Source organism: Macaca fascicularis, chromosome 16 (assembly GCF_037993035.2).
Source record: "Macaca fascicularis isolate 582-1 chromosome 16, T2T-MFA8v1.1".
Classification (NCBI taxonomy): Eukaryota; Metazoa; Chordata; class Mammalia; order Primates; family Cercopithecidae; genus Macaca; species Macaca fascicularis.
The window spans coordinates 7,589,245-7,690,578 of NC_088390.1; the positions used below are offsets into that span (position 1 = coordinate 7,589,245).

Sequence of the window (101,334 nt, forward strand, 5' to 3'; positions counted from 1 at the left end):
ACTCCAGCCTGAGCAACAAGGGTGAAACTCCGTCTCAAAACAAACAAACAAACAAACAAGAAACCCAAAACAAACAAAACAAAAAATCCCAAGAGCAAAACTTCATCTCAAAAAAAAAAAAAAAAGATCAGGCTCAGAATTGCCCGCCCAGCCTTGCAACCCCACCAAGCCCTGCCCTGTTATCAGGCTGAGTCTTCTCTTCCCTCGTCCAGAGGGGAATGGAACATGTTGGGAGACAGGAGGTCATTTTGGAGACCCAGGTTTGAATTCTGCTGCCTCCATATCTTGGCTGCGGCATTTAAGCAAAATAATTCACTCATCTGTGCAACAAATATTTATTGAGCAACTACTATGGTAAGGCATTAGCCAGGTTCTAGGGAACAAAGATGAGTAAACCACAGTCCCCGCCCCCATGACATGACAGTAGGAGAGTCAGATGAGCACAGATGGTAACATTATGAGATAGTGGTATGGTTGGGGCAAAAACAGGCGTCTGTGGATCAAAGGGAGCCCCTAACCAGAGAGAGAAGGCCCAGGTAGAGTCTCTTGGGGAATTCCCTGGGATCACCCATTCATTCAACAAATACAGTCCAGGAGCGGTGGCTCACGCCTGTAATCCCAGCACTTTGGGAGGCCCAGACGGGCGGATCGCGAGGTCAGGAGATCGAGACCATCCTGGCTAACACGGTGAAACCCCGTCTCTACAAAAAAAATACAAAAAACTAGCCGGGTGAGGTGGCAGGTGCCTGTAGTCCCAGCTACTCGGGAGGCTGAGGCAGGAGAATGGCGTAAACCCGGGAGGTGGAGCTTGCAGTGAGCTGAGATCCGGCCACTGCACTCCAGCCTGGGCGACAGAGCAAGACTCCGTCTAAAAAAAAACAAAACAAACAAAAAAACAAATACATAAAGTGCCTACTGTGTGTCAGGCACTAAGCAAGACACCAGAGAAACAACGGTCTACAAGACAGATTTGGCCCCTGAACCAGTGGAACTTCACGGTTGAGTGAGGGAGGGAGAGCAGAAGTGTGAGTTGTGAGAAATGCAATGATGGAAACACAGCACTGTCATCGAGACTAACACAGGGGATACACACACGGGTCGGGAGGCAGAATGTTGCGATGTTGGACCAAAATTAGACTGTCCTTGTGAACTTACGCAATATGTATCTATCCTATCTTTGTCTGCTGAAAGGCCTCGCTTCCAGGGATGCTGAGTTTACCCGGTGCCCAGATCTTAGTTGCTAAATATCCTTCTCCGTGAAAGGGCACCGTTCCTTGAAGAAATGGCTTCTGATCTCAGGGCTGGTGCGGAGGAAGTACAAGGTACAGCTGGAATATCTTATTATGAAAGAAAGGAACGGAAGGAACAGAGGGAGGCAGGGAAGGAGGGGAAGGAAGGATGATAGCATTTCTATATGAAGTCTATTTGTGATACCAAACTTGGTAATAGAATGAATGAACCGGCTTAAATATAGCACATTTATGTTCTTAAAATAACCAGCGAAGGAAACTAGAAGCCAGAATGGGAAGAGGCCAAGGAAGGAGGGTTTCGGAATGAGAGCGGGAAACAATCGTAGAGGCTGCAAATAAGTAAGATGAGAGCCAAGGTGTGTCTGCTGGATTTAGTACAAGAGAGACCCGTGGTGATGGCCAACCACGTGGAGTCCATGTTCACTGAGGAAGTGGGGAGAAGAGGACAGCAGGGTCATCAGTGAAGAGATGGTAGGTAAAGTCTGGGGAAGAGCCCAGGATGGTGGCACATAGCAACTCATCCTGGTTTTTTCCAGAACTGTCCTGGTTTTAGCATTGGAAGTCCCTCATCCTGGGAACCTCCTCAGTCCCCGGCAAACTAGGATGGTCACTGTCCACTCTCAGGTTTGCTAGTATCACCATATTCAGTAGTCACCGCCAGACTGGGGAGGCTAGGCCATATTTATTCATTCAACAAACTTTTGCTGGCCCTGGAAATACAATGCCTGTAAAACATACACAGTCCCTACCCTTACAGACTACGTGAAATTCTTTATTTGCATTTAAGTGATGTTTTTTTGAGATGGAGTTTCACTCTTGTTGCCCAGGCTAAAGTGCAATTGCACGATCTCAGATCACTGCAACCTCTGCCTCCTGGGTTCAAGCGATTCTCCTGCCTCAGTCTCCCAAGTAGCTGGGATCTCGGCTCGCTGCAACCTCCGTCTCTTGGCTTCAAGCTATTCTCCTGCCTCAGCCTCCTAAGTGGGATTAGGTGTAAGCCACCACACCCGGATAATTTTTGTAGTTTTAGTAGAGACGGGGTTTCACCATGTTGGCCAGGCTGGTCTCAAACTCCTGACCTCAAGTGACCCACCTGCCTCAGTCTCCCAAAGTGCTAGGATTACAGGCGTGAGCCACCATTCACAGCCTTACATTTAAGGGATATTAATCAAGCTGGATATCCAAAAAGAAAAACAAAAAACAAAATGACAAAGCCTTTTTTTTCCTTTAGAATCATGATTAAAAATGTGAAAAGTAAGAAAAGTGTAAAAAGGCAGGAATAAAAAGATTGGCAGATTTCCTTTCAGTATTTTTCCTACATGTTTCCCAAGTTACTTCCTATCAGTGTCCTAAAAAAATGCAAGTTAATTTTAACTTTGGCCGCAAACCAAGAACAAAAAGGTTAAGTGTATTGAATTAATTTTTCAAGCCAAAGTTAAAGGATCTGAGGATGATCTGCTGTCTCCAAGGCTCCAATCTCTGTTTTTTTCCTTTAGCAGGTGTGATCACACGCTGGCCGAGGTGGGTAGTGACTTTCCCTCGCCTCAGCAGGCTTCCTGCTGTACAATTTTTTTCTTTTTACAAATTAAAATGCTGCATTCACCTGATAATAAAAATCAAGTAGAGGCCGGGCGCGGTGGCTCACGCCTGTAATCCCAGCACTTTGGAAAGCTGAGGCGGGTGGATCATCTGAGGTGGGGAGTTCGAGACCAGCCTGACCAACATGGTGAAACCCCATCTCTTCCAAAAATGCAAAAATTAGCCTGGCGTGGTGGCAGGCGCCTGTAATCCCAGCTACTCAGGAGGCTGAGACAGGAGAGTTGCTTGAACCCAGGAGGCAGAGGTTGCAGTGAGCTGAGATCCGCCATTGCACTCCAGCCTGGGTGACAAGTGTGAAATTCCATCTTTTCTTTTCTTTCTTCTTTTTTTTTTTTTTTTCAGATGGAGTCTCACTCTGTTGCCCAGGCTGGAGTGCAGTGGCGTGATCTTGGCTCACTGCAAGCTCCGCCTCCCGGGTTCACGCCATTCTCCTGCCTCAGCCTCCAGAGTAGCTGGGACTACAGGCGCCCGCCACCACACCTAGCTAATTTTTTTTTTTTTTTTTTTTTTTTTTTTTTTTTTTTTTTTTTGAGACGGAGTCTTGCTCTGTCGCCCAGGCTGGAGTGCAGTGGCCTGATCTCGGCTCACTACAAGCTCCGCCTCCCGGGTTCACGCCATTCTCCTGCCTCAGCCTCCCGAGTAGCTGGGACTACAGGCGCCCGCCACCTCGCCCGGCTAGTTTTTTGTATTTTTTAGTAGAGACGGGGTTTCACTGTGTTAGCCAGGATGGTCTCGATCTCCCGACCTCATGATCCGCCCGTCTCGGCCTCCCAAAGTGCTGGGATTACAGGCTTGAGCCACCGCGCCCGGCCTAATTTTTTGTATTTTTAGTAGAGACAGGGTTTCACCGTGTTAGCCAGGATAGTCTCGATCTCCTGACCTCATAATCCACCCGTCTTGGCCTCCCAAAGTGTTGGGATTACAGGCGTGAGCCACTGTGCCCGGCCCACCTCGTTGCTGATTTCTAACTCCTGAGCTCAAGCTATCTGCCTACCTCAGCCTCCAAAAGTGCTGGGATTATAGGTGTGAGCCACTATGCCTGGCCTCTATTTCTTTATATATAAAATTTAGTTAATACTGACTTTCTAATATAAAACATGAAATGTTACCTAAGCAGAATGTGTATGAAAAAAACGTGAATTTTGTTGTTGTTGCTATTTTTTGAGACGGATTCTTGCTCTGTCACCCAGACTGGAGTGCAGTGGCGCTATCTCGGCTTGCTACAACCTCTGCCTCCCAGGTTCAAGTGATTCTCCTGTCTCAGCCTCCCGAATAGCTGGGATTAGGTACGCACCACCATGTCTGGCTAATTTTTATATTTTTAGTAGAGATGGGGTTTAACCATGTTGGTCAGGCTGGTCTCAAACTCCTGACCTTGTGATCCACCCGCCTCAGCCTCCCAAAGTGCTGGGATTACAGGTGTGAGCCACTACGCCCAGCCAAAAACATGAATTTTTAAACTCACGTTGTCTCTCATTTCTCTCCCCAGTGATGACTATATTACCTTAATATTAATTATTTTGGTTATATATAGGTAAACCTCTGTTCTTCCATCCTTTTTTTTTTTTTTGAGACAGAGTTTTGCTCTGTTGCCCAGGCTGGAGTGCAATGGCATGACCTCAGTTCACTGCAACCTCCGCTTCCCGAGTCAAGAGATTCTCATGCCTCAGCCTCCTGACTAGCTGGGATTACAGATGTGTGCCACCACGCCTGGTGAATTTTTGTATTTTTAGTAGAGACAGGGTTTCACCATGTGGGCCAGACTGGTCTCGAGCTACTGACCTCGTGATTTGCCTGCTTCAGCCTCCCAAAGTGCTGGGATTACAGGTGTGAGCCACCGCACCCGGCCTATTCCACCTATTTTTGTCATTTCTCTGGTGAGAGAAGCAGCTTGCAATTCCTCTTTCTCTCCTCACTTCCACATGTGACCTTTTCTCGGCTTCATGTTAACAAAAGTCAAAGGCAGGGCACAGTGGCTCATGCCTGTAATCCCAGCACTTTGGGAGGCTGAGGCAGGTGGATCACAAGGTCAAGAGTTTGAGACCAGCCTGACCAACATGGTGAAACCCTCTCTCTACTAAAAATACAAAAATTAGCCAGGCATGGTGATGTGCATCTGTAGTCCCAGCTACTCAGGAGGCTGAGGCAGGAGAATCACTTGAACCTGGGAGGCAGAGGTTGCAGTGAGCCAAGATTGTGCCATTGCACTCCAGCCTGGGTGACAGAACGAGACTCCATCTCAAAAAAAAAAAAAAAAAAAAAAGTTAAAATTGTGGGCCTTTGCAGTCTTTGCTGTCATTAAGTCTTCTGGATTTTTCTTTTTTTTTTTTTTTTTTTTTGAGACGGAGTCTCGCTCTGCCGCCCAGGCTGGAGTGCAGTGGCTGGATCTCAGCTCACTGCAAGCTCCGCCTCCCGGGTTCACGCCATTCTCCTGCCTCAGCCTCCCAAGTAGCTGGGACTACAGGCGCCCGCCACCGCACCCGGCTAGTTTTTTTTTGTATTTTTTAGTAGAGACGGGGTTTCACCGTGTTAGCCAGGATGGTCTCGATCTCCTGACCTCGTGATCCGCCCATCTCGGCCTCCCAAAGTGCTGGGATTACAGGCTTGAGCCACCGCGCCCGGCCGTCTTCTGGATTTTTCTACAGGTTGACTCTAAAAGCTGAAATCCAGTCAAGGATATTTATATTATTATGGCCACATGAACATTGTTTCTCAATCCCATAATCCATGTGTCACTCAAAGGACAATGTGGCAAGCAAACACTAAGGCCCTAAATTGATACTGTATCAATTAAATACAATAGTGTCATGTTACAACTTGTGTTTCATTTATTTTATTTTATTTTTTATTTTTATTTTTTTGAGAGATGAACTCTTGCTCTGTCGCCCAGGCTGGAGTGCAGTGGCACAATCTCGCCTCACTGCAACCTCTACCTCCTGGGTTTGAGCAATTCTCCTGCCTCAGCTTCCCAAGTAGCTGGGACTACAGGCGTGTGCCACCACACCCAGCTAATTTTTGTATTTTTTAGTAGAGATGCCGTTTCACTACATGTTGGCCAGGCTAGTCTTGAACTCCTGACCTCAGGTGATCCACCCACTTTGGCCTCCCAAAGTGCTGGGATTACAGGCGTGAGCCACTGCGCCCGGCCTATTTATTTTATTTGTTACAGAGACAGGGTCTCACTCTGCTGCCCAGGCTTCGGTTCAATGGGGTGATCATAGCTCACTGCAACCTCAAATTCCTGGGCTGAAGTGATCCTCCTGACTTAGCCTCCAGCTGGGACTACAGGGGCATGCCATCACACCTGGATAATTTTTCTTGTATTTTTTGTAGAGATGGAGAGGGGTTCTCACTATGTTACCCAGGCTGGTCTTGAACTCCTGGCCTCAAGAGATCCTCTCGTCTAAGCCTCTCAAAGCTCTAGGGGTACAGGCATGAGCCGTGATACCCAACCTGTATTTATTTATTTTTATTTTATTATTTATTTATTATTATTATTTTTTGAGACAGAGTCTTGCTATGCAGACCAAGCTGGAGTTCAGTGCCCAGATCATAGCTCATGGCAACCTGGAATTCCTGGGCTCAAGCGATCCTCCTGCCTCAGTCTCCCAGTTAGCTGAGACTACAGGTGCACACCATGATGCCCAACTGTTTTATGGCTTTTTTTTTTTGAGATGGAGTCTCGCTCTGTTGCCCAGGCTGGCGTGCAGTCATGCAATCTTGGCTCATTGCAACCTCCGCCTCCCGGGTTCAAGCAATTCTCCGCCTCAGCCTCCCGAGTAGCTGAGATTACAGGTGCCCACCACCATGTCCGGCTAATTTTTTTTTTTTTTTGAGATGGAGTCTCGCTCTATTGCTCAGGCTGGAGTGCAGTGGCGCGATCTCGGCTCACTGCAAGCTCCGCCTCTTGGGTTCATGCCATTCTTCTGCCTCAGCCTCCCGAGTAGCTGGGACAACTGTGTACACCACCACAGCTGGCTAATTTTTTTGTATTTTTAGTAGAGACGGGGTTTCACTGTGTTAGCCAGGATGGTCTCGATCTTCTCTCCTCATGATCCACCCACCTCGGCCTCCCAAAGTGCTGGGATTACAGGCGTGAGCCACTGCACCTGGCCTCATTTTTGTGTTTTTTAGTAGAGATGGGGTTTCTACTAAACTCCACCTTGGCCTCCCAAAGTGCTGGGATTACAGGTGTGAGCCACCGCAACTGGTCCCAGCTGTTTTTTATTTACATCGTGATTTCAGTTTTGAAAATTTTCTGGGCCGGGCGCGGTGGCTCAAGCCTGTAATCCCAGCACTTTGGGAGGCCGAGACGGGCGGATCATGAGGCCAGGAGATCGAGACCATCCTGGCTAACACGGTGAAACCCCGTCTCTACTAAAAAATACAAAAAAAAAAAAAACTAGCTGGGCGCGGTGGCAGGCGCCTGTAGTCCCAACTACTCGGGAGGCTGAGGCAGGAGAATGGCATGAACCCGGGAGGCAGAGCTTGCAGTGAGCTGAGATCCGGCCACTGCACTCCAGCCTGGGCAGCAGAGGGAGACTCCGTCTCAAAAAAAAAAAAAAAAAAAAAAAAAAAAAGAAAATTTTCTGGAGATTCTAACTGCTTTTCTTTCTTTGCATACTTTTTTTTTTTTTTTTTTTTTTTTTACAGGGTCTTACTCTGTTGCTCATGCTGGAATACAGTGGTGTGATCACAGCTCACTGCAGCCTCGACCTCCCAGGCTCAGGTGATCCTCCCATCTCAACCTCCTGAGTAGCTGGGAATACAGGCATGCACCACCATGCCCAGCTCTCTTTAAGTATATTAGGTAGTACTCTGTTTCCTGAATTATCTGTTTCCTCCAATGTCAAATTGTTTGTTAATTTTGGTCTTTCTTTTTTGAGATGTCGCCCAGGCTGGAGTGCAGTGGTGTGATCTCGGCTCGCTGCAACCTCTGTCTCCTGGGTTCAAGCAATTCTCTGCCTCAGCTTCCTGAGTAGCTGGGATTACAGGCGCCTGCCATCATGCCCGGCTAATTTTTTTTTTTGTATTTTTAGTAGAGACGGGGTTTCACCATCTTGGCCAGGAAGGTCTTGAACTCCTGACCTCGTGATCCACCTGCCTTGGGCTCCCAAAGTGCTGGGATTACAGGTGCGAACCACCTCACCAGGCCAATTTTGGTCTTTTTCTTTTTTGAGACAAGGCTCTGTTGCCCAGGCTGGAGTGTAGTGTTGCAATCACAGCTCACTGCAGCCTCAAACTCCTGGGCTCAAACAATCCTCCTACCTCGGCCTCCTGAGTAGCTGGGACTACAGGTGTGGGCTAAATTTTTTAAACTTTTTTGTAGAGATGGGGTCTTGCTGTTGCCCAGACTGATCTTGAACTCCTGGCCCCCAGCCTTGGCCTTCTGGGATTACAGGCGTGAGCCACCGTGCCGGACCAATTTTGGTCTGTCTTTTGCATGCTGCTGGTCCTCCTCAGATGCTTAGCAATCATTGGTAATGATGGGCTTCAGAACGTGCAACCCCAAACGATGCACCTCGTCATAGTGAGTGTTTTCAGCTGAAGGAATTTGAGAAAACCGCAGAAGCCGAAGGGTCTTTCTTACCGTCTCCTGCCCTTCTTCCCTGAACCAGGTCGTACAACCTGGAACTCCCTGTCCTTTTCCTGAAGCAGCAAATAATAGCCTCCTGTCAGAGGCGCCCTCCCTGCACCTGGAGGAAAGCAGCGTCCTTATCGCTGAAGACACAGGGACACAGAAGAATCTGAACCAACAGGCCTTCCTGAGTTCCCCATCTCCCCGCAGGAGGTGCCCGCACACGCACAGTCCCGTCGCTGCCACGGCCGCACACAACGGACCTCGCCCTGGTGGTGCACGCCCGGGCTGGGCGCTCGGAGGTCGGGTGGGCGCCCATTCCGTCCGCTGCACGCACAGCGCCCAGCCAGAGGCTCGGAGTTTAATCATACACAGCGTCCGGCTTCCTGTCCCCAGCGCCCCCTCCCGCCCCGTTTCCCTTGCCCCTCCCTCTCCCCAGCCCGATCCGCCCGCCGGCTCCCCCTCCCCCGATCCCTCGGGTCCCGGGATGGGGGGGCGGTGAGGCAGGCACAGCCCCCCGCCCCCATGGCCGCCCGTCGGAGCCAGAGGCGGAGGGGGCGCCGGGGGGAGCCGGGCACCGCCCTGCTGGTCCCGCTCGCGCTGGGCCTGGGCCTGGCGCTGGCCTGCCTCGGCCTCCTGCTGGCCGTGGTCAGCCTGGGGAGCCGGGCATCGCTGTCCGCCCAGGTGAGGCCCCGCTGCGCACCCCTTCTTGGGCACATCAGGAGCTGAGACTGCAGAGGGGCCGCTGGGGGCCGGGTGGGCTGAAGGCAAGGGGAAGGGAGGATGGGTGGAGGGCGAGATGTCAGGTGGAGAGGCACAGGGTGACGCTGCCTCCTTCCCAGCAGGAGCCTGCCCAGGAGGAGCTGGTGGCAGAGGAAGACCAGGACCCATCGGTGAGTGGGCGTGGGCGCGGTCTGCAGGCTGCTGGGCCACGGGAAGTGTGCACAGCTGAGGCTGCAGGTGTGTGCAACTGTGCCAGCCGCACACGAGGTGTGTGCAGGGTGTGTGAACACAGTGCGTGCATGGGTGTGTGTCTGTAGGGGTGTGTGTGCGTGGTGACAACTCTGTGTGAGGGGTTTGTGCTGGGGTTGTGCCACCTGAGTCTGAGGTGTTTATTGGCTGGGGGTGACCTGGATGTATGAGATATGTGAGTCTGCGTGGAAGAGGGTTGTGGTTGTGTACAGGGTGCGTGTCCTCTATGCTTGGTGACTGGGTGTGGGCGTGTGTGCAATGTGTCAGTTGAGTGCAGGGTCTGTATTGGTTGTGCATGGGTGGGAAAGTGTAGCTGGTCTAGAGGAAAGGGTGAGACCTGGGGCCTGACTCCCAGCCTCGCCTTTGCCCGGGGCCCCAGCTGTAGCTGGCTGAGGGGCTTAATCTGTCCCTAAGACTTCTGTGCCTATTGCTGGCTGGTGGCTCTCCTGACAGGCCCCGTCTGTCTCACTTTATATCTCTGGGAGTCCCTGGTTGAACCCTGCCCTGATTCCCCTAGGAACTGAATCCCCAGGCAGAAGAAAGTCGGGATCCTGTGCCTTTCCTGAACCGACTAGTTCGGCCTCGCAGAAGTGGTGAGTATCCCTCTATCCCAACCTCAGGAAGCTGGCAGAGCAAAAGCCATTATCCACAGGGAGAAACTGAGGCACGGAGGGTGAAAGGAGGCTCAGAGTCACGCAGCTAAGCAGCCAAGACTCAAACCTAGGGATTCTCGCCCTCCTGTGAAGCTTCTTCTGTCACATGGATGTACTCCTTCAGACCCTACCCCAAACAGGAAGGCAGGGTGGCCATGAGTTAGAAGAACTACTGGGATCCTGATGGAGACTAGGCTGGGGAGTCGGAGGCCTGGACCCCAGTAGGCAAAGAGACTTAGGAATCGGATGAGGGGGTGGCCGAATGACCACGTGTCCAAGTCGGCATGCAACTGTCCTGACACCCACCTGTTATCTCAGTGTGATTAGTAGCAGCTTCCCGTTTTGCTCTCAGAAGTATCCCAGTGTGGATGACAAATTACAGTCACTCTATTTACCGAGGAAGATGAGGTCTGAGATTCTAAGGCCAGGAGTCTGGACAAGAATAAGGATGCCAGGCTCCCTGAGAGGGGAACGGGGCTGGGAGAGTGGCTCTGGGACCCCCAGTAGGGCCCACTTTGTTCATCTGTCTTTCCTTGATCCTCAGCACCTAAAGGCCGGAAAACACGGGCTCGAAGAGCGATCGCAGCCCATTATGAAGGTGGGTGATGGGTGAGCCATACCCGGGAGAAGAGGAGCAGGTGGCAGAGGGGCAGGGCAGGTCTCATCAACCCTTTCCTGTGCTTTACAGTTCATCCACGACCTGGACAGGATGGAGCGCAGGCGGGTGAGACCCCATCCCCCCCACAGCACTGGCCTCCTGGGAAAAGGGCCCCTCAAAACATTTGACCTCCAACTCCTTTCCCTGCCATCAGTCTCAGAATCACAGAAGCCAGTTCATGAAGGTCTTGGTTCTCTCTGTGACCCAGGCATGCGACCCCACGAACTACCCCTGCCTTTCCCCAGAACTCTGCCCAGCTCCCCCAGCAAATCACTGCCCCTGCTCTCTCCTTCAGCCCTCATTCTTCTCCAAGAAGCACTTTTCATTCTTTTTTTTTTTCTCCTCCATATTCCATGTCCTGATGATCTTTTTCTCAAAATGCTGCTAGTGTCTGCTCATGTTTTCCATTTCTACCCCACCCTCTACTTCAGCACCATGACCTCAGAACCTCAAACGCAGCCTCTTGCTCCTTCCCCATTCCACACCCTCTGCACCCCTCCACTCCATCCGACCTGTGCTGCCATGCTGAGCCCCTAAACTTCACTTTTGTTATGGTATTGGCTCTCTACATGGCTTCCGGTCTCTTCGTGGTCTGGTCTCAACCTAATTTCCCTGCACTCTTACGCTGTCCTCATGCTTGCTGGGCTGACACCCCTGCCCCCGGTGTGCCTCTTCTGGACTTTGCACATACCATCCCCTCACCCAGAATGCCCTTCCACTGTGAGAGGCAGGGAGGCATGAGGGGTGCTCAGCCGAGGGGTTCACAGCAGAGATGGTGAGAAGTGGATGGGTTCAGCCTGTGACCTGAAGATATTACTGACTTACGGGTTGGAGGTAAAGAATGAAAGAAAGGGAGGAATCACAGATGACGTCTAGATTTTTAATTTTTTTTAAGACAGAGTCTCACTCTGTCACCCAGGTTGGAGTGCAGTGGTGCGATCTCAGCTCACTGCAACCTCCACCTCCCAGATTCAAGAGATTCTCCTGCCTCAGCCTCCCAAGTAGCTGGGATTACAGGCGTGTGCCACCACACCCAGCTAATTTTTATATTTTTAGTAGAGACAGGGTTTCGCCATGTTTTCCAGGCTGGTCTCAAACTCTTGACCTCCAGTGATCTGCCCGCCTCAGCCTCCCAAAGTGCTGGGATTACAGGCGTGAGCCACCGCACCCAGCCAGCTTCTAGATGTTTAACTTGGGTATCTCTGGGAAGAATGATGCCATTTCCTAAAAGGGGTTGACCAAGGAAGAAATAGGTGGGAAGTATGTAAGATAATTATTAATGTTGGGATGTCTAAAATAAACAAGTGGATAAATGACAATAAAGTAAATTCCACAAATGGATGACTGGACATTGTCGACTAGCTCAGGCTAAGTCAGGACGGATAAAGCCAGGAGTCGTGGCCATATGTGTGTGTGTTTTTTTTTTTTTTTTTTTTTTTTTGAGACAGAGTCTCACTCTGTCACCCAGGCTGGAGTGTAGTGGTGCAATCTTGGCTCACTGCAACCCCTGCCTCCTGGGTCCCAGTGATTCTCCTGTCTCAGCCTCCCAAGTAGCTGAGATTATAGGCAGGCGCCACCACACCCAGCTCATTTTTGTATTTTTTAGTAGAGACAGAGTTTCACCATGTTGGCTAGGCTGGTCTTGAACTCCTGATCTCAGGTGATCTGCCAGCTTCAGCCTCCCAAAGTGCTGGGATTACAGGCGTGAGCCCCTGTGCCCGGCCTATCGATGGCATTTAAAGCCACAGGATTGGATGAGACGCCAGGAGAAGGAAGGGCCCCACGAATGAAGCCCTGAGGCTCTTGGGCATCTCGAAGTGGAGCTAAGGGGAAAACCAGAGAGACTGAGAAGAAGCCGGACAGAGAGGAAGAAACCCAGGCAGGGTGGCATCCTGGATTGAGAGAAACCACTGTTTCAAGGAGGATGTGGCTGTCTGTGTTGAATGCAGCTGAGAGATCACATGAGATGAGAACAGAGAAATGATGGCTGGGTTTGGTAATGTGAAAGTCCTGCTGACCTTAAGGAGGGTGGTTTCAGTGGCATAGTTAGAACAGGAAGGCAGTGTGCATTGGGTTGAGAAGAAAATGAGAAATAAGGAACTGGAGGCTGGGACAACCTTTTTTTTTTTTGAGTCAGAGTTTCACTCTTGTTGCCCAGGCTGGAGTGCAATGGCGCAATCTCGGCTCACCACAGCCTCCGCCTCCCGGGTTCAAGCAATTCTCCTGCCTTAGCCTCCTGAGTAGCTGAGATTACAGGCATGCGCCACCACACCTGGCTAATTTTGTATTTTTAGTAGAGATAGGGTTTCTCCATGTTGGTCAGGCTGGTCTCGAACTCCTGACATCCAGTGATTCGCCCTCCTCGGCCTCCCAAAGTGCTGGGATTACAAGCATGAGCCACTGCACCTGGCCTAGGACAAGCCTTTTTAGATGTTTCTCTGTAACAAGGAGCAGAGAAATAGGCCAGCAGGTGGAGGGTTGTGTGGATCAAGGAAAAGTTTAGTTCTGTGAATAATACTATTTTTATCTGAACTAACACATACTGAGGGCTTTCTTGAGATAGGCACTGTGTCTGGCACTTGTGTTTGGTCTTATCTAATCCTCACAACAACCCTAAAAAGAAGATACTCTAATTACCTCCATTTTACAGATGGAGGTTACACAACTTGTCTGAGGCCATGAGATACTAAGTGGTGGAGCCAAGATTTGAACCCAGCTAGAATGTGCCTGTGTACTGGACATGGTCTGCATGAAAGGCGAGGTGGCTGGTACAGGGGTGAGGGGTCCATGCAGGGGCCACATCCAAAAAGGGGAGAGGGAAGTTTCCAGAAAGAAGAGAGGACACATCTCCCACCATTACCAGAGGGTCAAAGGAGCACAAGAGAACAGGTGGGTTTGTAGATTTACTGGGGGGAGATGAGGGAGCCTTTGCTCGATGACTTCTAGGTTCTAGGGACAACTAGGGAGACGGAGACAGGAGATTTGAGGAGGAATGGTACAAAATCTCATCTTGCTGATTATGAAAGCAAGCTTCGTGGGGGAATGTAAGATTGCCAGGCAGGACAGAATGTCCAGGTGAGGTCTGTGGCTGAAGACAAATGATACCAGGCAAGCCCTCCGTGGTTCTGGCACACCATGCCCTTTGGCTACAAGCAGCCTTTGCTCAGGCTGGCTCCATAGGTAGGAACGTCCTCTCTTCTCTGCCCTCCCTACCCTTCATGCCCAGGTCAGCCTTCCTCCCCTCTGTATAGACCACTTATTTTGGCAGTTATCCAGACATTCATTCATTCATTGACTCAACATGCATTGAAGACCTACTGTTTGCTAGGGGCCATGCTAGGTGCCCACAGCAACTAATATCCAGACCCCCCCCCACTTTTTTTTTTTTTTGAGACAGAGTCTCGCTCTGTCGCCCAGGCTGGATTGCAGTGGCGCAATCTTGGCTTACTGCAAGCTCTGCCTCCTGGGTTCACGCCATTCTCCTGCCTTAGCCTCCCAAGTAGCTGGGACTACAGGCACCTGCCACCACACCTGACTAATTTTTTTTATGTTTTAGGAGAGATGGGGTTTCACCATGTTAGCCAGGATGGTCTCAATCTCCTGACCTCGTGATCCACTCGCCTCAGCCTCCCAAAGTGCTGGGATTACAGGTGTGAGCCACTGCACCTGGCCTCAGACCGATTTTTAAGGAGTCACTGTCTAGGAGAGGAAACAAGCATATAAATTTGTAATTACAGGTCGGGTGCAGTGGCTCACACCTATAATCCCAGCACTTTGGGATGCCGAGGCAGGTGGATCACTTGAGGTCAGGAGTTCGAGACCAGCCTGGCCAACATGATGTCTCTACAAACATACAAAAAAGAAAAAAATTAGCCAGGTTTGGTGGCACGTGCCTGTAATCCCAGCTACTTGGGAGGCTGAGGCATGAGAATCACTTGAACCCGGGAAGCGGAGGCTGCAGTGAGCCGAGATTGCACCACTGCACTCCAGCCTAGGCGACAGAGTGAGACTCCATCTCAAAAAAAAAAAAAAAAAAAAAAAAAAAAATTCTAATTACAGTGGAATGTGACAAAAACAATAATGAAAGTGGCCAAAGATACTGGGCAACACATGGGAAGACAGACACGGCTGTGGAGTCAGGGATTCCCTCCCTACATTGCAAGATGCCACTGGGCCTTGAAGCAGGAGCGTAAGACAAGACAGGCAAGGGGTCAAGGACGGTGGGTGGAAGCAGAAGCAGCCCCTGGGGCAAAAGCCCCGGGTTTGACCAGAGCATGATGAGGCTGGGGGACTCTTAAGTTCAGCATGGCAGAAGCAGAAAGTGCTGGAGGAGCGAGATGGGGATATGGCTGGAGACAGAAGCCAGGCCACACGGTGGCATGTGGGAACTATTCTGAGGTGAGCCATGGGAAGGAGGAAGGCGAGGTGGGCTTACATCTGCATCTTAGAGACTCATTCTGTGGCTTTGTGTAGGGAATAACCTGGAGGAAGCCAGAATGGAAACAGGGAATGCTGGGAAAAGCAGACGGAGGCACCAGATGGGGGAGACAGGGGAGAGAGCTATTTAAGAGGCAGGATTGATAGGAACTGTTGATCGATGAATGATATGGGTAAAGGAGAGGGAGCTCCGCTTGAGTATCCCCCTGGTGGCAGAACCAAATGTGGAAAACAGACAGTAAAGCAAGTGTGGGATGAGGGGAGTCAGCTCAGCGTTGGTCAAGATGAGTTTGAGGGCTGTTGCTGTTCAGATGGCGCAGTTGGCAGGGTAAGGAAGGGAAGGAAACTTCAGTGCTGGAGACTCTGCAGAGCACAGGCTGTGGGAACCCATTGGTGGAAATAAAAATGCCCAGTGAGCATCACTTTTTTTTTTTTTTGGAGACACAGTCTAGCTCTGTTGCCCAGGCTGGAGTGCAGTGGCGCGATCTTGGCTCACTGCAACTTCCCCCTCCTGGGTTCAAGCAATTCTCCTGCCTCAGCCTCCCAAGTAGCTAGGATTACAGGTGCCTGCCACCATGCTTGGCTAGTTTTTGTATTTTTAGTAGAGACGGGGTTTCACCATGTTGGCCAGGCTGGTCTTAAACTCCCGACCTCCGGTGATCCGCCTGCTTCGGCCTCTCAAAATGCTGGGATTACAGGCGTGAGCCACTGTGCCTGGCTGAGCATGATGTTTTCAAGGTGCATCTGTGCCATAGCGTGTATCAGTACTTCACTCTTTTTATGGCCAAATAATATTCCATTATATGGATAGACATTTTGTTGATGGACATTTGGGTGTCATTTTATTATTTTTAGTTGTACTAATTCAAATAATGTATGTTTACATCCTCAACATAAAAGAAGCAAATAATATAGATATCCATGAAGTCAAACGTTTAAATCCCCTCATACTTCTCCTTCAGTTCTACTCTTCTCCCCAGAAGTGACTGCAGGTGACAATCTGCCCCGAATGTCTCTGGCCATATACATTAGATTTTTTCACATAACTTCCTAGTCAACTGTGGGCACCATAGGGGATGGATTCTCCCTTGCCCGGGGTGATCTATGTCTTCTGGGTAAAGTGGGCACTGAACGTTCAAATGCTCAGTGGATCCCCGGGGAGTGTGGGGGAGTCCTGTAGAGAGACATTTCCTTATCTCTGAGCATCTGTGTTCAGGTGTGGACGGGACAGTGAGTGGCTGGGAGGAAGCCAGAATCAACAGCTCCAGCCCTCTGCGCTACAACCGCCAGATCGGGGAGTTCATAGTCACCCGGGCTGGGCTCTACTACCTGTACTGTCAGGTAAGCCCCACCTGGCTGCATTGGTAACGCAGTAAGGGAGTGGCGAAGGGTTTGCCAGGAGAGTGGGGGACCAGCTACAAGGCTGGGAGGGTGAGTCGGGGTTTGGGTGGGATGGGATGCCTGCGTCACTGAGGAAATTGGAAATTGAGGCGAGGGCAGGCAGAGGCCTGGACTTGGCCTATTGTCCCCACCCCAGGTGCACTTTGACGAGGGGAAGGCTGTCTACCTGAAGCTGGACTTGCTGGTGGATGGCGTGCTGGCCCTGCGCTGCCTGGAGGAATTCTCAGCCACTGCAGCGAGTTCCCTCGGGCCCCAGCTTCGCCTCTGCCAGGTGTCTGGGCTGTTGGCTCTGCGGCCAGGGTCCTCCCTGCGAATCCGCACCCTCCCCTGGGCCCATCTCAAGGCTGCCCCCTTCCTCACCTACTTCGGACTCTTCCAGGTTCACTGAGGGGCCCTGGTCTCCCCACAGTCGTCCCAGGCTGCCGGCTCCCCTTGGCAGCTATCTGGGCACCCCAGTCCCCTGTGCCCCACCCTCAGCTGCTCTTTGCTCCAGACCTGCCCCTCCCTCTAGAGGCTGCCTGGGCCTGTTCACATGTTTTCCATCCCACATAAATACAGTATTCCCACTCTTATCTTACAACGCCCCCCACCGCCCACTCTCCACCTCACTAGCTCCCCAATCCCTGACCCTTTGAGGCCCCCAGTGATCTCGACTCCCCCTGGCCACAGACCCCCAGGGCATTGTGTTCACTGTACTCTGTGGGCAAGGATGGGTCCAGAAGACCCCACTTCAGGCACTAAGAGGGGCTGGACCTGGCGGCAGGAAGCCAAAGAGACTGGGCCTAGGCCAGGAGTTCCCAAATGTGAGGGGCGAGAAACAAGACAAGCTCCTCCCTTGAGAATTCCCTGTGGATTTTTAAAACAGATATTATTTTTATTATTATTGTGACAAAGTGTTGATAAATGGATATTAAATAGAATAAGTCATAGTCTCTCTCTTTATTGGGGCTCAGGGGACACTCCCAGGGTAGATGGGGGTCGTGGGAAGGGGGGCGTTACAGAGCGGCACAGCTGGAATTCCAGGATGATGTTCAGGCTTGGGAGCGGGGACCTCCATGCTTCCAACCCCCAGGTGGGAGCAGAGCTAGAAAGGCACACCGCCCAGGAAAAAATCAATGGTCCGCCCAAGGTACAGCAGAAGCGGCCTCCTTTCCCAAGGAGGCGGACTTCCTCCTCCGGGGGAATCCCTCCCTGGCTGGGAGGAGCAGGGGCCCTTCCTCTTGGTGGCCTCGGGACATTCAGCAGGTGCTGGCACAGGCCCTTGCTGGGAGGTGGGGTGGGCAGGAGCCAGCCTGGAGGAGGGGCTCAGAGTCAGCAAGCACACGGGAACCCGGAACCCTGTGTGCCGGGGAGGAATCCTGCAGTGGCCGGGGGGCTTGGGGCTGCTGCTTTGTCTCTTCGTCCAGAGCCTTATGTAAGAGCTTTTCTCGGGAAACAGGAAGTCCTGCTTGCCAAGTTCAGCACAGGGAGTAGTGCAGGCCTTATTCCAACACACCCGGCCCAGCCTTAACCCCAGAACTCAGCCAGTTTCTTGCTTCCGTGCCCCTGGTTCTCCTCCCCACCGAGCCCACCCCTCCTTTCCCACCTTCAGTCACCCCTAGTAAACTGCCCCAGTGATCTCTGCTGTGCCTGAGCCAGAGGGTCTTTCACCCTCGCCCTGACCCTGGACACTGCCCAGCTTGGCCCCCCATCCTGCTCCTGGCACCATGCCCTCTCGCCAGCCAACCTTCCCTCCCCCAACCCTGGGGCCGCCCTAGGGTTCCTGCGCACTGGCTGTTCCTCCTGGGTGTCACTGGCAGCCCCGTCCTTCCTAGAGGGACTGGAACCTAATTCTCCTGAGGCTGAGGGAGGGTGGAGGGTCTCAAGGCAACACTGGCCCCACGACGGAGTGCCAGGAGCACTAACAGTACCCTTAGCTTGCTTTCCTCCTCCCTCCTTTTTATTCTCAAGTTCCTTTTTATTTCTCCTTGCGTAACAACCTTCTTCCCTTCTGCACCACTGCCCGTACCCCTACCCGCCCCGCCACCTCCTTGTTACCCCACTCTTGAAGCCACAGCTGTTGGCAGGGTCCCCAGCTCATGCCAGCCTCATCTCTTTTCTCGCTAGCCCCCAAAGGGCCTCCAGGCAACATGGGGGTTCCGGTCAGAGAGCCGGCACTCTCAGTTGCCCTCTGGTTGAGTTGGGGTGCAGCTCTGGGGGCTGTGGCTTGTGCCATGGCTCTGCTGACCCAACAGACAGAGCTGCAGAGCCTCAGGAGAGAGGTGAGCCGGCTGCAGAGGACAGGAGGGCCCTCCCAGAAGGCAGAAGGGTATCCCTGGCAGAGTCTCCCGGAGCAGGTGAGTGAGGGGAGGAGGGTGTCTGGGAGAGAAGGATGGTTAGCATGGGGGGGGGGTCTCTGGGCCTCCTGGTCTGCAAAGTTTCAAGGGGGTGCAAGAGAGGGTCTCCGGTTTGGAAGTCAGGGGCGCGGCCATTCCAGGAAAGGAAACTGTTAAAGGTTAATGCTTCTCATACCTAACAAATCCTGGAGGGCAGCCAGCACCAACACTCCGGTTGCTGGGAAAAGGTGCATGAGAGATTTGAGGCATTTCGGGGGCAGGGGAGGGCTGGGAAGGAAGGCTGGCTGGGACTCTTGCATCTCAATCTAACCCTGATCCTCTTTCCATGAGCAGAGCTCCGATGCCCCGGAAGCCTGGGAGAATGGGGAGAGATCCCGGAAAAGGAGAGCAGTGCTCACCCAAAAACAGAAGAGTGAGGCTTCCAGGGTGCAGCAGGGGTGGGAGGTGTGCAGCAGCATGGGGATTGTAAGCCCGAGTCAGGGTGAGGGTGGAGGCTGCCAACAGCACAACGGGGAAAAGTGGACACGGCTGAGATTCCCTCCTTCTCTCCTCAGAGCAGCACTCCGTCCTGCACCTGGTTCCCATTAACGCCACCTCCAAGGGTTAGCACTGTTTTAAATATGGCTTTGGGGAGGGGCAATAACCAGCAACTCTCGGGCTGGCACTTGGGCTCAAGGGGTTCTTATAGGTGAAAGGGGAAGAACCAAAAAGGATCTGAGAGTGCCAAGAAATCCTGACCGACACACTTCTCACCTCCAGATGACTCCGATGTGACCGAGGTGATGTGGCAACCAGCTCTCAGGCGTGGGAGAGGCCTACAGGCCCAAGGATATGGTGTCCGAATCCGGGATGCTGGAGTTTATCTGCTGTATAGCCAGGTAACCCCGCCACACTCTGAGCTTCACAAGGGGCCTCTTTGGCCCGATACTGAGGGTTCCTGACCCCTCTATTCATACCAAACCTAGCAGACCCTTCATTCTTCCCTCGTTATCGCTCCTGAGGCCTCCCAGAACTGAGCCAGGCCATCCTGTTTTCTTCAACATCTCCCTTTCCTGCCAGGTCCTGTTTCAAGACGTGACTTTCACCATGGGTCAGGTGGTGTCTCGAGAAGGCCAAGGAAAGCAAGAGACTCTATTTCGATGTATAAGAAGTATGCCCTCCCACCCGGACCGGGCCTACAACAGCTGCTATAGCGCAGGTGAGAGCCGTGTGGGCAGCCGAAAGCAGGACATCTCTGACAGGGGGTGCAGTGCAGGGAGCTACCAATTGGAGGGAGGCTGGAAACCTAAACAGAGGCGGACCTCTTCATTCTGAGGAGTGAAGTGAGTGCAGAATGCCTGGGTCCTTACAGGAGGTAGAGGAACGGTGGAGCTGGAAAGGCAGGGGGAAGCAGGGCATCTGGATGGCTGTGCTTCACTGTGAATCTACTTTCTCTCTTTTCTCAGGTGTCTTCCATTTACACCAAGGGGATATTCTAAGTGTCATAATTCCCCGGGCAAGGGCGAAACTTAACCTCTCTCCACATGGAACCTTCCTGGGGTTTGTGAAACTGTGATTGTGTTATAAAAAGTGGCTCCCAGCTTGGAAGACCAGGGTGGGTACATACTGGAGACAGCCAAGAGCTGAGTATATAAAGGAGAGGGAATGTGCAGGAACAGACGCGTCTTCCTGGGTTTGGCTCCCGGTTCCTCACTTTTCCCTTTTCATTCCCACCCCCTAGACTTTGATTTTACGGATATCTTGCTTCTGTCCCCCATGGAGCTCCGAATTCTTGCCTGTGTGTAGATGAGGGGCGGGGGACGGGCGCCAGGCATTGTCCAGACCTGGTCGGGGACCACTGGAAGCATCCGGAACGGCACCACCATCTAGCGGCCGCTCGAGGGAAGCACCTGCCGGTTGGCCGAAGTCCACGAAGCCGCCCTCTGCTAGGGAAAACCCCTGGTTCTCCATGCCACACCTCTCTCCAGGTGCCCTCTGCCTCTTCACCCCCACAAGAAGCCCTATCCTACGCCATTCTCTCCAAATATCGGACCCCAGTTTCCATCACTATCTCCAAAGATGTATCTATTATGCGCCCGTCTACAGGGGGTGCCCGACGAGGACGGTGCCTTCGCAGTCAAATTACTCTTCGGGTCCCAAGGTTTGGCTTTCATGCGCTCCATTGCCCCGGCGTGGCAGGCCATTCCAAGCCCTTCCGGGCTGGAACTGCTGTCGGGGGAGCCTCGGATGTATCGTACGCCCTGGTGTTGGTGTTGCCTCACTCCTCTGAGCTCTTCTTTCTGATCAAGCCCTGCTTAAAGTTAAATAAAAGAGAATGAATGATACCCCGGCTCCATTTCCCCCACTGCCTCGCCTCAGCCCGGTCCTCGTACGGGGATCTCCCGCCCTCCTGGCTCTCCTGTGGCGCGCCCCGCGCCGGACCAAGGTACTAGGGGCGCCGCTAGGGTCAGGCCGGCGAGAGCGGAGAAGACAGAGCGCGGCGCAAAAGGGAAAGTGGCTGGGACGCCACGCGCGGCCGGGAGGCAGATGTGCGCAGGCGCAGTCCTGTGTACCGCTGTGGGCGGGCCGGTCCCGTGGCGCCGGCGTCCTCGGGTAGGCGGGACTGGGCGCTTGGTGGCCGCGCCGGCGCTCTTCGCCGGGTGTGACGTACTAATCGTGCGCCGACACTGCCGGTGGGCCCGGGGCTCGCGGGAGGGGAAGGAGGAGGAGGGGGGGAGGAGTGGCGGCGGCGGTGGCGCTGGTGGTGGCGGTGGTGCTGGTGGTGGCGGTGGCGGTGGCGGAGGTGGAGGTGGAAGCTGAAGCTGAAGCAGAGCCAGAGGCGGCGCGGCGGGGTGTTCGGCGGCGCGGCACGCGGCCCAGAAGCGTTGGAATCCTGAATTGAGACGGCTGCGCCTGAAGACAGCAGGAGTGGCGGGGCCGCCGCCGTCGCCGGAGAGATGAGCCGGGAAGCTTGAGGCCGGAGACGCCCGCCCTCGGGCCCGTCTGCCCGGCTTCCCCGCTCGCGGTGAGGACGCCCCCTCCCCTCCCCCCAGCCCTGCCTTGGCCTCTCCCATTCCTGGGCCTCGCTTCCACCCAACCGGGGCCCAGAGGCCCGCAAAAGGGCTTCTTAAGGCCCGTGTGCGCCCAGCCATCCAAGCCCGTGGCACCGGACTGGTGCCGGGTTGCATTCTGGTCCCCGATGATGAAGTAGGAGGGGGCTGGCCCGGCCTGGCTCGTGCGCCCCGTTCTGTCCCAGCGCCTTGATTCAGTTCCCTTTAAGTTTCCTTCAAAGTGCTTCCCCGTTCATCAGCCTCTGCCCCTGAACCATAGCCTTGGCATCCGCACCTGAGATGACCGCAGCCTTCCCACGCCCCCCGTTCATCCAGGGTGTTAGAGAACTCCCACTCCAGCCCACAGTTTCCACGTGCAAGTTGCATTCTCCTCAGGTACCACGGTTATCATGTCCCTGAGGAAAGAAATTGCCCTTATTGGGCCCTCAAAGGACAGCCCAGGTGGTATTAAAATAAAGACGTAGAACCAGGTATTGCTATTGGGTTTGGCCTGGGGATCTTAGAAATAAGATTTCTGAGGCCTGGTGCTTAGCCATTTTCCCTTGTCTCTGAACTGGGGAGAGATGATGGCACAGACCCTAAAGGGCCCCTTGTGGATTGCGTTAACTGGGAAGATCTTAAGTTTGGAGTTTTGCGTTTTTCTGCTTTTCTTTATTTGCATCTGAATCCAGAGGAGGCATGGCCAGGAAGAGAGGCAGGATCTGCGCTGGCGTGATGCTTAGATTTTGATATTCTTGATCTTTGTTTTTCAGGGTACTGGAAGATGAAAGAGACTATACAAGGGACCGGGTCCTGGGGGCCTGAGCCTCCTGGACCCGGCATACCCCCAGCTTACTCAAGTCCCAGGCGGGAGCGTCTTCGTTGGCCCCCACCTCCCAAACCCCGACTCAAGTCAGGTGGAGGGTTTGGGCCAGATCCTGGGTCAGGGACCACAGTGCCAGCCAGACGCCTCCCTGTCCCCCGACCCTCTTTTGATGCCTCAGCAAGTGAAGAGGAGGAGGAAGAGGAGGAGGAGGAGGATGAAGATGAAGAGGAGGAAGTGGCAGCTTGGAGGCTGCCCCCCAGATGGAGTCAGCTGGGAACCTCCCAGCGGCCCCGCCCTTCCCGCCCCACTCATCGAAAAACCTGCTCACAGCGCCGCCGTCGAGCCATGAGAGCCTTCCGGATGCTGCTCTACTCAAAAAGCACCTCGCTGACATTCCACTGGAAGCTTTGGGGGCGCCACCGGGGCCGGCGGCGGGGCCTCGCACACCCCAAGAACCATCTTTCACCCCAGGAAGGGGGTGCGACGCCACAGGTGCCATCCCCCTGTTGTCGTTTTGACTCTCCCCGGGGGCCACCTCCACCCCGGCTGGGTCTGCTAGGTGCTCTCATGGCTGAGGATGGGGTGAGAGGGTCTCCACCAGTGCCCTCTGGGCCCCCCATGGAGGAAGATGGACTCAGGTGGACTCCAAAGTCTCCTCTGGACCCTGACTCGGGTAAGGTGGGAAAGGGGTGTGGGGTGGGGATGGGGGGAAAGGGGTTAGGGAGGGATAAGAGCCTGGAGCACCAGGAGCCTGTTGCCATGGTGAGAGTTGGGCTTAGGGAAAGTAGGATGGCAGAGTGACAGCTCCAGAAGAGCTGCAAAATATCTCCATTAAGCCCCACTTTGAGCAGAAAGTAAGCTTGGGAGTGAGCCTGGCTGTTTCCCAGTCAGAACTAGGAAACAGATTCCCTAAGTAGGTATCCTGTGGTCTTGAGCGCAGATGCGAAAGGGGAGCTGTGGTTTAGAAAAATCCTGTCCACACGGAATCCCTCCTCGGCCTCTCAGTATAAGAACCCCTGTGTGTACATCTCCAGAGAGCGCCACTCCCACAGTGGTGGGATGGGATCTCTCCCGGTAGTGGAGTACATCATCTTACAGTTGTGAAATAATATTTCCCTTTCGGAGAACTCCAGCCAAACAATTTCAGGCTCTCTACGTCTTTATTACATATTCAACTATTCATTGAGCCATTACAATATGCTGGGTACTGTGCTAGGTGTTTGGCATATAGTGGTGACAAATATCCCTGAAGTTTTCATGTCTAATTGCTAATCCTTTTTCTTTCTTCTGTCTATGAGTAGGAACTCTCTCCGTCCCTGTAGAATCTCTTGGACATGTTTATCTCATGCTTATGGGGTCCCTGTTTCTTGGAGTGGGATTGACATTGGTGGATTCTGCTTCAGTGTATCCTTCTCGCGGTCTTCTTTGCGTGCATGAGTTAACCGTGTGCATTCCATTGTCCTTTCCCCTAGGCCAATCTCTCATGCCCATTCCATTTCCCCTGCCTTATAGGCCTCCTTTCATGTACTCTGCCCAACGGTTTTGGGGGACCATCTGGGCCAGAAGGGGAGCGCAGCTTGGCACCCCCTGATGCCAGCATCCTCATCAGCAATGTGTGCAGCATCGGGGACCATGTGGCCCAGGAGCTTTTTCAGGGCTCAGATTTGGGCATGGCAGAAGAGGCAGAGAGGCCTGGGGAGAAAGCCGGCCAGCACAGCCCCCTGCGAGAGGAGCATGTGACCTGCGTACAGAGTAAGGAGCCCTTGGGCAACTAGCCTCTGCCTCCACCCACTCCTAAAGTAAAGTCTGGAGGCCTTACCCCTCCTCTCTCCCTTTCCACCAGGCATCTTGGACGAATTCCTTCAAACATATGGCAGCCTCATACCCCTCAGCACTGATGAGGTAGTGGAGAAATTGGAGGACATTTTCCAGCAGGAGTTTTCCACGCCTTCCAGGTGAGGCTTGAAAGCCCTCCTTCAAAGGAGGGCTGGGGCCTCAGGGACGTAGGGACGTAGAGAGAATACTGCTGCCTTTTCTCCCATAGGGCTGTACTTGGGGGAGGAGGAAGCTAGAGCTGAAGGGGAGGACTCTGCAGGCAAGGTGCCGAGTCCTTGGAAGCTGATGGGAGAGTCTTTACCTGGGACCCTGACATGTTCTACTTGAGTAGTCATGTTCTTTCTGGGCAGTGGGCCTTTCGCGGGTCCTCAGAAGGACCCATCATGAGCCGAATAAAAGGGGGTCAGTTAGAATTTGTATTCTAGGGAGTAGTAGGTATTTCTGTGTGCCCCAGCTGCATCAACTTTTGTGTGACTCCACCCTTGGCCTACTCAGGAAGAGCCTGGTGTTGCAGCTGATCCAGTCATACCAGCGGATGCCAGGCAATGCCATGGTGAGGGGCTTCCGTGTGGCCTATAAGCGGCATGTGCTGACCATGGATGACTTGGGGACCTTGTATGGACAGAACTGGCTCAATGACCAGGTGAGAAAGGGTAGAGAAACAGGCCTGAGAGGGGATTCAGGGAGCAGGGTGTCTGGGGCCCTCTGCATGGGGGAGCCCTGTACCCATGCCGCACCCTCCATGGCAAGCTGCCTCCCATCTTCTCCCCAGGTGATGAACATGTATGGAGACCTGGTCATGGACACAGTCCCTGAAAAGGTAGGCCCAACCAGATAGGTCAGTACCCAGAAGAACTTCTGCAGTTTTAAGCAGCTTTTTAAGCTCCTTTCATCCTTTTCATTTTACATAGAGAGGGTCTCTGTTTCAGGGAGAGAGGTGGTAGTGGTAGTGTATTAATTTCAAATCTGTAATCTTGGCCCTGGATGTATCAGTTGTTTTCCTTTCTGCCGGTATTTAGTGTTTTTCCCTATGGCCAGCCCCAAGAATCGGGATGGGATCCTATTGTAAAACAAGGTTAAAAAAACAAAAAAGGCTGCCAGGCATGGTGGCTCGTGCCTGTAATCCCAGCACTTTCGGAGGCTAAGGCGGGCAGATCACCTGAGGTTGGGAGTTCAAGACCAGACTGACCAACATGGAGAAACCCTGTCTCTACTAAAAATATAAAATTAGCTGGGCATGGTGGCGCATGCCTGTAATCCCAGTTACTCAGGAGGCTGAGGGAGGAGAATTGCTTGAACCTGGGAGGCGGAGGTTGCGGTGAATCGAGCTCACGCCATTGCACTCCTGCCTGGGCAACAAGAGCAGAATTCTGTCTCAAAAAAAAAAAAAAAAAAAAAAAGACAACAAAACAAGTTTGGGTGTGGTGACTCATCCCTGTAATCCCAGCACTTTGGGAGGCCAAGGCAGAGGGATCACCTGAGGTCAGGAGTTCGAGACCAGCCTGGCCAACATGGTGAAACCTTGTCTCTACTAAAAATACGAAAAAGTTAGCTGGGTGTAGTGGCGGGTGCCTATAGTCTCAGCTACTCGGGAGGGTGAGGCGGGAGAATTGCTTGAACCCAGGAGGCGGAGGTTGCAGTGAGTCGAAATCATGCCACTGCACTCCAGCCTGGGCGACAGAGCAAGGCCCTGCCTCAAAAAAAAAAAAAAAAAAAAAAAGGCCTGGTTTGTTGATTCATGCCTATAATCTCAATGCTCTGGGAGGCCGATGCAGGCAGGCAGACAGATTGCTTGAGGCCAGGAGTTTGAGACCAACCTGGGCAACATAGTGAGACCCTGTCTCTACCAAAAAAAAGAAAAAAAACCCAAAAACCCAGAATTTGTTTTTACTGTCAGTGGACTGAGGAGGGGAGACTTAGTGGGAGAGTCTGAAGTCTTTTAATTCCATTGAGCTTTTTTGTGTCATTGGCACAGGTGCATTTCTTCAATAGTTTCTTCTATGATAAACTCCGTACCAAGGGTTATGATGGGGTGAAAAGGTGGACCAAAAACGTGAGTTTTGAATTGACATCTACTTGTGTAATGCCTTTGCCTCTAAAGAATGAGAGTCTTGTTTTCTATGAGCCCTTTCCCTGACTGTGTTCATTCAGTCTGTCAAAGATTAAACGTCTCCTGTGTGTGTAGGCACTAAAGATACAGTATTAAATAAGGAAAACTTGCCCTTGTGGAGTGAGAATACAGTTAAATTGCAGCTAGCGATAAGTGCTGTGGGCAGATCAAAACAGAGTAATGTGAGGCCGGGTGCAGTGGCTCACGCCTGTAATCCCGGCACTTTGGAAGGCCAACTTGGGTGGATCACCTGAGGTCAGGAGTTCGAGACTAGTCTGGCCGACATTGAGAAACCCTGTCTCTATTAAAAATACAAAAATTAGCCCTGTGTGGTGGCAGATGGCCTGTTAATAAGCCCAGCTATTCCGGGAGGCTGAGGCAGGAGAATTGCATCAACCTGGGAGGCAGAGGGTTGCAGTGAGCCGAGACCCCCCACCATTGCACTCCAGCCTGGGGCAACAAGAGCAAAACTGTCTCAAAAAAAAAAAAAAAAAAAAAAAACCCAGAGTACTGGGAGTGTGGAAAGTGGGTACTTTAGATTGGGTGGTCTAGGAAGGCCTCTCATAGCTGAGACTTGAATGATGAGCAGCCAGCCATTTTCAGATCTGGGAGAGGAGTGTTTAGGCAAAGGGACCAGCAAGTACACAAGACCCATAGTGAAAAGAACAGAGGGCTTGTGGGGGTGACCTGTGTAGTTGGCACAGAGTGAGCAAAGGGAGACCGATACAAAATTCGGTCAGAGTAGATCATGTAGGACATACGACATATACAGCAGGCTGAGGAGGGGTTGTATTGTGCGTATACTGAGAAACCACTGAGTTTTCTGTTTTAAACTCCTGTTTCAATGATAGATTGAAAGGGGGGCAAGAACGGAAGCAGGAACAGAGCACAGTAGTCCAGGTGAGAAACTTGAACTGGAGTGCTAAAGGAAGAGAGAGAGAGTAGTTTTACGTAGGATACATTTTACAAGTAAAACCAGTAGGACTGACAGGCTCTGTGATACTGAGAGATACATATTTGGTCTCCTGACCAGGCTCCTGGCATTCCACTTGTAAAATCCTTGGAATCTCCAGTGATGTGTGTTTTGTATGCTGATGAGTTGATTCATGGCTAGCCCCTCTAGGTGGCTTCATGATTAGAGGGTTGGAACTTTCAGCTTCACCCCCACCAGCTTCCAGGGAGGGGAAAGGGGCCGAAGGTTAAAGCAATCACTGAGGATCAGTGATTTAATCAGTCATGCCTAGTAGTGAAGCCTCTAAAAACCTGAAAGCGGCCGGGCGCGGTGGCTCAGGCCTGTAATCCCAGCACTTTGGGAGGCCGACGCGGGCAGATTGCAAAGTCAAGAGATTGAGACCAGCCTGGCCAACATGGTGAAACCCTGACTCTACTAAAAATATGAAAATTAGCTGGGCGTGGTGGTGGGTGCCTGTAGTCCCCAGGAGGCTGAGGCAGGAGAATCGCTTGAACCCCCGAGGCAGAGGTTGCAGTGAGCGGAGATAGTGCTGCTGCACTCCAGCCTGGGTGACAGAGTGAGACTCTTTCTCAAAAAAGAACGAAAAAAAAAAAACCCGAGAGGAGGAGTTTGGAGACATTCTAGATAACTGAAGGCATGGAGGTTCCCGCAGGATGGCCTCCAGACCTCTTCCCAGTACCTTGCCCTGTGCATCTTTTCATGGCCTCCAGGCCTCTTCCCAGTACCTTGCCCTGTGCATCCTTTCATCTGTACTCTGTACTACCCTTTGTAATAAACTGGTAAATGTGTTTCCATGAGTTCTGTCAGCTGCTCTAGCAAATTAATCAAATTCAGGGAGGGGGTCATGGGAACGCTGATCTAACTAGTTGATGAGAAGCACAGATTAAAAAAAACCTGGGGCTTAGGACTGACATCAGAATTGGGGGCAGCCTTGTGAGACTGAGCCCTAAACCTGTGACACATTATCTCCAGGTAGATAGCGTTGGAATTGAATTGGGGGATACCCAGCTGTGTCCACTGCAAAATTGCTTGCTTGGTCATTGGTGGAGAGAAAGCCCCACACACTTCTTGGTGACCACAGGTTACAGAAGTATTTTGTGTTGTGAGAGTATAGAAGGAAAGATTTGTTTTTTCCTCCACAGGTTGGATGTGGGAAACGAAGAAAAAGATAGAAGTGGAGGATGATGCCTAGGTTTTTGGCCTATGTAACGGGAAAAGTGGAAGAGGAACAGGTTGCGGGAGGAAAGTCAAGAGTTCTGTGGTTTCCCTGCCCTCCCATTCAAAGGCCAGGAAATTTCTACAGCTAGGCAGGATGATTGGCTCTAGCATTCCTTAATTTCAGTCCTCAAATTCAAGAGCTTACACCCTCAGGGATCTTCTTCCACTTCTCCCAGTAGAGGGAAGGGTGGTGACACACAGTGCAAAACGTGTTGGCCTTCTTCATACTGAGTTTGAGTCCCACTTCTGTCATTTCTTTCTTTTATGACCTTGTGCAAGTCACTACTTTCCAAGCTGCAATTTCCTCATCTGTTAGGTTGAATGTGAGAACTTCCTGGTAGGATTGTTATGAGCATTAACTGAGTGTTTACTTTGTGCTGTATGTTGTTCTAAGTGTATTATGAATATTCACTAGTTTAATTCTCATAACAAATGGATGAGGTGTAGGTACTACTATTTTCACTCTCTGGCAGATAAGGAAACTGAGGTATAGAAGATTATTAACTAGGTTGCCCAGTCATAAGCCAGTAAATGGAGGAGCTGGATTTGAATTCTGGCAAGCTGCAGAATCCTGGGCCTGGGTTCTTAGCTGCTAAGTACTTCTCCCTTTAAAGTGTGAAAAGTGCCTGCCCATTATGGATTCTCAAGTGTTCGTTCTGCTGTCACCTCCATTGTCCGACCTTCCTCCTTTACCCCCGAAGAGCCGAAACATGCAGATCCTGAGCTTGCCCACGATCTAGGGCCTGGGTCTTCTGTTCTTTCACTTGGCTCCCTTACCTGTGTCTCTGTTCCTCTCTAGAACCTTCATGGCAAAAAGCAAGACTTCTGTGTGTTGTACCTGACCTGTGGCACTGTCTCTTTAGGTGGACATCTTCAATAAGGAGCTACTGCTAATCCCCATCCACCTGGAGGTGCATTGGTCCCTCATCTCTGTCGATGTGAGGCGACGCACCATCACCTATTTTGACTCGCAGCGTACCCTAAACCGCCGCTGCCCTAAGGTTTGAGGGGGTAGGAGAGAGATGGGCAAAACGTGGGGAGGTGCAGTGGCAAGGCATTGCAGGAAGAAGGGTGTGCTTTGGGCCTTTGAGGGGCAACCTGGGCATGATGTCTGCCACCACTACCCACCATACTGTGTTCATTTGGGAGATTCAGGGCATCACTTTCTCTCCCCACCCACGTAGCATATTGCCAAGTATCTGCAGGCAGAGGCGGTAAAGAAAGACCGACTGGATTTCCACCAGGGCTGGAAAGGTTACTTCAAAATGGTGAGTTTCCTGAGGAAGGGGTATAGGGTGTTGGTGGGGATAGTGGTAGAAGGCAGAAATTGAAGCCTTACCCCTGGGAGTCTCCATGTGAAGGGCCTGCTTTTTTTCTCTTCTCTAGAATGTGGCCAGGCAGAATAATGACAGTGACTGTGGTGCTTTTGTGTTGCAGGTAAGCAGATGATGGGGCCACCTCCTCTAGCTCTGAAGTCAGTTGGGTTAAAAGGTTGGGAGGCTGTTCTGTATCCCCTCATTTGGCTCATAGTCAGTTGTGCAGCAGGAAGTAATCTGTTTTAGAACACCAAGACCCTGGCTTCACTGGTCCTCTTCTGGGCTTCTTCATCCCACATTGGGACTGGGTGTCTGGTCTTGGGCCTCTGGCCTTGATAGAGCTTCCTGCTAACCTCCAACTCAGTGTATTTTCTCCATCTAAAACATTCTATCGTGTACCAAGTAGGAACATTAGCTTTAGAGTCAGGCTGTTTTTGAACCCCAGGCTATGGGACCCTGACTCCCTTTGTATGTGAAGTGGGCATGTTCTCTGAAAGATGGAGACACATCTAACATGAAATGTGTAGCACAGGTCCTGACACAGGGGGTTTCTCATGGCCTGCTTTGTTAACACCCAGTATTGCAAGCATCTGGCCCTGTCTCAGCCATTCAGCTTCACCCAGCAGGACATGCCCAAACTTCGTCGGCAGATCTACAAGGAGCTGTGTCACTGCAAACTCACTGTGTGAGCCTCGTACCCCAGACCCCAAGCCCATTAATGGGAAGGGGGACATAGGAGTCCCTTCCCAGGAAACTCCAGTCCCTTTCCCCTCTCGCCTCTTCCCACTCAGTTCCCTTTGGTTTTTCATATTTAAATGTTTCGATTTCTGTATTTTTTTTTTTCTTTGAGAGAATACCTGTTGATTTTTGATGGGCAGGGGGTGGCTACAGAAAAGCCCCTTTCTTCCTCTGTTTGCAGGGGAGTGTGGCCCTGTGGCCTGGGTGGAGCAGTCATCCTCCCCTTTCCCCGTGCAGGGAGCAGGAAATCAGTGCTGGGGGTGGTGGGTGGGCAATAGCATCACTGCCTGCCAGATCCTCAAACTTTTTTATATATATATATATATATATATAAATGCCACGGTCCTGCTCTGGTCAATAAAGGATCCTTTGTTGATACTTAAGTGGTGGTCTTCCTTAAAGGGCCTCAAATTAGTGGATGCTTAGCTCAGACCTTCCAGCCAGGCTCTTGAGACTAAAGGGGTCAGCTTTGGCCGGGCGCGGTGGCTCAAGCCTGTAATCCCAGCACTTTGGGAGGCCGAGACGGGCGGATCACGAGGTCAGGAGATCGAGACCATCCTGGCGAACACGGTGAAACCCCGTCTCTACTAAAAAAATACAAAAAACTAGCCGGGCGAGGTGGCGGGCGCCTGTAGTCCCAGCTACACAGGAGGCTGAGGCAGGAGAATGGCGTAAACCCGGGAGGCGGAGCTTGCAGTGAGCTGAGATCCGGCCACTGCGCTCCAGCCCCGGCGACGGAGCGAGACTCCGTCTCAAAAAAAAAAAAAGGGGGTCAGCTTTCCATCCCTGGCTCAGACACTGCCAACACCATGTCTTCACCCAAACAAATCCCCCAGATAGGAGCAGAGGGGAGGAAGGAGGGAAAGTAGGTATGCCTCAAGAATAAGGGCGTCCGAGAGGGAAGCTGGGGAACTGGACACAAGGGACTGGGGAGGGGACCAGCCAGGATTCATGATAGTACCCCAAAGCCCTTTACAGTTTTCTTTCATCCCTCCATCCTCCAGCCAGGGGAATCCTCCTGTCCCTAGGATATCGCTCTTGATTCCTTCATCCTTGGCACACGTCCAGGCGGTGTCGAATCCATCTTTGCTACAGGGGAAAACAAATTAACATTTGAGTCCAGTGGGGACCGGGAGCAGAAGTAAAGGGAAGTGATAACCCCCAGAGCCCGGAAGCCTCTGGAGGCTGAGACCTCGCCCCCCTTGCGTGATAGGGCCTACGGAGCCACATGACCAAGGCACTGTCGCCTCCGCACGTGTGAGAGTTCAGGGCCCCAAGATGGCTGCCAGGCCTCGAGGCCTGACTCCTGTATGTCACTTCCGTACCGGCGAGAAAGGCGGGCCCTCCAGCCAATGAGGCTGCGGGGCGGGCCTTCACCTTGATAGGCGTTCGAGTTATCCAATGGTGGCTGCATGCCAGAGCGCCTAGGAACTAACGTCACGCCGAGTTGCCGAGCGCCGGCAGGCGGGGCCGGGGCAGCCAAGCCAATGCGATGGCCGGGGCGGAGTCGGGCGCTCTATAAGTTGTCGATAGGCGGGCACTCCGCCCTAGTTTCTAAGGATCATGTCTGCGAGCCAGGATTCCCGGTAAGAAAGACATTTGCAAGAGATTGTGGCTGCTTACCTTTCCGCCCCCCTTCCGACAGGCCCGCTGGGGCTAGCTGAGAGGCCCAGCAGGGTTGCGGGGGAAACCGAGCCGGGGGGGAGGTCCGACCTGGGGGGGCGAGGGGGAAGATCCACGGCCTCCGCGGCCACCAGGGTCGAAGCGGAGGGCAGGGACAGCCCGGCTAGGGTCAGGCTTGCGAAGTTTGTTACGAGCCTTGACCCGAGGCGGTGCCGTGCGCGAAGCCCCGGCGCTGAGTGGCGAGACTGGGTCGCTACCTGGCGTGGGAAAGAAAGGTGGAGGCGGCCGCTACTGTGTGTGGCCCAGAGCCGGCAGGTCCGGTTGTCTCCCTGTGCCGGGGGAGGGACGGCGCGCGGGGTTCCGGAGGATTCTGACGGTACCACTCGCGAGAGGCGGGGGTGCCTGGTCCTCAGATCCAGTCACATCGTCGCGGCTAAAACACGGGTCGGGGAGAAGAAACCGGCCGTTCAGTGTGCTGGTTTTCTTGACGGCCAGGACTGAGCCTAACCCCGAGGAGCGGCCGCGTGAGGCACCAGGAGCCCACCCGGCGCCGGGCGGGCGGGTCCATTTTGCCGCACAAGCCGGGCTATTGGCAAACTGCGGATGGGCAGGTCCACTTTACTTCGGGGGTGAGCGGCCTGAGGTACGGGAGGGCGACGCTACTTCGCGACGGGGGCGGGCGGGAGGTGGATTGTTCCATGGAGGGGTGGGAGACGCCGCCGGGTGGTCGAGGGAGCGAGCACATGGTGGCTTGAGGCGTTCCCCTCCCCCAGTCTGCTTCGCTTCTAAGTGTTGTGCAATCTCCCCCTTTGCTAGCTCGGCTTGGGCTCATTGTGCGCGAGGCCGCCACCGCCCGCGGCCTCCCACATCCGGGCAACGCGAAGGGGGGTTCGGCTGGAGGGAGTGGGGGAGGGCGCGGGCGGGATGACGTGGGGGGAAGGGGATGTCCTACCCTCCGATCTGGGAGGTGAAGGGCGGGACTTCCGGCGCGCTGGTGCTGTGGTGGGAGGTGCACGCGCTGGGGCTTTAAGCGGCTGGGTCGGGCCCACGTGGACCTGGCGGCAAGCACCACCTCTGGGCGCCGTGAGCGCAGCGGCACGCCTGCCAGCCTGTCTTCAGAAAGGGTCCCCCTTATGTCGGGGGTTGCCTGGCCTGAGCCGCTGCCTGCATGGGGCAAAGGCCTCACGCAGTTTTATAGATACTCCTCTGGGTACCTTTTGGGAAACGGTGGGAGTTGGATCTGGAAGAGCAGGTTGATGGCATCATGCAGGCCACTCCTGACACAGCCCGGTTGTCAGGATTTCTGAGTGCTTCGGTCTGGCAGGGGACAAAATTTGTGCTTTAAACCAACAGATCCAGAGACAATGGCCCCGATGGGATGGAGCCCGAAGGCGTCATCGAGGTGAGACTGGACAAATGAAATTGTGTCCTCCCTCATTACAACTCTCAGCCTTACAGCTGTATAGAGTTAGAGTGGCGTCTTAGATTGATTTCCCAGCCCATCTAGAAGCAGCTGGTTTCCCTAAAGGGAGGAGGGGTTGTAAGCTTTGAGGGCTTTGGTTAGTAGGCGCCAGATCCTGTTCGCTCTGGGACTACAGCTCAGCCTCACCTTTTCCACGACTCAAACTTTAATTTCTTTGCATCCCATAGAGTAACTGGAATGAGATTGTTGACAGCTTTGATGACATGAACCTTTCAGAGTCTCTTCTCCGTGGCATCTACGCCTATGGTTTTGAGAAGCCGTCTGCCATCCAGCAGCGAGCCATTCTACCTTGTATCAAGGGTGAGAACTCTCAGTACCAGAAGACATTCTGGACTGTCCCTGACCTGGGTAGAGTGGCATCTGGTTGGTGGTGCCCATCTCATATCAGCCAGGGACAAAGCAACTCCTTGTTCATCCCAGCTTGGCTTCTGATCTGTGCCCATGCCTGGTTCATGCCTTGGACACATACGTTTCCTTTAAAGAGGTGGTATTGTAGCCAGCTTACACTTGTCTCTGCAGCCATAGTTCTAGTCCAGCTTGGTGTGCAACACTAGACGAGTTAATGACTGGTCCTTGTTTCTATCTGGTTCTCATTGTGTAACTGTGTTGACTGGTGAGGTAGTTTGTGAGCCATGAAATGCTTGGTTCATTGGTTACTTATTGGTCTCATTCACCTACAACTTGAATATCCCAAAGTGTATACTCTTTACCACATTTAACTCCTAATTTGTTTGTTTAGGTTATGATGTGATCGCTCAAGCCCAATCTGGGACTGGGAAAACGGCCACATTTGCCATATCAATTCTGCAGCAGATCGAATTAGATCTAAAAGCCACCCAGGCCTTGGTCCTGGCACCCACTCGAGAATTGGCTCAGCAGGTAAGAGTGGTTTCTGTTCCCTCCTTAAAGGCTGATTTAGGGATGATGGGCATAATCCAAGGACCAGAGAAGTGTTCTCTGATCACCACCTTGGGAGGAAGAGAGATGGGTGCCCTAACGCTCTCGAGACCTGCTGGGTTAATTAGAAGCTATTTCTTACCCAAATGTAACCATCACTTCCTCCACCCATTTCCTGAGTCAAATGGGAAGGCTCTTGGGTGAAGCCTGGCTGGCTGGGCAAGTTTGGTGGCTGTGTTCTGAATAAGCACCATCACCATGGGCTAAGAGACACCTCAGTGGTGGGGGTGCTATTATGGTAGTCAGAGCAGATGGACAGTGGACAGTTTTGTTGTTTGGTTTTTTATGTTTGGTTTTTTTTTGTTTGTTTTTTTTTTGGGAGACAAGAGTCTGTGTCACTCAGGCTGGAGTGTAGTGGCGCTATCTCAGCTTACTGCAAGCTCCGCCTCCCGGGTTTACTCCATTCTCCTGCCCTCAGCCTCCCAAGTAGCTGGGACTACAGGCGTCTGCCACCACGCCCAGCTAATTTTTTTGTATCTTTTAGTAGAGATGGGGTTTCACCATGTTAGCCAGGATGGTCTCGGTCTCCCAACCTCATGATCCACCCGCCTCAGCCTCCCAAAGTGCTGGGATTACAGGTGTGAGCCACCACGCCCAGCCGGACAGTCCTTTTTTCACCTTGGCTTAATGCCTAGAGCTGTTTCATGCCGGGGGCACACACAATTCTAATGCTGGACTTTTTCTGGGTCATGCTGCGACACTCATCTCAACTAGAGTATTGAGGCTCAGCATGTTTTTTAAATGTTCTGTGGCAGGTGCAATGATTATTCTGGGTGTGGATAATGTAAGAAGTTACAGCAGAGCTCCATTCTAAGGCACTTGGCTCTCAGTTTTCTCAGAGTGAACATGGCTCGTAGCTTTTGGTCCTCTGGTAGGAGTACAATAGGACATGGATATGCATCACCTGTTCTATAAAACTGGTTGCTGGCCGGGCGCGGTGGCTCACTTGTGTAATCCCAACACTTTGGGAGGCTGAGGCAGGCAGACCACTTGAGATCAGGAGTTGGAGACCAGCCTGGCCAACATAGTGAAACCCCATCTCTACTAGAAATATAAAAACTAGTTGGGCGTAGTGGCATGTGCCTGTTATCCCAGCTACTTGGGGGAGGCTCAGGCAGGAGAATTTAACCCAGGAGGCGGAGGCTGCAGTGAGCCGAGATTGTGCCATTGCACTCCAGCCTGGGCGATGAGCAAAGCTCTGTTTCAAAAAAAACAAAACAAAACTGGTTGCTGCATGACGAGGCAGTTGGTCAAATTAGCTTTCAGAAAGTTACGGGTTCTAAACATCTAGAGTAAGAAACTGAATTAATTATCTGAGCGGCCTTACTGTGAATCACTGTACACTCAGGAACCAGACTGAGTTGAAATCCTGTCTTTGCCACCTATTGACAGCACGATCTTAAGTGGATTTTAGCCTCTGCCTGTTTCTCAGCTGAATGTGAGTGTAATAATAGTGCATGCCCCAAAGTTGTTGGTTAGGAATAAATACATGAAAAACATTTAAGAATGGTGCCGGCCGGGCGCGGTGGCTCACGCCTGTAATCCCTGCACTTTGGGAGGCCGAGGCGGACGGATCACGAGGTCAGGAGATCGAGACCATCCTGGCTAACACGGTGAAACCCCGTCTCTACTAAAATACAAAAAATTAGCCGGGCGTGGTGGCGGGCGCCTGTAGTCCCAGCTACTCGGGAGGCTGAGGCAGGAGAATGGCGCGAACCTGGGAGGCGGAGCTTGCAGTGAGCCGAGATGGTGCCACTGCACTCCAGCCTGGGCGACAGAGTGAAGACTCCGCCTCAAAAAAAAAAAAAAAAAAAAAAAAAAGGAATGGTGCCTGGCACAGCTGTAGCTAATATGTGAGCACCTATCTTTCTCTGTGCTCAGATACAGAAGGTGGTCATGGCACTAGGAGACTACATGGGTGCCTCCTGTCATGCCTGTATTGGGGGCACCAACGTGCGTGCTGAGGTGCAGAAACTGCAGATGGAAGCCCCCCACATAATCGTGGGGACCCCTGGCCGAGTGTTTGATATGCTTAACCGGAGATACCTGTGTGAGTAATTCTGTTCTCCAACCCCTGGGTCACTTCGCTCTTGTGCATGCTTTCCAGTCTTTCAGTGTAAGCCAAAGTCATTCCCACAGATGCTGGTTTCCCTCTGGGGAAGAGCTGCTCTGTGATGGAGCCCATGCGTGTCATCTGAGCCTCTGGCTTCCCTGCCAGTGCAGCCCAGGCAGTGTCCTACTTCCCAGGGCTGTTTTCTGGCTTGGCGGGAACGTCCTGGGCAAAGGATCAGTCTTTGTACTCTGAGAGCAGACTACTCGGCCCCTCTCTGTTTTTTATCAACAAAGTTGGATACATCTCTCCTACATTTCCCTGATTATATGCTATATATTGGCTTTTTTTTCCTTCTCTAGCTCCCAAATACATCAAGATGTTTGTACTGGACGAAGCTGACGAAATGTTAAGCCGTGGATTCAAGGACCAGATCTATGACATATTCCAAAAGCTCAACAGCAACACCCAGGTGAGGGCGGCCTTGCTTGAATCGTTAATGATTCTGGAAGAAAAATATTAAGTGCCAGGGGAACCAAACTCTGGATTCTTGTCCTGAGCCTTTTTATGCATCCACTTCAGTTTTAGGTGTGGCTAGGGAAGGGAGCAGACCTTGGGAAGGATCCACTGCTCTAAGGCTGGCCTTTTTTTCCACTAGGTAGTTTTGCTGTCAGCTACAATGCCTTCTGATGTGCTTGAGGTGACCAAGAAGTTCATGAGGGACCCCATTCGGATTCTTGTCAAGAAGGAAGAGTTGACCCTGGAGGGTATCCGCCAATTCTACATCAACGTGGAACGAGAGGTGGGGCCCAGTGCAGGAGGCGGGCCTGGTAGTGAGTTGTTGGGTATAGCCCCTGACTGATTTTTGTCCCCTCACCTGCAGGAGTGGAAGCTGGACACACTATGTGACTTGTATGAAACGCTGACCATCACCCAGGCAGTCATCTTCATCAACACCCGGAGGAAGGTGGACTGGCTCACCGAGAAGATGCATGCTCGAGATTTCACTGTCTCTGCCATGGTGTGTTTGCCTGCTGCCAGCCCCTTGTGGGTCTGCCGATCAGAAGTGTCCTACTTTGAAGCCAGGGTTCCCGGAACCTATGTGCCTACCTGGTTTGTTTTCTCTTCTAGCATGGAGATATGGACCAAAAGGAACGAGACGTGATCATGAGGGAGTTTCGTTCTGGCTCTAGCAGAGTTTTGATTACCACTGACCTGCTGGTGAGTAGAGGGAATTGACAGGAAAGGCAGAAGGGAGGATCCAAGGTGATTCCTGATCCAAGGTGATTCCCTCTCCAAGGGGACATCCAGTGCCCCTCTCAGGAAAGTAGCAGCTTGGAATAGAATCTGGCATGCCTAAGGCCTTTGGGGAACAGGGATGCTTATTTCCTCCGCCTTCCTTGGCTGCCTACATGGATGCCTAAGTGTCTCTTCGGGATAGTGTTCTCTCATGCACATGCTGAAGAGTTGTCTTTCTTGATGTAGGCCAGAGGCATTGATGTGCAGCAGGTTTCTTTAGTCATCAACTATGACCTTCCCACCAACAGGGAAAACTATATCCACAGGTAAGAGTAGATCTGGAACACTCTTCCACCCCCTCACGCCTGGCCCTCCCTGGGCTAAAGTTCCTGATGTTCCTCATCCCTTTCCTTGTTTTCCAGAATCGGTCGAGGTGGACGGTTTGGCCGTAAAGGTGTGGCTATTAACATGGTGACAGAAGAAGACAAGAGGACTCTTCGAGACATCGAGACCTTCTATAACACCTCCATTGAGGAAATGCCCCTCAATGTTGCCGACCTCATCTGAGGGGTTGTCCTGCCACCCAGCCCCAGCCAGGGCTCAATCTTGGGGGGCTGAGGAGCAGCAGGAGGGGGGAGGGAAGGGAGCCAAGGGATGGACATCTTGTCATTTTTTTTCTTTGAATAAATGTCACTTTTTGAGGCAAAAAAAGAAGGAACCGTGAACATTTTAGACACCCTTTTCTTTGGGGTAGGCTCTTGCCCCAGGCGCCGGCTCTTCTCCCAAAAAAACACTAATCCATTTCCCTAACCTAGTAACCTCCAGATCCCAGAGGCTCTCCTCACCTCAGCTGAGCTCCTTTGAAAGTGATTCAGGGGACTACGTCACTCAGCCTCATTTGCTGGACCAAATCTGGAGGGAGAACCCCTAAAACCCCTGAGTGAGGTTGCCCAGGGGGTTGTCCCCAGGTGGGGGGAAGCAGGGGAGAGAAAATGGTAGCCATTTTTACATTGTTTTGTATAGTATTTATTGATTCAGGAAACAAACACAAAATTCTGAATAAAATGACTTGGAAACTGCCTGTTTGGGCTTCTCATTTCTTAACTCCCCTTCCCTCTCCCACCTGCTACTGGGTGCATCTCTGCTCCCCCCTTCGCCAGCAGATAGTTACCTTTGGGCTGTGTTGCTTTCTTGTCACCATCTAAGAGTTCCCAGACACTGGAAAGCCATGTTCTCGGCTCTGAGAACGGTGATGCTGACTGGTAGTGCTGCCCCTCTGTAAAAGGCTGGGTGTGGATGATCACAAGCCCCTCACGTGCCTCAGCCAAGAGGAAGTACAGGGGTCAGCCCCGAGGTCCAGGGGAAAGGGGAGTGGAGACACTGATTTCCCTACCACTGAGGGAGGGGCCTGGGTCTCAGCTGTTCCCATAGCCACCTGCCACAACTGCCAAGCAAGTTTTGCTGAGTTTCACACATGGATCCCTATGGATCAACTGCCCTAGGACTCCCTTTCATGTACCCATGTGACCCTGTTGACTTTGCCCTGATGAAGCAGGGGCCAACAGTGCCCTACCTTAATTACAAAAACTAATGACTAAGAGAGAGATGGCTAGAGCTGAGGCCCCTGAGTCAGGCTGTGGGTGGGATCATCTCCAGTACAGGAAGTGAGACTTTCATTTCCTCCTTTCCAAGAGAGGGCTGAGGGAGTAGAGCTGAGCAACTGGTGCAGACAGCCTCGCTGGACTCGGGGTGAGGTAGTTCAGCCATGAGGCTGGCTGTGCTTTTCTTGGGGGCCCTGCTGGGGCTACTCGCAGGTAAGGAGGAGGCTGAGGGGAAGGGGCCCCTGGGAGGGAGCCTGCCCCTGGGTGGCTAACCATCTCCTCTCTGCCAAAAGCCCAGGGGACAGGGAATGACTGTCCTCACAAAAAATCGGCCACTCTGCTGCCATCCTTCACGGTGACACCCACGGCTACGGAGAGCACTGGAACAACCAGCCACAGGACTACCAAGAGCCACAAAACCACCACTCACAGGACAACCACCACAGGCACCACCAGCCACAGACCCACAACTGCCACGCACAACCCCACCACCACCAGCCACAGAAACGCCACGGTTCATCCAACAAGCAACAGCACTGCCACCAGCCAGGGACCCTCAACTGCCACTCACAGGCCTGCCACCACTAGTCATGGAAATGCCACAGTTCATCCAACAAGCAACAGCACTGCCACCAGCCCAGGACTCACCAGTTCTGCCCACCCAGGACCACCTCCGCCCTCTCCGAGTCCTAGCCCGGCCTCCAAGGAGACCATTGGAGACTACATGTGGACCAATGGTTCCCAGCCCTGTGTCCACCTCCAAGCCCAGATTCAGATTCGAGTCATGTACACAACCCAGGGTGGAGGAGAGGTAAAGCTAAAAATGGGTACGAGAGGGGAGGGAGGCAGGACTGGCTATAGGCTCAGAGGGAAGAAGGAAGACAGGACGGGGAATATTGGCTGGCATCGCATGCAATCTTGTGACCTTCTGATCTTTAACTTCCGCAGGCCTGGGGCATCTCTGTACTGAACCCCAACAAAACCAAGGTCCAGGGGAGCTGTGAGGGTGCCCATCCCCACCTGCTTCTCTCATTCCCCTATGGACACCTCAGCTTTGGATTCATGCAGGTATAGCCATGACCTCAGTCTCACCCCTCACTCAGCCTCCCGGCGCCCCACCCCTCCCAATCCTGCACCCTACCCCTTCCTCTGTGAAGAGGGATGCCACCTGCTTTCCTGTTTGCCCCACAGGACCTCCAGCAGAGGGTTGTCTACCTGAGCTACATGGCGGTGGAGTACAATGTGTCTTTCCCCCACGCAGCACGTAAGTAACCTCCCTCCCTTTCTCATTGCTACCACTAGACACCAGGGTTCCTGAAAGGACTAAGCTGGGGCCAGGGAGGTGGACAGGATCTAACCCTTCCTCACTCCTCCAGAGTGGACATTCTCGGCTCAGAATGCATCCCTTCGAGATCTCCAAGCACCCCTGGGCCAGAGCTTCAGTTGCAGCAACTCGAGCATCATTCTTTCACCAGCTGTCCACCTCGACCTGCTCTCCCTGAGGCTCCAGGCTGCTCAGCTGCCCCACACAGGGGTCTTTGGGCAAAGTAAGACCTACCTACTCCTTCCCTCCTAGAATCCTCCCACTACACTGAAAACCCCTTCCCCAGGCCCATAAGCCACTCATCTCTCTTCTTAACCCCCCAAATCTCCTCCCTCTCCCAGCTTGTCATGGCTATAGGGCAGCTGTCCTCCCATCCTCTACAAGATTCTGCCAGTTTCCCCCTTTGGTCACTGCTGAGTCACTGCAGTGAGCTCCTCACCAATCTCCTACTCCCTAGCATCCCCCCATTCCCTCCTCCCACCTTCATCCCAACCACCATGTCACTGTAATACCTACCTGCCCTATCCTTCCGCCAGGTTTCTCCTGCCCCAGTGACCGGTCCATCTTGCTGCCTCTCATCATCGGCCTGGTTCTTCTTGGCCTCCTTGCCCTGGTGCTTATTGCCTTCTGCATCGTCCGGAGACGCCCATCCGCCTACCAGGCCCTCTGAGCATTTGCTTCAAACCCCAGGGCACTGAGGGGGTTGGGGTGTGGTGGGGGGGGGGTCCCTTATTTCCTTGACATGCAACTGTCTCAAAGACAAAGTTATTTTCCTTCCCTTTCTTGAAGAACTAAAATAGAGCCAGGCGCGATGGCTCATGCCTGTAATCCCAGCACTTTGGGAGGCTGAGGCAGGCAGATCACTGGAGGTCAGGAGTTTAAAGACCAGCCTGGCCAACATGGTAAAACCCCATCTCTACTAAAAATACAAAAAATTAGCCGGGTGTGGTGGCATAATCCCAGCTGGCCTGTAATCCCAACTCCTTGGGAGGCTGAGGCAGAATTGCCTGAACCCAGGAGGTGGAGGTTGCAGTGAGCCGACATCGTGCCACTGAGCCAAGATCGCACCACTGCACTCCAGACTGGACGACAGAGCCAGACTGTCTCAAATAAATAAATAAGAGATAATGCAGTTGGGAGGAGGGAGGGGACAGAGTTTTATTAAATGTGACGAACTGTCCCCCCAAGAGGAGAGTAGCAAAATATATGCGTATGTTTGACTTGGGGTTTTCCTTGTCCTGCCAGGATTAAAAGCCATGAGTTTCTTGTCACATGCCTTTCTGTGCTTTCCATGGCTGGGTCTCAGCGAGCCGGAAGCAGCTGCTGAGGAGGGATGAAAATGTCAATGTGTGACGATGCCTCATGGGTTTACCCCCCAAAGCCTGGCACAGCTGGTGTTGGATCTGCCGTGCCTCCCTTCCTTCCTCCTCTTGGGGCCACTGGCTGCTCCAGTACCCCATCGCTGGCAAGCCGGTAGAGCCATTCGCCCCTGCAGCCTTCCTCCTGACCCTCCTACAGTTTCAGATGCAGCAGACAGACAAAGCCAGGAGTGCGAGGCTGTGGAATTTCATTCCCAAAGGCAGCGCCAGTGGCTCCTGAGCAATGAGAATGTCCTGTCCTGTCCACCGTATTTAGGGCCAGCAGAAGAGCCCGATTAAACCCTCGCAGCAAGCACCTGGGATGCTCCTATCCCACCTGCAAGGGGTTGAATCAAGCAGGAGCAGTAGGTACTCTGACCTCCACTGGCGGCTCCTGGGAACAGCATGCCCCTTACACAGGGCCACCCGCCAAGTCTAACTTCATGCCCCCAGTATTTGAGGTGAGGCGAGTCATTCTCAGGACAGCCAAGGTCCTGATTCTAGAAAGGGCCTCCCAGATGGCCACAGCCTGCACCACAAGTGAGCGCCAGTCCCACCCTTTACAGTAGGCTGTGGCGCAATCCCTGGGAGCCAGGATGAGCAGCACCCCCCAGCCGTACGAGCCCCGGGAGGCTACCGGCCTCCAAAGCCAGAGACTTCCCCACAAGGGCAGCCCCACCTCTGCCTGCAGACATCCGTGTGACCTTGCAACGGGTGGGCACCGTGGGTTGGCGTCCCGGCGCTGGGTAACGAAGCACAACGCCCCCACCAGGTAGTCCAAGGTGCCCTTTCCCAAGCGGAGCTGCAGGGTCCACTCGGCCTCGCCGAAGTCTCTGCCCAGCACGTGGTGCGCCCTCGGGCCAGCGGGGAGCGGGAGAACCCCGGGGCTGCATCGCCAGGCCTCGGCTCCCCGGAGCCGGCCAGCTCTGTGCCCCACGGGTGATTCAAGGGTTGCCCTTCCCTGCCCTGGGCTCGCCTCCCCCACCTCCTCCTCTGCTTCACTGTCCCGGGCCCAGCAGTTGCCGGCGCACTCATGCTCCGAGGCCTGAGCCAACCGAAGGCGAGGCAAGCACGGGGCCCTGCGCGCAACGCGGCACCTAAGGAGGCCTGCCCGGTGCAGACTCTCCTGCTCCCACCGGCGCCCTTCCCTCTAGAGACGTCGAGCGAACTGGAGCTAGTGGCGCCCCCACCCAACGCCACCTCGGAGACTCGGGCTCCTTCTCTCTCAACTTCGAACAATACGGAGTGTGCTACGAAAAGACAAGATGGCGCCCAGCAAGAGGAGCGGAGAAAGGGGTGTAAATCTTACTTCCAAACTGGAAGCGCCAACAAAGGCGTGGGAGGTCTAACTGCGCAGGCGTGCAGCTTCGGCAAGCTTCAGAATTCCAACTGCCGGGCGCGTCCAAAACGTGGCCCCTGACTGAGACTTATTTTACGCCACTAGAGCGGGGGTGGGTAGCGTCAGAAAGAGCGAGGAGCAGGTGACGGGCCAGCTTCGCCGCGGGAAAAGAACGGGAGGCGGAGTGTCCGCAGCGCGCACGCGCAACGAAAGTCAATGGCGGTCTGGAGAGACTGGCGGAAGCTAGCTTTGCAATATGGCGGCCGAGGCGGATGGACCGCTTAAACGGCTGCTCGTGCCGATTCTTTTACCTGAGAAATGCTACGACCAACTTTTCGTTCAGTGGGACTTGCTTCACGGTGAGTTTTATTCAGCATCCAATCCAAGTCCTGCTCGAGTGACCGTGGACCCTTAGTCCAAGGCTTGATCGGCGACTAAGTGACGGCAGTCACTGCCGCCACGCCGAGCTGAGCGGAAGTCACTTCTGAGAGGGGCGGAAGTGTCTCGGGCCCCTTAGAGGGAGGACGCCATATTTGTGCCAGTGGGGAAGTCATCGGGTGGAATTACTTCTTTGTGAGATTTGAGCTTTAGCGACAATGAAAGACGAAAAGACTCAACCTTTATAAAACAAAATAAAAGTCAAGTCAAATCATGCCAACCTTTATTAGATCGCTAGCAGGGTTAAGCTTAATTCAAAGCCCCTGATGAATTGGGCCTTCATTGCACCCCCAAAGGCTCCGCCACCCTGATTGCTTTCTTTCCAGCCTCCAGGTTTGCTCATAGTCTGATTTCGGAATAATTTGCCTCCCTTCCTTTTTGATTGCGAGACAGCTCCACAACAAGGCCCACCGTCAGACCATTTGGGAAGCGTCAGTCTGCCCCTCTCTTGAACTCGTGGGGCACTTTGTTTTAGCCGCATTCATGACCCGTGAGAGTCTGACTCCCACTGGACCAAGCTCCTTGAGGGGAAGGCTTCAAAGCTACATAAGTTGTAGATGGCCAGGGCATAAAAGCAAGTCCTGAAAGGGTAAAGTTTAGTCCCTGAGTAGGGGCCAGGGACAGTCAGAGTGTTCAAGAAAGAGTGGTATGGGGCGGGCACGGTGGCTCACGCCTGTAATCCCAGCACTTTGGGAGGCCGAGGCAGGTGGATCACCTGAGGTCAGGCGTTTGAGACAGCCTGGCCAACAGGGTGAAACCCCGTCTCTACTAAAAATACAAAAAATTAGCCGGACATTGTGGCAGGCGCCTGTAATCCCAGCTACTTGGGAGGCTGAGGCAGGAGAATCTCTTGAACCCAGGAGGCAGAGGTTACAGTGAGCCGAGATCGTGCCATTGCACTCCAGCCTGGGCAACAAGAGTGAAACTCCGTCTCAAAATTAAAGAAAAAAAAAGTATGAAGACTTGTCTTTGGTGAGAGAAGACATGTGAAATGGGGCACCCATTGGCCCAGAGAAGGGAGATAAAGGATTAAAAAACTCTTGGGCATTTCTTAACTTGGCATTTCTTAACTTTATACGGGGAAGCAATGGAGAGCCGTGGAGGTCAAGCCAAGTTTGGATGTTAATTTATAGGGAAGGGAAGATTGGATGTGGCAGGTGGTAGGCATTGGAGAAAAGCTGTTTTGGAAAGTAATAGTCTGGGGCCCAGCGCGGTAGCTCGAGCCTATAATCCCAGCACTTTAGGAGGCTGAGGCAGGTGGATCATCTGAAGTCAGGAGTTCGACACCAGCCTGGCCAACATGGTGAAACCCCGTCTCTACTAAAAACACAAAAATTAGCCAGGCATGGTGGTGTGCACCTGTAATCCTAGCTACTTGGGAGGCTGAGACAAGAGAATTGCTTGAACCTGAGAGGCAGAGGCTGCAGTGGGCTGAGATCGGGCCACTGCATTCCAGCCTGGGTGACAGAGCAAGACTGTCTCAAAAAAAAAAAAAAAAAAAAAGTATAGTGGTTTGGAGCAGGAAAGACCAGGCCTTTTTCGCTGCCCTCCGTCCCTCCTCCCCCCAAGACAATGCAAGACCGTGGTGTGGGTAAGAGGGGTTGGGGAGAGCCCACAGGAGCTTCAAGCCCTGGCCTCGGTTTCAGACATCTCCTGTCTGCTTACCCTTTTTTCTCTCCTCAGTCCCCTGCCTCAAGATTCTCCTCAGCAAAGGCCTGGGGCTGGGCATTGTGGCTGGCTCACTTCTTGGTATGTCTCTTATCTTTCTTTCCTGCTGTTGGGTTGAGGTGGAGGTTCTGAGAGGCCGTCAGCTGTGTGGGCGTTCATTCTGTAGCTGTTGTGTTGCATCCCAAAGAATGGAGACTCCTCAGTCCTACTTTTCTCATCTTTCCCCTAGTAAAGCTGCCCCAGGTGTTTAAAATCCTGGGAGCCAAGAGTGCCGAAGGATTGAGTCTCCAGTCTGTAATGCTGGAGCTAGTGGCATTGACTGGGACCATGGTCTACAGCATCACTAACAACTTCCCATTCAGGTGAGGGGCTCACTCTTCCTCCCCAAGGGTAATACCCACAACTCTAATGGGGATTAAGGTGAGGGAGGTTACAGGGCAGGAAAGTGGCCAGGCCGGGTGGCTAGTGCCTTTAACCCCAGCACTTTGGGAGGCCAAGGTGGGTGGATCACCTGAGGTCAGGAGTTCAAAACCAGCCTGGCCAACATGGTGAAACCCTGTCTCTACTAAAAATACAAAATTAGCTGCGTGTGGTGGTGTGCACCTGTAATCCCAGCTACTTGGGAGGCTGAGGCAGGAGAATCACTTGAACCTGGGAGACAGAGGTTGCAGTGAGCTGAGATTGTGCCACTGCACTCCAGCCTGTGCATGAAGATCTGGAGTTTTTTTTTGAAACTCTGTCTCAAAAAAAAAAGGGATGAGGGGCCAGGAAAGTTTTAAGCCCTTTTAAAAACCTAATCATCACCAGTGGAGGTGACCTTGAAAAGGGGTGAGCATCCCAAGAATGGCCACGATTGAGAATGAGCCAATCCCGTGCGGGGGCTGTAGAGAAGTGTGATCAGAGCATGGTGTCCCTGGATGGATGGGCTATGGAGGCTTTCCCTGCCTCTTTCTAGGCCCGCCTTTCTTCCTCCCAACTCTTGACTCTGCAGCTCTTGGGGTGAAGCCTTATTCCTGATGCTCCAGACGATCACCATCTGCTTCCTGGTCATGCACTACAGAGGACAGACTGTGAAAGGTGCCGGGGATTTCCCTAAGAGCAGGCTGTGTGGTTCCTGGGAACCCTGCTGGGAACTCAGGCCTGGGAAAGCCAAATGATGTTGGGAGATTGACAAGGACTCCTGTCTCCCCACCCCTAGGTGTCGCTTTCCTCGCTTGCTACGGCCTGGTCCTGCTGGTGCTTCTCTCACCTCTGACGCCCTTGACTGTAGTCACCCTGCTCCAGGCCTCCAATGTGCCTGCTGTGGTGGTGGGGAGGGTGGGTACCGGGAGCAAGGGACAAGATGTTGGGGGGCAGGGTGGAGGGGAAAGAGTGGAAGGTCAAAGTGTAGGGGTATTGGACTTGGGGGAGTATGGGAGGAGCTCAGGTGACAGAGCCAAAGGTCTCAACTCCTCCCCCAGCTTCTCCAGGCAGCCACCAATTACCACAATGGGCACACAGGCCAGCTCTCAGCCATCACAGTCTTCCTGCTGTTTGGGGGCTCCCTGGCCCGAATCTTCACTTCCATTCAGGTGAGTGCAACATCTTCCTTCTAGAAGGCACTAAAACCTCATCTTTCTTCTCCCAGCTAAGGGCCAAAGCTGCCCCGCCAGGATCCTTTGTCCATAAGGGAACCTTTCTTGAGCTATGCTGAAGGGTAACACTGGCTCTGTCTCTTGCAACCAGGAAACTGGAGATCCCCTGATGGCTGGGACCTTTGTGGTCTCCTCACTCTGCAACGGCCTCATCGCCGCCCAGCTGCTCTTCTACTGGAATGCAAGGCCTCCCCACAGGCAGAAAAAGGCAGAGTAGAGCCAGCTACTGGAGTCATTCCGTTTCCACTCATTCACCCAACCTCAGGGTTCTCCCCATCTGAGCCAGCCTGCTGGTGTGACTTACTCATCCTCCATTCCTCTGCATTTGCAGACTTTCTAAGCCAGGGTTGGCTGTAGTGGAAACAAATGGTTGATGGATCCAGATCCTTAGAAAAGGAGAGGATGGGGGTAGAGTCTCCTAAGCCAAAATTTTGACATTTGAGTGCTTTTCTAAGCCCTGTACATGAACTATTAACTCAGTCATTCAGCCAAGCCTCCTCCTCTAGCAGCAATTTCCAGCTGTTTAACACCATCCTGGGTAAATGTTTTACCCTGTCCTCCAGCCTCCCTGCTTCCCTTCTGGCCTTAGAAGATGGAGCCTGGAAGGCAGAGTGGAGGGGACTGGGGGCCTGTGGCTGCCTCCCCGCCTCAGCCCGGCTGGGACTGTCTCCCAGACCCCAGTGCTGAGGTGGGGGAAGGGGGACGGAGAATGACTCAGGCAGGGCCCCAGGGTGGGGTGAGGAGGTTCCTGCTCTGGCAGGTCTAGGCGGAAGGGAGTGGAGATGGGGCTGGTTCCTGCTGCAGTGAGGGGAACAGATGGGACAATAAAGACTGGAGACTCAGTTGAATAATACAAAACTGTGTTTAATACTACCAAAAATATAACTGTTTGTTGTGCGGCTCTCCCTGGCTTTCGTGGGAGGACTGCAGGCGGCGTCTGCACTGTAGTCCAACAGGAGAAAGGGTTGACAGCCTGGGGTAGGGGATGCTGCTGGATTAAAAAAGGAGGATGAGGCACGTCCGGTGAGGTCTGAGTCCACCAGAGTTAGAGGTGGGTTAGGGGCATGGGGGCACCAGAAAGGGGAGGATTGTATGGAGTGGGAGAGCCAGGGGGCAGGTAGTGGGTATAGGGGGGCAGCAGCTCCCCCTGGAGCCTAGGGTCACTCTGAGGGAGGGAACACGATGAGGGGGCCTCCAGTTTGCAGTGGGAAGAGCTGCAGAGAGAAACAAGAGGTTAGAGGGCACTTCCCTGGGTTGGAGGTGAGTTCGACCAATTCTGGGCAGACAGGGTAGAGCTTGCCACCCACCCAGCCCTGGCTACCCAGCCCGCTGGGCGCAGCAGGCATGGAAGCCGACCCGGGGATAGAGAGCCCGCGGCCCTGTTGGGGCACGCTCGGGAGCGGGCTTGCGTGCTGCACGGCTGTTTTCCTCTTGGGGCTGGGGAGTCAGGCCAGGAAGGGGCAGAATGGGCTTGGCCTCTCCTTGCCCTGGGGGCTGGGAGAGGAAGCTGGGTCACACACAGGCCAGAAGCAGGGGGGAAACAGGGCATCTAACTAGGACACAATCGCATCCAGGGGTCCGTCACCGGGCCCTGCAGGGCTATCACCTTCAGACTGAGATGGAAACGCCCTCTGGGAGAACCCTGACCCGCCCCACCCTACACAGGTCCCGAAGGTACTGGCGCCTGTGCCCGCCACACCTTGGCCGAGAGTGGCCTCTGCTTGGGTGGGCTCCCGTCCTCCGCCATCCACCCCCACCAAGGCTCCAGGAGAGGGGCGCATGGGCCCTCCGTCTTCAGCCCGTTTCCCAGGCACTCACCCATAGCTGCCGGGCAGGTAGGCTGTCGAGTAGTTGGGGGGTCTGTACCCAAAGCCTCTGCTAGGTTGGGTGGTCGCGTACCCCGGCCCCCAGATCGCGCCGACGCCGGCCAGGCTACCTCTTCCCTGTCCGCAGCGGGAAGGTCCGGCGCCCGAGCTCTTGGCCTTGCGCCGAGGGCGGTACTTGTAGTCGGGGTAGTCGCGCAGGTGCCGGGCGCGGAGCCGCTTGGCCTCCTCCACGAAGGGCCGCTTCTCGTCCTCGTCCAGCAGCTTCCACTGCGCGCCCAGGCGCTTGGAGATCTCAGAGTTGTGCATCTTGGGGTTCTGCTGCGCCATCTGGCGGCGCTGAGCGGAGCTCCACACCATGAACGCGTTCATGGGCCGCTTCACCTTCTCCAGGGGCAGCGCCTCGGGGGCCGCGGGGCTTCCAGCGCCCTCCCGCTCCTGGGGTCCCGAAGATGAAGACGCAGAAGCCTTGGGAGCAGGAGGCTCCAGGCTCCAGGCCTGGTCCTGTGAGGAGCCCGGTAGCGCCATGGGTTGGGAGAAGCCTTAAGAGGGCGTCCTGAATGCCCTCCCCTCAACGTGAAGCGTCGATCCTGAAAATGGAGGGGTCTTCCCAGTCTGGAGTCGTTGCCGAGGAACTTGGGTCCTTAAAAAGTGTATTTTATCCCCAAGCCCAGCGCTTAAACTAGAGCCTTTGCTTCCAACCAGTTCGGCACACTTTGGGGAGAGTCGAATGCAAAATCCGCTGTCTGATGCCCCGGCACTGAAGAGGTGCTGCTCTGAGGCCTACTGAATGGGGAGACCCCCCCGGTCCCTCTCCCCGACCCGCAGCTGCGATCAGACCGACCTTCCGTGGAGGGGGTAAACCATAAACCGCTTTGTGGTCTCCGGAGTTGCCGCAGCTGCCAGGCGCGGATGACCCAGAACTCTCCCACCTGGGCTCAGCGTTTGTGGCAGGCGGGCCAGCCCTGGGAACAGCTTTTAAAGACTGACTCCGCCCCTGTCCCTCCCAGAACACTGCACCTCCTTAAGGGCGCCAACATCCGCTGCCCGTAGGTAAACCCAGGTGTCCTGTTTGTCCCAGCCCCCAACACCCTCAGGGTGCCACGCCCCCCCCACCCAAGACCTGATGTCAGGCCTTCCAGCCCGTGGCTGATTGCCTCCCCTCCCTGAGCACAGGCAATTTAAAGCCAATTCTTTCCACAATGGGATCAAGCACAGGCGGATCAAGTGCCCTCAGGGCCTGAGTTGTGCTGAGAGGAGCTTGGGAGCATCCCCGACCACCAACTCAAACCCTTTCCTGGCGCCTGTTGCTCCTCAAATCCCAGACCTGCCCCTGGGGCAAGAAAGGCCGAGGAGAGAGACCATTTTTGTTTCCTGAGTCATTCCAGCAGGTGCTTGGGCCGTGATTCAACCCCTTTCCCAAGTGAGAAAACTTAAGCCCTCCCAACTCCAGTCCCTAAACCTAGATTTCTCGACTGCCATTGAATTATGGCAAGTTTTATCTTCAGTCCTCCCAGTCATGAGGGGGGAGCCAGGAAACCTAGGACAACTCGAGTTGAGAGGTCTGTGATGTGCATGCCGGATGAAAAGCCTGGAGCCAGATCAGAACACCACCAAGAAGGCCGGGCCCCAGGCTCCAGAGGCTGCCGTCAGGGAACCCTGCTCCTCATTCTGCCCAACGGCCCAGCCCAAGCCCCAGGCCTCAGGTAATCGGATTAAGCAGCCTGCCTTGGCTCTCAGCTTCTAGCAGGAACAGCTCCAGCTCTGAGCAGCCCTGCCTAGCCTGTGCCGTGACTCAGGGTATAGGAGTGGCCCAACTCCCTCCATCAGCAAACTTGGGGGAGGGGAGAAGCAACAAGGCACAAGCCCCCCTCCTCTGGACCAGGAGGGAGAACCTGGGCCTGGGGAGTTTAGGAATGTCAGGAATTCCCAGAAGTAAGACCATCTTTGGGACAAGAGACAATGAGAAGTCAAGTGTGGAGGAACAGAAAACAGGAGCGGGGGGTCAGGGCAGGTCAGTCCTAGAGAAACAAAGGGACCAAACTGGGGACAACGGCACAGGAGCCAGAGAGCCATTTGGATTTTTTTATTCTCTTTTTAAATACTGTACAGTGAAAAATAAATACGCCTTCTCATCCACCAGACAAGGTTGGTCCCCTCCCCCGGGGGACCTTGTCACCCCCCTTCATACACACCCCTGGTTCTACTCCAAAACCTTCCCCGTGCCTCCCACCCACTTATCTCTTACTATCCCCGTCTTCCACAGTGATGAGGCCCCAGAAATGGGGGGTACAGGATGGGAGGAGGGATAGCAGGGGAGGCCCCCTGAACGGTCAAATCTGGGTGGGTCAAGGAGCACCCCCCACCAACAGGTGGAGAATGGGGGTGTTCAGAGAGAGATTGGGGCATTAGAGGATAAAGGCACATCCAGTCTGATGGGGAAGGAGAGAGGCTCCCCTTACCCTGGGGGTAGGGTGGACAAGAGGGAGGGGGTATGACCCTGTTACACACCCCTCCACTAGCTCCTGGAGGTTGGGGGGTACCCAAGCTGCTGTGCCACCCCCCTCCCCCCTAGATAAGAGCAGCTCCAGCGCAGGTCAGTTGGGCCTGTGAGGGCCATGGTGTTGGGCAGCAAGCGAGATGGAGAAGGGAGGGGTGCAGGCTGGAGGTTTTATGAAACCCCATTCACCATACTACCCAACTCCAAGGGGGCGGAGAGCTCCCCATTCTCCGAGGGGCCCTTAGGAAGCTTGCTGACAGAGTCACCCTGAGGGGAAAGTGGAAAAGAAAACAGACAAGCAAGAAGCGGTGAGTAGAAATTCAGGTGGGAGACATTTCTACCATCCAAGCCCTCCTGGCATTTGGTGATCCAGAGGTTGGTTCCCCCATGATCCAGTATCTCTTACTTGGGATCCACAAAATGTGAACCACACTTTCCTCTCTATCCTATTCAAAGTTTACACTAGTCTAAACTCCACCAGACACCGCTGCCTCTGCAATTCAGTAAGAGATTTCTTTGTGAAATTTGTTGTGCCCTCTGCCCCAGAGTAACAACAAAAAAGGGATGGGTAAATCACATCTTGCCTGCCTACCTTCTGTCCTGAAAGAGAGTCCTCTGAGGGTTTAGTGCGTTCCAGGGGTGGCCGCTGGCGGCTCTGAGACTCTGCTCGTGAGATATAGTCAGCCACAGTCACTGGGGAAGGCAGGAGATTAAGACTTTCAGATGGAATTCTGGTAGCCAGCCCAAGACACCCACTGAACCCGAACCCCTGATTTTCACAGGGTAGGAAGCATCCCATTCTCTCAGCTCTGAGGAAGGATTCTGGTGTCCAGAGTTGGCTGACCTGGCTGGCGGTCTCCACTGATAGAACCATCAGTCCGATTACCACGGTTACGGCGGCGGCGGCTGCGATTACGACGTTGAGGTCTTGATTCATCTTCTGTAGGGCAGGAAAAAACCAGAGTCACACATCTAACCTCTCACCCTCGATTCCTACCCATGTCTAACTTTCCAGACTCCAGGCACACCCTCACCCAGGCCATTCTCTGTCATGTTGGGCCCATCTGATTCCAGGCCTCCATCCATGACGGTCCTGTCTTCATCAGTGCGGCGGCGGCGGGAGCGGCGGCGCCTGGCACTTGCTGGGGGGGGTTCCCCAGGTTCTGAATCAACCGGGGGCTCTGGTTCAGATGTGTCCAATAGGCTGTAGGGATTACTGTCTGGATCCTTCAGCACTGGTCAGAGGAAGAAGAGGAGAAGGTGGCATTCAGGTGCCCATCATCTTTTGTTTTGGCCCATATTCATGAACCCAGCTGTCTGGTACCTGAGCTAATAGATGAAGAATTATATCTCGAAGTGGGCCGGGGGGCAGGTGGGGGTCCCCTACCCCGGCCCCCAATCGGCCGCCTCCGGCTTTCTTCCCCTCGGGTTGGGGGATCCCTGTCGCCAGGCCCAGCTCGGTTGGGTTCCTCTCTCTTCTCTGACTCAGTCTCTGAAGCTGTAGACACATCTGAGCTGGGGCCTGAAGAACACAGTGGGATTTATTCACGGCCATTCGTCCTACCTCAGGATCCATCACATTCCCCAAAATGGAAGAATTCTCCCTCTCACTCACAAGTCCCCCAGCCAATCAATCACTTCTTTATCATCTCCATCCCAGATTTCCCCAAACTTCCATCCAGACCTCTGCCTCTACCCACAAGCCCTGCCACTCCCTGCCTCCTGTTCCCAAGCTGTCTCACCATAGGCAGGACCGCCTGTCCTCCGGCCACGGCCACGGCCCCCATAGCTGCCCCCATAGGTTCGAGTCGCATGGAGGGAGGAGGAGGAGCTCTCATCGGTGCTATATCCAGCCTTGTCACTGCCACCGCTGCCCCGCCCACTCCCAGGAGGGCGAAAGCCCAGCCCAATCTGCCGAAGCTGCTCATCAATTTGCAACCTCTCCAAGCGAAGCTGCTCTACCTCCTGGTTGGGTAAAAGACGGAAGAAGAAGCGAAAGGAGAAACAAGATCAGTGCCTTTCTTCATGCTTCTCCACCCTGACTGTCCCTCTATATCTAATCTCTTAGGAATGCAAGGAGAAGGAAGACACTGGCTAAACAAGGAAAATTCTGGGACCCAACCCTATAGCCCCAAATTTCCACAAATGTTTTCTGTTCTACATGGAGAGACAAACAGAGCACCAAAATTCCTGAGTTGACCCCTACAGCAGTCTTAGTTCAAACCCTTTCCACACCCAGCTCTGTCCTCTCCCAGCCTGGGTACCTGCAGGTAGGAAAGGTGATACTCCAGCAAAGCCTGGGCATTGCTGATGTTCTCTCGGGTGCCAACAAAAATGAAGGGAACCATTCCCTGGAGAGCAGAGAGCAGAGACGATGGATCAGAAAGGAAAATGAAATGGAAGGATTAACCCCGCCCAGTGTCCTAGGGGAACCTGCCCAGTGGGATCATTCTGGGCTCTAAATCTACTAGGGTTAAACAAGTTTCCGTACTCCACCCTCTCAAAGGACAATCCCAGCCCTAAGAGGACAACCCCATTTACTTCTGGAAACCAATCTCTATGCCCACTTGCCCCGTACCCATACCTCCTCCCTGGGGTTCTTCTTGTCATTATCCCCTTCCACTCGAACCCTCACCACACCAGATTTATCCACAATCTCCTGGATCACTTTCCCATTCTTTCCAATCACTTTGCCTGGAATAAGTAAAGGAGGAATTAAGCCTTTTTTTTTTTTTTTTTAGGAAATAAGAATAAAGCTGATAAACCGTCTTCCAGCCTCATTTTCTTTATATGGATTCCATTTACTTCATTCTCCTGCTTCTAGTTTTCTGATGTGTTTTTACAGGACAAAATGTTACAATCCCTAGAAATTTATTCTTTCATTTTTATCACTCCCATTACAGACTGTTTCTCTGTCCTTGTGAAACTGAGAGTCCTCAGGGAGGTGCCAATCCTGGATACAAGCTCAGAATCACTGTAGAGAATCTTGATTCTGACCTCTAACTGTATATACATGCCACCAACTCACCAACCAGGTTCCTGGGCACTTGCACTGAGTCCTCAGAAAACTCCAGGTAGCTTCGGGCCTGTCGGCAAGCCTCGGGAGTCTAAAGGAAGAACAGCGGGGAGTTGTTACTAAAACAGAAGACCAGCTGGGTGAGGTGGCTCGTGCCTGTAATCCCAGCACTTTAGGAGGCTGAGGCAGGCGGATAACTTGAGGTCAGGAGTTCAAGACTAGCCTGGGCGATATGGTGAAACGCTATCTCTACTAAAAATACAAAAAATCAGCCAAGCATGGTGGCTCACGTCTGTCATCCCAGCTACTCAGGAGGCTGAGGCAGAAGAATTTCTTGAACCCAGGAGGTGGACATTGCAATAAGCTGAGATTATGCCACTACACTCCAGCCCGGGCAACAGAGTGAGTTAGACTCCGTCTCATAAAGAAATAAATTAAACAAATAAATAACTTAAAAAAAAACCAAAAAAAAACAAAAAAACAGAGGACCTTGGCCAGCCACAGTGGCTCACACCTGTAATCTCAACAGTTTGGGAGGCTAAGGGAGGACTGCTTGAGGCCAGGAGTTAAAGACAAGCTTGGGCGACACAGATCTGGTCTATTTTTGTTATTTTTTGGTCTCACTCTATTGACTATATTGCCCAAGTTGGTTCAGTGGCACCATCATGGTGTATTGCAGCCTCGACTTTCTAGGCTCAAGTGATCCTCCTGCCTCAGCCTCCCAAGTAGCCAAGTAGCTGGGGCCACAGATGCATGCCACCATGCTCAGTTAACGTTTTTTGGTTTTCTTCGGGGGTAAAGACAGGGTCTCTCTATGTTGCCCAGGTTGGTCTCAAACTCCCAGGCTCAAGCGACCCTCCCCCCTCCATCTTCCCACTTCAGCCTCCCAAGTACCTGGGACTATAGGTACGCACCACCACTTCCAGCTAATTTTTAAATTTTTGTAGAGATTGGGTCTCACTATATTGCACAGGCTGGTCTCAAACTCCTAGGCTCAAGTGATCCTCCCACTTCAGCCTCCCAAGGTGCTGAGATTACAGGTGTGAGCCACTGTGCCCAGCCTGAGGCTTATTTTCTACTTCGGCCTCTCTTCCCTCTATCCAGAAGAAAGACATCCTTTGCTGACCTCCCCATAGATGCGGAAAGTGCAGGTCTCTTCACCCAGCTCAATGGCAGTCACCCCAGGTACTTTTCGGGCCTGCTGGATGTTGGCACCATGAGTCCCAATTGCCAGTCCCATCAGGTCCTCTCGCACTGTGAACTCCTCTTGGAAGGCTGCTGCCAACTGCTTGCTTGTCTGAAAGGAAAAGTCACTATAGGAATCATGGTGGTAGAATCTCAGAACACAGTCCCAGGCACATGACCCTTAGCATAACTTCAATAAGGAAAACTATGTGATATTAACAGAAAGCTAGAACCACTCTGGAGTCCGCTGACCACCAGGACCTGTGTGGAAAGGTCAGGAACTTTTTGTTTTTCCTTTGAGACGGAGTTTCACTCTGTCGCCCAGGCTGGAGTGCAGTGGCGCGATCTCCGTGTCTCGAGTTCAACTGATTCTCATGCCTCAGCCTCCCAAGTAGCTGCGACTACAGGTGTCCACCACCACTCCTGGCTAATTTTTGTATTTTTAGTAGAGATGGGGTTTCACCATGTTGGCCAGGCTGGTCTCAAACTCCTGACCTCAGGTGATCCACCCGCCTCAGCCTCCCAAAGTGCTGGGATTACCCGTGTGAGCTACCATGCCTGGCCAAGGTCAAGAACTTTTAATTCCACCCCTACCTTCCAAATACCAATGGTTTGTGGGGGAGGAAAGGTAAAGAGGGTAGAGTTTGGACTGAGACCCACCGAAGTTCTGGATTTGGCCCTAAGAGTATCTATCCCTAACAGTATCTATCTGTGTGATCTTAAAACAAACACTGCCTCTTGTGTCATCTGCTAAGTGATTATATCCAACTTATCTTATTCTCAAGACTAGCAAGAGGATTAGACAAGGCTGGTGTGAAAGTACTTCTCACAAGGTACATGCAAGTGTAAGGAACTCTTACCTTAACCAAACGAATATCAACTCATGCCCATATAAAACCCAACAACTTAAGTAAAAAGTGAGGGGTAGGCTGTGCACGGTGGCTCACGCCTATAATCCCAGCACTTCGGAAGGCTGAGGCGGGCAGATCACGAGGTCAGGAGATTGCATGGTGAAACCCCGTCTCTATTAAAAATACAAAAATTAGCTGGGCTTGGTGGGGTGCGCCTATAATCCCAGCTACTTGGGAGGCTGAGGCAGGAGAATCGCTCGAACCAGGGAGTCAGAGGTTATAATGAGCCAAGATCATGCCACTGCACTCCAGCCTGGTGACAGATCAAGACTCCGTCTCCAAAAAAAAAAAAAAAAAGTGAGGGGTTAAGAAAAACAGAAAATGTGCCTATAGAACACCAGGCTTTCACATCATTTCTCAATCAGTCTTTAGAGGAACCCTTGGGTTCAGGGGCAGGAAGACAGAAAGGTTTTAGAAGAGTGAATCCCATGTTGTAAGCGCCAAATAGAAATAATACCTGAAAGGAGACATTCCTTGATTGTAATACACTACTTCCCACTTCCAAGTTGGATAGGACTGAATTGCAGCAAGGATTTACACCAGGCAAGAAGAGAAAGTTGGGAAAAGAAACTAAGTTGAGTGTTCAAAATCACTACACTAGGAAGGGAGGGGAAGTGATCTACAATGACTTATAAGAGTCTTCTAGATAAGCCTGCAGAACAGCTGGGTTTTCTTTTTTTTGTCTTTTTATTGAGATGGGGTCTGTCACCCAGGTTGGAGTGCAGTGGCATGATCTCTGCTCATTGCAACTTCTGCCTTCCTTTTTTTGGTATTTTTAGTGGAGAAAGGGTTTCACCATGCTGGCCAGGCTGGTCTTGAACTCTGGACTTCGTGATCTGCCCACCTCGGCCTTCCAAAGTGCTGGGATTACAGGCCTGAGCCACTGTGCCCGGCCGCTTTCAGGTTTTTAGAGGCTTCACTACTAGGCATGACTGATTAAATCACTGACCATCAGTGACTGCCTTAACCTTCAGCCCCTCGCCCCTCTCCCCTCCCAGGAAGCTGGTGGGGGTGAGGCTGAAAGTTCCAACCCTCTAATCATGAAGCCACCTAGAGGGGCTAGCCATGAATCAACTCATCAGCATACAAAACACACATCACTGGAGATTCCAAGGATTTTACAAGTGGAATGCCAGGAGCCTGGTCAGGAGACCAAATATGTATCTCTCAGTATCACAGAGCCTGTCAGTCCTACTGGTTTTACTTGTAAAATGTATCCTACGTAAAACTACTCTCTCTCTCTTCCTTTAGCACTCCAGTTCAAGTTTCTCACCTGGACTACTGTGCTCTGTTCCTGCTTCCGTTCTTGCCCCCCTTTCAATCTATCATTGAAACAGGAGTTTAAAACAAGGCACTTTTGGCCGGGCACGGTGGCTCACGCCTGTAATCCCAGCACTTCGGGAGGCCAAGGCAGGTGGATCACGAAGTCAGGAGATCGAGACCATCCTGGATAACACAATGAAACCCCGTCTCTACTAAAAAAAAAAAAAATCAGGCGGGCGAGGTGGCCGGTGCCTGTAGTCCCAGCTTCTTGGGAGGCTGAGACAGGAGAATCAGTTGAACCCGGGAGGCGGAGCTTGCAGTGAGCGGAGATCGCACCACTGCACTCCAGCCTGGGCGACAGTGCGAGACTCCATCTCCAAAAAAAAGACAAAACAGAAGGCACTGTGAACTCAATGGCTTCTCAGTATACACACAATAAAATCCCTCTCAGCCTACCGTACATGTCTTACATGATCTACTTGCTGTCTGACAAAATTTTGTATCCGTCTCCCTTTGCTCACTCTGTGCTAACTACACAGGTTACAGTGAGCTGAGATCGCACTACTGCACTCCTGCCTGGACAACAGAGCAAGACTCCATCTCAAAAAATTTAAAAAATAAAATAAAATAGGCCAGTGTGATGGCTCATGCCTATAATCCCAGCACTTTGGGAGGCCAAGGCAAGTGGATCCCTTAAGGCCAGGGGTTCATCACCAGCCTAGCCAACAGGGTGAAACTCCGTCTCTACTAAAAATACTAAAATTAGGGTTGTGTACAGTGGCTTATGCCTGTAATTCCAATACTTTGGGAGGCCAAGGCAGGTGGATCACCTGTGGTCAGGAGTTCAAAACCAGCCTAGGCAACATGGTGAAACACCGTCTCTACTAAAGAAACAAAAATTAGCCAAATGTGGGGGCGCATGTGCCTGTTATCTGAGCTACTCAGGAGGCCGAGGCACAAGAATCGCTTGAACCTAGGAGGCAGAGGTTGCAGGGAGCAGAGATTGCACCATTGCACTCCAGCCTGGGTGACAGAGGGAAACTCTGTCTCAAAAAAAAAAAAAAAGAAAGAAAGAATTAGCCAAGTATGGTGGCGTGCACTTCTAATCCCACCCACCCAAAGGCTGACATGAGAGGATCACTTGATCCTGGCGGGTGGAGACTGCAGTGAGTTGAGATCCTGCCACTACATACACTCCAGCCTGGACAACAGACTGAGATTCCATCTCAAAACAAAAAACAAAAACAAAAAATAAAGTTTGTATTATCTGAAGGTAATAGTAAATTTTTCCTGCCAGTGCCCTGAGCAGGATCCCTGAAGAAGTCAAAGATTATCATGACCCAGCAATTGCACAGCCACAGAAAAAAGCCTCCCAAAAAGATCAATTCACTTGATAAATGGAAATGGGTATTCAAATACACACACCCTATTCACTTAGAATGTTATACTACCAAGGAAAGGGAATCTGACAATTACAGGATGTCAGAATTCAAAAAGATCTCATAGAAATACTCTAGTCAGGCTAGGCGTGGTGGCTCACACCTGTAATCCCAACACTTTGGGAGGTTGAGGCCAGCGGATCACTTGAGGTCCATAGTTCGAGATCAGCCTGGCCAACATGGTGAAACCCCATCTCTACTAAAAAAGACAAAAATTAGCCAGGTGTGATGGCACACACCTGTAATCCCAGCTACTCGGGAGGATGAGGCAGGAGAATTGCTTCAATCTGGGAGTTGGAGGTTGCAGTAAGCCAAGATAGTGCCACTGCACTCCAGCCTGGGCGACAGAGACGCTATCTCAAAAAACAAACAAACAAAAAAAAAAACAACAAAAAAAGAAATATCCTTTTTTTTTTTTCTGAGATGCAGTTTACTCTTGTTGCCCAAGAGTAATCTCGGCTCACTGCAAGTTCCACCTCCTGGGTTCATGCCGCTCTGCTGCCTCAGCTCCCCAAGTAGCTGGGACTACAGGCGGCCGCCACCACGCCCGGCTAATTTTTGTTAGGCTAATTTTTGTATTTTTAGTAGAGATGGGGTTTCACCATGTTGGCCAGGCTGGTCTTGAACTCCCAGCCTCAGGTGATCCACCCTCCTCAGCCTCCCAAAGTGTCGCGATTAGAGGCGTGGGCCACCGCGCCCAGCCATATCTTTTTTTTTTTTGAGACAGAGTTTTACTCGTCCCCCAGGCTGGAGTGCAATGGCACAATCTTGGCTCACTGCAACCTCTACTTCCCAGATTCAAGCAATTCTCCTGCCTCAGTCTCATGAGTAGCTGAAATTACAGCCGTGTGCCACCACGCCCACCTGAATTTTGTCTTTTTAGTAAAGATGGGGTTTCACCATGTTGACCAGCCTGGTCTCAACTCCCAACCTCAGGTGGTCTGCCTGCGTCAGCCCCCCAAAGTACTGAAGTGCTGGGATTACAGGCGTGAGCCACTGCGCCCACCCTAAAAAAGAAATATACTAGTATAGGCTGGGTGTGGTGGCTCACACCTGTAATCCTAGCACTTTGGGAGGTACAGGCAAGTGGATCTCTTGAGTCTAGAAGTTCAAGACCAGGGCCGGGCACAGTGGCTCACGTCTGTAATCCCAGCACTTTGGGAGGCCAAGGCAGATGGATCATGAAGTTAGGAGTTTGAGACCGGCCTAGCCAACATAGTGAAACCCCGTCACTACTAAAAATACAAAAATTAGCCGGGTGTGGTGGCACACACCTGTAGTCCCAGCTACTTGGGAGGCTGAGGCAGGAGAATTGCTTGAACCCGGAAGGCGGACGTTGCAGTGAGCTGAGACCACGCCATTGCACTACAGCCTGGGTGACAAAGTGAGACTCCATCTCAAAAAAAAAAAAACCATTCAGCCCAGCATGGTGTCTCACGCCTGTAATCCCAACACTCTGGGAGGCCAAGGCAGGTGGATCACGAAGTCAGGAGATCGAGACCATCCTGGCTAACATGGTGAAACCCCGTCTCTACTAAAAAAACATACAAAAAAATTAGCCGGGCGTGGTGGCGGCCGCCTGTAGTCCCAGCTACTCGGGGAGCTGAGGCAGCAGAACGGCATGAACCCAGGAGATGGAGCTTGCACTCCATCTCCATCCAGCCGAGATCACGCCACTGCACTCCAGCCTGGGCAACAGAGCGAGACCCTGTCTCAAAAAAAAAAAAAAACACAAAAATACGTTCAAGACCAGCCTGGGCAATATGGCAAAACCACATCTCTATTAAAAATACAAAAAATTGGCCAGGCACAGTGGCTCACGCATGTAATCCCAGCACTTTGGGAGGTGGTAGATCACTTGAGGTCAGGAGTTCGAGCCTAGCCAACATAGTGAAACCCCAACTCTACTAAAAATACGAAAACTAGCTGGACATGGTGATGGGCTCCTATAATCCCAGCTACTCCGGCGACTGAGGAGGGAGAATTGCTTGAACCCAGGAGGCAGAGGTTGCAGTGAGCCGAGATCACGCCACTGCACTCCAGCCTGAGCGACACAGCAAGACTATGTTTCAAAAAAAAAAAAATTAGGCTGGGTACAGTGGCCCACGCCTGTAATCCCAGCACTTTGGGAGGCCGAGGCAGGTGGATCACCTGAGGTCAGGAGTTCAAGACCAGCCTGGCCAACATGGTGAAACCTCATCTCTACTAAAAATAAAAACATTAGCTGGGTGTGGTGGTAGGCGCCAGTAATCCCAGCTACTTGGGAGGCTGAGGCAGGAGAATTGCTACAATCTGGGAGGTGGAGGTTGCAGTGAGCCAAGACTGTATCACTCCATTCCAGCCTGTGCAACAGAGCAAGACTCCATCCAAAAAAAAAAAAAAAAGAAAATTAGTTGAGCATGGTGGCACACGCAAGTAATTCCAGCTACTGAGGAGGGTGAGGTAGGAGAAACACCAGAACCTGGGGAGTCAAGGCTGCAGTGAGCCATGTTACTCCAACTTGGGCAATGGGAGTGAGACCCTGTCTCAAAAAAGAAAAGAAAAAACGAGGCTGGGCGCAGTGGCTCATGCCTGCAATGCCAGCACTTTGGGAGACCGAGTTAGGCAGATCATCTGAGGTTAGGAGTTCGAGACCAGCCTGGTCAACATGGTGAAATCCTGTCTCCACTAAAAAACACAAAAATTAGCCAGGCGTGGTGGTACATGCCTGTAACCTCAGCTACTCAGGAGGCTGAGGCAGCAGAATGGCTTGAACCCAGGAGGTGGAGGTTGCAGTGAGCCGAAGTTGTGCCATTGCACTCCAGCCTGGGCAACAAGAGAGAAACTCCCTCTTGAAAAAAAAAACAAAAAAGAATAAAAGAAATGTTCTAGTTTACCTATTAAGTTGTGAGAATGAACAAATAGAAAAAATATTTTAAATATAAAATTTAAAAAAAGAAACACTCTAGCCTACCGACCTCACTGGCACAGATGAAGATAAATCTCAGCGTAATGAAATTATTTGCCAAAAGACAATTATTTGACAAGACTTAGCATTCCAAGTCCAGTGGTATGCCCAGTGTCCAAATGGTTCTCAAATATATCCTGCAAAGTCGTTTGGTTTCCACAGGTGATTTGGGGGTGTTGGTGGAGGTAAGAGCCATGTCCACTTTCCACTTTTAGACAGAGCTGCTCTGACTATTTTATGCATTGTGGTTCCAAGCAACATTTAACTTCATCAAAAAGGGTGCCATCGGCTAGGTGTGGTGGCTCACGCCTGTAATCCCAGCACTTTGGGAGGCCGAGATGGGTGGATCACATGAGGTCAGGAGTTCGAGACCAGCTTGGGCAACATGGCAAAATCCCATCTCCACTAATACAAAACTGAGCCGGGTGTGGTGGCGCATGCCTGTAATCCCAGCTACTCAGAAGGGTGAGGCATGAGAATTGCTTAAACACAGGAGGTGGGGGTTGCAGTGAGCCGAGATCATGTCACTGCACTCCAGCCTAGGTGACAGAGCGAGACTGTCTCGAAAAAATTTAAAACAAATTGGTTAAAAGAAATCTGAAAATAATTGTACTATACCATGATAGAGCTCTGTCATCTGGAGGAGTCTGAGATAAAATAATAGCTGAACCAGGTTTTTTTTTTGTTTTTTTTTTTTTTTTTTTTTTTTTTTGAGACGGAGTCTCGCTCTGTCACCCAGGCTGGAGTGCAGTGGCCGGATCTCAGCTCACTGCAAGCTCCGCCTCCCGGGTTCACGCCATTCTCCTGCCTCAGCCTCCCGAGTAGTTGGGACTACAGGCGCCCGCCACCGCGCCCGGCTAGTTTTTTGTATTTTTTAGTAGAGACGGGGTTTCACCGTATTAGCCAGGATGGTCTCGATCTCCTGACCTCGTGATCCGCCCGTCTCGGCCTCCCAAAGTGCTGGGATTACAGGCTTGAGCCACCGCGCCCGGCCCTGAACCAGGTTTAACTGCCCAGAAAAAGCCTTAGTCTTTGTTCTGTAAATGCAAGAGCATGGATGGAGGACAGGGTAGGAAGGGAGGAAGACAGTATCTTCAGCAGGAGGAAAAGGAGCTAAAAGTTACCTCTAGGTGCTTGGTAGCTTCTTCATTTCGGGACATAAGTAGCAGTTTGGTGCGCAGGCTTCGGAAATGCATATCACCCAGCAGAGATGCTCGCTTCACAGGGGCTTCTGTGGTTGACTGTGAGGAAACCGGTGGGAAAGTCATTAAAACTGGCTTGGAATAAACACTGAGGGAGAGCCAGGGACTAGAAATCAGGATGCCTAAATCTCGGGAAAAGGGTTGAGAAATGAAGCTAGCAGGCTGGGCGCAGTGGCTCATGCCTGTAATCCCAGCACTTTGGGAGGCCGAGGCAGGAGGATCACGAGGTCAGGAGTTCGAGACCAGACTGGCCAAGAGGGTGAGACCCTGTATCTACTAAAAATACAAAAATTAGCCAGGCGTGGTGGTGCACGCCTATAATTCCAGCTACTCCAGAGGCTGAGGCAGTAGAATCGCTTGAACCCAGGAGTCGGAGGTTGCAGTGAGTCGAGACTGTGCCACTGCATTCTAGCCTGGTGACAGAGCAATACACCATCTCCAAAAAAAAAAAGAAATGACGCTAGGAAGGAGGAGACTCACTGTCAGTCCCACAAAGGCTGACTATCCGGGTACTGAAGGACAATGGTTTAGAGAGAAAGCAAAGAGCAAGCATAAGGTGAGAGCTACATACTCTATTTCTGAAAGTCCAAGTATCAAGAGAGGGTCTCCAACCCAGATGGCAACATGATTATCGGGTTTAAAAAAAAAAGGTCAGAGGCCGCGCATGGTAGCTCATGCCTGTAATCCCAGAACTTTGAGAGGCTGAGGTGGGTGGATCATGAGGTCAGGAGTTCAAGACCAGCCTGACCAATATGGTGAAACCTTGTTTCTACTAAAAATACAAAAATTAGCTGGGCATGTTGGGTGCGGTAGCTTATGCCTGTAATCCAAGAACTTGGGAGGCCGAGACGGGTGGATCACAAGATCAGGAGTTCAAGACCAGCCTGGCCAAGATGGTGAAACCCTGTCTCTACTAAAAATACAAAAAAAAAATTAGCCAGACGAGGTGGCAGGTGCCTGTAATTCCAGCTACTCAGGAGGCTGAGGCAGGAGAATTGCTTCAACTTGGAGGGCGGAGGTTGCAGTGAGCCAAGATCACACCTTTGCACTCCAGCCTGGGCGACAGAGTGAGATTCCACCTCAAAAAAAAAAAAAAATTAGCCAGGCGTGGTGACGCACACCTGTAATCCCAGCTACTCGGGAGACTGAGGCAGGAGAATTGCTTGAACCCTGGAGGTGGAGGTTGCAGTGAGCCGAGATTGTGCCATTGTTCTCCAGCCTGGGCAACAAGAGTGAGACTCCGTCTCAAAAAAAAGAAAAAAAAAGGTGGACTACCTGGGCCTGTAGGAGTCAGAAGCAACACAGTCCTCTCTGACGAATAAATATAAGCACATTTAAGCCCTTTCCTTTCTGCAAAGGGGTTAAAAGGGGAAAAAGAAAAAATGTTCAAAGGGCTTATGTGAAATTCAGGCAGAATAAACTCACCAGAATGAAGAGTTCACTGTTTGTGATGTTGAGAAAGATGCAGTTGGCTCCCAGCGCTTTCTTGAACTCTTTATGGACGTTTTCATTGGAGCAGCTGCAGAGGAAAAAAGTACTCAGAGGGCAGAATACAGAGAGTACAGTGAAGAGCTCTGGGGAGGCCAGGCATGGTGGTTTGCACCTGTAATCCTAGCACTCTGGGAGGCTAGGGCAAGATGATCACTTGAGGTCAGGAGTTCAAGATTAGCATGGGCAACATAGTGAGACCCTGTCTCTATTTAAAAAAAAAAAAATCAGAGGAGCAGGGCTGAGTGCATAAGAAAATAAGAGGGACCACAGTTAAAGAACAAGGATGGGAAAATAAACAGAGTGTCTTCTTAGCAAGAAGGGCTCTAGAGGGCCAGGGGAACAACAGAGAAAACTGCAAAGTGGGAGTGATGCCTGGAAGAAATAAAGCCAGAGATTAGGGCTGTAAAGAGGGCCCTCATTCCCACCATCCTTAACACTCACGCTTCTCTCAGATCCTCGGGCACAGCCATGGTAACCTTGAAGAAGCTGCCTTTGGTTGCAAGGGGATTGGGATTAACTGGCCGAAGTCGCTCCAGGGTAACAATTTCATTGTAGGTGGCATCACAGGCAGCATATTCAATAACATAGAACTGGCATATGGTAAAAAAGGAGAAGTTGTGGATGACCTGAGCAACTTTCTAAGAATAAAATATTTGTTTCAGTAGTTCTCCAAAGGCATTCCCAGTCACTCACATCTCCCTTCATCATCCGCACCCGGGCCAGCCACCAGCCACAAGGTTCCTGTTCATTGGCTCGAGAATAAACCTAAAGAAAAGTAGAGAATCAAAGAGATATTGAAGACCACCCAAAAGTATCAAGAAAGGGATGAGGAGGCCAGGCATGGTGGGGCTCACACCTGTAATCTCAGTGCTTTGGGAGGCTGAGGCAAAAGGAATGCTTATGCCCAGGAGTTCAAGACCAGCTTAGGCAACATAAACAATAGAATAACCATTAAGATATTTGGGGCTACTGGGCACAGTGGCTCACGCCTATAATCCCAGCACTTTGGGAGGCCAAGGTAGGAGGATCTCTTGAGCACAGGAGTTCTCAAGAATGGTCTGGGCAACGGCGACATAGTGAGACCCCATCTCCACCAAAAAAAGAAAAACAAAAAAACAAGAGGCCAAGCATAGTGGCTTACGCCCATAATCCTAGCACTTTGGCTGAGGTGGGCTTATCACCTGAGGTCAGGAATTCAAGACCAGCCTGGCCAACACAGTAGAACCCCACCTCTACTAAAAATACAAAAATTAGCCAGGTGTGGTGGCACATGCCTGTACTTCCAGCTACTCAGGAGGCTGAGGCAGGAGAATCGCTTGAACCTGGGAGGCAGAGGTTGCAGTGAGCTGAGATCATAGCACTGCACTCCAGCCTAGGTGATAGAGCAAGACACTGTCTCAAAAAGAAAACAAAAAAGAGGCAGTTGTGGTGGTGCACGCTTGCAGTCCTAACTACCCAGGAGGCCGAGGTGGGAGGATCACTTGAGCCTGGGAGGTTGAGCCTGAGCAGTGAGCAGTGAGCTATGATTGCACCACTGCACTTCAGCACGGGCAACAGAATGAAAACTTGTCTCAAAAAAAAAAAAACAACCCAACAAGATATTTGGGATGGCCAGGCGTGGTGGTTCACGCCTGTAATCCCAGCACTTTGGGAGGGCAACGCAGGCAGATCACAAGGTCAGGAGTTCAAGACCAGCCTGGCCAACAGAGTGAAACCCCATCTCTACTAAAAACACAAAAATTGGCCAGGCGCGGTGGCTCACGCCTGTAATCCCAGCACTTTGGGAGGCCGAGATGGGCGGATCACAAGGTCAGGAGATCGAGACCATCCTGGCTAACCCCGTGAAACCCCGTCTCTACTAAAAAATACAAAAAACTAGCCGGGCGAGGTGGCGGGCGCCTGCAGTCCCAGCTACTCGGGAGGCTGAGGCAGGAGAATGGCGTAAACCTGGGAGGCGGAGCTTGCAGTGAGCTGAGATCCGGCCACTGCACTCCAGCCTGGGTGACAGAGCGAGACTCCGTCTCAAAAAAAAAAAAAAAGAAAAAGACTAGCCTGGCCAACATGGTAAAACCTCGTCTCTGCAAAAATACAAAAATTAGCCAGGCATGATGGCAAGTGCCTGTAATCCCAGCTACTTGGGGGGCTGAGGTGGAAGAATTGCTTGAAACCGAGAGGTGGAGGTTGTAGTAAGCCAAGATTGCACCACTGCACTCCAGCCTGGGCAACAGAGCGAGACTCCATCTGAAAAAAAAAAAAAAGCCGGGCACGGTGGCTCAAGCCTGTAATCCCAGCACTTTGGGAGGCCGAGACAGGCGGACCATGAGGTCAGGAGATCGAGACCATCCTGGCTAACACGGTGAAACCCCGTCTCTACTAAAAAGTACAAAAAACTAGCCGGGCGAGGTGGCGGGCGCCTGTAGTCCCAGCTACTCAGGAGGCTGAGGCAGGAGAATCGCTTGAACCCGGGAGGCGGAGCTTGCAGTGAGCTGAGATCCGGCCACCGCACTCCAGCCTGGGCGACAGAGCGAGACTCCATCTCAAAAAAAAAAAAAAAAAATCAGCGCACACTGGATTTTAGATGCTGTTACCACAAATGGAAGGCAAATCCCCTGAAACTGGGGATGTCCCTCAGAGTTTGGCTGATCATAACAGTGATGAAAGGGGAACTGTTGCATTTTACATTTCCACAGGCATGTAGCCTATGGAAATGACTTAGTGGCTGGATATGGTTTAGTTGGGGAGGAAGGAATATGAACCAACCAGAGAAAAGCCTAGAATCCTGGGAAAACGTGACATTTAGAAAGGGTGTACTCCACAGCCCTTACCTCCACTTCATCCCCTTCTGTGATCTCCTTATTATAGTCAGCTGGAGGTGGTAGTCGGACATCTCCAAAAGGAATTTGTCTCTCACTCTGCCAGCTGTAAGAGAAACAAGAATATGAAAAAGCTACTCTGACTGATATGGTTGCCCATTTCTTTACAAAAGGGTTATTGCCTCGGCTGGGCGATTCCCACCTATCTGGATAATCAGAGGCTAACCCCCAGGTCCTGCTCCATAGTGGTGCCATCCATCTCTTTCTAGACTCTAAATACTGGGCCAAACGCCCCCGCCCTCACCAAATTCTCAGCCCTTTCCTCTCCTGGGATCCATGTAAGTTCCCCACCCAAACCCTCAGGTCTCCCCACCTATTACATGCCTCATAGGACTCAGCCGCCCCCTCTTCTCCACTCTCCTTCTAGGACCTAGTATGCTGGATTCTCTATTCCCAAGGTCTTACTTGTTTTCAAAGAAGATGGTGACAGAGTCTTCATGGACATCCTTCACAAAGCCCTAGAATGGATTTTAGAAAAAAGTAAAAAATATAAAATGACCTTTTACTTCCACCTTAGCCACCAAGGGAATAGAGACACCACAAACCCTTAAACTTGAGTTTTAGATAGGGACACAAGTGGTGTAATGAGAGAGCCTGAAAGGCTGCACTGGGGAAAGAATATGGGCAGTCAGACAGAGAAAGGAAATTATATTGTCATGGAGAGGTGTATGTACCACCTGCATCAGAACAGCCTGGAAACCGGTGATCTACTCAGGCTCCCACAGGGGCCTCCCTATCTGTCTGCCTCCTGTTGTGCTGAGCAGCCTGCCAGAGTTCAATTAAAATACCAACAACATTCAGCAAGGCTAAGAATATCCCATGAGACAGTGTGAGGCTGTCCTGGAACACCTAGAGGACATGAGGATCTGTCAAGAGAGAGAAAGGCCTACCTCCGCAATACAGCAAGAGATCTGAGCAGACTCGCTGCCCTGATGCATGGGTCCTAAGACAATAATCAGAACACTAGACAAGTTCAAAATTGTGATGAACACAATTTACAGAAGGAAAAATTAAGACTTAAAATACATCAGAGTTTTTTAATACTAGAATTGAATCTAGAATGACACTGAAAATTTATAAAGGATAACAAAATGTATGGAAGACTCCAAACTTGATATTATGACAAGAGGAACAGGGACGACTGAACAGCTGATCCATCTCCTGTGGTCTATGTCCTCACTAAGGAGGCCAAAGCCATGAGTTCACCCCTGCGCTCCCAATTTTTCTACCTTCCCCCTATTTGTCACATACAATTAGGGATTTCTAATTTTGAAAAAGGTCTAGCTTATGAATTTATTATTTTATCAACTGTGCTTTTGGTTTCATATCTAAGAAATCTTTGCCCAGGCCAGGCACAGTGGCTCACACCTGTAATCCCAGCACTTTGGGAGACAAGGCAGGCCAATCATCTGAGGTCAGGAGTTCGAGACCAGCCTGGCCAACATGGTGAAACCCCATCTCTACTAAAAATACAAAACTTAGCCAGGCATGGTAGTGCATGCCTGTAATCCCAGCTACTTGGGAGGCTGAGGAAAGAGAATCACCTGAACCTGAGAGTCAGAGGTTGCAGTGAGCCAAGATCGTGCTATTGCACTCCAGGCTGGGCGACAAGAGCAAAACTCCATCTCAAAAAAAAGAAAAAAGAAATCTTTGCCTAATCCAAGGCCACAAAGGTTTTCCCTTATGTCTTCTTAAACTTTTAGTTTTTTGTTTTACATTTACATCTATACTCCTTTATTTTTAGACAGAGTCTCACTCTGTCACCCAGGCTAGAGTGCAATGGCACAATCTCTTGGCCCACTGCAACATCCACCCCCTGGGTTCAAGCAATTCTCCTGCCTCAGCCTCTCGAGTAGCTAAGGTTACAGGCAACCGCCACCATACCAGGCTAATTTTTCATATTTTTAGTAGATAGGGGGTTTTACCATGTTGGCCAGGCTCGTCTCGAACTCCTGACCTCAGCTGATCCACCCGCCTCGGCCTCCCAAAGCTGGGATTACAGATGTGAGCCACTGTGCCTAGCCCTATAATCCATTTTGAATTAAGTTTTACATATAAAGTGAGGTATTGATCAACGTTTTTTAAATTTTTTAATTTTTATTTATTTTTTTTGAGACAGAGTTTTGCTCTTGTTGCCCAGGCTGGAGTGCAATGGTGCAATTTTGGCTCACCGCAACCTCCGCCTCCCAGGTTCAAGCAATTCTGCCTCAGCCTCCCAAGTAGCTGGGATTACAGGCATGTGCCACCATGCTCAGCTAACTTTGTATTTTTAGTAGAGACAGGGTTTCTCCATGTTGGTCAGACTGGTCTCAAACTCCCGACCTGATCCACCCGCCTCAGCCTCCCAAAGTGCTGGGATTACAGGTATGAACCATTGTGCCTGGCCTCTTTTTTTAAAACATATTTTTATTTATTTATTTATTTTTTTTTTTGAGACGGAGTCTCGCTGTGTCGCCCAGGCTGGAGTGCAGTGGCCGGATTTCAGCTCACTGCAAGTTCCGCCTCCCGGGTTTACGCCACTCTCCTGCCTCCCCCTCCCAAATAGCTGGGACTACAGGCGTCCACCACCTTGCCCGGCTAGTTTTTTGTCCCGGCCAGTTTTTTGTACTTTTTAGTAGAGATGGGGTTTCACCATGTTAGCCAAGATGGTCTCGATCTCCTGACCTCGTGATTCGCCCGTCTTGGCTTCCCAAAGTGCTGGGATTACAGGCTTGAGCCTAAAACATATTTTTAAATAAAAAAAAAATTTTTTTAATAGAGACAGGGTTTCGCTGTGTTGCCCAGGCTGGTCTTAAACTCCTGGACTCAAGCAACACACCCGCCTTAGCCTCCAAGAATGTTGGGATTACAGGCGTGACCACTGTGCCCAGCCCATTTTTTACCTACAGATATCTTGTTCCACACTGCTTGTTGAAAAGACAAACAGTTCTTTCTGGCCAGGAGTGGTAGCTCATGCCTGTAATCCCAACACTGGGAGGCCAAGGCTGGCAGATCAGCTGAGGCCAGGAGTTTGAGATCAGTCTGGCCAATATGGCAAAACCCCATAGCTGCTACTACTACTACTACTACTGCTACTACTACTACTACTACTACTACTACTACTACTAATAATAATAATAATAAATAAATTAGCCAGGCGTGGTGGCACATGGCTGTAACCTCAGCTATTCAGGGTGGCTGAGGCATGAAAATCACTTGAAGCCAGGAGGCAGAGGCTGAAGTCAGTCAAGATCATGCCATCGCACTGCAGCCTAGACAACAGAGCAAAACTCTGCCTTTAAAAAAAAAAAGAAAGAAAAAAAGAAAAGACTATCCTTTCTCAGCTGAATTGAACTGCCTTTTCATTTCTGTCAAAAATCAGGAAGGGCAATTTAATGTATAATGACAGAAAGAAGATTGGTAGTTGATGGAGGACTTTTGGGAGTGACAGAAATGTTCATTCTTTTGATTGCAGTGATGGTTTCAGTTATATATATGTCAAAACTTAACAAATGGCACACTTTAAATATGTCTACCTTGTTGTATGTCAATTTCACCTCAATAAATATGTTTTTTAAAAAAATTAGCCTGGACAACACAGGGAGACCCCATCTCTGCAAAAAATTTAAAAATTAGCAGGGTATGATGGCTTGTGCCTGTAGTCCCAGCTATTCAGGAGGCTGAGGTGGGAGGATCACTTGAGCCAGGGAGGTCAAGGCTGTAGTTAGCTGTGATCACACCACTGCAGTCCACAGCTTGGGCAACAGAGCAAGACCCTGACTCAAAAAAAAATAAAAATAATAAAAAAATAAAAGAAGTAGAGGTTTTGGCCGGGCACGGTGGCTCAAGCCTGTAATCCCAGCACTTTGGGAGGCCGAGACGGGTGGATCACGAGGTCAGGAGATCGAGACCATCCTGGCTAACACGGTGAAACCCCGTCTCTACTAAAAAATACAAAAAACTAGCCGGGCGAGGTGGCGGCGCCTGTAGTCCCAGCTACTCAGGAGGCTGAGGCAGGAGAATGGCGGGAACCCGGGAGGCGGAGCTTGCAGTGAGCCGAGATCTGGTCACTGCGCTCCAGCCTGGGCGACAGAGCAAGACTCCGTCTCAAAAAAAAAAAAAAAAAAAAAGAAGTAGAGGTTTCAAAAGGCTAATACACAAGAACTATTCATGAGCTTTGCTGCAAGGGACAAAGGCTAAGCTTAGAAAACACCAAAAATGCCCTTGGCAAATGCACAGCTCCCACCTCACAGAACTAATCAATCATAAACACTTACCAGATTGCTATTTCCTTACGATGGGAAAATCTAAGCCTGCATTTCGCTCTTCATACAAGCCACCTTTCTCGTCTTTAGGGATATGTCTTGCTACAGAGGCTGCAGTCAGTCAAGACCATTCTTGACTGAATGTTCTTTCTTAGAGCCTTACTACTGCCCAAGGCTTTAATTACTACTGGTATTTCCTGGCCTCTTTTTTACCCATGCTTTCTCTTTCTCTGACATTCTCTTCTCCAGAAATGTTTTTTCTACTCTTCATTCAGATTTTTTTCCTTTTTCAAAAAAAGAACCTGAGTTATAAACATATTCATTCAGGTTTAATGCCAACTCCTACTGTTCTGCATTCAAGTCTTCTGAGGCACTTTTACTTCTACTTGCCTGGGTCCCTCTTCCCTTTTCGGTTCTTCCCTTAGCTCCTGCTCAGGTGTCCTCCCTCCTCCCACAACCACTAATATTTTAACCATTCCCTCTTCTTTTCCCTGTAATCCCAACACTGGGAGGCTGAGGCCGGCAGATCAGCTGAGGTCAGGCGTTCGAGACCAGTCTGGCCAATATGGCAAAACCCCATCGCTACAACAACAAAAAAAACAACTATATATACATACACACACACACACACACACACACACAAATATAAATTAGCCAGGCATGGTGGCACATGGCTATAATCTCAGCTATTCAGGGTGGCTGAGGCGAGTATCACTTGAAGCCAAGAGGCAGAGGCTGTAGGGTCATCTGGATTTCTAGAATTATTCCGACCAGCCTCTTCAGCTGACTTTATCCAATTCTTTACCCAAAATGTCTACTCCAAGTCTTAGAAGTAGTTTATCAAGGCAGGAGTTACACTGACAGAAAGAAGTGGAAAAGAGACAGATGACAATCACTAACCTACTGCTTTTGTGAAGAGATTTCTACTCCTAGATATATTCACAAAGGCTATGCCTATGGTGTAATCCAATTATCCTCCACCATGTTAGGCTTGGCACCAGGGTGAGTAGCAATATTACCCTAGTTTTTCCAGCTACCATGACTTCCAAGGCAGAAATGCAAAGCTCAGAATGGAGTAATCTCTCACATCACTCGGTAGTTCAACCAAATCTCACTCAACCTTATACTTCCAGAGCCTCTTTCCTTCAATTAAGTCTCCAAAACTAGCTCTGTCCCCAACTTCATATTCCAATCCTGTCTCTGCTCCTAAATTCCACCCATTCATCCCATACCAGTTTTGTTCTCCAAGGGTATCAGTGGTGGAAAGTGAGCCCCAAGTTCTGCTCAGTCTATGCTCATTGTGAAAATAAGCAGGGGAAGGCAAAAACAGGTGGGTGGAATGTGTTAGGGAGCCACCTAGATCCAGAGGATGACTAGATTCAGTGGCCATAGCATCACCTGGCTTTGGCTTCTGGAGCCTGGCACCAAGCCAACAGAGCAAGAGCGAGCCCCAGGTTCCTAGGTACTTTGGTTTCCTCAAATTAGAAGATATAAAATGGGTCCCCACTTTGACTGTTGTCTAGTTCTAGACTCCCAAAGCAAAGGAGGGGGTTCTAGGAGAAGAGCAGGAACAGTCTGAGTAAAAACCAAGTACTGAAGCTGAGGATGCCACGTTGATTAAGAAAGGAATGGGGATTAGGATATCCAGGTGAGGTTCGGAGTAGGATGATTGCACCCTGGAAGGTGAATACTTCATTTGGGAGAGTACAACTTAAAGAATAAAATACATTAGATCATTGAGTACGTCTTAAGCATGATGACTGAGGTTTCAAGCTCACGTGTGATGTGGGCCTCCCTCAAACCTTGTTACAGATGCCAGTCTAACATGAAAAAAAAAAAAACAGAAAAAAAGAGTAAGTTCTGACAAACTTAATGTTGGGATAGCTACAAAATAACTTAGATCCCAGATCTAACATTTTATCCTTTAAGAAAACTAACTGATGGGAGGGCATGGTGGTTCACACCTGTAATCCCAGCACTTGGGAGGCCAAGGCGGGCTAATCACTTGAGGTCAGGAGTCAGAAATCAGCCTGACCAACATGGCAAAACCCCGTCTCTACTGAAAATACAAAAATTAGCCAGGCATGGTGTTGCACACCTGTAATCCCAGCTACTCTGGAGGCTGAGGCAGGAGAATCGCTTGAACCCGGGAGGCGGAGGCTGCAGTGAGATGACATCATGCCACTGTACTCCAGCCTGGATGACAAAAGGAGACCCTGTCTCAAATTTAAAAAAAAAAAAAAGAAGAGAAAGAAAAGAAAACTGACAACAGGGCCCAATTCTGAGAGAGGAGAAAGGGACCTTCCCAATGTACATTTCCAGAAGCAGTGTAAATACTCCCTGACCCATCCCAAGTTTGCTGAGTCATGAATATTAAATCAGCAGCAAGGTCAAAACGGATAAGTATCTATAGGGTACTGAGAGTGGAAGATTAGCCTGAATTTAGGGATTTGTGGTTTTTAACTCAGGAACGGGGCAGAAAATGCTAACCTGCCCAGATCCACATTACCACATTACCTGGCTTTCAGCTCAACCCCAGACTCTACTCTCTGAATCAGAGTATCCTGGTCCCCATGTACTCAAGTCTATCATTGCCCACAGCGCACAGGAGAAAGGGAAAAGATTCAGAGAGACTTTCTGCTGGACACTTATATGTAGAACAGAAAACGTGTCCCTTCCCAGCCATCTCATACAGTTCATTTGAACTGGATACCAATCTTTCCCAGCTGTGCAGGGCTCCTGTGCTTCCTAGAACAAAGCAAACATCATATCTTGATCTTGGACTCAACTTAAGAATGACTTTTCTTGGAACTCAGAATTTTGGGGTGGTAAGGACCCAGATGAAGGAAAAGATACCGAGGGAAACAGGGAGGGCCACTTTAGGAGGCGTATTTCAACAAAGGTAGTGCAAGTTTGGGGAAAAGGATATGAGAGATAAATGTGCTCTATCAAAAGCAGAAAGGAATTAGAGACTTTTGCCAAAAAAAACAGAAATGCTATGGAGGCAGGCTAGAAGAAAAAGTCCCAAGAGTTAGGCAAGTATGCAGAAAATGACAAAAGAGATCAGCAGGGAGCTTCCTTCAGCTAGACAGGGAATTAGGTGATCCCTGGGGATTACACAGGAATACAGAAGTATTAGGAGAAAAAGCCAAAAACTTGAATTGAGACAGTAAGTTAGACATGGGTACCCAAAGTCACCGCACAGAAAGAAATCTGATGAGGGAAGTAAGGCAAAAATGGGTAAGTATGAAGAGTAAGTAAAAAATGACTACAATGGCGCGGTGGCTCACGCCTGTAATCCCAGCACTTTGGGAGGCTGAGGCGGGCGGATCACAAGGTCAGGAGATCAAGACCATCCTGGCTAACACGGTGAAACCTCGTCTCTACTAAAAATACAAAAAACTAGCCGGGCGTGGTGGTGTGTGCCTGTAGTCACAGCTACTCAGGAGGCTGAGACAGGACAATGGCGTAAACCTGGGAGGCGGAGCTTGCAGTGAGCCCAGATCGTGCCACTGCACTCCAGCCTGGGTGACAGAGCCAGACTCCGTCTCAAAAAAAAAAAAAAAGACTACAATGAACTTAGCAACTGAAGTAGAGGCAGAAACCACCCAAGGGAAATTACAAGACCCTCTACAGTTACAGAAAATATGACTTAGGGAAGGAGTCAAAGAAAGACACTTCCAAGGGCATGAGAAACTAGAGAGGGCTACTGTGGGGGGGAAAGGCCTGAGGGGAACAGAAGGAAAGGGGGAAGGGGGATCTACTCTTAACAAGTAATGCCATGGGAAGGTATCTCTTCTACAGCTCCCCAAGGTGAAATCAAAGAATGAGACAGAAATCAGGAGAGTCTCTGGGACAATTCCAGGCATCAAATCCAAAAGAGGTTCAGAATAGCAACAGTCGAAGAAAAACTCTTGGGAGGCAAGAAAGGGTTCTCTCTGGCTTAATCCAAATGGGAAAAAAATGTCCTAGAAAATGGATTCAGAGCAGATAAGGAAGGTGGTATTATAAGGAGTTCTAAGGAACCAAATCCTGGGCAAAGGGGGAGGTCAAATAAGGAAAGGTCTTTGAAAGATGATCCCTTCTTCCAAAAAAGGTTGTCAGATTCCCGAACTGGGATAGTTGGCCAAGAGTCTTCAAGAAGTGGAAATCTTAAGAAAAACAGAAGGGAACCCCATGAGCTTCCTTTTAGAGATCCTTTTAGAGATCATGACTATGAAGCTCACATGCCTCAAGACGAAGAAACTCTAAGAATGACCTGAAGGTATCTGAGGTCTAAGTGAGACCTCAAATCCATTCTGAGTAGAATGGTAGACCAGTGGGCCTTGAGATCAAGGTGTGGTGGGGTGAAAGACTTGCGAAAGATGCCACCTTATGGCTGGCTGAGAAGCAACTTGACTGATCCAACCCAGGGTTCCTGAGGTCAAAGATGCCAAACGTCGTAAATGGATCTGACCATTTCTCCTTGGCTTGGGAACCGGAATATAAGCTGAAAGTGGGGTGAGTGTTCCAGAGTCAGTAGGCAGAGGCCTCTCTGAGGAAGATGAAAGGATCCGATATGGGACAGAGGGGGCCTTCCCAAGGGGACCGTGCAGAAGAAAGACAATTCTCCATGTGCCTGGACCGTGGGGAAGATGTGATTAAGGTCTAAGGTATGTCTTCCATCAGACAACGGAAACAGTCAATTAGAAGCTGGGTAAAGGGGTCTCTCCTGGGGAGCGGGGAGCGCCAAGCCAGGGACAATAATGGCCTGAAGTTCATTCTCCCTGAGATGGGGGTAGAAGCAGGTGCATTAAAGGGCTCAAAAATAAAAGGAACAGGTTCACTCCAAGAGGTCTCTCAGGGAAGGCTGCGGGTGGGAGCAAGGGTCTAAGATTCTAAGGGCCAGGACTCAGCTCCAGAAGCTCGATCCCGCCCCACGCGTTCCTGCTCCGGCCGGGGGAGGGGGCTAAGGACCGGCGTCCCCAGTCGGCGCGCCGTCTCACCTTGTAGAAGGCCCCGTTGGAGCCGCGCACCTCGACGGGCAGTCCCGGCTCCACATCCCCCCCAGAGGCCAGGCCGCCCATGGCGCCGCCACCGCCTCCGACTCCCCCGGCGGCGGCTGCAGCAGCAGTCTGAGTGCGGGCCGGGCCAGGCCCCCGGCGTCTCCCCGGAGGAGGAGCCGGAGGGGGAGCCGCGGGGGGCGGGAGCCGGGCCGGCCCCACGGCGGCCCTGCCACAGCCAACGAGCAGGGGGCCGGGGCCGGGCCGCTCCCCGTCCGCCGCCGCCGCCTTGGTCTCCGCCACCGTGAGGGAAACGGCCGCCGCCGCCGCTGCCTTCGTCACCTCAGCTTCCGCCTGCCGCCGCCCCCGCTGCTGCCTCAGTCCCGGGACCCGCTGCTGCCGCTGCCGCTCCACAGCCTCCACCTCCCCCTGCCACCGCCTCCTACTGCGCAGGCGCACCGGGCACCCGCCCGCTGCGCGCGGGGCCCCGAGGGCCACGGCGCAGGCGTCAAGGTTAGAGCCCCAGCTAGCGCTAGCCAGCGCATCGGGGCTTCCACATTCCCTTTCACTCTCTCACGCCCCCTCCTGGTCGCTTGCTCGCGCTTGCGCAGAACAAAATTAGCCTTCTTTCTCCACCGCCCCACCGCCCAGCAGCCCCGTCTCTTCCTTTCCGCGCCCCACAACCCTGAGAACCAACCAATCAGAGGGAGGGAGGGGCCGGGCTCGCTCAGTCCGATTGGGCGGCGGCCGCACAGTCACACAGCGCTCAGGCCACACCCACGCCGCCGCCGCTGGCCCCACCGGGCTCGGACAAGTTAGGGATGGGCATGCGCCTGAACGACTGCTTGGTCACTTTCCCCACCTTTGTCTTTCTTGGTGCGCACGCTCCAAAAAAAAAAAGAAGAGAAGTCGCCGCAAGGAAAAAGGTGCTCGGTGCGCACGCGCTGAGCTTTACTGTCTGCGCGCATGCATCGCCTATCTTTTAAGAATCTGTAACTGTGCTGTAGTAGATTTAAGTCATAGCTCTTGCCTTGAAGAGATTGTGATACAATGAAAGTTTTGGCCAGGCGCGGTGGCTCACGCCTGTAATGCCAGCACTCTGGGAGGCCAAGGCGGGTGGATCACCTGAGGTCCTCGGATCACCTGAGGTCAGGAGTTCGAGACCAGCGTGGCCAATATGGTGAACCACCCCACCCCCGCATCTAATAAAACATAAAAATTAGTCGGGCGTGGTAGCACGCGCCTGTAATCCCAGATACTCGGGAGGCTGAGGCAGGAGAATCACTTGAACCTGGGAGGTAGAAGTTACAGAGAGCCGAGATCGCGCCATTGCACTCCAGCCTGGGCGACAGAGCAAGCCTCCGTCTCAAAAAAAAAAAGAAAGAAACGAAAGAAAGTTTTAAGAATAGTAGAATAGTTTCGGCCGGGGGCGCTGTGGCTCACTCCTGTAATCCCAGCACTTTAGGAGGCCCAGGCGTGTGGATCACTTGAGCCCCCAAGTTCGAGACCAGCCTCAACAGGGCGAAACCCCGTTTCTATTAAAACTACAAAAATTAGGCCGGGCGCGGTGGCTCACGCCTGTAATCCCAGCGCTTTGGGAGGCCGAGATCACTGGCGGGCGGATCACGAGGTCAGGAGATGGAGACCATTCTGGTCAACATGGTGAAACCCCGTCTCTACTAAAATACAAAAAATCAGCTGTGGTAGTTCCAGCTACTCGGGAGGAGTCCCAGCTACTCGGGAGGATGCGGCAGGAGAATCACTTGAACCTAGGAAGGTGGAGGTTGCAGTGAGCGGGTATCACGCCACTGCACTCCAGCCTGGGCAATGAGTGAAACTTAAAAAATAATAATAATGGCAGTGTGCGATGGCTCACGCCTGTAATCCCAGCACTTTGGGAGGCCGACGCGGGCGGATCACGAGGTCAGGAGATCGAGACCATCCTGGCTAACACGGTGAAACTCCATCTCAACTAAAAATACAAAAAAAAAAAAAAAGCCAGGCGTGGTGGCGAGCGCCTGTAGTCCCAGCTACTCTGGAGGCTGAGGCAGGAGAATGGCGTGAACCCAGGAGGCGGAGGTTGCGTGAGTGGAGATCGCGCCACTGCACTCCAGCCTGGGCGACAGAGCGAGACTCCATCTCAACAACAACAACGACAAATAGTAATAATAATAATAATAATAATAGTGCCCGGGTGCAGTGGCTCACACCTGTAATCCCACCACTTTGGGAGGCAGAGGCGGGTAGATCACCTAAGATTGGGAGTTTGAGACCAGCCTGACCAACATGGAGAAACCCCGTCTCTACTAAAAATACAAAAATTAGCTGGGCATGATGGCCCATGCCTGTAAACCCAGCTACTCGGAGGCTGAGGCAGGAGAATTGCTTGAACCCGGGAGGCAGAGGTTGCAGTGAGCCGAGATTGTGCCATTGCACTCCAGTCTGGGCAACAAGAGTGACATTCTGTCTCAAAAAAAAATAATAATAATAATAAATAATAAACAATTCCGGGGAAATTCAAAATAGGAAAAATTATAATGAAATAATGGTAGTAGCAGGAAAAATTCACATTCTGGGAGTTGTCCTATGTTCCATTCACTTCTTGGATTAGAGTAAATGGTAATGCCAATCATGGAGGACATAACATAGGAGATAAAGGTTTAGAAAATAAGGTGATGGATTATACTAAGTTTTTTTTTTTTTTTTTTTTTTTGCCCTTTGAACTTAGCCACCACATCTGGCTAATTTTTAAATTTTTGTATTTAATGGTGGGGACAAACAGACCTGGAAATCTCTTACTTCTTTTTTTTTTTTTTTTTTTTTTTTGAGGCGGAGTCTTCACTTTGTCGCCCAGGCTGGAGTGCAGTGGCGCCATCTCTGCTCACTGCAAGCTCCGCCTCCCGGATTCGCGCCATTCTCCTGCCTCAGCCTCCCGAGTAGCTGGGACTACAGGCGCCCGCCACCGCGCCCGGCTAATTTTTTGTATTTTAGTAGAGACGGGGTTTCAACGTGTTAGCCAGGATGGTCTCGATCTCCTGACCTCGTGATCCGCCCGCCTCAGCCTCCCAAAGTGCAGGGATTACAGGCGTGAGCCACCGCGCCCGGCCGGAAATCTCTTACTTCATAGTGTGATGGCAGAAGAAAGACACTGGAAAAATTATTAATATTTATAATAATTATTAATATTGCAACCATGGCCAGGCACCGGGCTCATACCTGTAATCCCAGCAGTTTGGGAGGCTGAGGCTGGTGGATCACCTGAGGTCACCTGAGGTCAGGAGTTCAAGACCAGTCTGTTGAAATTCCATCTCTACTAAAAATACAAAAATTAGCCTGGAATGGTGGCATGCGCTTGTAGTCCCAGCTACTCAGGAGACTGAGGCAGGAGAATCACTTGAACTCAGGAGGCAGAGGTTGCAGTGAGCCAAGATTGTGCCACTGCACTCCAGTTTGGGTGACAGAGCAAGACTCTATCTGAAAAAATAAAAATTAAAAATAAAAATAGGCCGGGCGTGGTGGCTCACGCCTGTAATCCCAGCACTTTGGGAGGCCGAGGTGGGCGGATCACAAGGTCAGGAGATGGAGACCATGGTGAAACCCCGTCTCTACTAAAAATAGAAAAAACTAGCCGGACGCAGGGGCGGGCGCCTGTAGTCCCAGCTACTCGGGAGGCTGAGGCAGGAGAATGGCGTGAACCCGGGAGGCGGAGCTTGCAGTGAGCCGAGATTGCGCCACTGCACTCCAGCCTGGGCGACAGAGCGAGACTCCGTCTCAAAAAAAAAAAATAAATAAAAAATAAAATAAAAATAAAAATAAAGGCGATAGAAGAAAGGAAAATAAAATATAAGAAAATTAAAGGATTAGTCCATGGGATACAACATCTGAATAACCAGAATTCCAGAAAATGATAACAGATATAATTATCTGGGAAGATGAAATCATCTCAAATCAATAGTAATAATTATGCAAGAAAATTTCCCAAGGCCAGGTGCAGTGGCTCACGCCTGTAATCCTGGCACTTTGGGAGGCTGAAGCAGGCAGATCACTTGAGCTCGGGCATTCAGGAGCGGCCTGGGCAGCATGGTGAAACCCTGTCTCTACCAAAAATACAAAAATTAGCCGGGTGTGGTGGCTCACGCCTGTAATCCCAGCACTTTGGGATGCTGAGGTGGGTGGATCACCTGAGGTCAGGAGATTGAGACCAGCCTGGTCTCAAAAATACAAAAATCGGCCACACATGGTAGCGTGTGCCTATAATCCCAACTACTCAGGAGGCTGAGGGAGGAGAATCTCTTGAACCCGGGAGGCAGAGGTTGCAGTGAGCCGAGATCACACCACTGCACTATATACAGCCTGGGTGACAGAACAAGACTCTGTCTCAAAAAAAAAAAAAAAATTATTTTCAACCTCGTTTCCTATACGTAGCCACACTCTCAATTTTTTTTGTTGTTGAGACAGAGTCTTGCTCTGTCACTCAGACTAGAGTGCAGTGGTATGATCTCAGCTCACTGCAACCTCTGCCTCCCAGGTTCCAGCAATTCTCCTGCCTCAGCCTCCTGAGTAGCTGGGATTTTAGGCACCCACTGCCACAGCTGGCTTGGTTTTTTTTGTTGTTGTTGTATTTTTAGTAGACACGCGGTTTCACCATGTTGGCCAGGCTGGTCTCGAACTCCTCACCTCAGGTGAGTCGCTCACCTCAGCCACCCAAAGCGTTGGGATTATAGGCATGAGCCACTGCGCCCGGCCCCCACTCTCAATTAAGTGCAGGAGTAGAACAGACATTTTCAGACTTTTAAAGTCCCAACAAATTTACCTCCCGGTACCGTTTCTCAAAAAGCTTCATCAAAATAAGAGTAAACCTAGAAAGAGGAAACGCAGGTTCCAGGCAACAGAACGTCAACACAAGAGAGAGGCAAAGAGGATCCCCAGGATGAAGGTGAAGGGAGATCCCAACAGTGCAGCCTCAAGATTGCCTCTCTGGACTGGAGCAGGTCGAAGGGCTTTTTGAGAAATTCTTCAAAATGAAGTAGATTGAAATTCCTAAGTGTTTGTATATCTTTATGAGAGATTAATTAAGGGAGAATTTAGGAATAAATTAGAGTACACAGGAAACTAAGCAAACAGAGAGGACAAGGCAGTTATAAATTCCAGGGAAAACAAAAATGGTACAAGAAAGAAAAAGAATTGTAACTATCCACATGGATCATACGTGTATTCATATAATAATCATAATAATGAGGCTGGGCATGGTGACTCACGCCTGTAATCCCAGCACTTTGGGAGGCCAAGGCGGGTGGATCACCTGAGGTCAGGAGTTCAAGACCGGCCTGAACAGCATGGTGAAAGCCCATCTCTACTAAAAATACAAAAATTAGCCAGGCGTGGTGGTGGGTGCCTATAGTCCCAGCTACTCGGGAGGCTGAGGCAGGAGAATTGCTTGAACCTGAGAGGCAGAGGTTGCAGTGAGCTGAGATCATGCCACTGCACTCCAGCCTGGGGAACAAGGATGAAACTTTGTCTCAAAAAAAAAAAAAAAAAAAGTAAACACTAAACCCAGGAGGATGGGAAGTGGAGGTGGGGTGACAAGTCGATTGGAAAAAAAGGGCTTCTCTGTTTTTTTTTTAACCTCAATGATCCTTGTTCTGAAGGGCTAGCTTCTCATCTTCCACAGTGCAAAGCCCATAGCTAATGCCTAAACAAAAAACCCTGGAGTGCAGTGGTGCAAACATGCCTCACTTCAGCCTCAACCTCAAGAAGTGAGGCCAAGAGCAGTGGCACGTGCCTGTAATCTCAGCCGTTTGGGAGGTCATGGCAAGAGGATCAGTTAAGACCAGGAGTTCATGGTTACATTGAGCTAGGATCGTGCCACCGTACTCCAGTCCAGGCAACAGAAAAAGACCCTGTCTCTAAAAAAATAAAGACCCCTTATCCCTCTCAAAAAAAAAAAATTTTTTTTGAAAAAATTGAAAAAGAAAAAGAGACATCGAGAAGTAGTAATACTGGCCAGGTGTGGTGGCTCATATCTGTAATCCTCCCTTTTTGGGAGGCCAAAGTGGGAGGATTGCTTGAGCTCTGGAGTCCAATACTAGCCTGGGCAAAATAGTGAGACCTAGCCTCCAATAAAAAATGTGTTTTTTTGTTTGTTTGTTTGTTTTGCTTTTTTTTGTTGTTTTTTTTGAGACAGAGTCTCACTCTGTTGCCTAGGCTAGAGTGCAGTGGCACGATGTTGGCTCACTGCAACCCCCGCCTCCCAGGTTCAAGAGATCCTCCTGCCTAAGCCTCCCAGGTAGCTGGGATTACAGGCATTCACCACCACATCCAGCTAATTTTTCTATTTTCAGTAGAGACAGGCGGGGTTTCACCATGTTAGCCAGGTTAGTCTCAACCTCGTGACCTCAAGTCATCCGCCCGCCTCAGCCTTCCAAAGTGCTGGGATTACAGGTGTGAGCTACAGTGCCCAGCTTAATAATTTTTTTTTTTGGTTTTTTTGGAGACAGAGTTTCGCTCTTGTTGCCCAGGCTGGAGTGCAATGGTGCGATCGGCTCACTGCAACCTCTGCCTCCCAGGTACAAATGATTCTCCTGCCTCAGTCTCCCAAGTAGCTCGGATTACAGGCATGAGCCACCACGCCCGGTTAATTTGTTTATATTTAGTAGAGACAGGGTTTCACCATGGTAGTAAGGCTGGTCACCAACTCCTGACCTCAGGTGATCCACCTGCCTCGGCCTCCCAGAGTGCTAGAATTACAGGCATATGCCACCATGCCCAGTCAAAAGTTTGTTTTTCTTTCTTTTTCTTTTCTTTTTTTTTTTTTTTTTTGAGATGGAGTCTTGCTCTGTCGCCCAGGCTGGAGTGCAGTGGCATGATCTTGGCTCACTGCAAGCTCCACCTCCCGGGTTCACACCATTCTCCTGCCTCAGCCTCCCGAGTAGCTGGGACTAAAGGAGCCTGCCACAACGCCTGCCTAATTTTTTTGTATTTTTAGTGGAGAGGTGGATTCACCGTGCCCGGCCAAAAAATTGTTTTTCATTAGCCAGGCTTGATAGCACCCGCCTGTAATCCCAGATACTTGAGAGGCTGAGGTGGGAGAATCACTTGAGCCCAGGAGGTCAAGACTGCAGTGAGCTATGATGACACCACTGCACTTGGCTTGGGCAACAGAGCAAGACCCAGTCACAAACAAAACAAAACAAACAAACAAAAAAACCACAACATTTGCAATAGTCAGTTAGCTCAGGTGGTTAGAGCCAGGTGCTAACACCAAGGTTGTGGATTTCATCCCCATGTGGGCAAATGTATTATCACTTATGTGGCTGGAGGATGACTTGAGGCCAGGATTTCAAGACCAGCCTGGCCAACATGGAGAAACCCCATCTCTACTAAAAACACAAAAAGTATGGGCCTGGCATGGTGGCTTACACCTGTAATCCCAGCACTTTGGGAGGCTGAGGCGGGCAGATCATCTGAGGTCAGGAGTTTGAGACCAGCCTGGCCAACATGGTGAAAACCCATCTCTACTAAAAAATATATAAAAATTAGGAGGTCACGTGCCTGTAATCCCAGCTACTCAAGAGGCTGAGGCAGGAGAGTCACTTGAACCTGGGGGGCAGAGGTTGCAGTGAGCCAAGATCACACCATTACACTCCAGCCTGGGCAACAAGAGTGAAACTCTGTCTCAAAAAAATAAATAAATTAGCCGGGCGTGGTAGCACATGCCTGTTATCCCAGCTACTTGGGAGGCTGAGTCAGGAGAATCACTTGAACCTAGGAGGCAGAGGCTGCAGTTAGCCCAGATCTCACCACTGCGCTCCCGCCTGGGAGATAAAGTAGACTCTGTCTCAAAAAAACAAAACGAAACAAAACAAAACTCAGTTGAGAGTGGTTGCCTTGGAAGAGTGAGGAAATTTTTTTTTTGTTTTTTTTTTTTTTTGAGACGCAGTCCTGCTCTGTCGCCCAGGCTGGACTGCAGTGGCCCGATCTCGACTCACTGCAAGCTTCGCCTCCCGGGTTCACGCCATTCTCCTGCCTCAGCCTCCTGAGTAGCTGGGACTACAGGCGCCCACCACCATGCCCAGCTAATTTTTTTGTATTTTTAGTAGAGACAGAGTTTCACTGTGTTAGCCAGGATGGTCTCAATCTCCTGACCTCATGATCCGCCTGCCTCGGCCTCCCAAAGTGCTGGGGTTACAGGTGTGATGGAGCGCAAAGATATTCTATGAATATTAGTAAGATCTGGGACCAAGGTGAAGATAATAATATTAAAAACATAAACTCTGAAAACCAAAGACAAAACAAGATGGGAACAAGATAAATTTTGGAAGCATTGGCTGGGCACTGTGGCTTATGCCTGTAATCCCAGCACTTTGGGAGGCCGAGGCAGGCAGATCGAAGTTGGAGACCAGCCTGACCAACATGGAGAAACCTCATCTCTATTAAAAATAGAAAATTAGCGGGGTGTGGTGGCGTGTGTCTGTAATCCCAGCTACTCAGGAGGCTAAGGCAGGAGAATTGCTTGGACCCAGGAGGCGAAGGTTGTGGTGAGTGAGATGGTGCCATTGCACTCCAGCCTGGTCAAGAAGAGCGAAACACCATCTCAAACAAACAAAAAAAATGTTGGGAGTATTAAGTTTCCTAGTTTATACTCTTTTATCTTCTGCATTAGTGATTAAAATTTGCTTTTTGAGGCAGGGCTTTGCTCTGTCACCCCGGCTGGAGTGCATTGGCAGGTTCTCAGTTCACTGTAGCCTCAACCTCCTGAGCTCAAGCCATCCTCCCATCTCAGCCCCCCAGTAGCTGGAACTACAGGCATTTTGCCACCACGCTCAGCTAATGTTTTTGTATTTTTTGCAGAGACAGGGTTTTGCCCTGTTGCGCAGGTTAGTCTTGAACTATTGGACTCTATTAATCTACCCACCTTGGCTTTCCAAAATGCTAGGATTACAGGCGTGAGCCACTGTACCCAACCTATTATTGTTTTTGTTTTGAGACAGGATCTCACTCTGTCACCCAGGCTGGAGTGCAGTGGTGCAAACATGACTCACTTCAGCCTTGACCTCTAAGGTTCAGGTGATCCTCCCACCTCAGCCTCCTGAGTAGTTGGGACTACAGGCATTTGCTACTGACCTGGGCAAATTTTATTTATTTAGTTTTTGTTTCCTTTGGGTTTTTTGTTGTTGTTGTTGTTTGTTTGTTTGTTTTAGACAGAGTCTTGCTCTGTCACCCAGAGTGCAGTAGTGCAATCTCGGCTCACTGCAACCTCTACCTCCTAGGTTCAAGTGATTCTCCTGCCTCAGCCTCCTGAGTAGCTGGGATTACAGGCATGCACCACCAAGCCCAGCTAATTTTTGTATTTTTAGTAGAAACAGGGTTTCACCATGTTGGCCAGGCTGGTCTCAAACTCCTGACCTCCGGTAATCCACCCACCTTGGCCTCCCAAAGTGCTAGGATTACAGGTGTGAGCCACTGTGCCCAGCCATTTTCTGTTTTTTGAGAGAGTCTCCATCTGTCACCCAGGCTGGAGTGTGGTGGCACAAACTCAGCTCACTGCGACCTCTGCCACCTGGGTTGAAGCGATTCTCATGCCTCAACCTCCCAAGTAGTTGGAATTACATGGGTGCCACCACACCCAGCTAATTTTTGTATTTTTAGTAGAGATGGGGTTTCTACATGTTGGCCAGGCTGGTCTCGAACTCCTGACCTCAAGTGATCTGCCTGCCTCCCGAAGTGCTGGGATTATAAGGATAAGCCACTGCACCTGGCCTAATTTTGTAGAGATGTAGTCTTGCCCATGTTGCCTAGGCTGGTCTTGAACTCCTGGCTCAAGTGATCCTCCACCCTCAACCTCTCAAACTATTGAGATTTTTTTTTTTTTTTTTTTTTTTTTTTTTTTTTTTTGAGATGGAGTCTTGCTCTGTCACCCAGGCTGGAGTGCAGTGGCCGGATCTCAGCTCACTGCAAGCTCCGCCTCCCGGGTTTACACCATTCTCCTGCCTCAGCCTCCCGAGTAGCTGGGACTACAGGTGCCCGCCACCTAGCCCGGCTAGGTTTTTGTATTTTTTAGCAGAGACGGGGTTTCACCGTGTTAGCCAGGATGGTCTCGATCTCCTGACCTCGTGATCCGCCCGTCCTGGCCTCCCAAAGTGCTGGGATTACAGGCTTGAGCCACCGCGCCCAGCCTTTTTTTTTTTTTTTTTTTGAGACTGGGTATTGCCCTGTCACTCAGGCTGGAGTGCAGTGGCGTGGTCTTGGCTCACTGCAACCTCTACTTCCTGGGATCAAGCGATTCTCGTGCCTCAGCCTCCCCAGTAGCTGGGCCTAGAGTACCATGCCATTGTGTGTTGGCTTTTTCTGTATTTTTGGTAGAGACGAGATTTTGCTATGTTGGCCAGACTGCTCTTGAACTCCTGGACTCAAGCAATTTACCAGCCTCCCCAAATCCAACATGCTGGGATTACAGGCATGAGCTTTTTTTTTTTTTTTGAGATGGAGTTTTGCTCTTGTTTCCCAGGCTGGAGTGCGGTAGCATGATCTTGACTCACTGCAACCTCCATCTCCCAGGTTCAAGCGATTCTCCTGCCTCAGCCTCCCGAGTAGCTGGGATTATGGGCGCCTGCCACCATGCCTGGCTAATTTTGTATTTTTAGTAGAGATGGGGTTTTGCCATCTTGGTCAGGCTGCTCTTGAACTCCTGACCTCAGATGATCTGCCCGCCTCGGCCTCCCAGAGTGCTGGGATCACAGGCATGAGCCACTGAGCCCGGCCAGGTGTGAGCTTTTGTCGGCCACACCAGATTGAGAATAAAGACTGTTGGGCTGGGCACGGTGGCTCCCGCCTGTAATCTCAGCACTTTGGGAGGCCGAGGTGGGCTGATAAAAATACAAAAATACAAAAATTAACATGTGGTGGCAGGTGCCTATAATCCTAGCTACTCAGGAGGCTGAGGCGGAAGAATCGCTTGAAACCGGGAAGCGAATGTTGCAGTGAGCCAAGATCCAACCATTGCACTCCAGCTTGGGGACAAAAATTTAAAAAATTAAAAAAAGACTTTGGACTGGGCGCAGTGGCTCACACCAGTAATACAAGCACTTTGCGAGGTTGAGGCGGCCATATCACAAGATCAGGAGTTACAGACCAGCCCGGCCAGTATGGTGAAACACCGTCTCTACTAAAAACACAAAAATTAGCCAGGCATGGTGGTGTGCACCGGTAGTACCAGCTATTCGGGAGGCTGAGGCAGAAGAATTGCTTGAACCCATGAGGCCGAGGTTGCAGTGAGCTGAGTTCACACCACTGCACTCCAGCCTGGGGGACAGAGACTCTGTAAAAAAAAAAAAAAAAAAAAAAAAAAAGAAGAAAAGAAAGAAAATAAAAAAGGAAAGAGAAGACAAGACCCAACGCCACATCAGGTCATGCAATTCATATTTATTTTTCACCCTCAACAAGGAAGAAAGGTCTCTCCCTCAATTCTACTCTTCCAGGACTTGAGGATAGGCACCCCCAACCCTCCTTCCTCCAGAGAGGCCTCAGCGTCAGTGTTTGTGGAAATAGTTTCTGAAGAGTGCTTGAGCTGGTGGGGAAGGAGAAACTCAAGAGAGAGATCCCCCTGGGGATGGTGTCACTTTCCTGCCAACTTTCTCATCACCTCTCCTTCAAAGCGGAAGAAGTGCCAGCCCTCAGCTTCCGTCAGATCTTGGGCTCCTAGGGCCTTGTACAAGTCCATGGCCCTCTGGTTCCAGTCCAGGACAGCCAGGCGGAATTGGGAGCAGCCCTTATCCAAGGCCACCTGTGGGAGAAAACATCACTAACTTTTCTGGGGTCAAAAAAGGAAAAGGTTTTCTCCCTCCCTCATTCATCCCGGGTCCTCCCCCTCCATATACCCTTGCTTCTTTAGGTCCTCACTTGTCACCCCCACCCTCTCCTCACCTCAGCCACCTTTTTGATTATTTTGGAACCAATCCCTTGACCTGTTATGGAGAGAAAGAGGCAAAAAATATCTATTGTTTGAGCTGAAGGGAATCAGAAAAGGACACAGGCTGGGATCTGGGGACTGGGGATGATGGTGGGGTGTGTGGGGTGCTTCGTTCCCACTCCCGCCTCAGCTTCTGCCCAGTACCCCGATATTCCGGCATCACATAGATATCCTCCAGATAAATGGTGCGTCCCTTCCATGTACTGTAGATGAAGTAGTATATTCCATAGCCCACCACGCAGGGCCCTGAGAGAGAGAAAAGAGGAGTACGGCTTCTGGGAGCCTGTGGGGAGACCTCTGAGGCCGGCTGGAGAGGTGGACTTCTAAGGCCCAGCTGCTCTTACCCAGTAGCTTCCCGGACGCTGGAAGAATCTCTGCTACCAAACAGTGATAGAAAGGATTCTCTCCAAAGCCATCTGCTCTCAGGGCTGCCGAGATTGGAGTTGTGACAAAGAGATAGAGAAAGAGGACCTGGGTCTATGCCCAGCCTGGAGCTGTCGCCTGGGGAACCCATCCCTCATTTCCTCCCCAGCCTCCGCCAGAACCTGGGCGCTGAGTCCCCACCTTCTTCACTGATCTTCACCTGATCGGAGAGGTTTTCGAACTCGGCTAGTTCCTAAGGCGTGAGTACGGAGGCTGGATTTGGGCAGAAGGGCCCCGCTGCTCCCCGAGCAGGGTCCCAAGGCGAGCCCCTCCCCCCGCCCCCGCCTCCTGCGCCCCCGCTCTGGCCGCGTCACTCTGACCCCCTGGTTTCCGGCCTTCTCCCCTCTCCCCTCTCTCCTCTCTTCACCCGAATCAGCCTCAGGATATCTCCACAGTCTCCCCCCTTGGCCTCTCGGATCCGCACGGAAGCCATCCGGATCCCCACTGTCTAGGACCAAAGTCTCACAGCCCCGCAAACGGCAACAAGACCCTTTAAAGGGCCTACAAGCTTGGATCCTGAAGAGCCTGGGAGAGCGGGGTGGCGGGAGTGGCCGGGACGGCGGGGTAGCAGCAGCCTGCGAAGTGGGGCTGGGATTCCGGTGCCGTCAGGACGGAGAGAGTGGGCCAGCGAGGAGGTCCTCACTGCGGGGCAAAGCCCCACCCCCTCGAATTCTGTCGCAGCAGGGGGCACAACCGTCAGCCAATCAGCTTGGAGAACAGGCGCAGCCCCGCCCCCCCAAGTCCCACCCCCGACAGCTGGATCTTGTGACTGGGCCCCTGGGTAGAGGTCAAGGTTGGAGTGTGGCGGCTTCCTTGAGGTTGTGTGGGTGTCCCAACCTCGATCGAGTTACCCTGCGGTTCAAAGGCTCCCCGGCAGTGCTTTTTAAATTGACGTATGTGGTGATAACCTGCTTTAGCCTCAGGCTCACTCACCCCCCCAGACCCTGGGTAAGCCTTAAGACCCTCAGCTCTGAAAGCTGTTTCCTGCAGCTCTTGAGTAGGATGAAGTGTTACCTCTTGAGGACATATGCATTTTTAAAAATGTTTTGTTTATTTATTTATTCGTTCGTTTGTTTGTTTTTGGAGATCGAGTCTTGCTTTGTTTCCCAGGCTGGAGTGTAGTGGCGCGATCTCTGCTCACTGCAGCCTCTACCTCCCGAGTTCAAGCGATTCTCCTGCCTTAGCCTCTGGAGTAGCTGGGACTACAGTCGCGCACCGGCACTCCCGGCTAATTTTTTTTTTTTTTTCGAGACGGTCTCACACTGTTGCCCAAGTAACACAGTGGCCTGATCATAGCTCATTATAGCCGTAACTTCCCGGGCTCAAGCGATCCTCTTCCCCTCAGCCTCCTGAGTAGCTAGGACCACAGGTGTGCACCACTATGCCTGGCTAATTTTTTTTTTTTTTTTTGGTAGATACGGGATCACGCCATGTTGCCCAGGTTGGTCTTAAACTCCTGGCCTCAAGCAATCCTCCCACCTCAGCCTCCCAAAGTGTCAGGATTATAGGCATGAGCCACTGCGCCTGGCCTCCCAGCACCCCTTGCAATGCCAACACGAGGTGGCAACTTGTTCTGTCGGCTGAGGGATGAGCCTGCCTCAGTCTTGGATCTGGTACAGCTCAGTTCAGACATTTGAGGTCTTTGCCTGGGTCCCAAATATGACCCACAAGGTTGTCCCTTGCTCTTCTTTTCCCTATATTCCACAGGGCAGAGCCAAGACTCCAGCCCACTGAGGGTAAAGGTCATCTTGGGCCCACCCATTCCCCAAGGAGTAACTTCTGCTGACCAGAACACTCATGAAGGGTCTTGGAGTGGCTGAGGCTTATCACCTTATCGACCCAACACCACGTCAGGTCATGCAATTCTTATTTTTCACCCTCAACAAGGAAGAAAGGTCTCTCCCTCAATTCTACTCTTCCAGTACTTGAGGATAGGCACCCCCAACCCTCCTTCCTCCAGGGAAACCTCAGCGTCAGTGTTTGTGGAAATAGTTTCTGAAGAGTGCTTGAGCTGGTGGGGTAGGAGAAACTCAAGAGAGAGATCCCCCTGGGGATGGCCTCACTTTCCTGCCAACTTTCTGGTCGCCTCTCCTTCAAAGCGGAAGAAATGCCAGCCCTCAGCTTCCGTCAGATCTCCGGCTCCTAGGGCCTTGTACAAGTCCATGGCCCTCTGGTTCCAGAGGGAGTGGCGGGGAGTGGCGGGGGGCGGCGGGGTAGCCGCGGCCTGGGAAGTGGGGCTGGGATTCCGGTGCCGTCCAGGCGGAGAGAGTGGGCCAGCGAGGAGGTCCTCATGGCCGGGCAAAGCCCCACCCCCTCTAATTCTGTCGCAGCAGGGGGCACAACGTCAACCAATCAGCTTGAAGAACAGGCGCAGCCCCGCCCCCCCCAAGTCACACCCCCGACAGCTGGATCTTGTGACTGGGCCCCTGGTAGAGGTCAAGGTTGGAGTGCGGCGGCTTCCTTGCGGTTGTGTGGGTGTCCCAACCTCGATCGAGTTACCCCGTGGTTCAAAGGCTCCCCGGCAGTGCTTTTTAAATTGACGTATGCGGTGATAACCTGCTTTAGCCTCAGGCTCACTCAGCCCCCGAGACCCTGGGTAAGCCTTAAGACCCCCAGCTCTGAAAGCTGTTTCCTGCAGCTCTTGAGTAGGATGAAGTGTTACATCTCGGCGGCATTTGCATTTTTAAAATGTTTTATTTATTTATTTATTTATTTACTTTTGGAGATGGAGTATTGCTTTGTCGCCCAGGCTGGGGTGCAGTGGCGCGATCTCCGCTCACTGCAGCCTCCACCGCCCGAGTTCAAGCGATCCTCCTGCCTTAGCCTCCGGAGTAGCTGGGACTGCAGTCGCGCACCGGCATGCCTGGCTAATTTTTTTTTTTCCTTCCTTCCTTCCTTCCTTCCTTCCTTCCTTCCTTCCTTCCTTCCTTCCTTCCTTCCTCCCTCCCTCCCTCCCTCCCTCCCTCCCTCCCTCCCTTCCTTGCTTCCTTCCTTCCTTCCTTCCTTCCTTCCTTCCTTCCTTCCTTCCTTCCGACGGATTCTCACTCTGTCACTCAGGCTGGAGTGCAGTGGTGCGATATTGGCTCACTGCAACCTCTCCCTCCTGGGTTCAAGCGATTCTCCTGCCTCACCTGCGGAGTAGCTGGGATTACAGGCATGGGCAACCACACCTGGCTAAGTTTTGTATTTTTAGTAGAGATGGGGTTTCACCATGTTAGCCAGGCTGGTCTGGAACTCTTGACCTCAAGTGATCTGCCTGCCTCAGCCTCCCAAGGTGCTAGGATTACAGATGTGAGCCACGGAGCCCGGTGTGTCATTTGCATTTTAAAATGGGTCACGGGGTGGCGCAGTGGCTCACGCCTGTAATCCCAGCATTTTGGGAGACAGAGGCAGGTGGATCACATGAGATCAGGAGTTTGAGACCAAACTGACCAACATGGTGAAATCCCCTCTCTACTAAAAATACAAAAATTAGCCAAGTGTGATGGCGTATGCCTTTAATCCCAGCTACTCGGGATCCTGAGACAGGATAATTGGTTGAACCTGGGAGGTGGAGGGTACAGTGAGCCGAGATTATGCCATTGCACTCCAGCCTGGGCAACAAGAGCGAAACTCCATCTCAAAATAAATAAATAAAATAAAATGGGTCAGGGAGGGTTGGGCCTTGTGGCTAACGCCTGTAATCCAAGTACTTTGGGAGGCTGATGTGGGCGGATCATTTGAGGTCAGAGGTTTGAGACCAGCCTGGCCGACATGGTGAAATCCCCGTCTCTACTAAAAATACAAAAAAATTAACTGGGCATGGTGGTGCGTGCACCTGTAGTCCCAACTACTCAGGAGGCTGAGATAGGAGGGTCGCTTGAGAGGGTGCCTCGAGAGGCAGAGGCAGCAGTGAGCCGAGATCACGCCACTGCACTCCAGCCTGAGTGACAGAACAAGACTCTGTCTAAAATAAAATAAAATAAAATAAAATAAAATGGGTCAGGGAGTGGGTGATGAATTTCTACTGCTAGACTGTTTAGGCCCCGTAATAAATGGATAAGGGAAGATAACTGGGAGGCGGGGGTAGGTCCCTTCTTAATATTCACTGAATCATACACACAGACAATACCTTCCTGGCAGACAGGCCTCAGAGGCCTGGGAAAAGACTGGGGGAGGAGTTCAGACCAGATGCCAGGCACTGTGCCTGCATTTTCTCAATGAACCTTCTTTCACAGTCACCCTGTAAAGTATTATTTTCCTCATTTTACAGACAAGAACGCTGAAGCACAAAGGTGAAGTGACTTGCCCAAGGTCACTCAGCTAGAAATTTAGGATTCCATTATCTCATTTCTAGTCCTGATACAGGATGCTACTTGGGACGCAGGGCAGGACTGTTTCTAGACCACAGGCCTGTGAATGCAGCCTCCCCACGTGTACGGAAATCTTGGAGGACCTAGACCAGGCCCTAGAGGAGGAGAGGGGAGATGGAATATCCTCTCCCAATTCAGAAATTTTCTAGGCAGTGGAGGATGATAGTGGAGGGGACTCTGTCCTTCACCCCATTGATCCCCAGAGGGGTGGTAGCTGGCCCCTGGGCAGGGGTCAAGGGTCAGTGCCCCTGTTTCCTTTACCCCCTCCCTCCGGGCAACCTTTAACCCTCCACCGCCTACACACAAGGCTGCCTGCCTCTACACATTCTCCCAAGAGTTGTCTGAGCCGCCGAGTGGACAGTGGCTGATTATGGAGAGCAGAGGCCCAATGGCCACCTCGCGCCGGCTGCTGTTGCTGCTGTTGCTACTACTGCATCACACCCACCAGGGATGGGCCCTGAGACCTGTTCTCCCCACCCAGGTGCAGGAGCGGGACACGGCTCTCAGTCCATGGAGTCTTCCCTTCTCTCCTCCTCTGGCCCTGTAGCAGGGCCTCTCCCTCTGTCTGTCTCTGACATGTCCCTACTCAGCCTTGTTTGTTTTCTCTTTCTGATAGAGGGTGCAGGACCCTCCGGCTGTCCACCTCAGCAATGGCCCAGGACAAGAGCCTGCTGCTGTCATGACCTTTGACCTCACCAAGATCACAAAGTATGGGGTTGACCTAGCCCTTGACCCAGTCCCCTGGCTCTGCCCCATCTCCATCAGCTGTTCTCTTTTCCCTGTCTTCCTTTCCTTATCTGTGAACACCGTGTCCCCCAAACCCTCACTGGCTCTCAAAGGGCACATGACATACACAATCTTTTCCCTCTGAGTCCTTCCAGAACCTCCTCCTCCTTTGAGGTTCGAACCTGGGACCCAGAGGGAGTGATTTTTTATGGGGATACCAACCCTAAGGATGACTGGTTTATGCTGGGACTTCGGGACGGCAGGCCTGAGATCCAACTGCACAATTACTGGGCCCAGCTTACGGTGGGTGCTGGACCACGACTGGATGACGGGAGATGGCACCAGGTAAGCTAGCTCTGGTCCTCAAGGGAGGGATGTCTGGAGCTGGTCTGAGGAAAGGGAACGAAACCAAGTTATTGGGCATCCCTTTACCACTGTCATCTCATTTAATCCACACGAACTCCCACAAAGTAGCTATTCTTGGCCCCATCTTTTCTGATGGGAATTCTAAGGCTCAGTCAGTACATAAGTGACAAGACCTGACTGACCCACGGCCAAGGATGCTAGCTGCTTCTTTAAGGCATGTTCTTTCCACTATAGTACTAGGCTGCCTCACAGGAAGGTGGCAGAGACAGATCCCAGGGTCCTCTGATTCTGCTTCCCACCTTCCTGCAGGTGGAAGTCAAGATGGATGGGGACTCTGTGCTACTGAAGGTGGATGGGGAGGAGGTGCTGCGCCTGAGACAGGTCTCTGGGCCCCTGACCAGCAAACGCCATCCCATCATGAGGATTGCACTTGGGGGGCTGTTCTTCCCCGCTTCCAACCTTCGGTTGCCGGTAACTACATCCCAGGGGTGGAACCCTAGCCAAGGCTCCATAAAGCACTGCTGGGTGGGTGGCCATGGGAATCTAAGTCCAAGATTTTAGGGAGAGGGGATGGGTTGAGAGCTGCAAGAGGGAGGCCAAATGCTCGGAAGAGAGTAAACTGAGGGCAGAGTGGCCAGGACTGGGGCTCCGATGCCCTGATTTCTACATCCCCATATCTTACCTCTGTCACACTCCAGCTAGTTCCTGCCCTGGATGGCTGCCTGCGCCGGGATTCCTGGCTGGACAAACAGGCCGAGATCTCAGCATCTGCCCCCAGTAGCCTCAGAAGCTGTGATGTAGAATCAAATCCCGGGATATTTCTCCCTCCAGGGACTCATGCAGAATTCAATCTCCAAGGTAGATTTCCTTGGAGTGTGTTTTTCCCACCCTGGTCAGCTCAGCCTGCCTCTGTCTCCCTCCACCACTGGCCCCTTTCCTCCTTGAAGCTCCAGCTTTGAGGCCTCAGGATAATCATTTCTCCCCACAGACATTCCCCAGCCTCATGCAGAGCCCTGGGCCTTCTCTTTGGACCTGGGACTCAAGCAGGCAGTAGGCTCAGGCCACCTTCTTTCTCTTGGGACACCGGAGAACCCATCTTGGCTCAGTCTCCACCTCCAAGATCAAGTAAAGGGGGACAATGGGGCGCTGCCTGTATTCAGTGGAGCCTGGAGCAATGAGGGAAGAGGGGAGTCCAAAATGTCAATATTAGGAAGACTTCCAGCCGAGGGAACATAGCAAGACTCTGGCTCCACAAAATTGTTTTTCATTAATAATTAGCCAGGCATGGTGGTGCATGCCTGTAATCCCAGGTGCTGGAGGCCAAGACCAGAGGATCACTTGAGGCCAGGAGTTTGACATCAGCCTGGGCAACATAGCAGAGACCTCTGTCAAAAAAAAAAAAAAAAAAATTAGCCAGGCATAGTAGCACATGTCTGCTGCCCTGGCTACTTAGGAGCCTGAGGCAGGAGGTTTACTTGAGCCCAGGAGTTTGAGGCTGCAGTGATATATGATGGTGCCACTGCACTCTGACCTGGACCACAGTGAGACCCTGTCTCAAAAAAAATAAAAATAAAAATAAGGTTTACGGATGGCACTCAGGTGGGTGGTAGGGGCAAGGGACATATCTTGAAGCTGCCTACAGCAAGCAAACAGTTTTGACTTAGACTGTTTATTTACTTGGGGTAGGTGTGGTTTCAAAAAGGGTCAAGCCAAAAAAAATTAGGGCAGGATTTAAGTGGTGAAAATGGCCAGTAGGTGGAGGCATAGCGAAGAGGCAGAATTAAGGCAGCTAGGGGTGAGGCCACAGGCAGTAGTCCCTGCTCATTCTTCCCTCCCTCTCTATCGTCCCTTTCCCACACACTCTGCAGAAGGTGGTGCTGTCTTCTGGGTCGGGCCCAGGGATGGATCTGCCCCTGGTCTTGGGACTCCCTCTTCAGCTGAAGCTGAGTATGTCCAGGGTGGTCTTGAGCCAAGGACCAAAGATGGAGGTCCTTGCCCTGCCTCCCTTAGGCTTGGCTTCCCTCCTTAACCTCTGGGCCAAGCCTCAAGGGCGTCTCTTCCTGGGGGCTTTACCAGGTAAGAGAGAATGATGTTCAAGTTCATGAGCACACCATTGGAAACAGCTCAAGGGAGGGGGCACATTTTGAGGGGAAGGAAACCTCTGGGAGGGAAGAAGAATAGGCCGCAAGAAGAAGATAGCGGGCAGTGGGAGGTAGTGCTTCTGAAAACTCAGGTTGGAGTAGTGGAAAAGTGGGGAGAAGATTCTGAATCTGAGCCACCTTACTCTTCTAATGCCACCTTTGCACTATCTCCCTCTAGGAGAAGACTCGTCCACCTCTTTTTGCCTGCATGGCCTTTGGGCACAAGGTCAGAGGCTGGATGTGGACCGGGCCCTGAACAGAAGCCATGAGATCTGGACTCACAGCTGTCCCCAGAGCCCAGGCAATGGCACTGACGCTTCCCATTAAAGGTCCACCTAAGAACCCCCTTTGAAAGTTACTTATTATTCATTTATTCAACAAATATTCACTGTGCACTAGTAACGTACCAGGCACTGTGCCAAGCATTGAGTTGTCTTGATGAGCACAAACACTCTGGTTCCTACCCTCTTGGTGCCCACAGTCCCATAGGGAAGCAGACATCCATCAAAGACTAACTAATAAGTCGATAGTTGGAAGCACTGATAAAGGAGAATCGGAGAGTTGTGAAAACATGGAGACTGGCCGCGAGCAGTAGCTTACGCCTGTAATCCCAGCACTTTGGGAGGCCGAGGCAGGCAGATCACGAGGTCGGGAGATCGAGACTATCCTGGCTAACGTGGTGAAACCCCGTCTCTACTAAAAATACAAAAAAAAATTAGCCGGGTGTGGTGGTGGGCGCCTGTAGTCCCAGCTGCTCAGGAGGCTGAGGCAGGAGAATGGTGTGAACCCGGGAGGCAGAGCTTGCAGTGAGTCGAGATAATGTCACTGCACTCCAGCCTGGGCGACAGAGCAAGACTGTCTCAAAAAAAAAAAAAAAGAAAAGAAAAGAAAAGAAAAATAAAACATGGAGACTAGGAGGCCTTAGTCTGAACGTCAAGGAGAGGTTCTCTGAGGAAATGAGGACTTCTTTTTTTGTTTTGTTTTGTTTTGTTTTGAGACAGAGTTTTGCTCTTGTTGCCCAGGCTGGAGTACAATGGTGTGATCTTGGCTCACAGCAACCTCTGCCTCCTGTGTTCAAGCGATTCTTTTGCCTCAGCCTCCCGAGTAGCTGGGATTACAGGCGTGCACCACCACCCCCGGCTAATTTTTTGTATTTTTAGTAGAGATGGGGTTTCACCATGTTGGCTAGGCTGGTCTAGAACTCCTGACCTTGGGTGATCCTCCTGCCTCGGCCTCCCAAAGTGCTGGGATTACAGGCGCGAGCCATCGCGTCCGGCTGGAAATGAGGACTTCTTAGGCTGAGATCCCAGCAAAAACCCCGACAGACAGACATACTCTGGATACAGGTCACTTTCTGGAAGCCAGGACCCACCTCGTTCCGCAGAAGTTACTCCCTTTGAGACTCCAGTTTCCTGCCTCTGTGGCTGGTCCAGAGGGATCAGGAGGAAGAAAAGAGATGGGATTTTGACATCTCAGTCATCTGGTCCTTGGACTGGCCATTGCTGCCCAGGGAAGGAGCAGCAGGGGGCGTGAGAGGGTCACAGACAGATGCGGGTAGGGGTTCTGGAAAAAGGGGTGGAGGCAGGGAGAAAGAGAAAGGGAGGAGAGCACAGGGAGAAAGTCACCTCTCTCTCCTAGTCTTGGTCCACTTGCTGCGTTCACAGACGAATTTGTCTCTACTCCATTAAGCAAGAACTGGCTTGTGCTGGTCCCAGCTGGGAAAAACAGACAGATTCGGGAATATCTCTGCCCTCAAAGAATATGGTGACCCAGCTCTCAACCACAGACCTCTGGAGAATGCTGGTGCCCCAGCATCCCTCCCTGGGGAACCTTCGTGTCCAAGCCGCTAGCCCCCACCCCCTCCCCAGCTTCCAGTCTTCAGCCCCCTTAGGAACCCCTGTGTCCTAGTCCAAAGCTCCCAGCCTACTAAGGAGCCCTGGGGCTCAAGCCCTCCATCCTCTTTCCTCTCAAGAACCATTAGGTTAGCCAGGTGGGGTGGTTCACACCTTTAATCCCAGCACTGTGGGAGGCCGAGGCGGGCGGATCACCTGAAGTCAGGAGTTTGAGACCAACCTGGCCAACACAGTGAAATCCCATCTCTACTAAAAATGCAAAAATTAGCCGGGCGCGGTGGCTCAAGCCTGTAATCCCAGCACTTTGGGAGGCCGAGACGGGTGGATCACGAGGTCAGGAGATCGAGACCATCCTGGCTAACACGGTGAAACCCCGTCTCTACTAAAAAATACAAAAAACTAGCCAGGCGAGGTGGTGGGCACCTGTAGTCCCAGCTACTTGGGAGGCTGAGGTAGGAGAATTGCTTGAACCCAGGAGGTGGAGTTTGCAGTGAGCTGAGATCACGCCACTGCACTCCAACCTGAGTGACAGAGTGAGACTGTGTCAAAAAAAAAAAAAAAAAAAAACTTAAAAAGAACCATTAGGTTAAAGCGTACCTCATCTCTAGACCCCATGAGAATCCCAGTACCCAAGCCTCCTAGTTTCTTACAAGAATCTTTTCACCAGTAACCCAGGCAGCAGGCTGAGTCACTCACTGGAGCTGCTGTCCCTTTCTGCAGGGATCAGCCAGGACCTAAATGACCCGGGGGGAAGGAGGCCCTGGGGAGTCTCTAGGGTAGAAGACACAAGTCCCAAGCCCCACTTTGTACCTCTCCTAATCTTGACCCTATAGGCTCTCTCAGGATCTACAACTGCCTCCACCCAGCCAGCAGGGTTTATAGCGGAGCCTTCAGCATGGAGAGGGCATCAAATTTAACTCTGGCCCCTTGTTGATGTTGAGGGTTAACCTAGGCCACCTGAGCATCTGCTTAGTACCAGGCGCTGTTCTAGATACTGAGGATTTGTTGGTGAAAAGGACAATCAGGCCGGGCATGGTGGCTCACGCCTGGAATCCCAGCACTTTGGGAGGCCGAGGCGGGCAGATCATGAGGTCAGGAGATCGAGACCATCCTGGCTAACACAGTGAAGCCCCATGTCTACTAAAAATACAAAAAATTAGCCAGGCGTGGTGGCGGGCACCTGTAGTCCCAGCTACTTGGGAGGTTGAGGCAGGAGAATGGCGTGAACCCGGGAGGCGGAGCTTGCAGCCAGTGGAGATCACACCACTGCACACCAGCCTGGGCAACAGAGCGAGACTCCATCTCAAAAAAAAAAAAAAGAAAAGAAAAAGAAAAGAAAAAAAGAAAAGGACAAATACCATCCCCACTCTGATGGAACTTATAATATAGTAGAGGGGAAGTAGACACAAACAAGAACACAAATAAATAAGCAGGATTATTTCAGATAGTGCTCAGAGCAATAAAGGGAATAAAATCCTGTAATATAATAGGAGGGGGAGGGGAGGGGCAACATTAGCTGGGTGGTCAGGGAAGTCACTTGAGCAGAGACCTGAATAATGAAAAGAAGTCATCCTGTGGAGGCCTGTGGAGTGCGAGCCAGCAGGGAGGGGGGTTAAAGAGCCCGGATGCACCTGGGTACCCACCAAGGGGATTGTTCCAAGTGCCAACATCCTGACCTTTTGTCCCTGGAATCTCCCCGGAGCTGGCTTTTCTCTCCTCCCTCCACCCCACCCTCTCCAGGACACTGGGCCCCCAACCTCTCTATCCCCAGCCTGCCCTAGATTCCAGGATTCCTGATTACCATCCAGAGCTGTCTACACTCTTTCATTAAGACCAACTTCGCTTTGACATCGACTTTGCCAGGCCCCCACCAAGGGCACCTACGATGCCTGCCCAGTGTCCCCTGCCTTCCCCACACCCCCAAAAACTTTTCAGAGCTTGGCAGCACACCCTGAAGCCTCTGGGCCTGATCTACCCACTCACTC

At 51.5% G+C, this 101,334-nt stretch overlaps 10 protein-coding genes, 4 long non-coding RNA genes, 3 other non-coding genes and 1 pseudogene across 53 annotated transcripts; 13 read left to right on the forward strand and 5 right to left on the reverse strand.

Annotated features, from left to right (window-relative positions):
• The first annotated feature begins 1,179 nt into the window (after positions 1–1,179).
• Positions 1,180–8,807, forward strand: LOC135967929 (uncharacterized). The gene is made up of 4 exons (XR_010582254.2): positions 1,180–1,322; positions 2,747–2,771; positions 7,503–7,578; positions 8,638–8,807. It is a non-coding gene; the product is annotated as an uncharacterized lncRNA (long non-coding RNA).
• A 32-nt stretch (positions 8,808–8,839) lies between these two features.
• Positions 8,840–17,475, forward strand: TNFSF12 (TNF superfamily member 12). Of its 5 annotated transcripts, none has more exons than XR_012425214.1 (8): positions 8,840–9,111; positions 9,270–9,320; positions 9,917–9,992; positions 10,597–10,650; positions 10,741–10,776; positions 13,361–13,599; positions 16,364–16,488; positions 16,685–17,475. XR_012425214.1 is itself a non-coding variant. In XM_015437589.4 (7 exons), exons 1-7 carry the CDS (start codon positions 8,953–8,955, stop codon positions 16,934–16,936), a joined length of 753 nt encoding a protein of 250 aa, XP_015293075.1. In that variant the 5' UTR covers positions 8,840–8,952; the 3' UTR covers positions 16,937–17,475. The 5 variants fall into 5 exon arrangements, 3 of the variants coding, with proteins under 3 accessions (XP_015293075.1, XP_015293076.1, XP_073874570.1); XR_012425215.1 differs by having other exon boundaries at positions 9,273–9,320; XM_015437589.4 differs by lacking the exon at positions 13,361–13,599.
• A 270-nt stretch (positions 17,476–17,745) lies between these two features.
• TNFSF13 (TNF superfamily member 13) lies at positions 17,746–21,208 on the forward strand. Of its 14 annotated transcripts, none has more exons than XR_012425210.1 (8): positions 17,746–17,793; positions 18,655–18,884; positions 19,218–19,328; positions 19,439–19,486; positions 19,644–19,762; positions 19,944–20,082; positions 20,330–20,478; positions 20,605–21,208. XR_012425210.1 is itself a non-coding variant. In XM_015437588.3 (8 exons), exons 2-7 carry the CDS (start codon positions 18,678–18,680, stop codon positions 20,437–20,439), a joined length of 702 nt encoding a protein of 233 aa, XP_015293074.2. In that variant the 5' UTR covers positions 17,746–17,793; positions 18,655–18,677; the 3' UTR covers positions 20,440–20,478; positions 20,605–21,208. The 14 variants fall into 14 exon arrangements, 12 of the variants coding, with proteins under 12 accessions (XP_015293074.2, XP_045231369.1, XP_073874562.1 ...); XR_012425211.1 differs by having other exon boundaries at positions 20,330–20,423; XM_015437588.3 differs by having other exon boundaries at positions 19,218–19,296.
• A 317-nt stretch (positions 21,209–21,525) lies between these two features.
• Positions 21,526–31,313, forward strand: SENP3 (SUMO specific peptidase 3). Of its 2 annotated transcripts, XM_005582768.4 has the most exons (11): positions 21,526–21,888; positions 22,687–23,412; positions 24,252–24,491; positions 24,583–24,694; positions 25,071–25,218; positions 25,348–25,395; positions 26,551–26,628; positions 29,740–29,877; positions 30,061–30,144; positions 30,263–30,313; positions 30,771–31,313. In XM_005582768.4, the coding sequence occupies exons 2-11, from the start codon at positions 22,698–22,700 to the stop codon at positions 30,879–30,881; spliced, it is 1,725 nt and encodes a 574-aa protein (XP_005582825.1). In that variant the 5' UTR covers positions 21,526–21,888; positions 22,687–22,697; the 3' UTR covers positions 30,882–31,313. The 2 variants fall into 2 exon arrangements, with proteins under 2 accessions (XP_005582825.1, XP_015293071.1); XM_015437585.3 differs by lacking the exon at positions 25,348–25,395.
• LOC135967928 (uncharacterized) lies at positions 27,505–33,095 on the reverse strand. 2 transcript variants are annotated; one of them, XR_012425216.1, is made up of 3 exons: positions 32,554–32,690; positions 31,892–32,019; positions 27,505–27,607 (listed from the first exon to the last, which is right to left on the reverse strand). It is a non-coding gene; the product is annotated as an uncharacterized lncRNA (long non-coding RNA). The 2 variants fall into 2 exon arrangements; XR_010582253.2 differs by lacking the exon at positions 27,505–27,607 and having other exon boundaries at positions 31,280–32,019; positions 32,554–33,095.
• On the forward strand, positions 32,478–39,363 carry EIF4A1 (eukaryotic translation initiation factor 4A1). 2 transcript variants are annotated; one of them, XM_074018460.1, is made up of 12 exons: positions 32,478–32,516; positions 33,049–33,196; positions 33,907–33,955; positions 34,204–34,336; positions 34,776–34,915; positions 36,875–37,043; positions 37,406–37,515; positions 37,702–37,845; positions 37,927–38,064; positions 38,175–38,264; positions 38,529–38,608; positions 38,705–39,363. In XM_074018460.1, exons 3-12 carry the CDS (start codon positions 33,932–33,934, stop codon positions 38,847–38,849), a joined length of 1,173 nt encoding a protein of 390 aa, XP_073874561.1. In that variant the 5' UTR covers positions 32,478–32,516; positions 33,049–33,196; positions 33,907–33,931; the 3' UTR covers positions 38,850–39,363. The 2 variants fall into 2 exon arrangements, with proteins under 2 accessions (XP_073874561.1, XP_045231362.1); XM_045375427.3 differs by lacking the exon at positions 33,049–33,196.
• LOC123569629 (small nucleolar RNA SNORA48) lies at positions 34,371–34,505 on the forward strand. Its single transcript, XR_006693444.2, has one exon. It is a non-coding gene; the product is annotated as a small nucleolar RNA SNORA48 (small nucleolar RNA).
• On the forward strand, positions 37,160–37,302 carry LOC123569662 (small nucleolar RNA SNORD10). Its single transcript, XR_006693467.1, has one exon. It is a non-coding gene; the product is annotated as a small nucleolar RNA SNORD10 (small nucleolar RNA).
• LOC123569616 (small nucleolar RNA SNORA67) lies at positions 38,320–38,459 on the forward strand. The gene has a single exon (XR_006693431.1). It is a non-coding gene; the product is annotated as a small nucleolar RNA SNORA67 (small nucleolar RNA).
• A 644-nt stretch (positions 39,364–40,007) lies between the features above and the next one.
• On the forward strand, positions 40,008–42,478 carry CD68 (CD68 molecule). Its single transcript, XM_005582776.4, has 6 exons — positions 40,008–40,096; positions 40,177–40,694; positions 40,832–40,951; positions 41,075–41,147; positions 41,260–41,430; positions 41,744–42,478. Exons 1-6 carry the CDS (start codon positions 40,048–40,050, stop codon positions 41,875–41,877), a joined length of 1,065 nt encoding a protein of 354 aa, XP_005582833.1. The 5' UTR covers positions 40,008–40,047; the 3' UTR covers positions 41,878–42,478.
• Positions 42,341–44,085, reverse strand: LOC135967927 (uncharacterized). The gene is made up of 2 exons (XR_010582252.1): positions 43,875–44,085; positions 42,341–42,530 (listed from the first exon to the last, which is right to left on the reverse strand). It is a non-coding gene; the product is annotated as an uncharacterized lncRNA (long non-coding RNA).
• Positions 44,086–44,149: 64 nt separating this feature from the next.
• Positions 44,150–48,502, forward strand: MPDU1 (mannose-P-dolichol utilization defect 1). Of its 10 annotated transcripts, none has more exons than XR_012425212.1 (7): positions 44,150–44,263; positions 46,026–46,091; positions 46,240–46,372; positions 46,966–47,087; positions 47,209–47,327; positions 47,471–47,581; positions 47,736–48,502. XR_012425212.1 is itself a non-coding variant. In XM_045375430.2 (7 exons), exons 1-7 carry the CDS (start codon positions 44,161–44,163, stop codon positions 47,859–47,861), a joined length of 744 nt encoding a protein of 247 aa, XP_045231365.1. In that variant the 5' UTR covers positions 44,150–44,160; the 3' UTR covers positions 47,862–48,502. The 10 variants fall into 10 exon arrangements, 8 of the variants coding, with proteins under 8 accessions (XP_045231365.1, XP_005582831.1, XP_045231364.1 ...); XM_045375430.2 differs by having other exon boundaries at positions 47,002–47,087; XM_005582774.4 differs by having other exon boundaries at positions 46,245–46,372; positions 47,002–47,087.
• Positions 48,488–50,419, reverse strand: SOX15 (SRY-box transcription factor 15). Its single transcript, XM_005582771.4, has 2 exons — positions 49,463–50,419; positions 48,488–48,858 (listed from the first exon to the last, which is right to left on the reverse strand). The coding sequence occupies exons 1-2, from the start codon at positions 49,993–49,995 to the stop codon at positions 48,690–48,692; spliced, it is 702 nt and encodes a 233-aa protein (XP_005582828.2). The 5' UTR covers positions 49,996–50,419; the 3' UTR covers positions 48,488–48,689.
• On the forward strand, positions 49,861–54,736 carry LOC123569442 (uncharacterized). Its single transcript, XR_006693135.3, has 2 exons — positions 49,861–51,173; positions 52,750–54,736. It is a non-coding gene; the product is annotated as an uncharacterized lncRNA (long non-coding RNA).
• FXR2 (FMR1 autosomal homolog 2) lies at positions 51,539–77,969 on the reverse strand. 2 transcript variants are annotated; one of them, XM_005582769.4, is made up of 17 exons: positions 77,524–77,969; positions 68,700–68,752; positions 68,247–68,340; positions 66,115–66,186; positions 65,863–66,011; positions 65,356–65,449; positions 63,853–63,969; positions 56,110–56,280; positions 54,996–55,074; positions 54,552–54,661; positions 54,232–54,318; positions 53,710–53,932; positions 53,292–53,489; positions 53,002–53,202; positions 52,812–52,907; positions 52,560–52,660; positions 51,539–52,234 (listed from the first exon to the last, which is right to left on the reverse strand). In XM_005582769.4, the coding sequence occupies exons 1-17, from the start codon at positions 77,602–77,604 to the stop codon at positions 52,139–52,141; spliced, it is 2,022 nt and encodes a 673-aa protein (XP_005582826.3). In that variant the 5' UTR covers positions 77,605–77,969; the 3' UTR covers positions 51,539–52,138. The 2 variants fall into 2 exon arrangements, with proteins under 2 accessions (XP_005582826.3, XP_005582827.3); XM_005582770.4 differs by lacking the exon at positions 53,292–53,489.
• On the forward strand, positions 74,271–74,364 carry LOC123569655 (small nucleolar RNA U13; annotated as a pseudogene).
• Positions 77,970–88,921: 10,952 nt separating the features above from the next.
• Positions 88,922–90,570, reverse strand: SAT2 (spermidine/spermine N1-acetyltransferase family member 2). The gene is made up of 6 exons (XM_005582784.3): positions 90,279–90,570; positions 90,053–90,104; positions 89,833–89,916; positions 89,633–89,734; positions 89,443–89,483; positions 88,922–89,302 (listed from the first exon to the last, which is right to left on the reverse strand). The coding sequence occupies exons 1-6, from the start codon at positions 90,342–90,344 to the stop codon at positions 89,135–89,137; spliced, it is 513 nt and encodes a 170-aa protein (XP_005582841.1). The 5' UTR covers positions 90,345–90,570; the 3' UTR covers positions 88,922–89,134.
• Positions 90,571–90,683: 113 nt separating this feature from the next.
• On the forward strand, positions 90,684–97,843 carry SHBG (sex hormone binding globulin). Of its 7 annotated transcripts, none has more exons than XM_065532678.2 (9): positions 90,684–90,859; positions 91,619–91,765; positions 94,880–94,971; positions 95,136–95,334; positions 95,665–95,826; positions 96,054–96,213; positions 96,344–96,480; positions 97,224–97,431; positions 97,675–97,843. In XM_065532678.2, exons 2-9 carry the CDS (start codon positions 91,709–91,711, stop codon positions 97,821–97,823), a joined length of 1,164 nt encoding a protein of 387 aa, XP_065388750.1. In that variant the 5' UTR covers positions 90,684–90,859; positions 91,619–91,708; the 3' UTR covers positions 97,824–97,843. The 7 variants fall into 7 exon arrangements, with proteins under 7 accessions (XP_065388750.1, XP_065388751.1, XP_065388747.1 ...); XM_065532679.2 differs by having other exon boundaries at positions 95,145–95,334; XM_065532675.2 differs by lacking the exon at positions 90,684–90,859 and having other exon boundaries at positions 91,619–92,507; positions 95,145–95,334.
• Positions 97,844–101,334: the final 3,491 nt, after the last annotated feature.

What these genes read in the sequence shown, in the direction of transcription:
- TNFSF12 (XM_015437589.4), top strand. Translation starts at nt 8,953, where the DNA reads ATGGCCGCCCGTCGGAGCCAGAGGCGGAGGGGGCGCCGGGGGGAGCCG. An exon ending in AGTTCGGCCTCGCAGAAGTG is followed by an intron (nt 9,993 to 10,596) that starts GTGAGTATCCCT and finishes CTTGATCCTCAG; the next exon opens with CACCTAAAGGCCGGAAAACA. An exon ending in TCTACTACCTGTACTGTCAG is followed by an intron (nt 16,489 to 16,684) that starts GTAAGCCCCACC and finishes TCCCCACCCCAG; the next exon opens with GTGCACTTTGACGAGGGGAA.
- SOX15 (XM_005582771.4), bottom strand. Translation starts at nt 49,995, where the DNA reads ATGGCGCTACCGGGCTCCTCACAGGACCAGGCCTGGAGCCTGGAGCCT. An exon ending in TACCTGCCCGGCAGCTATGG is followed by an intron (nt 48,859 to 49,462) that starts GTGAGTGCCTGG and finishes TTCTCTCTGCAG; the next exon opens with CTCTTCCCACTGCAAACTGG.
- FXR2 (XM_005582769.4), bottom strand. Translation starts at nt 77,604, where the DNA reads ATGGGCGGCCTGGCCTCTGGGGGGGATGTGGAGCCGGGACTGCCCGTC. An exon ending in CCAACGGGGCCTTCTACAAG is followed by an intron (nt 68,753 to 77,523) that starts GTGAGACGGCGC and finishes AATCCATTCTAG; the next exon opens with GGCTTTGTGAAGGATGTCCA. An exon ending in CCCGAGGATCTGAGAGAAGC is followed by an intron (nt 65,450 to 65,862) that starts GTGAGTGTTAAG and finishes TTTCCTCTGCAG; the next exon opens with CTGCTCCAATGAAAACGTCC.
- SHBG (XM_065532675.2), top strand. Translation starts at nt 92,202, where the DNA reads ATGGCCGGGCAAAGCCCCACCCCCTCTAATTCTGTCGCAGCAGGGGGC. An exon ending in GACCTCACCAAGATCACAAA is followed by an intron (nt 94,972 to 95,144) that starts GTATGGGGTTGA and finishes GAGTCCTTCCAG; the next exon opens with AACCTCCTCCTCCTTTGAGG. An exon ending in ATGACGGGAGATGGCACCAG is followed by an intron (nt 95,335 to 95,664) that starts GTAAGCTAGCTC and finishes ACCTTCCTGCAG; the next exon opens with GTGGAAGTCAAGATGGATGG.
- SENP3 (XM_005582768.4), top strand. Translation starts at nt 22,698, where the DNA reads ATGAAAGAGACTATACAAGGGACCGGGTCCTGGGGGCCTGAGCCTCCT. An exon ending in TCCTCTGGACCCTGACTCGG is followed by an intron (nt 23,413 to 24,251) that starts GTAAGGTGGGAA and finishes CCTGCCTTATAG; the next exon opens with GCCTCCTTTCATGTACTCTG. An exon ending in GCATGTGACCTGCGTACAGA is followed by an intron (nt 24,492 to 24,582) that starts GTAAGGAGCCCT and finishes CCTTTCCACCAG; the next exon opens with GCATCTTGGACGAATTCCTT.
- MPDU1 (XM_045375429.2), top strand. Translation starts at nt 44,161, where the DNA reads ATGGCGGCCGAGGCGGATGGACCGCTTAAACGGCTGCTCGTGCCGATT. An exon ending in TGTGGCTGGCTCACTTCTTG is followed by an intron (nt 46,092 to 46,239) that starts GTATGTCTCTTA and finishes TCTTTCCCCTAG; the next exon opens with TAAAGCTGCCCCAGGTGTTT. An exon ending in CAGAGGACAGACTGTGAAAG is followed by an intron (nt 47,088 to 47,470) that starts GTGCCGGGGATT and finishes CTCCTCCCCCAG; the next exon opens with CTTCTCCAGGCAGCCACCAA.
- EIF4A1 (XM_045375427.3), top strand. Translation starts at nt 32,494, where the DNA reads ATGTCTGCGAGCCAGGATTCCCG. An exon ending in AGCCCGAAGGCGTCATCGAG is followed by an intron (nt 33,956 to 34,203) that starts GTGAGACTGGAC and finishes TGCATCCCATAG; the next exon opens with AGTAACTGGAATGAGATTGT. An exon ending in ATTTCACTGTCTCTGCCATG is followed by an intron (nt 38,065 to 38,174) that starts GTGTGTTTGCCT and finishes TTTCTCTTCTAG; the next exon opens with CATGGAGATATGGACCAAAA.
- TNFSF13 (XM_005582761.5), top strand. Translation starts at nt 18,627, where the DNA reads ATGCCAGCCTCATCTCTTTTCTCGCTAGCCCCCAAAGGGCCTCCAGGC. An exon ending in GCTCACCCAAAAACAGAAGA is followed by an intron (nt 19,297 to 19,438) that starts GTGAGGCTTCCA and finishes TTCTCTCCTCAG; the next exon opens with AGCAGCACTCCGTCCTGCAC. An exon ending in CAACAGCTGCTATAGCGCAG is followed by an intron (nt 20,083 to 20,329) that starts GTGAGAGCCGTG and finishes CTCTTTTCTCAG; the next exon opens with GTGTCTTCCATTTACACCAA.
- CD68 (XM_005582776.4), top strand. Translation starts at nt 40,048, where the DNA reads ATGAGGCTGGCTGTGCTTTTCTTGGGGGCCCTGCTGGGGCTACTCGCA. An exon ending in CAACCCAGGGTGGAGGAGAG is followed by an intron (nt 40,695 to 40,831) that starts GTAAAGCTAAAA and finishes TAACTTCCGCAG; the next exon opens with GCCTGGGGCATCTCTGTACT. An exon ending in TCAGCTTTGGATTCATGCAG is followed by an intron (nt 40,952 to 41,074) that starts GTATAGCCATGA and finishes TTTGCCCCACAG; the next exon opens with GACCTCCAGCAGAGGGTTGT.
- SAT2 (XM_005582784.3), bottom strand. Translation starts at nt 90,344, where the DNA reads ATGGCTTCCGTGCGGATCCGAGAGGCCAAGGGGGGAGACTGTGGAGAT. An exon ending in GGTGAAGATCAGTGAAGAAG is followed by an intron (nt 89,917 to 90,052) that starts GTGGGGACTCAG and finishes CAATCTCGGCAG; the next exon opens with CCCTGAGAGCAGATGGCTTT. An exon ending in TGTGATGCCGGAATATCGGG is followed by an intron (nt 89,484 to 89,632) that starts GTACTGGGCAGA and finishes TCTCCATAACAG; the next exon opens with GTCAAGGGATTGGTTCCAAA.